Here is a 144,179-nt window from a genome sequence, read left to right on the forward strand (position 1 = left end):
CTTTGTGCATTGTTTCTGCCCGCGTGGACTTTAACTTTTCATCTTTTGACCGGGCTTTACAGAGGCTTTGTCCTCTTGAAAATTGGCCTTTAATCACAAAACTCCTTAGCAACCGACCTTTGCTCCTTTATCTCGTTAAAGTGGCACATTTCTGCACATAATGGACTTTGAAGCCTGAAATGCATAAAAACACGTAATCAGTATTAACTCTTACTTATTATTCACATAATTGGTCTAAAAGTACGATTGTTAAGGGGTTAAAACTACAGTTTTGGGCTCTTATCAAACCACCCCCAAACAGCATTTTGCTTATCCTCAAGCAAATATGAGAAATTAGAATAAGTGACCAAAAATGAAGTTCTAACTAATCTCGTTTCCTAAGTGCGATTGCATTGACCATATGCAACAAGGCCTTAAACCACTAGGAATTCCCTAGTGGATGAGTTGTAGCCTTGTGAGAGTTTTCCAGTGAAGGTACTCACAAACTTCATCTATACTACAACGACTAAGAAATAAAACTATTGTTTCCTTATTCATGCTCTAAATTAACTATACATCTCACTAGCAATGAATATAGAATAATCAAGTCCAAACCTAAGTTAATATATGCATAATAATTGATCTTCTACGAATAAACATATATACAATGAGTAATACTATGAAATACATTAACAGGTCCGTTTCTGAAACTCAGAATAGCGTCCTTAAGTAGGTTCTCACAATAATAGTCAAGATACAACACTCTGATTTTTCCACTCCGTTTTCGCTACTCTAGTGCTTGGGCACACTTTACCTTACAACCTCAATGACAAACAAGGAAGCCGAGTCGATCAAACGATCTCGCCACTTACTATCACACTAACATATTCCTAATTGAGCTAGAGGTCTTTATTAGATGTTAGGGGATTAGGAGATGGTTTAAGAAGGAAGGAAATGGATATTCAAAAGGACAAGTCCGAGATAATAGAGTCTTCATATTATGTAACTTAGAGAAAACCTTGTTATTTCCTTTTGCTTCTATACTTTGTTTCCATCCTTAGCCATATTTTTTCTTTTTTCTTTCTTTGGCTTTTGACTCCCTTTTTATTCTATTTTTGAGTTTTTATTTATTTCTATTTTTCTTTTCTTTTCCTTGGATGGAAACTTCTTTTATTTTTCCTCAAGCAACTAACTAATTTTTGTTTACACGGTTTTCTCTTCTTCTTTCTTCACTCATTCTATTCTCGGACTTATTCTAGATTGGGTAAGTTGAATTTTTTATTTTGTTTTGTTTTTGTAACAGGGTAAAGGAATTGTGGTTTATGGAAGGCTAAAGAAAGGCTCGAGGGGCTTAATTAGCGTTTAATAATTCATAGGTTTGAATTTCTGGCTATATCGATCCAAAGAGGGCCTAAATTCTCGTTTAGGATATGGCATAGTGATCAAGCAAGTGGACGTGTGATTTCTCTATCCGGATTTTACTTCTCCCTTGTGTCATTTCTCAAATGTTTCGCTCATATAAGGCTTTAGGCTATATTCTCATAGGATTTGTAAAATAAGTACTCTAGCCTAGATTTCAGAAACTTACTGCTAACAATCATAGATACTCATGTAATATATTTATAGATAGATGCAAAGATTATTACCTACATATTAACCTAAGTTTCTAACAATTATTCTAATGCAACACTACATGGGACTTCTAGATTATTACGAGCATAGAGAAAGAACAATACCGATATTCCTAAGTGTATAGCATAAACTTTTTTTTATTTATATTTTTGAATTTTTTGAAATTTTACTAGAAAACAAGTGCATATTATACATATCTATATCCTAACAGATACCTTAATTACACGTGTTTCTATGCCCACCCCCAAACAAGAAATATGCTTTGTCCTCAAAGCATTTAAATAAATAGGGTAGGAAAAATACAATGGAAACGCGTGAAATTCTAGAACATCTGCAAAACAAGGTTAGAACATACTAATATAGGAAATTAAAAAAACTAACGCAACTTTATAAGAGTTCCACCCATTATGGGGTTAACAGAATAAAATTGCTTGGGACATAAGCAAACACTAACTGGAATTAAAAACTGACCTTATCTCCTGCTTTTATTCTTCATCCTCCTCATCCTCTTCTTCTATAAAGAAGTGAGGTTCCTTCGCGTCCTGCCATGCCATGATAATTTGCCAGGCTTCCCGCCATTTATCATCTATTATTGCTAACCTATTAAAGGCCCACTTGGTCTGACGGGGTGTAGGGTGCAACCGATGAGGTTGTATCCTCCACCCTTGCTAAGTCATTACACGAAAAGATCGAATAATACTATTGATGGGTCGCATGTGCGTTAATGTGACCGTAATCCAATCCGTGAAACGTGTACAAAAAACAGGAAAGAAACATAGCATAATACGGGAAATTAGAACAAGCATAAGAAGGTACTTATGCCTCATACTATGGGCTCGAGCTAAACTAGACATCAAGGTTCTGGGAAGGTCATGGCACATACGTCCCGTGGCTAAAGCAAGGAAGACGCTGCAAGTGGCATCATTCACAGAAGAAAAACGCCATTCCCCTAAAATGTTTAGCATGATCCAAAACATAACAGTTCCTATGTTCATGGACAGGCTACCAAAGGCGACGTTATATTCCCCTTGGTCCTCGATACGGAAAATGCCTGCCCCATACGACTCATGCAAAAACTCATAAGTGTAGACATGCATATTATTTACCCAATAGCACCATGGGTCTTGTATTTCAGCGGGCATAGCAAGTCCAAGAACAAATGCTAGCAAGAACCTGGTAATTTCCATTGGTTCCTCATTAATGTTAATGGAGAACACTTGTTCTCCATCCAGACTCTCAAAGAAAATACAATTATCATAAAAATAAGATGCAAGTCTTTGGAGAATAAAGTTCATCGTCTTACCATAAGCGGTTCCCAAATTTCACGATGTGATCACCTCAAAACCAAGTACCATAAGTAGTGCTTTGGAACAAATCTTCAAAAGATCTGTTCGGTATTATTGTAGGAGATGTCATCTCAAAACGACCCTCGAAACAGCCAACAACTGATCCGGGAACAACCCGCAAAAAACTAGAAATTTATGGTCTACGGAGGTCGTATGGTGTGTTCGGCTTTTGGGCACGTGTGCTCTCGTGTGCTTTTAGTTTACAGTTGTTTTTCACAAAAGCGCCTGAGGTGCTGATTTGTGCAATGGTGAAGAACAATAGGAAACATGTGAGTGAAAGGTGATAGATGGAAGTTAGGTGTAGTGTGGGTTGTGAGTGTAGAATGAATGAAGTTTTTATAGGTTTTAAGTTGCTAAAACGAATCGGGAAGTTACCAAAAAGCTTTTATGGCAATTTTCGGAAATACTAAAATTTTCAAACCCGAAACGGAAACAACTCATATTCTTGATTCTAAAACAACCCTAGTATCTTTTAGGTTGAATTTAGGATAAAACTACCTAACTTATCGAGATTTCATCCTAACCAATATTTATTCATAGATATGCCCAGATCGGCAATATTCTCACCCTAACTCCGAAATAACTTCTAAAAATGAGGGTCATATAAAAATCATGCTGGAATAGATAATGCCACCCCCAAACAATTTGGGAAGGTGGGATCAAAATTAAACAACCACGCACAATGAAAATAACCGCATTATATTAAATTTTTCATTCAAAGTACATTTCACTACAAAATTCAAATTACCGAATTAAAACTTACATTAAAATAACTAACAATAATAAAACTACAAATAAAAATCATCAAGTTATAATATCCCTAAACACGTCGGTACTGGTAGCGGAGGGCACATGCTCAGGAGATGGCTCCTGAGTTCCCGATGGGCCAGCACCATTCGTCTTTCGGCGACGACGCTCGTGCCTCGATGATGTATTCTCAGAAGGAGAATCCCCGTGAGGTGGAAAGCGTGCAAGCATATTGGCTCAGAACTGGCGTTGAGATTCCAGCTCAGCCCTCATCTGTTCCCACCGCTTATCCTCTCGCTGGGTACGAATCTCGGTTATGGTGCATAGTAGCCTGTCGAGTCCGGAGGTCTTCGCAGATAGTATTGAGTGAACGCATGCCACGATGAATCACAGCATGCATTCTGCATCTGACCAACACCTCTCCAAGGCATCAGTATCAAAACATGTCAAGTCCTCCTCATCGTCCGAGTCATTCTCATTTCCGACGTCCTCCTCGTCGACTACCCTATCCTCAAGCAACCTCCAAACTTGTTAGATACACTCCTTATAAATCCGAGGATTTCGGTGTAGGGTGAGGCAAATCCTATCAGACGTCGGAGTCGCTCTCAACTTCAGCATGATCTTGGTTATCAAAACAAGGAGAGGTGCAATAGACTTCCCCACTCCCCTAATCATGTTAAGCAAAAACTCCAAGATACAGAACTCATACTTCTGCTCCTGGAGTATCCATAGAATGTGAAGGCAGTTCAGACTGATGTCGCTGACCTTCTCTTTCCCTATGACATTCCTACCAATCCACTGAGCTGCAGCCAGCTGGTTGGTTCTGAGGGATGCCTGGCGAATACAATGCGAGCTCACATTGTAGTTCCCTTCGGTAACAGTCGCGTGCATCAAAAACTCTACCCCAAGATATTGGGACTCCTCGTAACGCAGGCATCAAGATGGATTCTAGGCGGAATGCCTAGAATCTCACCAACAACCCAAAGAGTTACTTCCTTCCTCCTCTTTGCCACCGTAACAAAAATTATATTCCCCTCCAACTCCCTCGTGTTGTAAAACCGTCTGACTAACTCTTCGTGGTGAAAGGCATCGGTCGAGTACCACAAGCTATTCCAATCTCTACTAACCATTTCGTCACCATAAAACGGCGCGAAGTGGTCGCCAGTAAAGATTTGCTCTGGCAAAATTCGGCGTTGTTGAGCCATTGGAAGTTTGATAAGGTTTGGGGGTTTGAATAAGGTAGGGGGAAGCAATGAGGGACAACCTCACTAAGAAAACGATGTGGTGGTGGTGTGGTGGCGCGGCAGCTCCACTATTTGGATTTTTCGGTGGTTTTTGGTTTTGTAAATTGATGGAGGTGGAGGTGGGACGGTTTTGAGAAGATTTGGAGTGGGTTTGGATGTTTGGCGTGGGTGTAGTTTGTTTTCTTTTTAATTTTAATTTTTGGTTTAGGGTTTGAAGCTTGGACGTTTGTCAATGGCAGTTTGGAAGATGAAAACTCACGACTGTTGGTGGAAACATAGGGGCGCAGGTGCGCTGCCGGTGCGCGCGAGTTGGGCCCAAGCCCAATTCGAATTTTTCGAATTTTTGTCGATTTTTAGTGCGACTTCAAACTAACATAGCCGCTTCGTTACCGGTCCGATTTTTGCGAATGAGATATGAAAATGATCAAGAGAGAATTTCCAATCCAATGATCCATAAAACACTCTATTCCGACCATGGATGACATATAAGATAGTGGAAAGTACCTCAAAGTGCGTGCATGACGTAAGTTATGCGAACGAATGAACTCTAAATTCATAGATTATGTCAACCCAAATCGGAATACAATTAAATGGCCTAAGCAACTCTAATGGGACATAAAACATTCTAGGATGGAAACACGAACACCCCATGCCCAAACAAATTTTTTACAACAGAGATTAGAAAATTTTTTTTTTTTTTTTTTGGGTCTTTTAAAGTCAGATTCCTGAGACTTCCTAGATTACTATGTTTATTATTTAATATTTTTTTTCTGTTATAAGGAAAAACAATAAGCAATAAGGACATAATTCACCCCATAGAGAAACATGAATCAAAAATCCAATAAAACATGCAAGAGTGGAAAACGTAAATTATGTTAAATGTGGACTTAGGATCCGGTACTTACAGCCACACACTCCATAGGGAGGGCCCGATTACCTGAATGGTGCACTCACCAATATATGGAAATGAAAGGAAATGCACCAAACACAAAAATTGAGTTGTTTATAGTCAGATACTCGAGACTTTATCTAAACATATGTATGAACATGCAGTTTATCATATATCAACAACCGAAATAGTTGTGGATCATTCCATAAATAAATATCACAAAAAATATACCCAAACACAAACAAGCACCAAGATTTCCTATGACGCAACTTAGTAAAATAAAAGCGAAGTCAGATATACCTATAACGTAACCTAGCATGCACCTTCTTTTTCATCTTTGAACGAGAGGGTGTCCTAGTGAACAAGTGTGGAAAAGTGAACGGTTGTGGAGAATATGGTGGATATGGATAAGTTGTAGAAGGAAAGCATGGAAAAAATGAGGATGTGGGTTTAGCACAAAACTCATTCATGGTGTAGGTAGGGACTGTCTCAATTCTGAAAATGAAGGTGTCAAATGGTTTGTCCTTCTGAAGTATTTGTTTTCTAGGAGGATTTAAAAAATTATGAAGCACAGGAGAAACAAAAGGATCGAGTGCAAACTCGAGATTCCTTTGAAAGGGTAGAAGGAGGGGAGTCGAGGCGGATGTTATGCAAAGCAATTCTTAATAGGGTGACTCATCACCTGCTCTAAGAAACTCATCAAATTCCTCATCTAGCTTGGTCATATCTACATTACTATGGTATTCCTCTATATCTTTGAGAAAGTCATCTATCTCGTCCTCATCCATAATATGTTTATCGACTAGTGTAGGGATGAAAACGTTGGAGTCTAAACCTTCAAAGGAAAGAAATTTGGGCATCTGATTATCAGGGAACGTGTTTTTGAAATAATCTCAAGCGAAGCTCTTGATCATGCTAACCTCTCCATCCCTAGACGAATCGGGTAACTGTGTCTTTGGTTTAAACACATTTACTTCAACAGAAAGATAGCCAAAAGACATGGACATCGAACCATCGCGACAATTTATGAGCGCATTGGCAGTTGCCAGGAAAGGATGCCCTAAGATGATTGGGACAGAGTCATTAGCGACTTCTGTATCGAGGATGACGAAATCAGCCAGATAGTAAAAATCCTGAACCTTTACCAGGATGTTTTCAACCACACCCTTAGGATACTTAATAGACCGATCAGCTAATTGCAACGTCATTTTAGTGGGTTGCATCTCCTTTAGACCTATTTGTCTATACAAATAATACGGGAGTAAGTTAACACTATCCCCCAGGTCTAATAACGCGGTCGTCGTATAGGAATCTCCTAAGGTGCATTGTATAGTAGGACGACCAGGGTCCTTGTACTTAATAATTCTGTTATGTTTAGATAGAGTTGGGAATTGTTCTGTTAAAAAGGCATCTTTTGGTATATTGGTCTTACGCCTAGTAATACACAACTCCTTAAGAAACTTATCATGGTATGGTAGCTTTTTAATAGCTTCGAAGAAGGGAAGGTTTATAGTTAGATTCTTGAAAACGTCCCTAATCTCCTCATAATTTGTATCCCTAGTTAACATAGCTAATTTTTGTGGAAAAGGTGGTTTCTCTCTATATTTAGCATATGTATCACCTATATGTTTAACCTTGGCTTTCCGTTTCTTAGGTTGTGTTGTAACTGGTACCTCTACCATGGTAGGCTCTTCAGTTTCTATTTTGGTATCTAGTAAAGTAGGAGGTGTAGGGGCTACTGGTGGGGTAACTATAGGCATAGTTACTTTGTTATCAACCACTCTGCCAGAACGGAGAGTGGTGATGGCATTTAGCTCACCTACGTTTTCATTTTCATTACTAGTATTACCGGTTACCTCAAAGGCCGTGTTTGTTGTTTTAGGATTAGGTATCGTGTGACCTGGAAACACACCTTTGGGTTGGGCTTTATCTTGGGCCAACTGTTGGCTTAAATTATTAACGGATTGTAGAAGCTATTAGTTAGATTGAGCCATGGTTTGGAAAAGTTGTTGACTCACCTGTATGAAGGTGTCAAGACGATCCGGTTGTGTGGGTGTAGTGGTCACGGATGGTGTGACTGGAACTATCTCGCGTTGATTATTTATGGGCGGATTGTGATAGTTATTATTTACCTGAACGATACCTCTATTAGCATTATAATTATTATAACTACCTTGACCTTGTGCTTGACCTTGTCGAGGTTGCGCTTGGTTGTTATAATTATTATAATTACCCTGACCACCCTGTCCTTATCGTGGTGGAGCTTGGTTATAACTGTGCATTGGCCTAACATATTGATTATTGTACCCTGGAGGTGTGACTTGTTGGTTATTTCTCGAACTGAAGTTGGGATTTTGTCTCCAAGGGGCGTTAGGTTCACTATTAATTGAACAAGCATGTTCATAGGCAATAGGACAGTGGGAGTCGGGATGCTCAAGACTCCAACAGAAACTACATGGATTGGAATTTACATTCATAACGGGGATAGGCTTTTATTGCACAGAAATGGCCTCTACCTTTTTAGTGAGTGATTTGATTAGAGTTTTAAGCTCAGGATCGTGTTTTATCTCAAACATACCGGCGCCTTTAATCAGTATTAGAAGAACTAGCGGAGCGGTGGATATCGTCACTACCCCCGGTTATTTTTAAACTGTTTGATCCTCTAAAAATTTATAAGCCTCCGAGGCTCCTTTACTTAGAAACTACCCCCATTCATTATGTCAAGGACTTCTTTATGGTGGTGTAGAAGTCCTTTGAAAAGGCACGAACTAACGTGTCTTTCGCTAGGTTATGATGTGGACACTCTATAAGGAGATCGGTGAAACGATTCCAAGCCTCGAAAATGATTCATGAGGATGTTGTCGAAAGAAATTAATCTTGGAAAGCATCTCATCCGTCTTTAGGGGTGGGTAAAATGTTCCATAAACAAATGAACAAGTTTAGCCCACGAAGTCCACGAATTAGGCTTTGGGCGCTAACCAAGACGCCTTTATCGGGCTAAAGTGAAGGGAAATACCCTAAGTTTAATTTGTTCAAAGACTCACCGTAGGATGGTGGAATGTTGTAAGAACTTGTTCAATCCTACGCATGTGCTGATAAGGTTTTTCATGGTCTAAACCATGGAAAACGGGTAACAAATTAAAAATATTTGGGGGGATTCGGAAATCCCCCACTGGGTCTTCAAGAACGATGCAAGATTTGGGGCTATCGCTCAAGGCTTTATAAAAGTCCGAGAGAGGAGTCTCTCCTTCGTCGGGCATTATGTCAGGTAGAGTATGTGGAATAGTAGCTAGAGGTGCAATGAGTGATATACTAGATAGGCGTGCTTGTTGACGTTACCGTGTAATTACGTTAGGTGTTTTTGTTCGACCAAACCTTAATCTCATACAAGCTTAAGACCAAACTTAACTAAACACGACAACCTCCAAACAATCCTGATATTCTAGTATTTTTCTCTAACAGAAGATGCGAGGTGTGGAAGAAAGGAATACCTGATTGCGTCCTTGCTTCGCTTATGAATAGCGTCTTGTTTACGCGTGCTCAGTGTGTATAACAAGTTAGAACACTAAAAACTTGAAGAAATGGAAGTTCGAAACAAACCTGTGGAAATCCGGCAAAAATCACCGAGGGCCGGTGCTGGCTCACTTTGAAGCGAGTCGCCGGTGTAAACTTCGAATTACAGTGTTTTGAGCGCGGGTCGCGCTCAACTTCCAATAACTTTAGCGCAGTCGCTTTTTTTGAAGCAGCGCCCCGGGCAATTTTAGAGGAAGTTTAATGCTGAAAAAGACAACCACAGTTAGAATCGAACCAGGGTGGGTGGGTGAAATGGGACTTTAAGAAAAGTACTTATACTACGAAAACAATGCGAAAGTGAAACTAAGATGGCAGCGGCGCCATTTGATAAACGTAAAAATGATAGTTTTACCTACGAAATGAACGATAAAACTCAAAACGTAAGTAAAACTATACGAAATTACGTGACTAGTTTATCAAAGATTGTTCTACTCTCTATCTATTGAACAAATATAGTAGAGTAGGAAGTTCGTTCCACTCCTAGTTCTTTCACATAGTAATGTTCTCTAAGTATAAATAATCTTAACTAAAGTCTAATGAGAGATTTACGAATTATAAACTACGATGCAACTACCCACAAGATACGACTAATTAACTACTGAATACTGCGTTGATTCTATGATAAGGAATTAGGGGGGATTGATTCCACCTTAACTCAACTTAACTTACTAACGGCATCTAATCGTCAGAATCCGAATTGAATCGCTACGCTGAACAATTGGTTCTTCCTAATCCCTAATTACACATGGCACTTCTACCAATTCATAACTAGCATGTGAACGATTAAGCCCATTCTCATGGTGAATTAATCGTTTCTAGAGTGGAATAGAAATTACGACGATTCTACAATAATCGGAATCAAGCTTTCATCAAGGCTTCTCAACCCCCTGTAATGGAGGTTTAGCCGAGAATCATTCTGCAATCATTTCCATAAGAATCTAAACTAAACATAATATCAAGATTCTAACTTTACTAAGTTATCTAAACAATAATTGAAATCTAATTAATAATTAAGAAATGATATCAACAAGAGATTAAACTATATCTATAAATGTAATGACATAAAACGAATTGAATAATAATAAACTATTTATTTAATCTAATCAAATGAATAACAATATTTTAAAGGTTTAATCTAAAACACGAAATGAAAATAAAACTAAACTTAATTAAAAACCATTAAAACTAGATCTAGAAGCTATTCTAATCTAACCCTAGCTACCATTACAAGGAACTAGTTTTCTAAATATAACTATATAACTTAAGAACTAAGCTTTTCTTTGTTTTTATATGTTTCAGATCCAAAATCGTGTATGGGCTTGGAGCCATGTTTTGGGCCAGAGAATCAGGCCCAAAACCCAATTCTTTCAGTCCAAAAAGGCCTCTTCAGCTGGAGTTGGCTTTGACAAACTTTTTATCCACTTCTACTCCTTTGATTGGGTCAAGGCTTAGACCATTGGAAAGCTCTTTTCAAGTCGGTCGTTTTGACGTAAGGTAGGCCCAATTCCGAGGTCTGAGTCCAAAGATATGGTCTTCGGAAGTTCTGCTGACTTTGTGTACTGTTTCTGCCTGCGTAGACTTTGACTTTTCATCTTTTGATCGGGCTTTACAGAGGCTTTGTCCTCTTGAAAATTGGCCTTTAATCACAGAACTCCTTAGCAACTGACCTTTGCTCCTTTATCTCGTTAAAGTGGCACATTTCTGCACATAATGGACTTTGAAGCCTGGAATGCATAAAAACACGTAATCAGTATTAACTCTTATTTATTATTCACATAATTGGTCTAAAAGTACGATTGTTAAGGGGTTAAAACTACAGTTTTGGGCTCTTATCAGTTGACATTGTGAGACCCATCAATTGTATTATTCGATCGTTCCGTGCAATGACTTGGCACGGGTAGAGGATACAACTTCATCAGGTTGCGCCGTACACCCCATCCGACCAAGTGGCGCTTGACAGGTTAGCTATAGTAGACGATAAGTGGCGTGAAGCCTGGCAAATTACCATGGCGTGGCAAGATGCGAAGGAACCTCATTTCTTTATTAAGGATGATGAGGAAAATGATTAGACAGGAGTTAAGGTTAGTTTTTATTCCAGTTAGTGTCTGCTTATGTCCCAAGCAAATTATTTCTCATTAACCTCATAACGGGTGGAATTCTTATAGAGTTGCGTCAGTTTTTACTTTCTATATTAGTATGTTTAACCTTGTTTTGCAGATGTTCCAGAATTTCACGCATTTCCATGGTATTTCTCTATCCTATTTATTTAAATACTTTGAGGACAAAGCATGCTTCTTGTTTGGGGGGGCATAGAAACACGTGTAATTAAGGCATCTGTTAGGATATAGATATATATAATATGCACTTGTTTTCTAGTGAAAAAAATTCAAAAAATTTAAAAATATAAATAAAAAGTATGCTATACACTTAGGAATATTGGTATTGTTTTCTTTCTCTATGCTCTCAATAATCTAGAAATCTCACGTAGCCTTTTCATTAGAATAGTTTTTAGAAACTTAGGCTAATATGTAGGTAATAATCCTTGCATCTATCTATAAATATGTTACATGAGTATCTATGATTGTTGGCAGTAAGTTTATGAAATCAAGGCTAGAGTACTTATTCTACAAATCCTGTGAGAATATAGCCTAAAGCCTTATATGAGTGAACATTTGATAAATGACACAAGGGAGAAGTAAAATCCGGATAGAAAAATCACACGTCCACTTGCTTGATCACTATACCATATCCTAAGCAAGAATTTAAGCCCTCTTTGGATCGATATAGCTAGAAATTCAAACCTATGAATTATTTTCCGCTAGTCGCCCCTCTGAGCCTTTCTTTAGCCTTTCATAAACCACAAATCCTTTACCCTGTTACAAAACAAAACAAAATAATAAATAATAATAAAAAATAAATAAAAAATCAACCTACCCAATTCTTTAAATAAGTCTGAGAATAGAGATGAAGAATAGAAAAGAGAAGGACCTTTGAAATCAAGAATTCGTTAGTCGCTTTAGATGAGAAAAGTAAGTTTCCATCCAAATAAAAAAAATAAAAATAATAGAAAATAAAAAGTTAGAACTCCAAAAATAGAATAAAGGAGTCAAAAGCCAAAGAAAAGAACAAAATATATAAATATATATATATATATATATATATATATATATATATATATATATATGGCTAAGGATGGAAACAAAGTGTAGAAGCAAAAGAAAAAAACAAAAAAAAAAAAAAAGGGTTTCTGTAGTTGCATAATATGAAGCCTCTAGTATCTCAGGCTTGTCCTTTTTGAATATCCATTTTCTTCCTTCTTAAACCATCTCCTAATCCCCGCAACACCTAATAAAGACATCTAGCTCAATTAGGAATAGGTTAGTGTGATAGTAAGTGGCAGATGTGTTTGATCAACTCCGGCTTCCTTGTGTGTCATTGAGTTTGTAAGGTAAAGTGTGTCCACTGCACACTGGAGTAGCGAAACTTGAGCGGAAAAATCAGAGTAGTTTTTGTCTTGACATTTATGTGAGGACCTACTTAAGGATGCTATTCCGAGTTTTCATAAATGGACCTACTAGTTCATCTCATAGTATTACTCATTTTATATATGTTTATTCGTAGATAATTGATTATTATGCATATATTAGCTTTGGTTTCGACTTGATTATTCTGTATTCATTGCTAGTAAGATGTATAGATAATTGAGACATAGATAAGGAAATAATAGTTTTATTTCTGAGTCGTTGTAGTATAGATGAAGTTTGTGAGTACCTTCACTGGAAAACTCTCACGAGGCTATAACTCGTCCACTAGGGAATTCATAGTGGTTTAAGGTCTTGTTGCATATGGTCAATGCAATCGCACCCGGCGAAACGAGATTAGTTAGAACTCCATTTTTGGTCACTTATGCTAATTTCTCATATTTGCTTGAGGACAAGCAAAATGCTATTTGGGGGTGGTTTGATAAGAGCCCAATGCAAAACTGTAGTTTTAACCCCTTAACAATAATATTTTTAGACCAATTATGCGAGTAATAAATAAGAGTTAATGCTAATTACGTATTTTTATGTATTTCAGGCATTGAAGTCAACTATGTGCAGAAATGTGCCACTTTGGCGATATAAAGGAGAAAGGGTTGGTTGCTAAGAAGTTCTGTGATTAAAGGCCAAGACGGGTAGAAACAAAGACACAAAAAGCCCAGTGAAACTTAGAAGATCGTATCTTTGGACTCGGCCCTCTAATCAAGACCTTATTTCAAAACGACCGGCTCGGAAAGAGATTTCTAATGGTTTAAACTTTGGCCCAATCAGAGGAGCAAAAGTGGATAAAAAGCTTATTGAAATCAAAGCCAGCTAAAAAGGGCCCTGTGGACTGAAGAAATTGGGCTTTGGGCTCGATTTTCTGGCCCAAAACATGAACCCTCAGCCCATACACGAAAATATGGATCTAGTCTCCTCCATTTCCACACACAAGACTTAGCTCTTAAGAATCAATTAGGTTAGGATAGAAAGTAGCCATTAAAGCTTAGTTCTAGATCTAGTTTTTCAATTAATTAATTAATTGTTATTCTTGTTTTAATTTCAGTATTGAATGATTGTTATTTAGTTGTTAGATCAATAAAATATTTAGTTCTTGATAATCTAATTTCGTTTTCCATTAATTATTAGTTTAAATTCTTAGATTTACTTATTTGTCATTATTAGTTTAAATCAATTATTACATTAGTAGTTTCCATTTGAGTTTAAATAAGCAAAGTTCTAATCTTTTTATGATGTCTAGTTTTAATTCATATGGAAATGATAGTTTGATGAATCAAGGCTAAATCTCCATTAGAGGGGTTTGATGAAACCTTGATAAAAACTTGATTGTGTAGTGTAGAATCGTTGTAAGAGTCTATTCCACTCTAAAAGGTTGTTGATTCGCTATGAGAATGGGTGGACTTCCTCACTTGCTAGTTATGAATTGGTAGAGATGTCATGTATAATTAGGGATTAAAATAACCAATTCTTACCGTAAGAACGTAAGAATTGGATTACAATAATCTATGCTAGTTCTTAAGTTGGATTCAAGGTGGATTCAATTCCCCCCTAATTCTTATTCTAGATTCAAACTTTAGTATTCCGTAGCATTTCGTAGTTGAATCATTATAATCCCAGTATCTTGTTAGTATAAATTGCATCGTAGTATAATTCGTAAAACTCTCATTGACTTTGGTAGGATTGATAGTCGTAGGAAACTTGAATGCTAAAGAACTAGGAGTGGAACGAATCTTCTATTCCAACTCTATTTCAATAGTATCGAGAGTAGAAATCTTTGATAAATAATATACGATAAAGTTTTAGTTTTACTTCCGTTTGATATTCATCATTTATTCGAAGTAGAATTATATTCAATTTTATCGGGTTATCAATGGTGGTTAACTCCAGTAAATGGGGCGAATGACATTTCATATACATTCTTACGATATGTGGTGTTAAAGAAAACCACGTCACCAAAATATTGAAACTGTGTACGCGACCGACCATCTACCCATAAAAAATTAATGGCCCTTGCTTCATGATCTATCTGTATTGCATAAAAGAAATTAGGATTCTCTATACTTTTCTTCTTGAAAAAATGAAGCACTGTGGTAGCATCACCTCTCACCGGTTTCTTGTATTCTTTCGAGGGGCCCAAATGGTTCCAACAACCCCTATCATCAAAACCATTTTGTATTCCGTCAAGTATATCAACAAATTTATTCACAGGAACACCACCATCACGAAATGAGTCAATCACCATCTTAGCTGCAGCAGACATATTCCTATTAACAGGCATACGTATCCTTTTTGTCGAACTAACCAAGTTGTGATTGTGCTCGCAACTAAATTTCACCACTTTCCAGATTCCACTACTTTGCTTTGTCACCCTCATTGAAGCAAGGCACCCACATTTAACTGTATTTGTGTTTCTTTTTCTCACTTCTTTCTTAGTTCCATCCACATTCTTATTTTTGCCTCCTCGATCTCTATAAACCCAAAATCGCTCGCAAGTCATTTGACAACTACTAACTTCATCCGAACAAGAAAATGATTTTTCTGAGCTTCGAATTACAAGACTAAATCCAAACGATTTTTCGTAATCTATATAGAATTGTTTTGCAGCCTCAAGAGTTTCAAAACACATTCCCAAACATGGTGGCTTTACAATTTCCACTTCCACTTCAAACCCCATAGGTTAAACAGAGGAAGAAAATGTCGCATAAGGCTCGGGTACTGCAAATAAATGTGTCCACGTCAAAAAAAGAAACTAACACGGTACAATAATATAGTATTGAATTCATTGGTAGAAATCGATAATAAAATTGAAACATTAGCTCACCTGAACCATATTATTCCTGCTCTCCAACTTCATCAATCAATATGGAGTCGTCCTTTCCTTATTTAGTAATTAGTTTTTTCAACCCTGAACATTGCTATGTTAATTCCAAACCACTTATCCGTAAGATTCACAAAAAGAAATAAAATTTTGGACATCAATCGATATCAATTTCTTTCCATTAAGATTTTGGACATAAACCTGATTTTGGAGAGCAAATAGTACTAGAGTCACCTGATTTTGGAGTGGTGGAGAGAGAGGTGGTGGAGCCGATTGATTTTGGAGAGAGAGTCGTGGTTGAGTGGAAAAGAGAAGAGATAGTGGAGAAGGAGGAGTTTCAGAGAAAAATTCTCGATCTAAATTTTTGAGATTCGTTTTTTTGTTTCTCAAATTTTTTTTCCCAAAATTTCGTTTATTTCGTTTTGCTAATTGAGAATAGACTATATCCGTAGGGGTCGAAAACAGATCGATGGATGGGATTGGCTGTGTCTAGAATGTGGCTACAGTGTCTGTGCCTATATATATATATATATATATATATATATATATATATATCCCAATCTTAGAAGTACATACTTATTTTAAGCTAAAATAAGTACGCAAGTAAAACTTTATCTAAAAAATTAATTCAACCCTAATTTTTTGTAGATATGATCTACTCACCATAAAGATCATCTCCACAAAATTTCATATCATTTGAAAATCTCTAACCTAAGAAAAAGATGATTGCAAAAACTCAATATTTTTGAACTGTTGGATTTCTTTTTAAAGATGCCAACGATGTTTAGCTAGGTTAGAGGTTTCCAAATGAGTTCAAATTTTGTGGAGATGGTCTTTATGGTGTGTAGGTAATACCCACAAAATATTAAAGTTGAATTCATTTTCTAGGTGATGTTTATTTACCTACTTATTTTAAAATAAGTACGTACTTCTAAGATTGATCGGGATATATATACATCCTGATCTTAGAAGTACATATTTAATTTAAGTTAAAATAAGTACGCAAGTAAAATTTTACCTAAAAAATGAATTCAATCTTCATTTTTTGTAGATATGATCTACTCACCATAAAAATCATCTCAACAAAATTTCATATTATTTGAAAACCTCTAATCTAAGCAAAAAATGATTACAAAAAATTGACATTTTTGAACCGTTGGATTTCTTTTTAAAGATAACAACGATGTTTAGCTAGGTTAGAGGTTTTCAAATGAGCTCAAATTTTGTGGAGATGGTCTTTATGGTGTGTAGGTAATACCCACAAAATATTAGAGTTGAATTCATTTTCTAGGTGATGTTTTATTTACGTACTTATTTTAAAATAAGTACGTAGTTCTAAGATCGGGACTATATATATATATATATATCGTCGATGGGATATATCAATCGATATTTTCGGCTCTGGCTTTGAGAACTTCTTTTGTTATATTTTTTTTTTTTTTTTTTTTTTTTGAGTTATTAATTATTTTGTACAATGAACTTTATTTGCCATTTTTTCCTAATTGCATGTACACATAATTTTTTTTTCTCACCTATGAGTACCATCTACTTTCAATTTGTTTACGAATGAGTACATCAGTTGTGTTGTTTGATTTTTGTAATGGTGAGCTCACGTGATAGAGCACGTGAATTTGGTTCTTCTACTTTTTACCGTTACAATTTGGAAACGAAGAAGAAGCCCTGACGTCATATTGACACCTCAGTCATTGCCACACATTTATTTAGTGCCCACACATTAATTTAGACTCAGCATGCCATGCAAGTAATTGGATTATGGAAAGTAAACACAGGAACCATGGTCACGTGCTCACCATTACAAAAATCAAACGATTGCATGAGATGACTCCTCACCAAATGTACTCAATCGTAGCAAATTGAAAGTATACGTTACTGAGAGGTGAGAAAAAAAAAAAACGTGTACCAGTTAGGAAAAAATGGCAAAGCTCATAGTACAAAATAATTAATATCCATTTTTTTTTAGTATTAAGATGGGGTTAAACATACCCCTACATGTTTATTAACTATGATAATCTTACATAATTGGTCTCTAAGACATCGGCCTCTACATTGTCATTTAATCTCTTATCGCTATGCGGACCAAAAACGGAAATAAAACCAAAAACGAACCCAACGGCTACCTACGAAATGTTTTTTCAGGGTGTGGTGAAGAAGCAGCATGAACATTGGATCTTGCGACGGGGGAGGGGGAGGGAGGAATCTCTAATATTTTTGAAAATGGGAGCTTATTCCTAACTAACCCTTAAGATTTGTTTCATGGCAAGCATTGGAAACCATACTCCACAAGTTCAAATTTCCACTTCTCTTCATTGATTGGTTAAATATGTGATATACTTTTCCACACTTCTCTATGATAGTAAATAGGACAACAGAAGGCTACTTCAAAGGGAAACGAGGCCTCAGACAAGGTGACCCAGTGTCTCCATATCTCTTTGTTCTTGTTATGGAAGTTTTGTTGGAGTTATCCCTCACATGAGAATGAGGAAGAAGAGGAGAGAAATCAGTTACGTTTTTGTGAAAAGGTCCGGATCCGCCTTCAGATAGTCTAAGCCTATGCCTTATACCGCTCTTTAGTAATAGAAAAACTAAAACAGCACTTGAGGGCACGCGCACTCGACATTGGCCTTGCCGAGAGCGCACCTGCGCCCATGCCTATATTTGCAGTTTCTAATTCGCTACAGTAACCGCGAATTTTTTTTTTTGTATATAAACCAAAATCAAAACAAGGTTTTGGAAAACCAAGAAGCCAACACAAATCATGAAATTGAAACCCAATTTTGAGAGCAATCAAGATTGAGAGAGATAACATTTGCAGAGACAAAAAGCCTGTAAAGAGAGAGAAGTGATCTAGTAAGGTGGAGAGACTGAGAGGAGTGATTGTAATCTTTCTTCCCACGTTATAAAAGGATTAGCTCTTGTGAAAGTAAGCATCATTGGCCGAACCACGATACATTTTTGTGTTGTGGTATGTTTTATATTTTCTTTGCATTATTATTTGTTGTTAATAGTTGTTTAGATAGTTGGGCATGCTAGGTTGGTTGTAGTGGATATTTATAATTTGTCTGGAGTAGTAGTGTGTTCATATTACAAGTTATCTGTGTAGTGGGGATCAATTGATATCGTTACTCCCTAACAAGTGGTATCAGAGCCAGGTTAGATTAACCTAGGTTGTTATCCAAATTTTGTTCGGAAGGTGTTTGACAAAATTCCTGAGAGAATATTTGAGTTTAAATAACTTGTAGAAATGGACCATTCAGTGAACACTCGCATGACTAGCCTGAATAGAGCGAACTACACGATTTAGAAAACCAAGATGGAAGACTTGCTCTATTGCAAGGACTTGGCGCAACCCATTGAAAATGGGGGAAAAAAACCGGAAGCGATTGCTTTGGTTGAGTGGAGCAAGCTTAATAGAAAAAGCAATATTGTACATTCGACAGTGGATTGACAACAGTATCTTCCACCATGTATCCCAAGAGACTACTGCTTTTGGCTTGTGGAAGAAACTCAAAGACCTCTATGAGAAGAAGTCGGCCGGAAACAAAGTGCTGCTTATTAAGAAGTTTGCTAACACGAAGTACAAAGAAGGTTCTTCAATGTCTGAGCATCTTAATGAAGTACAGAATACCATCAATCAATTGCACTTGATGAAGATTGATATGGGAGACGAAGTTGAGGCTTTGTTCCTAGTAAACTCTCTACCCGACAATTGGGAGACGTTAGTAGTTTCTCTTAATGGAGCTGCTAAGGATGGAGTTATTTCCATGAAGATGGCTACCGAGGCATTGTTGAATGAGGAGACAAGAAGGGGTTCACGAAGCAGCTCCTCTCATTCAGAGATCCTTGTCACAGAGAAGCGGGGTAGAGATAAGAGTAGAAAACTATCTCATTCTAGAGGTGATGACATAAGCAAATCTAGGGATGAAGCTAGAACTCCTAAGGCAGAGAGATAATATTACTATTATGCCACCAAGGGTCACTTCAGGTATGAGTGCAGAACTAACACTGAAGAGGGATGAGAAAAATAACTGTGTACATGAAGACATGGTAAAGAGGAACGGAAACACAAGCAGAGATACTACTGCACTAGTCGACGATGGTCTAGTGGGAATTGTGTCAGAATGTGGTGTGCGTTGTCTTAGTATCTCATGCTAGGATACAGAGTGGGTGATAGATATAGGAGCATCCTATCACATCACACTGCACAGGGGATTCTTCATTACCTACAGCTATGGTGAATTTGGTGAGGTAAAGATGGGTAACAGTGGCGTCTCGAAGATTGTAGGCATTGGGGATGTTCATGTAGAAACCAATGTTGGCTACACCTTGACACTCAAGGATGTAAGACATGTCCCTGACATTTGACTAAACCTAATTTCCACTGGAAAGTTAAATGATGATGGCTTTCTAAACTCGTTTGGTAACGGGGTATGGAAACTGAGCAGAGGTTCCATTGTAGCAGCCAAAGGCAAGAAAACTTGCTCTCTTTACAAGACAAAGGCTAGTTTGTGTAAAGCAGAAGTAAATGCGGCAAAAGAAGAAGATTCCTCCGAGCTATGGCATAAGAGACTATGTCATATGGGCGAAAAAGGCATGGAAGTTTTTGCCAAGCAAAAAGCCTTGCTAGACATTAAAAGTACACATTTAAATAGATGTACTCATTATTTGGTAGGAAAGCAACACAGGGTGTCTTTCCAAAGATTCCCGTCTCACAGAAAAGACAATATCCTTGAGCTAGTTCACACTGACTTATGTAAAGATATAGGCATATAGTCTGAAAACCAAGGATAAAGTACTTGGCGTGTTCAAGATTTTCCATATCATGGTGGAAAGAGAGACAGGAAAGCCTTTAAAGTGTATTCGCTCAGATAATGAGGGTGAGTACATAAGGCCGTTTGAAGAGTATTGCAAGAGTCATGGGATTCGTCATGAGCAGACCGTTCCCAAGACACCGCAACAAAATGGTATAGCATAGAGAATGAATCGTACCATTGTAGAGAGGATGAGATGCATGATGTCTCCCTCTAAGTTACCTAGAAGTTACTGGGTAGAAGCAATGCATACAACCGTTCATGTGATCAACCTATCGCCGTCAAAGCCTCTAAATAGTGATTATCCAAAGAGAGTATGGTCAGGCAGAGATATTGATTATGGATACTTGAGGGTATTTGGGTGCAGGACATTTGTTCATATTCCCAAGGATGAGAGATCCAAGCTTGATGACAAAGCCAAGTAGTGCATTTTTCTGAGTTATGGGGATGAGAAGTTTAGCTACAAACTCTATGATCCGATTAATAAGAAAGTAATCTGAAGTCGAGATGTTGTATTCTTGGAAGACCAAACCATATCAGATTTTGAGGATGGTGAGAAGTTAGAAGCTTTCATTAATGATCTTGTTAATTCAAAACCAGAAGTTCTTACTATGGAACGTGCAGAAGGCATTGAGAATGCAGAGAACCATGGGTTTGAAGCTCATGATGATGATCTTATTGCTCATGATGGGATAGAACCTATTGATATAGAAGATGTAGATAAAGTGCATGAACCACCACCTGATCAAGTAAAAGTGCATCCTCCTAAGCAACAAGAAGATGGGGTAAGGAGGTCTGACAGAGAGAGACAAGCTTCAACTAGGTATCCACCTCATATGTATGTTTCACTATCTGATGGTGGAGAACATATGTACTATCAAGAGGCTCTTGAAGGTACATACAAAGAGAAGTGGTTGAAGGCCATTCATGATGAGATGAATTCTTTGCATAAGAATCACACTTATGAGTTAGTTGAGAAACCGAATGGAAGAAAAATTCTCAAGAATAAGTGGATCTATAAAGTCAAGCATGAGGAGAATAATTCACACCCAAGGCACAAAGCTCGCCTTGTTATGAAGGGATTCAGTCAAAGGAAAGGTTGAGCAAATCGATGTCAAGATAGTTTTTCTTCATGGAGACCTTGAAGAAGATGTCTACATGGATCAGCCAGAAGGGTTTGAGGTCAAAGGCAAGGAGCGCCTAGTATGCAAGCTGATAAAGAGTTTGTATAGGTTGAAGCAAGCACTGAGACAGTGGTACATAAAGTTTGATTCTTTTATGGTGAAGCAAGGATATAAGAAGTCTGCTTTCGATCATTGTGTGTTTGTTCAGAAATTTCCAGATGGGGATTTCATAGTGCTTTTGTTGTATGTGGATGATATGTTGATAGTTGGCCCAAACATCAACAAGATATCTAAGCTGAAAAAAGACTTGAGTAAGTCCTTTGAGATGAAGGATTTGGGTCAAGTAAAGTAGATACTTGGGATGCGGATCACTCGTGATAGAAAAAGTGGGAAATTATGGCTTTCTCAAGAAAGCTACATTAAGAAGGTGTTGAAGAGATTCAACATGGATCAAGCGAAGCCAGTCAGTTGTCTGCTTGGTGGCCAGTTCCGCATAACCAAAGATATGTGTCTAAAGGGTGAGCATGAGCAGAGTCAGATGGAAAAGATTCCTTATGCATCCACACTGGGCAGCTTGATATATGCAATGGTGTGTACAAGACTGGATATTGCTTTCGTCGTTGGTGTTGTAAGCTGATTTCTATCAAATCTGGGGAAAGAGCATTGGGAAGGTGTTAAGTAGATATTGAGATATCTCAAGGGCACTTCTAAAGCGTGTTTATGTTTTGGTGGGAGTAAGCCCTTACTTGAAGGCTACACTGATGCAGACATGGCAGGTGATGTTGACTCGATGAAGTCCACCTCCGGTTATCTGTTTACTTTTGCATGGGGAGCAGTTTCTTGGCAATTTAAGTTGTAAAAGTGTGTTGCCTTCTCCACTACAAAAGCCGAGTATATTACAGCTACAGAGTGTTGCAAAGAGATGCTATGGATAAAGAGGTTCTTCGATAAACTAGGGCTAAAGTAGAAACAGTTTGTAGTTCTATGTGACAGTCAGAGCGCCATCCATTTAAGCAAGAATCTGAGTTTTCATTCTAGATCCAAGCGCATACATGTGTGTTGTCATTGGATTAGAGAAGTACTCGAAGACAAACATTTGTGTATTGAGAAGATCTATACCGACAAGAACGGGTCAGATATGATGACCAAGGTTTTACCGAAAGGTAAGTTTAATGTTTGTTGTGCTACCACTGGAATGGTAGCACACTCCTCCTGTTGATTTGGAAATTTCATGGAGTTATCCCCCCCTCACTGTTTGGAAGGGGGAGATTGGTGGAGTTATCCCTCACATGAGAATGAGGAAGAAGAGGAGAGAAATCAGTTTGTTTACGTGAAGAGGTCTGAGCGCACGCACGCTCAGATTGGTCTAAGCCTAAGGCGTGCCCACGCCCTTGGTACTGGAAAACGAAACAGGCACTTGAGGGCGCGCGCGCTCGACATTGGCCTTGCCGAGAGAGCGCCCGCGCCCATGCCTATATTTGCAGTTTCTAATTTGCTACAATAACCATGAAATTTGTTTTTGGCATATAAACCAAAAACAAGGTTTTGGAAAACCAAGAAGCCAACACAAGTCATGAAATTGAAACCCAATTTTGAGAGTAATCAAGATTGAGAGAGAGAACCTTTGCAGAGATAAAAAGCCTATAAAGATAGAGAAGTGATCTAGTAAGGTGGAGAGACCGAGATGAGTGATTGTAATCTTCATTCTCACGTTATAAAAGGATTAGCTCTTGTGGAAGTAGGCATCATTGGCCGAACCATGGTACATCTTTGTGTTGTAGTATACTTTATATTTTCTTTGCATTATTATTTGTTGTTAATAGTTATTTAGAGAGTTGGGCATGCTAGGTTGGTTGTAGTGGATATTTAGAATTTGTCTGGAGTAGTAGTATGTTTATATTACAAGTTATCTGTGTAGTAGGGATCGATTGGTATCATTATTCCCCAATAAATTTTGAGTTCACTACTCCTATAGGGCATTCAGTCTAAAAGGATCTCCGCTCATTCCAAATGTAAAAAGTTGGCCATCTCACACCTTTGTTTTGCATATCATGTCCTTCTCTTCTATAAAGGCAACATGGAGTATATATTGGCAATTAAGGATATTCTGCAATCCTTCTCCCAGGCTATAGGGCTACACTTGAGTAATGCCACGACTACCCTCCTCACGGGAAGTATGACTAAAGAAAAAGGCCAAGAACTAGCAGAAGTCATGAACATTTCTCTTGTTACACCTCCAGTCACTTATCTGGGATTGCCACTCACTACATCCAGACTAGGTATCAAAGAATGTTTACAACTCATTGAAAAAGATTACAGGGAGAATTTCAAATTGGAAGAACAAGGACTAGAATAGAGGAGGCAGAGTGCAACTTATCAACTCAGTACTCACGTCTTTTTAGACTTATTGGGCTAAGCCGTTTGTACTACCAAAGACAGTGATGGAGAAAAAAAATGCATCATGCAAAGTCATTCAACCCTGAGACTAGCCAAAGAACATGGAGGCCTAGGAATGGTGGAACCAAGCTACCTATCGTGGACTAATGATGAAATTGGCCCAAAAAATTGATTGTTTGTTGGTAAAATGGTCATGGGAGAACCATATCAAGAACAAACATTTTTTAACCATATTTTAACATTTAAAATGGTAAAATATTTTGAGGGAAGGTAACCAGGTGGCAAACTATATGTCAAAGCTACATACTACGGATTTAAATATAATCAGTGAATGTAATGAACCTTTGTACTTTATGCCCCCATGGATCACACAATTAGTGAATTGATCAAAGGGGATAAATAAGGGAAGTTGTACTTGAAAAGTTGATATAAATAAAGGTTAGGTAACCCCTCGTTGTTTCCAACAAAAAAAAAACCCCCTTAAGATTTTGACTTATGCAGTAAGGATACACAAGTTTAAAATGCACTTCGAGGCGGCACAAGTGCCGATGATTTTTTGTGCTTTTGAATGGGCATGTTGCTTCTAGTAAATGATTTTTCAATTTTATGGAGGATTATGAGCAGGGTTCCGGATGGAAGCTAAGGCTAATAAGTTGAAAAGTGGTTGGTACATACGTTCATGAAAGGTTATCCGATACTCGAAAATTTATTATTCAGCACGCACATGGATTCCATATTAGATCATTCCCTATGATATACTTGGGAGAAATTAGGTCAATTTATTTTAATAATGGTTTGGTGGAGCTTGTACACAATAAAATTCAACTTGGAAGTCTAAGCTATTGTCATTGGGGGGGGGGAGATATTGATTCATTATGGGCAGTACGTGTTTATGAGAGAATAGTATTTCAGATTTGGTGTTCCAGTGAAGCTGTTTTTTACATGTTGAGGTATTGAGGGTAAGTTGTATAATGTTTTTGTAATTCAAAATGTATAGTGGGAAGAGGGAGCATAAGCATTTGGAGGGAAGATTGGACAGGGTCAGGTCCTCTCAATGAGATGTTTTGAATGTTAAAAATCCACCAAACATCAATGTTAATGAAGTGTGATGTCAACGGAAGGGATATGAGATGGGGATGATATATGTGTTTTTATACCACCAGATATAAAACATAAAATGGCTGCAACGGTACCTTATATAACTGAGGGAAAAGATCATTGCATTTGGAGGCTATCAACATCTGTAAAGTCAACATGGTGCATTGTTCGTCAAATTGGCTTCTTGTTCATTCCTATACTCAAATCAATGTTGTTGCTTTGTATTCCACAAAAAGTCAGGGTTTTTTTGTTGGAAGTTATTCTTTGAAGCTGCAGTAGTTGATGAAACCATCTAAAATTTCTATGTTGCTCTGGTTACAAAATATTGCTTGTGTGCATAGCAAAGTACAAAATCTACAACTCATTTGTTCATAAAGGATGATATTGCTTATGAGGTATGTATTTATTTTGCTATAATATTTGGGTATGTTCTTAATCAGTCAATCAAATTGTGATCATGTGTTGGTTCCGTACATCTAAGAGTGTCATCTCAATGCGGTAATTTCAAAGCCATGACGCCTTTTCTCATCTTTTGGGTAATCTGGTTGATGAATAATAATAGACACAAAATTGAACAAAGAGTGTGTTCGGCTAGCAAAGTTATTTTCAAAGTGAAGAAAATGGCTTAAAGATCTAAACCATTTAATCCAAGTAAATGCTTCTTCTTCATTTTCTGATAGATTGACACTCCAAGCTTTATGTGTGACTGAGCACCAAATATCAAAAAAGTCTCCAATATTTGTGAACTGGTATAAGCCAATGTTAGACTTTGTTAAGTGTTTAAGTTAAATACTGATGGTTCTTCTTTTTCCAATCCTGGACTGGGGGGGGGGGGGTGGAGGTGTTATTTGAGATTGCCGTGGTGATTTTATAATCCTGCTCAACTTTTTATAAGCATTATAGAGTGGTGTCTAATTCTCTTGCTGAAGCTTTAGCTTTGGTGGAAGATCCAATTTTGTATGTGTGAAAACTTATCGAGTTGAAATTGAGGTGGATTCAAAGGTTTTAGTAGATTGGATTCTGAAAAGGTAGTTGTTCCTTGGTCAATTTTAAATTGGCCGAATATATTAGAAAATTCCTAAGCAAATCATGTGCTTCCATTTGTCATACATATATGGCAACACAATAGCTGACGCTTGTGAAATTGGCTAACAAGAGTTAGTTGTCAGGTCTATTCACGTGAATTACCAAGAGATATCAAGACCTTCATATATTTTAATAAAATGGTTAGAAATATTTTTTTGAGTCGATTTTTTGTTTGGTTTAGGGGTAAGGGCTGAAGTCCCCCTGCAGGGTGTTTCTAAAAAAAAAGAAGGTAACAAAAATGGCGTATATGAGAAAATTTGAGATCAAAGATTTACAATTTTAGATAGGCGATCGGATATATCAAATATTTACGATCTTAACTTTGAGATCAAAGTTTAACAATTTTAGTTAGAGGTTACGTCTGTCTATCATTTTACGATCTTAGTTTTAGTTAAAAGACTTGGGGGTATGTTTGAACATTATGTAGTTTTGTGTTCTCCCACCTTAAAACGGAATATATCATGTGCGAGTGTGCCATTTATTTATTTTTTCTTTAGGGTCTGTTTGAAAATTTTCATTTGGAATTTTAGAATTGGAATTGAAAATATTTTCAAGACTTACAATTTCAAATAGTTAAAATTTCTGAATATATGGAAATCTCAAGTTTCTACTCCATATAGAAACTTACAATTCCTTGATTTTGGAGATCAGGGAGCGACTCTAGAGGACACGTTATTTTGTAATCACTCACAAGGACTGGGTGGATGAAAGTTTAAGTTTACCCTTGACGCGAAATAAGAACGGCTCGAGTAGATGAAAGGTCAAGTATACCCCTGAAGAAAAAAAATAAATGGCCCGACCCAACTGAAACAACCCGGTTATGAACATTGATTGTTCATACCCCACAATAGGTATAAATAATGATTGTTCATACATATCCATGTATGAACAATAGCTATGAACATTGATTATTCATACCCCCAATTATGAACATTAGGTATGAACAATGAGTGTTTATACCTATTTGAGCTATTAGAACAAGCATTGTTCATACCTATTCATATATGAACATTGATTGTTCATACCCACAATATGTAATATGTATGAACATTGATTGTTCATACCTACCCATGCTGAACATTAGTAATGAACATTGATTGTGGCTATGAAAACATGAACCCAAAACAGATATGAACAATAACTGTTCATACCCCAAATTATGAACATTAGCTATGAACAATAGGTATGAACAAAACAGATATGAACAATAAATGTTCACACCCAAAATAGATATGAACATTGATTGTTCATACCCAAAACATATATGAACAATAAATGTTCATACCCAAAACAGACATAAACATTGATTGTTCATAAACACCCAAAATAGATATGAACATTGATTGTTCATACCCAAAATAGATATGAATATTGATTGTTCATACCCAAAACATATATGAACAATCAATGTTCATACCCAAAACATATATGAACATTAATTGTTCATACCTACTTAAAAAAAAAATGAACCAAAAATATATATGAACATTGATTGTTCATACCCAAAACATATATGAACATTGATTGTTTATACCCAAAACAGATATGAAAAATGTGTTCATACCAACAAAAAAAAACATGAACCCAAAGCAGATATGAACAATAAATGTTTATACCAAAAACAGATATGAATAATACATGTTCATACTTAAAGTAGGTATGAACAATACGTGTTCAACAGTAAAAAATGAACAATTATTGTTTGATTAACATTAAAATTTTAGAGGATCTTGGTGGAATCGAACCACCATCACCTTTGGATATCTCCAAAGTGCTCGCCCATTTGAGCTAAAGATCCACCAGGGTTTAATTAAAAAATAAAAATGATAAAATGATAATGGTGTGATACTTCATCTTCAATGTCTTTGATTTTTTGGATAATGGTTGTCATCTTTGTTCAACTTCTTTAAAATAACTGAAGTTTCGCACAACTTCGTATATTTCTCGACTTTGGTTTTAGGTTTTTTCTCTCGTAATTTCGTTTGATTAAAATAGGGAAGGGGTTTTGGGTTTTCTCTTTCATAATTTCGTTTGATTAAAACAGGAAAGGGATTCGATTTGTAGTTTGATGAGGTGCGTCATGAATCAAAAAGTCAGGTCAGTTGGAGAAGAAAGGGGTTTTGGATTTTCTCACTCGTAATTTTGTTTATTAACAGAAAAGGGTAAAAATAGTATTTAAGAAATATAAAATAAACCGAGCCAACTTATTTTGTCCTTGAGGGTTATTAAAATCAAGAAATTGGGTCCGTGAGTTATTTCATTGATGAAAATGGTTTTGTGAGTCATTATCACAAAACACTGTCCTCTACAGTTGTTTTGAATTGAAATTGGGCCTTCCGCCCAATTTCTTGTTTGGGGATTTGAGGTTTCCATTCTAGTTCAAAAAGGGTTGCCAAACAAAGTGACTCTTAATTTTCGAAAATAAATTATGAATTCCATCATAAAATCCAAGTTGCCAAACACATCATTAATATACTAGATGTCTCCTCTGCCATCATCTATTAACAAAAATGGATAGGACGAATTAACAATTTGAACTCATGTTTTTAATTAGTCTTGTGACGACTTATATATAGTAATGTCGGCTCGTAATTATGTGTTTACTGTTCACACAGATTGCTCCGAGTAGGGTTGGTCGCTCGCGAGTAACCCGAGCTCGGCTCGACTCAAACTCGTCCGCACAAAAATATGAGTCAAGTTTGAGCTAAATTTAAAGCTCGTTCTAGATGGCCAGTAACTCAAGTTTGAGCTCGAGTAGTTTGTGAGCTACTCATTCTAGTTTGAGTTGAGCTCGAGTTTGAGTAGTTTGTGAGTAGGGCTGAAAATGGTACGGGATGCGACCCGAATCCGACCATATCCGAATCCATTTTAACGGATATGGTTTCTATATTTGTGATTAGAATCCGACCCGAAATATTCGAAAACATGAATCATTTTAACAAGATTTATATTTTGATGTCTAACAATTAATTTATATTTACATTTATATATGAAAATCATTAAAATGGTGTATTTTTTGGTGTTTTTTAATGGATATGGACATCCGAAATCCAACCCAAATCCGGATAGATCCAAATATGGTAAAGAGTTTTAAGTGAGAATCTGACCCGAACCCGCTCCATTTCCAGCCTTATTTGTGAGCTACTCGTTTTATATGCCCCCATAATATATAATTTATACCCAACTATAATTTATACTTATTTTAATGTTTTATACACTTTGTTTTCGTTTCTGAACTTGAGTTCAAGTTCAAACGAGTATAATTGAGCATGAGCTCGAACCCGAGCTTGTAGTGCAAAACGAGATGAGTCAAGTTTGAGCCCCATATTAAACTCGAAGTCGAGCTTCTACAACAGGTGCGAGTCGAGTTTGAACGGGTAAAACTCGACTAGGGTAGTTCAATGACCAGCCCCGTCTCCCAGCCTCCCAATGATATTTAGTGTACGTACTAGTCATTGCTCCAACAAACATTTAATAGGGCGACCCCTTAGAAAGCAAATTCGTCTAATTCCGGTTTGGGTGAGGTAAGTAGTGCAGTGTAGAGCCTGAGCCTGTCCTCTCCCAACGAAGAAGATCGCGACAATGGTCTTCGAGGCCGTATGAATGACAATGATGTAAGTGTTAATCGGTGTCTATACCTCCTCCATGCTAACTGAACTGCCACAGCTGCCCAAGTTCTCCATCCCGGCGAGTAGTACCTTGCACTCCTCTTAACTTTCTCACTAACAAATGTGTAACGAAAATGTTGTGTAACATATTTAAGATCTTCGGCTTCTAGGCCAAATGCCTCTGTGGTCTCGAGTGTTACCAGAGTGAACGCAGATGGAGGCAATCTTTCGATAAATGGTCGTCTAAGGCACCATGACAAGAGCTCGTCTCCACTAAAGTTTCCAGGACCAAGCATGCAACAACTCTGCACGCCATCTCGTAGTACTTGGCTACTTTGTAGGTGGCCTCTTACAACAAATAACATTCTTTGAACTGGATCACCTTCTCTGGTTATCTACACTAGCAACACTGAAATACTTAGGTCCATGGTTCAAAATCTCGATGCACCCATGAAATCAATTGCACACAATTACATTAGTCCTGATCGATTATAGATATTATCTTTATCTTTTTATATTTAAATTTCTTTAGGGATGGAAACTCACTGTTTCTCCCTTAGGGAATATAAGGGACTTCACACGGTCACATATATTTTCCAAAACCAATTCATCCATGTGTTGAAACAATGGTACCTGAAAAAAAAGAAAAATTGAATGAAACCAGTTTAGATAGTGGCGGACGAGTACAGCAACTATCTGGGCCTGTATCCTGAAGGTTGATATCACCGTTGGCCTAATTATGAAGGTTCAATAGTTGTAGATAGAGCCATCAAGTGCCCAAAGTTTAAGAGCTAAAAAAGTTTCAATTCATTCCGATATGATCAGAGGCCAACCCACGCACAAGGACATTCAATTTAAATTACTTAAGGCATAAAATGAGAGTTTTGCTGATGGGCTAGTAGTACCTGTCGCACTAGGTCTAAACAGAGATGGTATTTGATGTCCCTTCTGAGGCCTCCAGGAAGGTTTCTGATCATCTCATATTCGTCTACTCCACGTGTTGCTGCCCATCGTTGTCGTTCATATTGACGTACTCTCTGCCTAAAACCTTGAGGCAAATATCTCCTCTTCATCCACCATTCCATATTCCTCATCTTCAAGTGCATTGCTTGCTTCTTTGAGGTAGTTGCATGCAAGAAAACCTGTCCCAACAAGCCCAAGTAAAAACTTTGCCTTTATATTTTTTATGTAATGTGATTAAAAACCTATCTATGGATTAGTAATCAGGATAATGTGGAGACTCCAAGACATACATATTTTTATGTGTGGCTTAAGATACCCGGTGTGTATGGGATCATGCATAAATCTCAACATAATTGCTTGAAAATACCTACTAACAGAATCCGCTTGTCCTGATTCATTGAGACAAATACCGTGACAAATATACCATCTTGGGATGGGATAATTTGATATGATATGATTTAGACATTATTCAGCATTGTTAAATTCATTGTATAATTTGGTTACCTTGATGTTTCCGATTAACATGGTAACAAGTAGAAGTCCACTAGTTAGAATGATGATGTTGAAAACAACTTCCGACCACTCAGTCGTGCTCTCTAGGTTCCCAAATGTGCTGCTCAACAAAATTCATATGTTCTCAGAAAACAAATTTTGAGGTATAACCACAAAGCCGAACTGAAAATGACTTACCTAAGAGTCATGAGGCCCCAAAATATGGGAAACAATATCTTCTCCAAACGATTTTCGTTTATAACAAGAGGAACCGTCCATTTGTATGCCCCATAATCAAAATTTTCGGCACTTTCAATACACATAAACCTAACGTGTTTGTTCTCACCCCAAACCAATCTTTGAGTGTCTCTTACAATGTGTGTTGTCCCATAGTAAACCGGTTGTTCACATGCCAACATCCCTGGACCACAGCCCTGTGTTGCTCTACATTGGGCTCTCAAACACTTAGTTGCCCTCTGGATTCCTAGCAAGTACCAACATGCACCTGCTGCCTGCGTACATATCGATTCAGTTAACTATGGCAATATGGAATTATACCAAAGCAACTTTGAACAATTTGATGGCCACGCTGAAAATATATAGTAACAGATGGTATTATCTTATGGGATACGAGAAAAACACTACTCACATGTGCTGCAACAAAATATGCAATCATATTAAGTGCGATCCCCCACCAAACAGTGCCAAAAATATAGCCAGAGAAGTTCTGCATCCGGCGTAAAAAGCAGACTGAGTGGTAAATCTTGGGGAGGTATTGGATCAAGAACATGATCAGCAACATTGACATAACCAATGTTATTGATCCATTGTCCAATAAAGACGGTATCACTATCCACAGTGCAACCTGAAAGTCATAAAAATGGAGCTTCAGTATAAATATCCAGAGCAATATGTATGGATGTTCCAAGTGAAGCAACGAAATTATTAATACTAACAGAATAAAGCGACATCTGAAAGAGTCTGGCTCGATTACCGCTGACTCAATTATTTAGGTAATGCTTCAAGTGCTTAGGAAGCGGATTAGCGTCATTACATATCTGACATTTATTAGTTAAATCAAATTTATAAGCTGAATGTCTCACATCGAAGAAGTTGTTGAAAGATCTATAGCGTATCAGCGTATAGCCTTATTTTGTCCTGTGACTGTGTTTTGGATTTCAGGGCACCCTGCATTGCCCCCCCCCCCTCCGCGTATTTCTTGAGCTTTTTGAAATTTACATGAACTCACCAGTAGGGGCAGTAGGGCTGTGTTTAATTTACAATATTTTCCTACTCTAGGATTTACAAGACCAAGGTAATTCAAGAGTGTCTTAGGAGTTCCACCACTGAAATTGCTACCAATATGATGTGTATTCAATCCAAAGTTTCTGGAATCTTAAAACTGCAAAGATTATCAGTATAGAATCTAGTTACGTTTAGTGGTGATTCTGATGGGGCAGCCACGATGTCCTTGAATCGTATCATAGATGTTCTAGTTCAAATTCTGAGCGCAATGTTTTTCCAAACGGGTGTTCTACCATCCTACCAAGCACAGCCTTAATTTAATAAACATGATCAGCATGAGAAGAAAAAAATTGAGTGCAGGTGGCGTCATATCGTTGAAGTCTTTGGTATCTTTGATGGGGCTAAGACCATCCAAAATATATTTATACATTATATTGTGAGCATGGAATTCTTGAAAGGACCAACTAATGAAGCTGTACAGTTAACAGGGATCTGTTGAATCCGAAGGAAAACTTTATTTTTAGGTGCAGTCGCACAAAACTCGAAATCAAAATCATATATCAGTAGGAATGGCTTGTACTAGTGCATTATTCTAGCCTTCTCCGTACTTCGGTATCAGAATTCAGATCCACCAAATGAATAAGAACTAAAAGCCAACATCTAGATATCTTGTGAAAGATGTAACGAGGTTTTCATTCCAAAATTAAAACTAACATAACCCAGATTGTAACTGAAATCCAGGAAGTAACAGTTATGCTTTCAGGTCCTTCACTTTAGACACCTAAACTAGTAGGAGCAAAACTGTCAACTTCAATTCCAGGTTCCCTCACTAATGAATTTTTTTTTTCACAATGTCTAACTTGGACCAAAAAAATCTCAATCTAGGACAAATGCTGTGGGTCCGAATGAGATCAACATGTGGCACACACATAAATTTGAAACCCTCTAAACTGATTCACTTTTGTCCAGTACAGCACCTCCTATCCAGACATTCAAACAAGAAGTACACTATCTGCATTATAACAATAGATAGGGGATCCAAAGCACGGACTTACGTACAGTAAGTCTAAGATTTATGTAAAATGCATGGTAAATAATAACGTGTGTACTCCGTCCATCTACAACTATAATGATGAAGACGACGAATATGCTAAATTGCTAATGATGATAAAATTACCTGGGGCAATGGGAGGATAACAAAGAGGTCCAAGAAAAAACCATTTTTAGCTTTCAGGTACTTCAAGGCTATTGATCGAGCACTTGTGCAATCACTAAGCCTATCCACATCAGCACCCCAAGAACCAAGAGACCTCTTCACCATTCTAAGCCGCAACCACATGTTCCAAAGGTGCAAGGCATCCGTCATGCACCGCAAAGCGGTAATAGTTATTGCAAACCATCCATCAACAAATAAGCACATGCAAGTGTCACTTATTGAAAGGGCGTAGAAGAATAGAGGATCAAGAAAAAGTCCCATTCCACACACAAGGAGAAATACTCGGTTCCATTCTTGTACCCATTTTGCTCTGGGGTCTAATATTCGGCCAAGAAAAAAGCCGCCTCCTCTAGACCTACTAGTACCATTGGCATGTTTGTGTCCATGTGAATTCTCTTCTTCTTCCTCCTCCTCTTCATTTTCATTTTCATCCTCATCGTCATCCACATGCGCGTGTCTAACGCGTGAGAGTTCTTCTTCACTGCTTGACATCTACAGTTGCAGAGCTCAGAAGAGTAACTAATGGAAGGGAGGAGGGAAAACTGAAAAGTATTTGGTAGTTAGGACAACGGAGTAGATGTGTGCATCTCTTTGTAAGAACGTACGTAATGAATTTTTGGCCACATTAGAACGTAGTTCTTTTTTGATACTTGGAAGAGCATCAACTTAATTGATGATAACATCCTCAAAGAAAGGCTACACTTCATGTCAAGCTATTTCTCAGGAGATTTCATTAGTCCATGTGGTAATGGCATGTGCATGGGATGTTAGCATCAAAATTTGATATTTGGTCAAATATTGAAAAATGTTTCTAACTTTCTATTTACAAGAATGAAGAATTAATAGAGCCATCATGCGAAAAGAAAATGGAAAACAATAATTGGGGAGGTGGAGCTAGGAAGATTGGAGTGAACAACCTTAATAATTTGTGACGTCCTTACCATCATGCCCTTAAGGTATATTCTCCATCAAGAAATCTGCTGAAGGGGAATGACTAACTTGTCCTACCTTGTGAATGGCATCCTAAACACCAAATATAAGATCTAAGAATTAAATTGTTCTTTGTCCGGCCTATAAAACTTGTTTAAATTGACTCCACCAAATAATGGGACGGATTTCTACCTCTTTTTGCTGGTAACAAAGAACAAAGCTGGGTTCTAATCATCTTAAATGGAGCTCATTTTCTTTTTAACTGAAAACTGATGGGATTGAAGATGCTCTACGTACTAAACTTTAAACAATATCATCATTACTGAAACATAATGACCGGGAAACTATCACTAAAAACTAAGAACAAAACAAGACCAACCACTTCATCAACAAAATGGCGTTTCTGTCATTTTCCAATTGCCAAACTGTAAGGTACAAATCTAAAAACCTTTCTTCGTAAGGGTATGCATGGAAATCACACCGAGAGGTATCAATGGCCATGAGCACATGAGCAATGTGGACAGATTGAATTATAAACAATCAAGCTGGTAAGTGTCAGAAGGATGTACAGTACATATGTTTGATTAGAGTATGTGGGGCCATCACAATACGACGTACGGAGTTTCCTTGCAGCTTCCGACCTTTGTTTGTATGTTGGAGAACCATGATTACATTATACTACTAGAGGTGATGTGCAAAGGCCCTTTAGCCACTCGAACAAATCAAACACATCATCATACACATAACTCCTCTTTCTTTGTCTCTTTCTAAGGCTGAGTCCAATGGCTCCCTATCCCTTTAAAAGTAGTGTTAAAGTCAATAAAGTAGAGCTAAAGTCAATAAAGTTGAAATTTTAAAATAAAATTTAAAAGTCGATAAAGTGGAAATTTAAAGTCAACATATTTTACTCTCTATCTCTTTTTTACTCTATATATGTTGACTTTTAAATTTTACTTTATTATCGACTTTAAATTTCACTTTTAAGGGATAGATAGGGAGCCATCACTCGGAAATTCCTAAGAATTAAGCCTCCCTATCTATCTAATAAAAAGCAATGGTGTGGAGCAGTAGATGCTCTCCGTCCAATGGTTGCCATTAATGTCTTTTTCTAAGTTGTGGCGTAAGGATTCAAGTGTTTGGAGAGTTTGTGTAATTTTATTAAGTGTAATCAATACTATGGGATCTATCCAAAAATCAATCAAAAGTCAACAATCGCGGTTTGGACTTATAAATTGTTGGGCTAATTTCATAAACCGTTAATAGCTTCCAATTGATTTGGGCTTATAGATAATGGGGTAATTGGGATGGCCTTTGCGGTTTGTATTTATAAATTGAGTTGTTTATTTGGTTTTGTGCGAATATTTTACGCTTAAGATCGCGTGTATGCTGCATGACGGCGAGCGATGAGTTGTCGGGATAATATCGCAGGCGCGTCGAGGTCTCGCGGGCCGTAGGCACGGGCATACCCTAGTTCTTATATGATAAGAGTAAGACAATACGATCATTTGTAAGAAGAAAATGACGAAAATCTACATGCACATTCATCACGCGTAGTCCGCGATCCATAGATAGAATTGAGTTCAGGTAAGGTTTTTTTTATGGAGTTATAACAATTGGCAACACAATTTTTAGTTCGCAACACTCTGCACACGATGATGTCTTGCTAAGCTGCCCCGCTAATACGCTAGGGTCCCAAAATGAGGCTCTATAACTAGAAGTTGCAAAGAGTGATAGATTATGGGTCACGGTCAGAAATTGTTGATTTCACGAAACTCAAGGGGTGCTGTATAACTAGAAGATATTAGAAAGTCGCATAATGATGTCTTGAAGAATAACTTAAAGAAAGTATCATTTTGATTACTTAAACGATAGGGGACGACTATAACACAAGGTCCAGCACCAAAAATAGTTACGAAGTCAATGCTCATTGGTGGGATTCAAATGACGTGGCACAAAATAAAAAACAGTAAGAAAAAAATCATAATCGGCTGGAAATATAGTGAAAATAGGAAAATAAAACAAATGCCAGGTTATATGGGCGCTAAAACTCAAACAAAACAGGGGCTAAATGCAGCACACTTTTCTTTTCTCCTCGATAGTGATCGAGGTTAATAGTTTCTGACTAAATCTCTCTCTCTATAGCCTTCTTTGATCGACACGGTGATCGTCATTTAAGGTTTCCGACCAACTCTCTCCATATCTGTCTAACGATAGTTTCATTGAGGTAACTTTAGTATCAATTTAACTACTTAGATAGTTTGTCTCTTTCTTCCTAAATTATAAAACATGCTTTTGTGCTTTGAATTTATTATTCAGCTGCAAGTTTTGATTTTTATTTTTTGCAATTAATTCTTGTAGTTTTATCATCGGCAAGTGAAGACAATATGACTGAAAATGAACAAGCTGAATGGGGTGATGTATGTGAAGATGATGAACCTCGCGGTGGTGTTATTGGTGATGAAGTCTATGAAATTGAAAAAGACATGAATATATATTGTCCATGTGAAGGAATGGAGTTTGATTCCCTCGAAGAAGCATATGTGTTTTACAATAATTACGCTGGTCACATTGGTTTTAGTGTTCGAAAGAACACCGTGAATAGATCAAGAGTAATCAGAGAAATTAATGGTCGGACATTTTGTTGTTCTTTTGAGGGGATGCGAGATTCTCGAGCCAAACGATTTGAAGAGAGAAAGCGGAACCAAGCTGATACGAGGACAGGTTGTAAGGCAATGATGGCTGTTCGCAAAAAAAAAGATGAAGAAAAATGGATCGTGTCTAAAGTTGTTGAAAATCATAACCATAATGTCGTCACTCCAAGTAAAAAACACTTGCTTCGATCGCAGAGACAGATTGACCCGAGCCAACAGATTATCGTGGATACCATGGATTCAGTAGGAATTAGAGGAAGTTTGATGGCTAGCTTTATGGCTAGCGAAGCCGGTGGGATTCAGAATATAGGATTTACTAAGAAAGACTTGAGTAATTATTTGAGTACAAAACGCCAAAGGGACCTTTCCAATGGCGATGCACAAGTCGTGGCTTGATCATCTTCAAAGAACAACAAATGGATAATCCTGCTTTTTGTTATTCGATACAAATTGACTTAGAAGGGCGTATGACAAATTTTTTTTGGACAGATGCTAAGTCGAGGATGGATTACTATTATTTTGGAGATGTTATTTGTTTTGATCCTACATATGGAATAAATAAGTTTGATATGCCATTTGCTCCTATTGTTGGAATAAATCATCATTTCCAAACAATATTACTTGGTGGTGCCTTGCTTTATTCTGAGACAGAAGAGTCTTTTATGTGGGTAATGAAAAAATTGATGGCATCAATGGATGGAAAACAGCCGAAAGTTATCATCACTGATCAAGATTCAGCCATTGGAGGGGCTATTGAGAAAGTTTTACCTGGTACTCATCATAGATATTGTTTGTGGCATATAACTAGAAATGCAAGGAAACATTTGGCTCATGAGTTTGTCTCAAAAGAAAATCTGTTTAGGGATTTCTGCAAGTGTTTATATGGTTACGAGACTATTGCAGAGTTTGAGCATAATTGGGAGGTAATGCTTGAAAAGTACAACCTAAAAGAGAATAAGTGGCTAAAAAATCTATTTGGATAGCGAGAAAAGTGGGCATCAGCTTACAGACGTGACCTATTTTCAGCAGGTATATCATTTCTTGTATCTTTTTTTTTTTTTTTCTAGCGCTGGTTATCTCAATGGTTTAGTTACACTTTGCTTTGAATAATTTCTTTATGGTCAAATTATAAATTTGTAGGTATGTACACGACCCAACGGAGTGAAAGCATCAACTCTTACTTTGATAAATACCTGACAAAAGGTATGGCTCTTTCTAAGTTTGTTAAGCAATATGAATTAGCTATCTTGGATAGGCGGGAGGAAGAAAACAAGGAAGATTATGTCACCATTTATGCAAGGCCAGTTTTAAGACTTAACGTTAAAATTGAGAAGGAGGCAGCTGGAGTTTATACAAGAAGTATCTTTTGTAAGTTTCAAGAACAGTTATATCAAGGTCTTTCTTACCGCCATAGGAAAGTTGAGGAGCATGGAACAGAATGTGTCTACAAAGTGTGGATGGAAGGACACGATCAGGTAGCGCGCACCGTCCTGTTTGAGCCTTCTACAATGAGTGCAAAGTGTAGCTGCCAATTGTATGAATTTGCAGGTTATTTGTGTAGGCATATCTTGAAAAAAGATTTGGTTGAAGATGTTCAAACACTCCCAAAACAACATATACTCAAAAGATGGACAAGAGAAGCAAAATCTGGTTTGGTGGTGTTCGGAAATGAAGAAATTCAAGTGAGTCATCAAGAAAGTAAAACAAGTAAATATTGCAAACTTTGCAAATTGGGAGTCAATTTTGCGTGTAAGGCTTCACCGTATGATGAAGTATACGAAGTGGCAATGAAGGGTTTACACAATACCTTACGAGATGTTGAAGCTACACTTAGGAATATATCATTACGTTCGGAATAGCAGAATGAAGAAACTGAAAAGGAGCAAAATAATCAAACAAGAACCCCAGTTGCCCATATTCAGAAGCCATTATTTGATCCACCTTTTGTGAAGCCCAAAGGTCGACCCAAGGATTTTACATCGTTTCTTGATAAGGGAAAAAATGGGACGAAGAAAGGTAGTAAGAAAAACACTCAAACAAAACCAAATGCCAAAAAAAAGAAAACTCGAGGAAAGGAAATCTCAGATGGGGGGGCTACCGAAAGAGATTCAGATTTCCACACTGTCAGTCAAGTAACTAAAATTATGTTCAACTTTATTTAGTAGCATTAGCTATTGTTTTGATTTAACAATATTCTTCTGGATTTCGTAGGAGCTTATGATGGATACTGAGCAACAATCTCGATACAGCCATGACTTCATGCTCCCCTCTTTTAATCAGGTTAGTGTTATAATTGTTTTTTTTTTGCCGGTGGTTGTTGTTGCATTTGTACATGTTATTATATTGAAATTTGTTTGTTGTTGTTAAGAGTATTTTGGGACTGGTACTCGTAGTTTTCTGCCTAGTCATCAACCTTTCCATTTGAGTTAGGTACCATACAACCTTCTTACTTAAATAGATAAAACAGTTAAGTATTGACATAATAGCTAGATACATAAATGGTTCCATGGTGACTATATAGGAGTCTTTTCTGGTTGGAAATAATTTTGAGATACAGCATGATGCGACATCCACTATAGGAATTCACCAACTTGAACAGGTATTTGAAGTTCTAAATTCGTTTGTTATCAATAAATCTTTGCATGTGGCAAAGTTTTTGATACAAACATATATGTAACTATTTTTTATTTTTTATTTTTTTTGTTATTATACAGGGGACTTTTGAACATTTTTTCTTGAGGCCTCAACAATCTCATGGAATTGCAAGCATTGATCTCAATAATATGTTGCAGGTGATTATATTAGTATTCTACAATACAACTTGTTCACAGTATAAGTCTACTTACGCCATTTTTTTTTTTCGTCTTCGAGGGATTCATTGTTGTGACTTTGTAATTAGCATTCACTTGACTTAAAACCAGAAGAATCAAATTTTTTTTGTTTGGTATGTGTTTTTTTCTATTACCGCAATTAAGGGTGGAATTCGAGCCGAGCGGCTCGGGCTGAGCTCGAGCTCGCTCGTTTAACTATATGAGCCGAGCTCGAGCTCAAATTAAAGCTCGTGTAACAAATGAGCTTGATGAAGCTCGACTCGTTTAGCTTAAATAGCATATTTGTAGTGTAAAATAACCGAGCCACTTGGGCTCAGCTCGTTTAAGCTCGGCTTGAGATCGCTCGTTTAACTAATGAGCCAAGCTCGAGCTCAATTTAAAGCTCGTGTAATTAACGAGCCGAGCTTGAGCATGGTAAAGCTCGGCTTGTTTAGCTCGAATTCCACCCTTAACCTCAATAGCTAGTGTAATCTAGTATATCTATGACATTGATTTTATTATTTTCATGTGTAGGTGCACTTTGTAAACGGCGGAAATGGTTTGGAATTTTGGCGAAAAAGACAGCCGACTTCGTCTTGGATCAAAATATAACATTTTGTTCATAGGTTTTAACATTTTGTTCATAGGTTTTTTTTTTGTAAATGGCTGGAAAGGGCTAACTACACTCATGACAATTTTTGTTTCATAGTTGATGTTGTCTGAGTATAATTTTTGTGAATAATGTGTGCTAAAAATGAGTCAGTTCCCCACACCAACTCCAATTCCAACAGCGTCAGTTCTAGTTGCAGAGAGCCAGAGAGGGAATTCTCTGGACTTGCAATATCAAACTTTCCACTGACTACGTTAGATATAACATTTCAATCCTGCCTCACCGATAAAAAAAAAAACATGCCTCAACTGAAAAAAGAGAGCCAATATAACTTCAAAGAATCCGAAGAAAGAAGGAGTTGAATACATTGGAATTGTCTACATCATTGCATCAGTAATGAGTAATGACTGAATTCCAGTGCAGTAAATGAGTGTGCCATGTAATAGAACCATTAAAGTCACAAGGCTATGGACGATGGCATATATATGCAAGATATCTTCAACAATTATTTTTCTAGTCTAACTAACCATGCAAAGGCAGAATTTGTGAAAAAGAAACCCTCCAGAAGAAGAAATGAAGACCGTCCTACAAGACTGCTCATATTTCCTTCATTATACTACAATGTTAATGTTTCCAACATTTCTCTAAGAAGTCAGAACTTAAGCCCAGCAGAGAGCCACCATATTACATGTACTGTCCATTTCAACCACACTACACGTACTGTCCATTTCACACCCCCCTGAACTCCTATACTCCTTGTGCTGAAATTGAATGTTTTAAGTATATATCCGAAGATAATGGAAATCAGACTCTATAAGGACAAGGAACTAAAAACAGCGTATTCACATTAGAATTTAGAAACCATTAAGTGAAAATATAATCCCAAAGATCATTAAGTGAAAACCATTAGTTGTGAACTGTTACAAAGATCAGAAATAGGTAACAGACAGAAATAGCTCAACTTCTTTCTACCAGTCATATACAAAGATCAGACAGAACTCAACTTGCATAAGTATCCTTAACTCTGATAGAACTTGTAGTCAAAACTCTGACAGAATTTCTTTCCCACACTGGAAGCATGTTGCAAAAGGCCCTTCTTTCCCACACCGGAACCTCATCTGAACTGGACGCCATTGAACCTTCAAACAAGTAAAAGATAGAGAGCAAGCTGAAAATAGCAGCAACACCACTCCATTGATCTGAAAATGCTCCTAACTCATTGTGCTAGAAAGCTTCACCATTTTTTGAGAAATCCCATGAATCACAAACTCCTTCGACGACAGAATATCCGTGCAGTAATCTGAACTCCATTGATACCTAGTACCCCTTAGCATTATACTCCATTGATAGACATGCATAGAAACAAGTTCTCTGTACTCATATCTTTCAGGCAATATATACAACCTCACTAGTCTCTCCAGCATCGGCGAATGCAACTGAGGACATACTAAATCCTCCATAGTTCTCTCTTACATCGAAGCCCATACTCTCCAACAAGCTTCAGTTCTGCATCCAAACACTTCTTCTCATATGGATTAGAAATGCGCCCGAATGTTCCACACGAGCTCCATAAGACCCTTTCTCCGCGCTTCTATCGAGTGAAGCACCGATCCTACGCTTCTCTTCGAAGCACCCTGATTTTACCTTGGCAACGCTCACTCAAACTGCGCTCTATGGAATGCAGCAGGTATGGTTTGAATCAGATTCTTTGGTTGTTGTTCAGACCATTAAAGGTGAGTACACTCAGCATTGGATGTCTAGGAATTGTATCCTGAAGATTGAAGATCATACCAAAAAATACCCCGTCTCCAGGTCTCGATGCCTTGGCAGCTCAAGCTAGCCTGCATTCCTTTTATATTCCCCATTTGCTGGACCAAAGCCATCTGTTCCCTGGTGGCACCTTGACCTCAAATAGGTCTTCGGCCTGAAAACGGGCAAATTTGATGCTCTTGGCAGAAGGAGAGCGTAAGAGATGCGAGTTGGTTTACGTAAGGTCAGAAAGGGAAAGCCTGCCTCGGCCTAGCAATTGCTAAAAATGCAATCGGCTTTCCCTCCTCAGCACCGATCGCCAAACCCGACGCATCCATCCGTATCCACTTCAAAGAGCTTTTAAAAATCCGAGCTAGAACCGGCGCCTTGACAATCCTCTTCTTCAAGGCATCAAACTATTTCTGTGCCGCCTCCGTCCACTGGAAATGGGACTCGGGGCTTCTTAAAGGTCTTTCCATCTGAAACCGAAGAAAAGCCAGTGGCCTTTGCAGTAGGCACAAGTATTCTAGTAGTTTTTTGACCTTTCTTCTTCCTATATAAGAAGAAACACATACATTGTCACTACATATTAAAATTTAATTCTGCTTGGGTAAAAAAAAAATAACAAGGACTACTTACATGCAATGACTACAATTACAGATGTATCTACATTTAGGACATTTCCATTCATTCAACAACACCACTTCTTCTGCTTCCTCTCCATATCTTTAAGACAGAATGTAATTAAATCGAAACAAATCTGGCAACAAGGAAATGAAAAAAAAAAATGAAGTTGGAATCAAACCTATTCAAAAGGCATTGTTGGCAATATTTGATACAACAAGACTTCTTATTATTTCTCTGGTTCTTACAGTTAGCCAACAAACGGGATGTTCTTTGTCGACACTACATCAACCAATCAATCAATTAGATCAAATTAACAAACGAAACCTCAACAAATCAATTTACCTGGTCACACGTCTTTGAGAGTCCAAAGACTTGATCTTTATCACATTTGACTCGTTTTGAAGACGGGAACAGTGAATGGGAGATGGGTTTCGCTTGGGGTCAACTTAGCTGGGTTTGATTTTGGAGTGGAAATTTTTGGGTTATTTCAATTTTCTATTTCTTACATATTATTTTTGGGTTTGAAATTTGAAGAGACACGAGAAGAGAAGAGTGTTTATTTTCTCGGGCAGTTTTTTTTTTTTTTTTTTTTTTTTTTTTTTTTTTTTTCCGATAAAATCGCAACTATTTTTGGTGCTGGACCATGTGTTATAGTCGTCCCCTAAACGATATAGACTGATAATCATCCCAGGAATTGCCAAAATCAGTTTTTGTCCAATACATAGTTACAATGAGTTGGCTAGTATTACGAGTAAGACCCACTCTGTTTTCCTTCTATCTAGTACTATTTCTTCGTCTCCTTTTCTCAATACTAGATGGGATTTCTGTCTTCACTCTTCGTTATATGCTGTAGAAGTTTATAAGTTCTACATTCCAGTTACAACGTCAGACTGCACGTGGGCACGACCCTTCCACTCCCTGCCTAATTTATGACCATTGGGTCTGGCCAGAAACATGTTCATTGTCAGTGCTCCAAGACAACTTCAATTTCAATCCAAGACTAATCCAATTCTAACGAAACATGGGAAAGGTGTACAACAGTACAAGACTGAAATCTGGATAGTAAACTTTTATAGTGCCCATTAAAACCCAGCGGCAGGATCAACTTATGTAAGCGAATTCTTAATTGCCAAGTAGCATCACTGAATAACCTCTTTCTTTGTCTTAATTTTAAGATGAATTCGGTTGGATCCTTATTGTTCTGACCTTTGGTATTGAGTCCAGATCTCCCAGCCAGGTGTTCGGAAATACAGTGTCCTTAAGATATACTCGCAACAACAACAACAACAATATACATATATAGACTCTCGAACTTCAAGGCAAAATTCAAATGGAACTTCACAGTTGATCATGGTTTTTAATGAAGAGCTGGTTTTCTTTCTTATGGTACTTCATTCCTACAGTCATCTGTTCTTTCGTACTTGCCTTGAGGTCTTCTAATAATTTGAGATATCTAGACGTGTAAAGTGGACTGTTGAATGATAAAGAGTAGACATAATTACATCAAAAGCGACTTGTATTATATGTTCAACAACGTAAGCCTTCGTACAGAACTACAGATTATGAAGAACAGCTTATAGACAAATGTAGCCCAACTCAATTACGGTATTACCTCTACATTCGAATATCTATTATATGCAGATACAAGAAAGATAATAATTAAATATCTAAGCATACAATGAGCTACTTTTATTAGTTCAGTCTTTATTCATGCATTAGAGAACCAGCTTAGACAAACAAAAACTTGTCACTTAAATATCTCAGGAATCCACATTATAAGAAAGAGTAATATAGCAATTAAACCCTAAAATTGATAAAAACTCAACAAATCTAAGTACCAAGTGAAAACAAAATCCCTTTAACCGCATTATATGGTCATCAGACAGACTTTAAAAACTAAGCAATGGTAAACATACAAAAAAATTTATATGTAGTTTATACTATTGCCTCAAATGCGACTCGAGTCCCTTCCATAAATGAATCGCCTAGTCCAGTCAGAAACCACTAACATCCTGTTGCGCCAGCTGACTTGTTTACTGGAAATAAGCCAAAACGACCAGTTAATAACTCGCAGTCACCACATTGACTGATTAACATTCAAAAAACCAACTTGTAGAACAAAATAATCAGGATGTTACCTTGCATAAACAGAATACCATAGCCATTGTGAGCTGTAACCAATTGAGACATGATCACCAGGCAGCTGAAATGCTGTTTGCTCTCCTCCAAGTGGAGCAAACTGTCCCAAATGGCGGTACCTGACAAGACATAAAGAGGAGGTGAGATATCAATGCTTGAACAACCACTGAAAATACTTTCTTCTCATCACATGTCATTCAAGATATATGTCACTTTATTTTTTGTGGGAGATCAAAGACCCTGATACAAGCTTCAAATCGATAGAAGCTGGTTACCTAGAACGAAGAGATCCAAATTACAATCAAGAGCAAAGACAAATACGACAGAGTTTACTAATAAAGACAGATAGGTTTTTCATTTTATAAATTGAAAAATAGAAGCATTAGGCATCGGAATTTGAAACCATTCATGAAGGAATTAATACGCTGCATAAGATCTTCAAAAACAAAGAAACTAGATAATGGCTGAATCTTCATATAATAGACAATTAACAGCACCCCAATACGTCGGATTGGTCTGAGGGAAACTGAAGAGAATGAATATGAGCAAAGGGCAGAAAGCATATGGATGATAATAGTCAAAAGGAACAGCAGGAGTTAAGTACCCTTTTCTCTAATCTGGATAAGGCATATTGGACGCCGCAGTGATATCAATAACATAATTATCCAATATTGCAAGAATAAAATAACATATTGCCATTATCAAGAAACTCTAACCCCAAAAAGGGTTCAGAGCAGGTGCCGACTAGCAAAGTCGGTAAAACCTTTGGGTGATGATACCAAAGGTCTGGGGCTCGAACCCCGCCAACATCAAAGAGTTACTGATCTCATTTAAAACAGGCTTACCAATCAAAAGGGTTTAGAACTTCAGACTCAAGCATGCAAGAGTACATAAACTAATTGAGCTCTGGAAGTTATCTATAAAGGAAACGCAGAAAAAAAAAACAAAAACAAAAGCTCATTGAGAGCTTTAACTTATACCTAAATGGATGAAACCTATGGCGTCCATCTTTCCTCATTCTAAGAGGACCTTCTGGAGTTTGTTCACATTCATTCATACGGTTGAAGCACTTTGCTAAATATTGACCTTGTTGAGCAGCAACCTGAAATATCACCATGGAAAAGGTTCATCGATATTCAAATGTTTCAAACTTTAAAGCTTTAACACAAAAAAAACACACACCAGGAGATCTGTTAAACACTTACTTGAGCCGTAGCAGGAAGAAATTTCATTTTTGAATCCACAGCTGAAAGAGCAGACTTAAACCTTTCTATATCTAGTTCCTTCGACTCCTTTTCATTATCTCCTTTTGATTCCTCCAAAAGTTGTACAATGTTTTTCATACTTTTATTCTTCATATAAAGCTGCACCTGAGGGTACCTTTCGCAAATGTCGTTAACGACATCTTGGAGTTCTTTAACAGTTAGTGTGCCAGAGTTATCTTTGTCTGCTTTTTTAAATATGTCCGCAATATCATCCTGAAAGCATACAGGAAATTAATATATATTAGTATAAGAAGAATCCACGATAAACGAACTTAAAGCACTATTCTTCACAATTAAATGAAGATCTGATTGTAACCAAGGTTGATACTTATTTAACTAGAATATTGAGAGCAAGTTTATGATGAGACAGACAATTTAAAAATCAAATTCATCATAGAGGTGTTTGCAGCTTGAAAAATAAAAGGTTTGAGTATACTATCAGTATTAAATTTTAAAAAAAACAAGAGAGAACTTAACTAAGCCAAAGCATAAAAAGGGAGCATGCTGAGTTTGTTGGAAATTTACCAGGCATGAATTTCAGTTTCAAAGTTCCTATTAGTGTCAAACCATTAGATCGGGATTTGTTTATTTTGTATATACCTGTTTTAGTATCTCTTCTCGTACTACTATATAAGTATATATCACTTATGTTAATCTTCAGAAATGAAAGATGGAAATTAGATTGGTTCTCATATTTCTCAAGTCACATCTAAGTTTAATTGAAAATTCAGAAGTTGCATATTACTACAGTACAAGTTTATTCATGTTCAAAGACCTCACTTTATTATCTCATTACAAAAATATATAGCATATTTGTTAAATATTTTCTCAAAGAACTTAGCAGGTATTGCAACAGTGATCCACCTCGTGTAGAAGGATCTTGCAACTAAGGACAAGAAATACAAAGTCCTTGGAACTCCTTAAGCATAATTACCGGAGTTTGCACAAACATATATTTAGGGCATACAAAAACTAAAGACCTAAATTTTATATACAACTGACACACAGTTGCACCAGGATCTGCTCTAGATATGTCTATTGTAAAATAGAATGCCATGTCATTTTTGAATACCTTAATAAGCTTAATTCATAATCTTTAGTCAAATATATTAATTTGAACATCGGTGTCTTTCTGAAGTTACAGAGCACATGGCAGTGCATAACCTGCTTAAGGTTTGTTCCTAAAAAAAAAAGGAACCGTCAAGCTAAACAGAGGTTTAACTATAAAATCAAGAAACATGCACTTACCATGACTTTCCGTTGATTTATACTAGCACAATCACCAAGTGCGTAAATGCTGTCAGAACCATCAACCCGGAGCCACTCATCAGTTGCTAAAGCACGCCTATTAACCTGAGGACATAGTAAATGATGTTCGATAAATACAATCTAACTACATCCAACTGTAACCTCATCATAACTAGTGCAAGAAAGAAATAACTATAAAGTCAAATATAATATAAATCAAGGATCTGATACAGACAAAGGATTAGAGCAACAAACCTGGCCGACTTGCTTCATGAACTCTGATATAACAGGACGGGTTCCAATGCCGGTCGACCAGACAATCATTCCATATGGGATAGAAGAAACGCCTTCCTTTGATTTCTCTTTTGTACAAATGTCCTTATCAGTCACTTTTACAACCATAGACCCTAATTTTACATCAATGCCATCTCTCTGAAATTTTTCTTCAGCAAATTCCGTGATTCTTTTATCAAACCTGTAAAGCAATAATCAAGTAAGCTGGAGAAAGGTTTATAAACAGAGAATTAATTTATAATGAACATATCAATAAAATAAGTAAGAAATTTATTTTCATTTATTTACACAATCAGATGTAAAGTTTCCACGTGATTTAACTAGGCTGCTCAAGTTTCCACAGTAATGTAGAAGAAAACTATATCCTTCACAAAAGGAAAGTTCCATATTTGCACTACATGAGTTAAGTTAATTAGTATCCACACACACTACTGCTTTGATCGAAATGGGAGAAGATATGTAAGGAATCATATTTTTACTTACATGCCCAAAATATGATCTGCAGCCTCAAGAAGAGTTATCTTCACCAGATCCTTAACGGTAGGATACAGCTTGCTCAGATCTTTTTTAATATAATCATGAAGTTCTGCAGCAAATTCCACACCTGTTGGACCACCGCCAACAACTACAAAATGTAGATTTTTCTTCCTCTCTTCCTCAGTTAAGTTGGGAAGGCTGGCCTTCTCAAAACAGTCAATCACATTCCTACGAATGTTTTGAGCATCCTCTATTTCCTGCACAAAGGGAGCATTTCTTTTAGAAAACACTACAAGCAACACTTTAAAGGATATAAACTAGACGTGCTTCCGAATATATTTTTTACGATTTCTCCTTTGCTTTGTAGTAGGATACCTCATCCTACATTCCTACCACATACTTGCTTTTTTGTTCTGATTCCAATAAAATTATGACACTTTACCAAAAACAAAACAATATGAAGTCATACTAGTTAGAGATGTTGTATTAGATTCCAAAATGAGTGAAGCAGTACCACTCATCCTAAATTTTCTATCTATATCATCAGTTTGAATGAACTGGTGCAAGGAATAAGCTTTCTACGTTCTACAAAACTCTTACAGATCGTACTTTTGCAGAAGACAGAACCCAAGAAAAAAATATATTAACCTTCAAGAAATGGGTATGCTCTTCGACACCAGGTGTATTGAATGTATTCGAACGAGCTCCCATGGCTACTACCAAGTAGTCATAATCAACAATGAATTCTTCTTTTCCTTCCAAGTTAGCTTGTTTAACAGAACGGCAGTGAACACTCTTGTTTTGTGGATCAATCTTAAAGCATTCAGCTTCCAAAAATCCGATATCTCCACCTTTCTGCATACAATTGAAAAACAAGTCTCATTAACTACAGTAAATCATATCCAGTAAGAGGTTAAATAAATAGTATAATTAGCACAAATAGTCTTGCAAATACATATGCACCTTGGTCTCTTCCCAATGGTGACATGCATGCTATAGGTTATCCCAAGTCCTAGAAGATATGCTAAACGGAAAATTTTCTATTCAACTTCCATTTTCTTATCTTATCTTATATTTGTACCAGAATGAAAATTTGCAGAACTCTTTGTTAGACAACGAAACTGACATGCACACGACACTTTCTCCTAATACTGCTTTCAAACCCACACTTGATACAGAGCAACAGAATGCAAAGAAAAATATGACCGATGAGTTATTACACCCCAATGAAACCATGGAAGGATTTGTTATAGAAGAATACAAATGAAGAATTCCGATGGAATTATGCATACATCAAACCATCTTCTAGCAACACACCCTTTCAAAACACTCGTATCTAACTTAACACACCCGTACATTTGCACTATACAATCTTTAGCTTTATACCAAGAAAGGTCTAAGCTGCATAGTTGTGAATTAAGCAAAACCATAACCAGCAGAGTTAGAAAAGTATTAAGCCATACAAGTAATATGATATCTGCAGCAGGAAAAACAGTTTCAGTGATCCATATTCAGTGGACACGTACTACAGGTCATCCCATAACAATTTTCCTCTGTTCTAAGATCCCAAAATCATTTCCATTTTTCTAGTTTCTCTATTTTCCTTTGTGCAATCTTGTCATATATCCTATAATAGAATAACCGATACCCATCCAAATAAAAAAAAATGCCATAAAAAGAGAACAATATTCTTAATAAACTAGCATTAGAGGCTATCTTTTTTTCCATCCGTATTACGGATTTCTTTTGCATAATGCGAACTTAGAAATGCCAAAAATAGTATGAATGTATGTGATAGCCTATAATTACAGTGCAATCTTAAGAAAAAAAAAATGCACGCTACATCTTATCCAAATTGCCCTTACCTTCTTCATTATGTTGCGAATTGGCTCAACAATGCTCCTTGGTTCCACTGTGCCACATGTGACACTCGGCAACAAGGGTGTAAAAGCAAAGTAATTACGAGGTGATACCACTTGAATATCATATTGGGAACTATCGAGATCTTTCAAGAAACTGGTTCCTGCCCACCCAGTTCCGAGAACGACCACCCTCTTCTTTTTGACAGATGGATCAACAGTATTTGAACCATTGAGTGTGTTATAAGCCACAAAACCCCCACCACTGTAGTAATCAGCATGATTATAAAGCAGAGGCTAGAAACAAGAAACAAGCACTTTTGCAGAAATGCACTAGATATATGAGAAACAGTAAAAAGATGGTGAAGAGGTAGGACATGAAATTTCATGTTTTATACATGAAAAACACGTAGTAGAGGTAGTGTTACACATAACAACCTCTGGAAAAAAAATTAAACACAGCGTATGAAACCCTCCATAGTCCTTACCTAAGGACACTAAAATCATTAGTTTTATGCATACATGTTATTTTTTTCAGCACAAACTTTTACCAAATATAATGAGACTAGAAATAATCTCTTTCCACATACAGCATACCACCTAACAAAATTTCAAGTCTGTTTCAAAGCATACTTCTAATGAAAATTCTACAAATAATACAGGGAAACGGACATTCCAAACTAGATCATAACAAGGCAGGGTCATGAAAAACAGAACGAGAGGTACGTGTCATATAACTCACAAACTGTATACAATATAAATGTCATTCGGTGCATTTAACGGGCTGTCCAAAAATACATAGACATTATTACACCATTCACAACTCACTACCAAATCGTTCTACAATCATTCATTACACCAAACACCAAAAAAACAAACTCTGTTTCCCCCCAAGTCCCTAACATATATTCCATTGTACCTTTTCAATAATCCAAATATAACATTTACCAAAACAAAAAAAAAAAGTCGTAAAAATCACATTTTTCCCATCATTTATTCAACTAGTGCAATGTAGATAAATAAAAGACATATATTTATTGTTACCACAAACAATACGTACGTCATTAAGTTATTATTTACCAACAACCAAAAAGAAAAGTTTCTATAACAAACCCGACAGCGACGACGGCAATGAGTTTGGGAAGATGAGGGTGGTAACTACGAAGAGTGTTTGAAGTTTTGTGATATAAAGCTAAAACCCTACTGCCCATGGCCATGGTGTAAGCCTTTCTTACGGCAGATCTATTATAAATGAAAACAGAGAGAGAGGTGCGGTTTTATAAGTCGTTCGTGAAATGCGGCTTCTTTTTATTTCCTTACCTTAACTTGTCGTCCAAGAAAATAATTTTTAGTAGGGTATCCAGCTGATTTGGAAACCGACTATTCAATGTGTTTAAATAAGCACGTTGGTTTGGTTGTAATTGATGGTCCAAAAAATGAACAAACATTTCTATTTCAAATCGAAATTTCATGGACTTTATGTGCCGGGATCATCAGTTTTGCCATGGTTTAGGTCAATTTTCAAAAAATAAATTGTCACCTGTTTTGTCTTTGAGAAATTATCACTTTATCAGTGTTCTAAAAATCGGTCTAGGTGGGCTCTAGGCTAAGCGGTGCTCAACCGACTTGCCTAGGCCCAAATTGTATAAAAAATCGGTAGACCGATTAGGCGGGCTAGGCAGACTAATCGGACTCTAAACGGTCCAGTCAAGTTTTTTTTTTTAATGATTAAATGTCAAAAATTTAAAACCTGTGTAGACTTAAGATTTGAATGAATTTAAAATACGAAAGTCCAATATCCTACCTACACTAATATCGGTTCTTTCAAGATGCTCACAGTGAGCCACGTCAGCCAAAATTTTAAAAAATTCCCTATTTAAAAAATAATTAATTTGGTAATTACCAAAATAACCTTAGTATTGGTGTACTTTGTAATTTCTTAAAATACTTTTTGGTCTTTTCAAATATTTCGAGAGAAAAAAAAAACAAAACTCATGCATGATTCTACTGTTCGCGTTAGTAATACAAAACCTAAAAATTGAAAACTAAACCCTTTTCTCAAATTTTCATCTCCTTCCTCCAAAGCCGAAACGTTTTCTTCTCCTTTTGGTTTTGAATGATCGTTTGGAAAAAATTGAAGAGCTCTCACTGAGACGAATAAGAAACTCTCATTGATGATGAAGGAAGCCATTGATTTGTAAGTCTTGATGTTTCTATTATTTTCAATTTGTTTAGTTTATTCATCTTCCTGTAGATATTGAATCCTCAGACGATGTGTTTTGGCAAGAAACCGCCGTAACACAACGAGAAATTCAGTAAAAAGAACACACTAAGAAACAGAGGAATTTTATGTTGGGGGAGATGAAACTGAACCAAATAATGGCTGCCTACGTACCCAATATCTATTCTCTAGGGATCAAGTTTCCACGTAGTTCCTTATGAAAAACAGTTTGGTATTTATATAGGTATAGTAGAGAGTCCTTGTAGCTCAAGTAATCTTGTAGCTTGAGTAATTATGATAGACTATAACTTTCAACTGATAATTATCTCTTTGATAATAAATGAATCTGGACATAAATCAATATACATTAGTGGCAAGCCATATGTCTAAGGTTCAACTTTAGACATATGAGTTAATGGGCCTGTACATTGATCCATGGTATTGCAAATTGGGCTTTAGCCCTATCGATTAAATGAATAAAATAGAGACCCCTAGTAATGGATGTTTGCCACGTAGGTGGGGGTCGAAACACCGCCCCCTCTTTGTCATGCAAACAAAGTTCACATGGCAAAGAAGAGAAGAAAAATTAAGAAAAACTTGGAATAAGAAAAGAGTAAGCGGAATATATAACAAAGTGTCGTGTTAACGTAAACGATAGGAAAATGGATAATTGGGAAAAATTCGTGAATTATCGGGAACGAAATAATGTCAATTTAACGTATACGGGACGCAATGTAGTTAAAAAATGGTTGAAAAATGCACAGAAAAAATAAAAGATGCACAGAAAAAATTTCAAAAGAAATTGATTGCTGAAAACTGTACCGAACGCATTACGTAATAATACGAAAGTTGATTTCGACGACGCATGCCAGCGGAATAGCGATATTAGGATTAGACCGTTGAAATTAAATGTAATGGCAGTTTAGTAATAATAGAAAGAAAATGAATTTAACTACGAATTGGATTCAAAGGTTGCGGATAAGAATGTAGAGTAGATAAGAATTAAGATTAGAGACGAAATTGGATTAGAAAAGAATGTGGAGTAGATAAGAATTCGGATTAGATAAGTGTTTTTCAGTTTGATCCATCCAAAATACGTTGGGACTGCTTAATTGTTGGTTGGAGAAACCATAAAAAGGTGTATAAAAGGATTACGGTCTCCTGCCTTACCTCAAAAGGCAAGCTAAAACCGAAAAACCAAACATTGATTTCTGCCTTTTCCTCAATTTCAACTACATCACTGTAACTGTTCGAGACTTGGCCAATAAACAATCTGAATCATCGGAAACTTTACGCAAATTTGGCTCAAGCAAACGCCATTTATACATAACCTCGGGGGGGCTTTGGTTTGAAATGCCTAGAATCATCAAAACCCGCAAAGCATGGAGTGATTCAAATGATCGATCTGAGCGAGGAGAAGGATGAGAAGCAATTGGGGACACAAGGGGAGTAGAACAAGGGATTCGAGAGTCAAATACAAATTCGGCGAGGAGCCAAGTCCTTAATACTATTAGATAAAGGCATACGAACTCTAGTTGATAATGAGAAATTGGTAAACTCGGACAATGGACTCAAAAAGGCCCATGACTTGTTCACTTGTTTCTCAGATGATGTAGAATAAAAATTGAGTCTCGGCTTCTAGGAAGACAATGACGAGGGCTCATTAGATGATTTGGAGGAAATAAAGTTACAAAGTAAATTAGCGAGACAAAGAAGGCCTATATAGCAACAAAGAAATTTCTGCGGCGGTTCTTGGTCGTTGAAGGATTCCAGAAAAGGAACCCATTATATTAATCTGGTATTGAAACAACCGCTCATACCAATGCCTATGCTACCAACACAGGATTTTCTGAAGGCAGAAGCTGAAGATAAGTATGCAAGTGGTGGTGGTTCACCCTTTCTTTCATTATTTGTATTGGGGGTTCCCACCCCAGTAGCTACTACAAGAGTGTAGGTGGAGGAAGCTTTGGACGTGCCAAAAACTCGAACATCTGTGGAGGAAACGCTATGGAGGCGAGAGATGGGGCCCGTTTTGAAAATTGTTGTAACAAATAGGATATGGTGCAAGCGGCAGCAAAGTAAGGGCACCGTACTTGCGTTGCACTCGATTTGGCCCGGTGCACCCCATTTGGATCAAGTGAACCCGGATTTTTGAGCTATCTGACGATTTTTATTTATTTTTTTTTTTTAGCCGCAGGTATAAATGACCATATTATACGGGCGAAAGATAATCGAGACGAAGAAGACTCAATGACGATCGTAGACTTGGTAAGGTGGAAAGAAGGTGACAGATACAACAAATGTACAACGCCATGCCACGGCGATGGTCACTTGAAGAACTACGAAAAATACTAGTATTCGAGAGATTTGAGATGGACGAAGTGTATGAATTTGAAACGAAAGTCGAAGAAGATGAAGTAGTAACGGCCTACTCACGATTAAGTTGCGGGAGTGCAATTCCGTTAAGCAAAGAAATTGCGCAATTATTGAGTTATTTTGGGTTGCCGAAGAAGACGGAGAAAAGTTCGAAGAATATGACAAAGCGGTGGCAAAAAAATTCGACAGCATAAAACAGGTATGTCAGTATTTTTTTTTTCAGTTAGCTTCAAATTTTGGTTAAGTCTGAAAGACTAACGAAAAGATTTATATTTTCGTCACAGGTTGAAACGACGGAATTACAAGTAAAAGATATTGACGAAAAGTTTCAAACGGAAAGATCACAATGCCGTAGAAAAATAAATAAAAAAGTTTAATAAATTTTTCGCTTAGAAAGTTAACGTAATGCGATTTTTTGCCGCACAGAAAAACGACGGTTGTACGAGCTTCGGAAAATTTCGCTCAGAAAGTTCGGCTTAATGTCTTAGAAAAAATAATGAAGCTGTCAAAAAATTTCATTTGGAAAATTTCTCTTAGAAATATCGGCACAATGCATTAGAAAAAATAATGACGTTGACGAAAATTTTCGCTCGGAAAATTTTTCGTAGAAAGATCGGCACAATTCCTTAGAAAAAATAATGAAGCTGACGAAAATTTTCGCTCGGAAATTTTTCCGTAGAAAGATCGGCACAATGCCTTAGAAAAAATAATGAACCTGAATAAAGTTTTCGCGAAGAAAGTTGACGTAATGCGAATTCTCGCCGCACGGAGAAACGGCGGTATTAGGAGCAAATTATATTCATAAAGAGTTGACGGAGAAAAGTTTAGCACAGAAAGGCGTCAATTAATGTCGTAGATGAATTAAAGAAACTGACAGAAGTGTCGTTGAGAAAGAGCGGCACAATGCCTTAGAAAAAGGAATGATCAAGGAAAATAGTTAACCGAAGCGCTAAAGCGAAGCGAATGCAGATTTTCGAAGATGAAAATTAAGATTTAATCGAACAATCGTAAGACAATTGACAGAGACAATTGATTAGGTAATCATGTGAATGTAATACCATAGAGCTAAAACTTCTTTTGATGAAAAATAAAAATAAAGATGGGTTTGTTATTGAATATTGTTGTTATGTCAGATAACATACCTGCGGAAAACTGACAATGTTGTAGATTTATGCAATTGAAATGAAATAGAACGAGACGCCCCCATGTTGAGAAAAATGCCCCCAATGCTAACTTAACTCAACAAAATTAGACTAAGCGAGTGTAAAAACGTTCGAACTTCGGCTGACAAAACGAAACGCGATGACTTAGTCGGATATTGTCGTAGTGATAGTAACGGACTAATCGAGCGTAAAAACATTCAAACTTAGACTGATAAAGCTAAACGTGATAATTTTATCAGATTTTGTTATAGTGATAGTAACGAACTAAGCGAGCGTAAAAAACGTTCAAACTTAGACCGACGGTTAAACGTAGTAACCGTCGCCGATTTTGTTAATAGCGATAATAATGACTAAAAGCGGCGTAAAACGATTCAAACTTAGACCGACAAAGCTAAATGTGGTAACCGTCGATTTTTTCAGAATGATAGTATTATAGAACTAACTAAATTAAAAGCGTTCAAACTTAAAATTTGTGAAGCTAAATGTGGTAACCGTTAGATTTTTTTTAATGATAGTAATGAACTAAGCGGCGTAAAAGCATTTAAACTTAAAATGTCGACGGCTAAATGTGGTAACCGTCACGATTTTTTCAGAATGATAGTAATGAACTAAAAGGCGTAAAACGTTCAAACTTAGACTGATGAAAAGATGACTGCAAAAGTGATATGTCAAGCCCTTCGCTTCTAACGGCGGCGAAGAGATAAGCCAATTAATCTGCATGACGTAAGTCATTTTGGGGTCTTTGAGTGATAGAGATGCTATCAAATTGTCGAGCAAGACTATGTATCAAACTAAGATAAGCCGCCTTACGCTAATCTCTTGCTTCAAAAGACCCACCAAACTGATTTGCAACAAGGCGAAAATTCCGTGTATAACTGGAGTTTTCGCGCCCCCAGTGTCAAAGCTATTCTCAAGGCACAAATGACATCCTCATACCGGCTTCGTTATTTGAAGCGGCGAAGCCAAGTCGCACAGATTTTCCAATCTTTTCTCCACCGGGTTTAACAAAAACACATCCAATTCCAGACCCAGATTTACTATGGGAGCCATCTGAGTAAACAATACATAGGTCAATAGGATTAGGAATTGCGTTTTCATGTTGGTCTTCGTCGCCCCCAGTTAGCGGCTGCAGAATGTCTTCCATAGATTCTTCCTGGCGCAATAAATCGTCAATAGGAGAATCATCAATCGAAAAATCAGCTATCAAAGAAGCCAGAGCATATCTTTTTTCAGTAGTACGACTTTCAAAGACATTGCTATATGCATTAAGATAACTTTTCCATTCGGCTAATCTACTTGATTCTGATAAAAAATACAGGTCTACCATCATCAATGAAAAGAACAGCACTAACAGCTTGAGTTGTAGCTGCCAGGTATATGCCACTAGGTTGACCTGTTGAAGGATTTGTCAATATAGGAGGATTGACCAAGTATTTCTTCAGTTGTTGCAATGTCATCTCATAATCAATGTTCCAAGTTGACGCCATCTTTAAAGTCTGGAAGAAGGGATGACAACGATCGGAATATTTAGAAATAAATCTATGAAAAGCGGCAAGCCGACTAGTAAGTTGTTGAATTGTCTTCTTATTTTTGGGTGATGACATATCAATAACAGTGCGTATCTGATCAGGACTAGCCTCAATACTTCTACGAGTCATGAGGTATCCCAGAAATTTTCCAGAAGATAGGCCCAAAAGAACATTTGGCGAGATTGAGTCTCATGTTATACTTGTTAAGCCTATCAAACACAAGTTAAAGATCGGAAAGATGATCACCCGTATCCTTCGATTTAACGACTATATCATCGATATAAGCCTCCATTATTTTTCCCAGTAGATCGGAAAAAATTGTATTGAAGAGTGAAATCCATTTCACCCAAAAGATTTAAACAGACAGACGCCCCGGTCGAGCCTATGTGGAAGATGACACCTGCCATTACCTCTTACAAGAGTTAGAGATTTTATGCGGTACACACTTTCGGGTCCGACTGGAGATTGTCTTTTTCTTTGCGTGTAACCAACCTATCTAGGTCGGTAGTTTGTCTGGGATTGTGGTCTTCCCTCTAGTTGCTTATGTGACACCTTCCATCCCTGCCTGGTCGGACCTGTCTGGGATGACAGTTTTTCTCAAATCTGCGAGGTTGGCCTTCCTTGTCAAGTCGGTCTAGTCTAGGATGAAGGTTTTCCTTATACTTTCTTCCGTGACGCCTTTTTTCCATGTCTGGACGGACCTGTCTAAGATGGCGATTTTCTGCAAATCTGCGAGGTCGGCCTTCCTTGTCAGGTCGATCCAGTCTGGGATGAAATTTTTCCTTATACTTTCTTCCGTGACGCTTTTTTTCCCTGTCTGGACGGACCTGTCTAGGATGGCGATTTTCCGCAAATCTGCGAGGTCGGCTTTCCCTGTCAGGTCGGTCCAATCTGGGATGAAGTTTTTCCTTATACTTTCTTCCGTGACGCCTTCTTTCGGAGGCGTTTGTACCGCCGTTTGAGTAGCGCGGTAGCGGCGGCGGCGGTGCTGCTGCTTTCCGGAACCTAGTAACAAAAGTACGTAACTTTTCGTCACATTGTTGCTTGATGTTCAAAAGTGAGTCGACATCCTTTGGCGTCTTGCAATTGTGGTGGAAACGATTAACAAACTGATTTTCTAGTTCATTTTATTGGTGAATTGATCTTGAAGGCAACTCACTAAACCAGCGTAATGCTTCTCCCTTTAGAGTTGATGGAAAGAGCTTACACATGAAGCGGATCATCTCCCCACCCCATAACACCAACTTATTTTTGAACGATAGAACATGCAAGCCAGGGTCTCCTTCCGACTCATCATAAAGTTCAAAATCGGGTTGTTTGAAGTCGGGATGGTGGTAAGCTTCCTGAATGTCGAGCGAAAACTTATCAAGTACGCCATCATTGACTGTCAAGTTTTTCATTTTTACATCCCTTAACTCTCTATCGTTAAGTTCTTTTGCAATATATCAACTCTTTCAACTATTGTTCTGTTAGAGTTAAAGTATTGGCTTGAACAACTGGACGCCCCCGGTCGTGCTCATGTGGAGAAGGATACCTTCCATTATCTCTTATTGGAGTTAGAGATCTTTGGCGGTACACAGGATCAGCTCCGACCGGTGATTGTCTTTGTCTATCCTTGTAACCAGCCTGTCTAGGTCGGTAGTCACCCTTGGCCGGGTGGTCGGTATAATTATACCACTTCTCCATGTTTTGTTGCTCTTGTCTGGGATGCCCGCCTTCCCAGTCATGTCAGACATATCTCGGATGGCGGTCTTCCCTAAAATTACTTCTCAGAGGTAAATCTTCCATTTGAGATCGGACATGTCTAGGGTAGTAGTTATCCCTGCCAATCCGATTCTCCCCATAAGTACGGGTAATAGGGTCATTACTCTTAGAGTGTGCACTGGTTGATTGTGTTTGAGAAATAACACGTTGTTGAGGACGATGAAGTGGATCTTCAAGACGGTCTCATACAATGGAATGGCCTGCGTCCCTTCGTGGTCACCTGATGTTGTTGAATTTGCAGCCTCGTCCACCGGCCTTTGCCTCTTTGCCAGCTTCCTTCTCAAGTTCCTATTTTAAAATTTTGACTCGTCGTAACTCACGCTCAACTGTATTAGGAGTGGCGGTAGCGGAGGCGGTGGTGGTGGAGGTGGCGCTGCTATGGTTGGATGTTGAGAATTGATCTTACCACTAGGAGCAACTTGATTGTTCAACGGTTCTTGCATTGGCCGATTTGAATTTCGAGGGTTGCAATTCCTATTAGCAGGAGGAATATGTTGACTATTTGGTCTGCTTCTTGTGCTTACCATCTTTATTGTTTCACGTGATAATGAATTCTAAATTCCCCATAGATGGCGCCAATTATGTTTCGGCAGTAAATTGCTTCAACACAACGAGAGCAATGGTAAAGAACACACTAAGAAACAGAGGAATTTGATGTTGGGGGAGATGAAACTGAACCAAATAATGGCTGCCTACGTACCCAAGATCTATTATCTAGAGATCAAGTTTCCACGTAGTTCCTTATGAAAAACAGTTTGGTATTTATATAGGTAGAGTAGAGAGTCCTTGTAGCTCAAGTAATCTTGTAGCTCGAGTAATTGTGATAGACTATAACTTTCAACTGATAATTATCTCTTTGATAAGAAATGAATCTGGACATAAATCAATGTACATTAGTGGTAAGCCATGTGTCTAAGGTTCAGTCTTAGACACATGAGTTAATGGGCCTGTACATTGATCCATTGCAAATTGGGCTTTAGCCCTGTCGATTAAATGAATAAAATAGAGACCCCTAGTAATGGACGTTTGCCACGTAGGTGGGGGTCGAAACAGTATGGAATTTGAATTATGCTCTTGATGTTAAATAGGAAAGCTAAAAAAAAAGGTTTGAAACAAATCCAGTATAAGGCAATTAAATTACAAAATGAACTTGATATCATTATTATTATTTTTTTTATTTATTGGCAAGCCTGTATTAAATGAGATCAGTGACTCTTTGATGCTGGCGAGGTTCGAGCCCCAGATCTCTGGTATCATCTCTACCGACTATTATTGGTAAAGAATATAGTTCTGATTGGTATAAACATGCTTCTAATCACTGTCTTAAATCGATTGCTTGCAGTTGAGTATGTTTCGTCCAGTCGATGTCATTAGTGCACCCCTCGGCAACTCCAAAATGGGGAAACTTTATGGGACTGAGACTAAAGTTGGGAGCAACAAATTACTGGTGGTTGCTACGAGCCATCTCAACAGCCGTTGCGCTGACCCCAATGACCCTAATAGCCATCCGAATGTCATATTATGCGGTGTCATGAACTGGGAAGAGAAGAAGGACAATGAATTCCCCCTCCCTAAATCCCTGATGGATGGGTAGATGCGTGGACTGAACTGAAGGGTGAAGAAAAAGGTTACACTTTTGATACCAAGTCGAATGAAATGCTTAATGGTAATTATCAACACTTCATAATGCGGTTTGATCGAATTCTATGCAATTTGAAGGGCTTCAGACTGGATAACATTGAGATTATTGGGAAGGACCGCATCCCAGATGTTTCTTGTCAAAAGAATAAGAAGATGCTCCCTGTCTTGCCCAGTGACCACTATGGGTAGGGGTGACTTCGGATCGGATCGGATCGGATTAACCTCCTTCAGAATTTTTCCAAATTTTTTTCAGAACCTAATATGCTAGCCAAATCCGATCCAATTTTTTTTCGGATTCAAAATATATTTCCAATTTTGAAACTTTCGGAAATTTCGGAATAACTCGGAAATTTCGGAATACTTGGTAAATTTTCAAATATCTCTTTACTTTCAATTATTTTTGGAATATCATACGCCAATGTTCATTGTAGGGAGAGAAAACCATGTCCATAACACCAATGTACCAACAACAATACGCACTTGTTTACTGAGAAAACCCATTTTCATTCAAACAAGTGATCCAAGAAAAAACGAGAAAAAAAACCTGCAGTCACCAATAGCAAACATTGCATTTTATTGAGGTTTAGGTATTTGTAATGTTTCAATATTTTTTCGTATGTGGAAATTGAAGCGTGAAGTGTCTGCATAAATAATGGATTATGGTCTTGGACTCTAAGTAGCTTTACATAATATTCTATCTATTGGAATTTGGCTTTTGGATTGGTCTGGAAGTCATTGTATGACTCAATGACATTTTTTTTCATATTATTGTTGTTGTGGCAGACGGTGTAATGACAGTAGAGTGGTCCAATTCAAGTGGGGAAGTAGCGGCTAGGTTATGTTTTTGTTTTGTTTTTGGAAGTAAAAAACTAGAAAATGAATGAATGGTTGAAATCTAATCAAGTGGATAGTGAGAGAAGTATATATTTTCGGAATAAACTGGCAATAATATCGGAAATTTCGGAATTTTCGGATCGGATCGGATTTTAGAATTATATCCAAATCCGATCCAATTTTTTTTCAAAATTTTCGAAAATCGAAAAATCGGCCCATGAAAACTACACCCAGAGCCAGACCAATTTCGGGTCGGATTTCGGAAAAATCGGAAATTCGGCAAAAAGAGACACCCCTAACTATGGGTAAGCTATGTTGTACTAATTCGATTGATGTCAAAGAGAATGATATGAATGCAGTTATATATTTCTTTTATATCATTTTCTCTGGGGTATTTATTTGATTTTATGAAGTTTTTTTGTTGGTTTATCACTATGAGAACTAATATTCGATGTGTTGTTTGAACAAGCACAATAATTATCATGGATCGTGAGACTAGGCAAATCCAAAGGTTTTGGTTTCATTGAGTACGCATCTCAAGAGAATGCACAGAGTGCTATACAGACCATGTACCAACAGGAACATCATAGCAGAAAGATAAAGGTAAATTTTGCAACAAATCGGTCAGGAGGACTACACAATGGCAGCGGAGACTATGGTGGTGGTGGTGGAAGTGGTGGCAACAGTGGAGGTGGTATCTATGGTAATGGAAACAATTTTGATAGAAGTGGTACTGTTGGTGGTTATGGTGGCGACTTGGTATATGGAACAATTATTTCATCATGCAATTTGATTCGTGTTTGACCGATGTTTGTTATCCCTCTGTTCAATTTGTATTTGTTACAGGGTTCAATTATTAGTAATCACTTACTGAGTTTATCAATTGAAAGTGATAATAGTTTTGCTGCAATTTGAGTTCATTCTTGGTAACTGGATTTATTGTGATTACAATGTCAAACTCTTTTGGGCTCAATTTGAATAGTTTGTGAAAGTTATGTACTTTTTTAAGTTTAGCACTATATATTGGGAATTCGACACTGAAAAAGTATAGATTCGAAAAACAATATTCTCTATTCTCGAAGCTTTATTGGTAAGTTTTTCTTGCCATTTGTTATCGATCATGTACCCCATAACCTCTTTTTGCTCTCAATGATGTCGATTGAGTTTTTATATTCACTTGGTCTAAAAACAAAGAAGATTATAATGGTAGGGTGATCATGAGGTACAAAAATAAGAGCCACTTTATATACATAGTGATGTAGCTTTGGATTGAATTTCATTTTTGAGGTCTAGGATGGACCATTTTATGGTTATAAGACTGCCGATTTTCTAACGTTAGTGTTTATTTTTGTCATGATATGTAGTAGTTCCTTAAGTATCAAGCTCACAGCGGCAACGACCAAAGAGGAGTTTAAATGGAGCAAAGATGAGCACAAAGTCGATTAACTTGACGTCAAACACACCCACACGATGCATGACCATCACAATTTCAACACATAGATATCCCCTTACGAACCCCAGCTATAACTATTATTACTGCTAATCTAATCCATATGTAGAGTGCTAGATATTGGGGAATAATTATCTACATTTGTGAATGTTCTTGGTGTACTAAGTTATATTTGATGTTGTAGTCGTATGAATAATTTTAGAATTTTCCTTCTATATTAGATTTGTATGTGGTGCTGCTAAAGCAAGTTTGATTTCACCCTCACATTGAAATGCATTTTGTTTGTTTTTGTAATTTGTTGTTTGATGTATTGATTATTTTGATATAAGTAATAAATAGTAACACAAGTTTTAGAAACCATTCATTATTTCTTTTGATAAATATAGTTGTTCAGTCTCTATACTTCAAACACTCAAGGCACTATGAATACATATGTGCTTCATAAATTTTAAAATTAATATTCTAATAGTGCACAAACAAGGGTATTATGAAAGTTTGAATGGACCCAATCATCAAAACCTTTTAAGCAAGTGATAGAAAAGCCCAAAAAGATTCATTTTGGCAGATATTCCTCATTTCAAACCCCAAAATTATGTTAATCACATTTTTCAACAAAGTTTACATATCTCTTTCCCATTTCCGTTTAAATTGAATGATTACACTTGATGGTTGTTACAATATTTAATTTTCATATCTACTAAGGAAAAAAAAATCAGATTAACAAGTAATAATGCAACAAGCCCGTCACAGGGGATTTTACCTATGGTTTTTGGGTTTATTTTTCATTTATACTAAATAGAGAAAAAAAATTTGAAAATAGTAAGCCCGGCCATAGGACGGGTAGATTAGCTAGTTTTTATATAAAATCGATCTTCTTCAACTTTTTCGCATTTTTGTAATAAGTATATTTGTTTGTGTTTATTTTTTAAGTTATGGTAAATGATTTTATTCATTTCTTATCAAGTGAGCGGAGCGAACGTTCTAGCCCGAGGGGGGAGGGTTATGTGGACAAAAAGTCATTTGGTTGGTTTATGTCTGTCCTCACTCCTCATTTCTCATCTCTTATATTCGTCCATCTCCATCTCCATACCCTCTCAATCTCTCCCTCTCCGCTCACGCCCCCACTGCATAGTAGTATACTAGTAGTATAAATATGTATTACTACTATATATATATTATAAGATATATTATGGAAAAAAACCGCCTAGCGTCTAGCTTGTCTCCGCGCTGCCTAGAAGGCCTAGGGGCTAGGTCTCCCTGAACACCGCCTAGCCTTTTTTAGAACATTGGAAATTATTAACCGAAAATGTGTCCTTGATCAGAAATTATTATTGGGCTTTAATCGAGTGAGCGGAGCGAACGATCTTGGCAGAAGGGGGGTTATGCGGACAAAAACCAAGTTGGTTGGTTTCTGTCTGTCTGTCTGTCCTCATCTATTTTGTTATTTCTCTTCGTCCCTCTCCACGCACTCTAAATCTCCACTCCTCCCTCTCCCTCTCCCTCTCCGCTCACGCCCCCACTGCTTAGCAGTATACTAGTCTATGAGTTTAGTTGTCCGTGAAGGGTTTAGTCCCAAAGTGGTGGGCCTTAGCCCGTTTCTCTAAAACAGTCAGGCTCACTAGCGATGACTTGCTACTCGTGTCGTGTCGAAGTAGCCAAAACTGTATGAGAATAAAAAAAAAATTTGTGATAACATTTCAAGTTCCCGCTTCCCTACGGATAAAATGGGTGACACTTCTAGGTATAAACGACTCTTCATTATTATTCTTTGTGTGAAATTATGATTACATAATAATAATTATATCGATTTCAGGGACGATACTAGTAACACACTTCGTGTACTCGTTGCAACTGATTGTCATTTGGGTTACATGGAAAAAGACGAGATAAGAAGAGTTGACTCGTTTCAAGCATTTGAAGAAATATGTTCAATAGCTGAACAAAAACAGGTCATTAATTACTCTTTTAATTCCAAATGTTGTTATTATTATTATTATTATTATATATTTGTGCATGTGACGTCATAAATACAGGTAGACATGTTACTTCTTGGTGGTGATCTATTCCATGAGAATAAACCTTCTAGATCGACTTTAGTGAAGGCTATTGAGATTCTAAGGCAGTACTGTCTTAACGACCGACCCGTTCAGTTCCAAGTTGTTAGTGATCAGACTGTCAACTTTGCTAATAGGTAATGTATTATGTATATATACTTTAACTGTTACTAATATATATATATAGTTTTCAAAGAAGCTATTATTGTGATTTTTTTTTTTCATATCCAGGTTTGGTCATGTGAACTATGAAGATCCACATTTCAATGTTGGCTTGCCGGTGTTCAGTATACATGGGAACCATGATGACCCTGCGGGAGTGGTATGATGAAATGATATTTTGTTATCTTTGACTCACCTAGCCTTATGTTTTTTTTATATTTGCTTTCCATTTTTTCTGACAGGACAATCTTTCGGCAATCGATATCCTTTCCACATGTAATCTTGTCAACTATTTTGGAAAGATGGCTCTTGGCGGGTCAGGTGTTGGTCAGATTACACTTTGTCCTATACTTATCCGAAAGGTCTGTCTAATTAGAATTGAGAGAACGATTGTGCTTTATGAGACTGTAAGTACTCATTCTGTTTAAATCACAGGGTTCAACATCCGTTGCATTGTATGGGCTTGGGAACATTAGAGATGAAAGACTAAACAGGATGTTTCAGGTGTTTATAGTTTAATATTTGAACAGTCTTGTACGGATATCGTGGTTTTGTTGCTGGAATATCTGTTCAGTCTACTATGTTTACCTCAGACGCCCCATGCTGTACAATGGGTGCGCCCTGAAGCTCAAGAAGGATGTCAAGTGCCTGACTGGTTCAACATTTTGGTACTCCACCAAAACAGGTCATAAATTGTCTTTAGACATTTTAGGAATAATTTGTTTTTGTCTCATTCATTTACTTGTTTTGGTTAATGTAGTAAGATGTATCATCGGTTTTCAAAGCTAAGGTCGAAATCAGTTAGTTGCTTTGTAGAGGAAAACATGTGATTTGATGACCACTAAATTGATGTGATCTGTAGAGTCAAGTCAAATCCCAAGAACGCTATAAATGAGCATTTCCTTCCACGCTTCCTGGACTTCATAGTTTGGGGCCATGAACATGAATGTCTTGTTGATCCACAGGTGCACATCATAGCTGGCTTGATTAGTTTTCATTGTACCTTTTATTTTCTTTTGTTGTTCTTGTTATACTATATTAATGACGGTGATTCTCATTTTAACAGGAAGTTCCGGGGATGGGCTTCCATATTACTCAACCAGGTTCTTCTGTTGCAACATCGTTAATTGATGGCGAAGCAAAGCCTAAGCATGTTCTTCTCTTGGAAATTAAGGTTGCATTTGATGCAATTGCGTGTTTTCAATTTGTTTGTTGTTCGGCGTTGTTTGTTTCAACTTTTAAATCTGATTTTCATTTTGGTACTATTGATGCTTTGCTCATACAGGGAAATCAATATCGTCCAACCAAGATACCACTGAAATCAGTGAGGCCTTTTGAGTATGCTGAGGTTAAAAAAGAAGTTCAATCTAAATTTTTCAGTGCATGAAATTGCAGAGAATTTAAAAGAAGAAATTTCCAATTGTAATATAAAAAAATCACAATATGAAACTTATCACTTTATGAATTTTCTTTGGTGTCCACTCCTTAGGTTGTATTGAAGGACGAAACTGACATTGATCCCAATGACCAAGCATCTGTTCTACAGCATTTGGACAAAGTGGTAAACACCTTTTCTCACATCATATTATGCAGTTTAGAGGTCTTCCCCTTTTATTTTTCTCATGATAATTATCCCTGGTGAAAGCATATTATGTTGCAATTTTACTAAATTTTCATTGCTTTAGGTTACAGACCTTATTGTAAAGGCTAGCAGAAACAATGTTGGTCGGTCAGAACTCAGACTTCCATTAATTAGGATAAAGGTGATACATATCCTGCATTCCTACATTGTTTATGTTTATATCCTCAATGTCAACATTGAGGAACTCCTTTATATTCAGTTGCGTTCTTCGATTCTTTCTCACTGCATAACAATTGGGAAAATACGACACAATAATCTTTTACCGAATGTTTTTGATGTGTTAATGGCTAATTAAGAAGTGAGTTTATGTCTGATTTATTTATTTGTAGCTGAGTAAGAAATTCTATAACAACACTCCCTGTTTCAGGAAAAAAAGATGTTCCAAAAGTCTTAAAATGTGCCACTATTAAAAAGTATCATATCTGCAACTCCTGTGTAATAATTGCAGCTTTTTTTTTTCAATTGTAAAAAAAAAAAGCAAGTTACATAAAATACGGACTATTTGCTTAAAGGAGACCAGTTCAGCAAGGAAAGAGGGCGGGAGAAGTGGAGAACAACTATGCCACTCCCTTCAGGTGAACTAGATTGAGTTTTTTGGAAAACAAGATCACCAGAAATTAGCTTCACATGAAAATAAACATTAGTTTTGATAAGAAAGTTCTTGTAATAACTGCTTTAGCAGTAAGAGAAATCAGGGATCAGGTCCAACTGACTTCAGTTTCCAATTTTTTGAACCGTTAGCCTAGATGAGTATGTGATTTGTACAGGTACAATGAGAATAAAATGCGAAAGCAATACCTTTATAGTTAGTGTACTGATTAGAGTTTTTCTGTTATAATACACCAACAATGTGCATAGTTATGCCCCTGTATCTACCACCACCTTTGATGCCCGTAATAGGGGTCGGAAATATTTTCATAGCTCTATTTGTGGGATTAACCTCAGTTTTAACATGACAGGTAGATTATTCTGGATTTATGACAATAAACCCGCAAAGATTTGGGCAGAAGTATGTTGGAAAGGTACCTCCCTTTGCTGTTCAGCGTACTAAGAAATGTTGTACTTTGGACAATTCTGGAGCAACTCTAAGAGAGTGATAGAATCTTCTCGGATTATGTAGGTTGCAAATCCACAAGACATCCTTATTTTTTCAAAGGCTGCTAAAAAACGGCAATCTGTTCAAGGTAATTGAAGTCTGGTCTCTGGTGTGATTTGCGTCATTCCCACAAATCTTACATCCCTATAACGTCAATCTCTTGAACATAATTGAAGTCTGTTAGTGGTTGTGTCATTCCCTTTCTTCTCTGCATTGCTGGAACTGCCATTTTCTCAAGTAACATGTTAGCACTGTTGTTGACCATACTATACAAATCATTATATCGGTCCCTAAAGGAAGAATTTTTATTTATTTATTATTGTTATTATTATTATTATTATTATTATTAATTAATTTTTGAAGCAGTAAGTATAATTTATTTATCAATATGAAATCAATAAAAAAAAAGTGGGATGAGGTGTCCTACTAGTACAAAGACAAAGAAAGAAAAAAGGAATAAATTACTAAGCAAAGGTCCCTGATCAACACATCTAGGAATCCCATCTAAACTTAAAATGGCTGAAAGGTATATCCCTCATCTCGTCATGCACCTTGGACCAAAAGAATAAAAGGCCTTTGATAGACACGATGTCCTCCGTAGTCTTCACCTTTCCTTTGAAATGCCTGCAATTTCCTTTCGTGCTTGAACTCGAGCTGATCCAACGACTCACTCCAAAAGGAAGTGGTTTTGTCAAACCATTGGTAATGTGCTAGGCCTTTAGCAAAGTTGAGGGCCAACAATTGGTAATTCCCTTCCTAACAGTTATGACACACTCGAGGATTGCATGGAGTCTTTTTTTAAAGTAGTAATCCCTGTTCTTGCAGTGATGCCATTGCATGGAGAGTTGAAGTACCATGTGGTAGAGCTAGCTCATAATTGGCATTTGGCGGTGATAATCTTATGGCAAAGATGTTTTTTTTTCCTGCCATATCTCCATAGAACTTAACACTTCACAGGACAAGCTTCATTACTTGGGAGATGTTATGACAGCTACGGTCTTATTAACAACCCTCACCTTCACCTTCCCATATGTAGGTATAGAGAGTCTGGGACATTTCAGTTCAATTTGACCATTTTTTGTAGTTATAGTTAAGATAACAAACAGTAACAAAAATGCTCAGTAAACCATGTAGAAATATAGCTCCATTGTAGAAAATTTCGAAAAGTGCTCAGCCTGAAATACCGGTGCGGTGTATTGTATCTTTTTAGGATCAGAATTCACTATATTCAACAATTTGGCCTAGGATTTGAGGTTCAGTTTTTCTTTCGAACATATAGGGAGGTTGCAAGTACAGAGATCCCCAAACATTTGTTTTTATTCTTTTTCTCCGGATATCCTCTTGGAAATTATCAGAAGAATTACTTGTTTCTTTGATTTTGTCTAAATGAGTTGATAAGTTATTCTGTGCTACAAATCTTATAATCTTTGTAGATATGTGTTCATGCAGTGTAGCATTCCTTAGTGCAGTGTTGATTATTTCCCTTGAAACTTTGTTCGGTTTTGAGTTGTTGTATTTGTAAGGATTCTTTTTAATGGCAATTCTATAAAGTTTGGGTCTCTTTTTAAATGTAGACAGTATTGGTGATACTGAACGGTTTCGCCCAGAAGAATTAAATCAACAAACTCTTGAAGCTCTGGTTGCGGAAAGCAATTTGGTATTCATTTTTAACTTTTGTTCTTTGTTTTGTTCATAATATGTATAATAATCAGAAAGGTGGAATACATAATGACCATGTTCATTGAAATCCTATAAACAAAAGCCCATTCCCAGTTGTTCTCAAATTCTCTCTGTTATGCATCATTAAGTTGAAGGTAATTGCTTTCATTGAAATATTGCTTTCCTCCGCTTTTGGAGTTTTGGTTGACGAGGGATGTCCAATTCCACTGAACCTTGAAAAAATGTTTTATCTTTGCATTATGTTTGTTAACTTCATGTATTAATTGTGTGTCCGTGTGTAAGAGATTTTTCTGTCTCTTTTTTGTTAGGAGAAAGTTCAAATTTAACTGATGAGTTTCAGATAATACTTTTGACAGATAATTGGTTAAAGTTGTATTCTTTCTAGAAAAACATCCATTGTAGTTTGGACATTAAGGGGCTTATATAGTCTTGGAATTACTTTTCAGCGGTTCATTTGAAGTAGGACACCTTGTGTACTCAGAGATTGACTAAGGAGATATTACTAAAACAAAACCTTATAACCTATTTTTTTCTCTACAGTTTCCTTTTATAGGAGTAATAGGCCTCATCTTTTGTTTCAATTTTCAAATAATTCATTTGAACGAAAAAACAAATAGTAAATGTAGTTTTTTCACTTTCTTTTGGACCAAAAATATCTATATAACTGTAACATAGAATTATTTCAGATGGTTGCAGTGACATTTTGGTCCCAGAGAATATGTGCAGGAGGAAAAGAAAAATAGAAAGACTACTGGCATTTTAAGTCAATCATCACAAAAATTATAGTTCCCACTACATGGTTTCCATTTAGATGGCCACAGACGGTCTTATTTCAAACAATTTGTTGCACAAACAGAAACTAGTTTGTCTTTAGGATTAGAGTAGTGGGCCACTGGGCTTAGATGAAAAAGAGGTACATAAAGCGAATTTTGAAACCATGAGTTTTACTAGAAAGTATAAAAGGCCACGCCACTTGCTAGGAAATATTCCGTTTAAAAACGGGGCATGAAAGGTGTATTCTTCTTCAAGTAAGGTCTTTACTTTACATTGGGTGTGTGTGTGTGTGTGTGTGTGTGTGTGTGTGTGTGTGTGTGTGAATTAGTTTCTTTTGAGATTATTCAACACATTTCTAGCCTTCTAGGTGTGGTCCCACCTATGTTCTGTCTGCAAGCTCTAGTTTGTGGATTAAGTGGCAGTTTGACATGGTACCATAGCCATGTTATGAGAGTCTTTGGATTCAAATCTTTCCAGGTGCATAGATTCTTTATTACGTCTCATGTGTTGTGATACCCGTAATAAGATTTTGAGCATGGATAACCTCACCGGGAGAACAAAAAATCATCATCAACTTTTGCTTCTTGGGTTTGGATGATGAAGAGTCAGTGAGTCACACTCTCATTTATTGCCCTTTTTCATGAGTCACACTCTCACTTTGTGGTGTATTGGATCGTTTGTTGGTTAGTAAAAGTGATGTATTAGGCGTCAGAGGTGACCTTTCAGAACTTTTTTTTTTCTTGAAATTATTACTAGATGGCCATGTCATGTCGGGACAATGTTAAAAGCTGAGCTTGATAATTTTATAGGGGGTTAAGGAGGCAAGCTTATTATAAATAGGATAGTAGCTCATGTGTTTATTGAGAAGAATAGTATTCTGACAAATTATATTCATTGATAAAATTAAGTATTAATTAATTTTTTAAATATTTTGACACGTACTTCACATGAAAATGATATGCAGAGCTATTTTTGTCACTGTTGGATTTTTAATTGAACAGTGGGAAGAAAGAAGCAAATTGGGAATCTCTTGTTGCTAAGTTACAAGTTGTTATCACATCAACACCACTATAGTGGTTTTAATTGCAGCACAACAATAGTCGAGTGCATGATTCGATGCTTTCCTCGCAACAATGTGCTAAAGTTCAACCTGTTGCTACTCTGTAGTAATAGGCACCACCCACAACCACCGTCAGCTGGGTTCCAACAATAAATCCTGCTACTCAAAACAATCTATCGGGTACTGATCATGCGCCTATTGCTCCTCTGAATGTTTGTAACAAGTCTCAGAAAGTTCTGTCAACACTACAACCTTCTTTTACCATTACCTTTGAGGATTTACAATTTGAAATAGTAAAGAGCAATCGTATCCCATTATCTCCAATACATCTCATATTGATTGGGACCATATTAACATCTGATTCCTGAATATCAAGTATCAACGACCGCTTCTTCAAGATGGTGGGGTTTTGGGGATCCAAAACGTGTCATGTTGACTGAAACAAAATTCAAAGGATTTGCTTTGAATTGTGGGAATGTTGATGAGACTTCACACGGTACGCAGGGATATATCCCCATTAAGGAATAGTGGAAGATGAAAACTTCATGCTGAATTCTTTCAACTTACAAGTGAACATGATTCGGGTACTTGCATTGAAACAGGCTGCCCGTGACAGAATAAACTAAGGAATATAACTTGCTTGCCTCGCCCTTACAGAGACAGAAGAGACTAAGATGGGGAGATATTCGGGGTCTCAAACAGACTATTGAAGATGTCCTTCATTTTAAGGTTACTAACACTTTATCTGAAGCTTATAGATATGTTGTGAAGACTGGAGTTTTGATTGCCTAGGCGGTTAAGTAGGAGGGCTATAAACAAATCATTGACCTGTATAAAACCTATGACCACGCCCCGTTATTGCGCATGGGGGTTGATAACACCCTTGAATTTGGTCTTGATTATGCCACATTGACGAGGTAGTTGCTGAAGACCAGGAACCTAGTTGTTAATATGTTACCAATCTACCGGCATCGAATTATTAGAATCAATCTGACTTGTATTGGAGGGATTTTGAGGTAATGGAATACGCCAATTGTAAATTCCCAAAGGAATTAGCAAAAGAAGGAGGTGGTGTTAATAGAGTTTTCTGGGACTCATTATCAACAAAAAGTGCAACTTCCTGGTGTTGTTGAAGTGGAACGCCAATGCCTAGTTAAACCGCAGGAAAAATAGGGGTGGCTTTGTTCAAAGGATTAATAGGCGCGTTATCAATACCCGCCTTATTATTTTGAGCAGTAGGATTGATTGTTACTACACTGGCGGTGGCTGTTGGTGGTGAGAGAAAAACATTAAAACCTGTACTTGATTGTTGTTGTGCTGCAATTAAAGGCCCATATTGTTGTTGACGTGAGTAACAACACCTTGTAATTTAGCAATGGGAGATTAACAATTCACTTTTCTTCCAACTGTTGAAAAAAAAAATTGAAAGTTTGCTAGAAAAGATTTCACCCAAGCATACCACTTATATGTAAAGTTGTGAAGTACGCAGTTAAAATAATAAAGATTAATCAACACTCAATTTTATGAAGAAACATAATAACTCAGTTACAATAATTTTCTTCTCAACAAGCACATGAACTACTCAATAATGAGGCAACTGTTAAATATAATCGTGCCTCCTTAAACCTTACAAACCTAACAATTTTCTAGTTGGGTTTTTATTCCTTGGGTCGACATGGCCATCTAATAAATTAAGATTTTTTTTAAAAAAATATCCTTAAAAAGACACCTATGACGCCCTATATATCACAATCACATATGTTCTAGTGAATTCTGTAGCCACTAGCCGCTCCTTATATCTTTAAGTAGACCATCTGCCTTGTATTTAACCTTATAGACACATAAGTTGCCTCCAGATCAGTTATCTTTTTGAGAAACTCTCTTGTTGCTATTGTTATATTTCCATGTAATGCATTTAATGTTCTTGGCCACATCATATTCCTGGTAATGAGAATTTTTTCTCCTTGCTAAGTAAAGTGAAAGTATATAATAGAATGAGTTCAGTATCTGGATGTAGAAGAAGAGATAAGGAAAAACTGTGATAAAGCATTACCAATTCAATTAGAAGAAAACTTCCTTCGGGTTTAGCTTATAGATAATAAATTATCAAACTTTGTTCTTTGTAATTAGAAATTTGAGGATGCAACTTTTTCCCTTCGGGTGTTTGTAAAAAACAGTTGTGCTGACTCAAGTTATAGGAACTGAAAGTCACAAGTCATAACCAGCAGAAAATACGAGTTAGATGCCTGTGAGTATGTTATCATAATATGTTCCTCCTAAAGCTGCTTAACTGTAGCAATATTTATTGTTCTATTCCCTCCCCCCCCCCCCCACACACACACACACACACTCCCTCTTCCTCCCCTTCCTGTTGCTGTTGTTGCTCTCTATGATCTTTATGTGAGTACCATGACAATGTATCTGTTCTCTTATTTTATTTATGGCAGAAAATGGAAATCCTCCCAGTGAATGATTTGGATGTTGCGTTGCATGCTTTTGTTAACAAGGATGATAAATCGGCTTTCTCCTCTTGTCTTCAGTACAATATTAAGGAAACTCTTGTAAGTACTTCGTCATACAATTCTTTTTCGACCTATTGCAGATAGCCTTGTCTCCTTAGCAAAGTGGATCCACATTTTTTGTCCACACTGTTTATCATCGATTTTTCTTAATTTTTACAGAATAAGATTTCTCGTCAGTCAGATACGGTGGCGTTTGCTGAAGAAGATTTAATACTTAAAGTTGAAGAGTGCATGCAGGCAAGACGCTTACAACTTACAATGCTTATGTCACTCTGCAATAATATATCTTATATATGTACTATGTAGATTATTTCTGCCCCTTTATGTTCCAGGAACGTGTAAAAGAAAGATCCTCCCTATCTAAGGAAGGCACAAGCTTTTTATCCCTTTCACAGAGCTTACTGGTGATGTATCTTATTATTTTATCTTTTTAGATTTGCATATAATTCATCAGTCTAGGACACCTTAGTGTCCTGGTAACCCAATATATCTATGATACTACATTTTGAAAGCCTGTCTTCATTATATATAGGATGCTAGAGGTAAAACTACGGCAGGAATTTCAAATTCTTTTAGTGATGATGATGAAAGTGCTCAGTTGGTCGCTAGTTCTACTGCCAGAGGCAGAAAAGTCTCATCTGCAGCTTTTAGATCTTCTCATGAGGCTTCTGAAATTGGTAAAAGTAAAACCTCCACAAGGGGTCGAGGCAGAGGAAGGGGCAGAGGTAGAGGTTCTGGAAGCTTAAAGCAAACAACTCTTGATGCAACTATGGGAATCCGTCGATCAGAGAGGTTGGTTTTTGGTACTATATAAAGTTTCTTAATTAATTTTTTAATTTTTTTGTATTTATTGATTTAATTTTTTTGTTATGACTTGGAAAGATGTCAGACCCCCTACCAGACTGTGTTGCTCTTTAGTTCCTAAATTACATAATGCTAGAGGCATTGTGCAGGACAGTGTGATTAGTTCATCCTCGAGGGGATTAAAAAAATCAATTTGTCTCCTCATTAGAGCAATTATGGCCAGCTAGTTTGCAAGCTAATTAGTTTACATCTAAGCGACATGGACATGGCTTATTAATAAAATAATAAAAATAAAAATAAAAAATCTGTGTACATATGTCGACACTTGCAGATAGGGTGAGATGCCTCTAGGACGAAGTCTTCTCTTCGCAGCAAAACTCGGGCCCTTTTTAAGAAGTGTGATAGAGATGGATAGAAGATCTATGATTTCTTGTAGAGTTTTCTGATTTTTAGGGAAACCGTATCTAAGCATTGAAGAACTCGTATCTGGAATTCTGGAAAGGAGAGAGGGATGAGACCACTGGAGAGTGCAAGGAGGTTAAGAGAATTTAAAGGGTAACTTGTTCATGACACCAGAAATTGCATATTAGCATATACTCTTGACACCAGATTAAGTATTTTGGTTCGAGATTGTTATAACTAAAATAATAACATATGTATCCCTGTGAGCCATGTCCCCGTGTTGGCGCTCTTTTGGGTCCTGTATTAGACACCCCATATCTGTGTTGGACATGTGTCCATGTCAATGTAACACAGGTTTACGTCCTTTCAATGCTGTTTTGCATACTTTGATTGTCTAAAAGCTTCCTTATCCTTTAGGCTAGCTGAATCATGCCATCTGTTAGGCTATAAGTCCAATGGTGTGGCAAAACACCAAATATGATGGAAATTGTGATCCAATGGTGCGTCAAAATGCTAACCCGCCAACGCTATCGGTATATGTTTAACTATCTATGCCACCAGTTTTAACGATATAGCATATGGTCTGCACGCCAGTAGAAACAGCGGCTAGAAAATTTGTTTGACCAAATTTATTTTCAAAATCTTTAGTTTCGGTGAATTACTTTTGTATCCTTATTATTTTGTATTTATACACTAAAGAGAAAGGGCAAAATGGGAAGGAATGAAAAAAATATTTTCCATACGCTTTTGGGAGTGGTGGCTAGGGAGGTGTTTTTTTTTTGTAAAAAACCACTGGGTCTTTAAACACTATCCCACTAACCTTATGAAGTATTCTATTGTGGTTTGGTGCGATGGCGCCCCAAACCATTGGACTTAGCCTTAGAGACTTTAAATGTTGTAACTTGTAACTAGTTTTAATTTATTTGCGCTTTATGTGTATATAAACCTCAGTACCTCACACTTATATTAGTGCCCCACTACTGTTGGACTGTTGGTCATTAATATAAATATGGGAGATCGAAACTAGTTTCATCTCATTTTCTCAATTTCATACTTTGAATCAATCTCTTGACCTGTTATCAGAGCAGTCCTAGAGTTTGGTCCACCACCTTCGGTAACCTTGACTGCTTGAGGAGAGTCACTTTGAACTTATATTATAGTATGTCCCATTAGATTGCAAGCTCCAAGCCTTCTTAAACAGATAGAATTTTCTAGGAATTGATTGCAACTTATGGTAGAGCGTGCCTAGAAAGCCATGATAACTAGCCTCTAACTCTTAGGACTTTGCCTTGCCCTGCAGAATATTGTCTAAGTCAGCCATCAGTACTCACCAAATGCCATCCTGGTTGAGGTGTATATTTCGTCTGCGTAAAGTAGGGTTAACTGATATTGGTCGCAGTCCAAGGAGTAGTCTTCTGGTATACCACTGAGTTTGAAGTAGAACTTCCATAATAAGCTAATAGTACCACCCACCCCATATTCTTTCTGGCCAGGCCAAAAATCTCCTGGATTTCCCAATTACAGGGCCATCTCAGTAGGACTTCATTGGGGTGTTGACATCAAATAGCACTTTTGCTTTGCAGCTTAGGTTAATGCCCAGGTTCCCTGCCAAACTTCTCAGTTCAGGTGAGTCGTACACCTCAGTGCAATCTGCAAAGACAGTTTCTTGGTTTGTAATAGGTTTCCCTGCCAAACTTCTCAGGTTCAGGTGAGTTGTATGCCTCAGGTAGTGTTATCTCTCCAAATTTGAGATTATATAATGTTTTCTTATATTTGATACCATTCTCTAGTAGAACCACTCTCCACCATCCATACCGACATAATTTTTGACAGGGGGCCATACTTCGTCTGAGAAGTTGCACTTGAAATAATTGCTGAGTCTTCATTTGAGGAGTTACATAGGCATCATTTAGAGTGAATAAGTACGTTCTTCTTAAGCAGTCGATCTTGTATTGGTAAGCACGCTGAGAACAACTGCCACATAGTAAAAGGGTGGGTTGGGATTAAGAAAACCCCTCATACCACCTTGAATTATTTTACTTCACTTCTAACCAGCAACGAGCTTAGTTCATGCATATATGAACATGAGATCAATAATATTCTAGCGCCCTCTTTTTATGATATGGACTATTCTTTGTTTTTTCTTGCTAAATCATGTAGATAGTTGCTCAGAGTGCTGCCTGTATCAATTGATATTGAAATGTCCCAACTTTGAAGTAGCAATACCATTTTCATTCTTGAACAGCGTCTCTGATATTTCTGAATGTCGCATCTGCATAGAATTCCTTGCCACAGGTTTCTAAGACAGAGAAGTGAAAGAAAAAGTGATGGATATATATTCTATTACTTTTCCCATATTTCTTTTCTTTTTCAGTTTCATTATTCATTTGTTTAACATTACTAGTGCTATATATTCAAGTTATGTTCAGATACAACTTTCGGGGATATTATGGGAGGAGTGGACAAATACATTTTTCGGGGATATTATGTTCAGATGGGGTTCCTTGCTCGGCCATGCAGATGGGGTTCTCTTTTTTTAGTATCAATATTGTATCTGTCTTTCGCTTTATTGTATCTGAGTGGGATGTCTCATCCTACAAAGTTGATTTTATGATTATATATACACACACCACATTTTACTGATAAAAAAATAAAAAATAAAAAATAAAAATCAAGTTACGTGGAAATAGAATCTATTCATTATGCTTTTTATTTAATTTTAAAGTCATGTATTGCATCTTGCCATGCTTTTTATTTAATTTTAAAATGTCCGGGTCAATGCCTCCATCATTAGAATGGAAAGTTATAGGGACTTCGCGATTTGGACTTCATTAGATAAATTTTGGATTGGAAAGCTAGTACTACATATATTATTGTATTCTGTGGAGAGGAGATCATCTACAAAAGCCTTTATCTGGATGTGGTGTATAGTGACTTTAAGGAACTGTCATCGTTAGTCTATAGTAGTTTCTAATAAAAAATAGTACTGTGTAGATGATATTATGCTGCATGCTTATATTCTTGAGGGAGTTATGCTCCTCACAGTACTCTTACTGGTCCATATTTTTGTCATATCAAAATATGTTGAACCTGTTATGAAATCCGTGAGCCCATATGGATACCCACCATTGAGCCCATATGGGACACTTCCTCATATGTGTTTATCCTGGTAATTCTTGTATCTGGGAAATGAGATTATCTAGTTATAGTCTCCTCCCATTCATGGGGACTTCATTAATAAGATTTCTCTCTCATTCTCTCTATTATTCAATCTACTTAAGTTAGTGTGGTGTTCTCTTTAAGGCTATTTAATTCTAACACGTTACCAGCACGAAGACTCTAGGAGCTATCAACTTCTCAGTACCATATTCTTCTATTCATCATCTGCTACATAAAAGCAAATGTACGAGAACACTAACTGATTTGTTTCACTAGAGCAGTTTTTCGTTTTCTGCTTAGATGAAGGTCTTTCGATTGTTGGATTGACCTGAAATTTTTATTGTAGATGCACGACTCATGAAGTACAAACATATTAAAATTTTAGGAAAATCCAACGGTTAGATCATCGGATATAAAATATAGAATGTTACTGTTCATACATAATCTATATTTTTATTTTGTTTCTTTCTTTCTTCTTTCAATTTTTTTTAGGAACCTGAAATTCCAAGATTCAAATTTTGGGAACCTGTCTTGACCAAGGTTGGCATTTGCTTCAGGAATTGTCATCGCACCAGTTGGTCTAGAGTTATGGTTATTGATTAAAATGTTACTATTTTGCTCCGCAACAAGGAGACATGTTATAAGATCAGAATATTTAGAGAATCGTCTATCTCGATACTAATGCTGCAAGAGCACATTCGAGGCATGAAAGGTATAAAGAGTTTTCTCTAACATCTGCTCTCTAACATCTGCTCATCAGTTACCTTTTCACCACACAATTTCAACCGAGAAACTATATTAAACAAAGCAGAGTTGTATTCAGAAACTGTCTTAGTCTTGAAACCTCAGGTTGAGCCATTCACTTTGAACATTTGGTAGTATGACTATCTTCTGGTGATCATACCTATCCTTCAAAGATTTCCAAAGACCTGCTGGGTTTTCTTCTGTTAGGTATTCATTCTTTAAGTCGTCATGAATATGATGACGTAGGAATATGAGAGCTGTGGCATTTTCCTCTGGACTCATTTTGTTTCCTTCTTTAATAGCATCACCAAGTTTTTTAGATTGTAAATGGATCTTGGCATCCAACTGTCATGATAAATAATTGCTGCCTCTAATTGAAAGAGCTTGAAAATCGAGTTTAGTAAGGTTTGACATCTTTCAATTAACTGTAGCAGAATAACCATGCATGGAGTTAAAAAAAATGTATTAAAAAAAAATTTGATGGCATCAAATTTTCCCGTTCATGATTTTTAGAACTTCAAGTCCTTATTTATGTTAGAACTCTAGGTTCTTGAAAACAAAATAGATCTTGGAACTTCAGGTTCCTAAAAAAAAAAAATTGATCTTGGAACTCCAGGTTTCTAAAATTTGAATCTTGGAACTTCAGGTTTCTAAAAAAAATAGATCTTGGAACTTCTGGTTCCTAAAATTTGAATCTTGAAACTTCAGGTTCCTAAAAAAAAATAGATCTTGGAACTTCAGGTTCTAAAAAAAATTAAAAGAAGAAAGAAAGAAACAAAATAAAAGTATAGATTAAGTATGAACAATAACATTCTATATTTTATATACAATGATCTAACCGTTGGATTTTCCTAAAATTTTGATATGTTTGCACTTCATGAGTCGTGCATCTACAGTAAAAATTTCAGGTCAATCTAGCAATGGAAAGACCTTCATCTAAGCGGAAAACGAAAAACTGCTATAGTGAAACAAATCGGTTAATGTTCTCGTACCTTTACTTATGTGTAGTAGATGATGAGTAGAAGAATATGGTACTGAGAAGTTGATAGCTCCTAGAATCTTCGTGTTGATAACGTGTTAGAATTAAATAGTCTTAGAGAGAACACCACACTAACTTAAGTAGATTGAATAATGGAGAAAATGAGAGAGAGAGAAATCTTATTAATGAAGTCCCCATGAATGAGAGGAGGTTACCTTTATATATAATTAGGTAACCTCCTTTTCTAGATGCAAGGATTACCAGGATAAACATATATGAGGTGTCCCATATGAGCTCAATGGTGGGCATCCATACAGGCCTACGGATTTCATAACACTCCCCCTTGGGATGTCCACCATTCTTGTGGAAATTCTGGTGGATGCATTTTTTGTAGCATTCTTCTGGATGCTCTATAACTATCTAATGACAGTTGTCTCATTAAAATCTTGCTAAAGAAAACCTAGTGGGAAAAACCAAAGCGAAGGAAAAATAGTACAACATTACTCAAAATTATTGTGACTTGCTTAATACTGTCTCATTAAAACCTTTACTAGGAAAATCCAGTGGGATAAAACTTAGATAAGGGAAAAGAGTATAGTGCATATGTCCTGGGACACATTCTTTAGGATGCTCCCCCTGTTCTATTACTCCTCCTGATAAAGACAAGTCTTTATATGGCTTGGTGGTAAACTCTGCGCATGCCGATCCCATATACAAGCTTTTGAAATGTAGCTTTTATAGTCAGTTAGTGAAGAGATCAACAAGGTTGTCACTGGAACAAACTTGCTCGACCTTAATCTGCTTCTTCTTTTGAAACTGGTGAGTGTAAAAGAATTTTGGCGCAATGTGTTTGTTCTGTCTCTTTTTATAAATCTTTTTTGAATCTGGGCTATACAAGCTGCATTATCCTCATAAATAATGCTGGGAACATCTGTTATAGAAAGTAATTGGAAAGAACTACGAATATGCCCAATTAATAACTTTAGGCATACATACATTCACGGCTAGCTTCATGAAGAGCTAAAATTTCAGTGGTTAGAGGAAGTTGCCACTAAAGTACATTGATCTATGATATTGCAAATTGAGTTTTAACCCTGTCGATTAAACGAATAAAGTAGATACCCCTATTAATAGGCGTTTGCCACGTAAGTGGGGGTTGAAACAGTTTGTTTAGTGGAACGCCAACAAATGGCAGAATTACCACTAAGAAATACACAACCTGTTTGGGAGCGACGCTTGTGAGGATCTGACAGAAATCTTGGATATGTATATCTCATAAACTTGGAACCTTTAGAATCCTTTGAGTAAAACAAACCTAAATCCGTGGTTCCACGTAGATATCTTACGACATGTTTTACGCCGTTCCAGTGTCTTTTAGTAGGCGCTGAGTTGTACCTGGCTAACAAATTTACGGAAAAAGAAATGTCTGGTCTAGTACATTGTGCTAGATACATTAATGCACCAATTGTACTCAAGTATGGTACTTCAAGACCCTATACTTCTTCATTTTCTTCTTTGGGGGGATATGAGTCTTTCTCTGTGTTCAGTGACCAGACGACCATTGGGGTACTTAAAGGATGTGCCTTGTCCATATAGAAATGTTTCAAAACATTTTCGGTGTAATTAGTCTGGTGGACTAATACACCACTAGAACTTCTCTCGATCTGCAAGCCGAGACAAAGTCTTGTTTCCCCAAGGTCTTTCATATCAAATTCCTTCTTTAGGTATTCAGCAGTTATCTCGAGCTCTTTCGGAGTACCAATCAAATTTATGTCATCCACATAAACGTTTAGTATTGCAAATCCATTTAAAGATTTCTTTATAAAGGCACGTGTAAATTTCATTGTTTGCATACCGTTCCTTAGACAAATATTCACTAAGACGATTGTACCACAATCTTCCGGATTGTTTAAAACCATACAATGAACGTCTTAGTTTGATTGAGTACGTATTTCTTGATTTTGTTTAAGACAAACCAAATTCTTCAGGGATTTTCATGTAAATATCTTTGTCTACCCATACAAGTAGGCAGTCACTACATTCATGAGTCTCATATCTAAGCTTTCGGAAAGTGCTAAACTAATTAGATATCTGAAAGTTGTAGCATCCATAACAGGAGAGTAAGTTTCTTCATAATCAATCTCAGGTTTCAGCATAAAATCTTGTGCCACAAGACGTGCCTTATATCGAAAAATTTCATTTTTCTTGTTTCGTTTTCGAACAAACACCCATTTGTAACCTACAGGGTTAACACTTTATTTGGTTTGTATTATAGATCAAAATACACTACGTTTATTGAGAAACTCTAATTCTACCTTGATGGCAGCTTCCCATTTTGGCCAATCAGATCTTTGTTGACTTTCTTTTATACTACGTGGTTCAATTTTGTCATTGCTCTTGGATATTTTCGTAGCTACCGTATATGCAAATACATCATCGATGGCCATATCTTTTCTGTCCCACACTTCTCCCGAATACGTATGTAATATTGAGATCTTATCATTTTCTGGTACCAGTTCCTCTTCAGGGGTTTCTATAGTTAATTCGTTCATAACCTCTACCAGGGTTTTAGAGGAAGTGGGTATTTCGTGCATAACAACCTCTTCTGGAGTGTTTTGCACAATTTCTTCTAGAGTATTATTGGGGCATAATTTTTCAGTGGACCTCATCTTCCGGGGAGCCGAGTCTTCGGAGCCTATAGGTCTGCCACGCTTCTGGCATGCAATAGATTCATTTGCAGCTATATTCAAATTTTGTCCAATGGGGACATTAATCTTAGCAGGTGTATTCATTGCTGGAACATGTGACCTAGTCACTTTTTCTGCATCATTGAATGCATTAGGCAATTTATTTGTAATTTCTTGCAGATGCAATATTCTCCTAATCTCATATTCACACTGAAGAGTTCTTGGATCTAGATGAGACAGAGTGGGAGTATTCCATTTCAATTCTCGTCGTTCTTCTAGAACCGGTTGTCCTGCTAGGACAAGGCGTTCTTCAAGAACTTTCTTATCTCCCCCTAACGGCGGGAATACTGTCTTTCAAAATGGCAATCTACTATATTCTTCTACTCATCATCTACTGCACAAAAGCAAAAGTACGAGAACACTAACCGATTTGTTTCACTAGAGCATTTTTTCATTTTCCGCTTAGATGAAGGTCTTTCCATTGTTGGATTGACCTGAAATTTTTATTGTAGTTGCACGACTCATGAAATAAAAACATATCAAAATTTTAGGAAAATCCAACGGTTAGATCATCGGATATAAAATATAGAACGTTATTGTTCATACTTAATCTATACTTTTCTTTTGTTTGTTTCTTTCTTCTTTCAATTTTTTTTGGAACCTGAAGTTCCTATATATATATATATATATTGAAGTTCTAAGATTCAAATTTTAGGAACCAAGATCAAATTTTTTTTAGGAACAAAGTTCCAAGGTTCAAATTTTAGGAACCTAAAGTTCCATGATCTATTTTTTTTAGGAACCTAAAGTTCTAAGATTCAAATTTTAGGAACATGGAGTTCTAAGATCAATTTTTTTTTAAGACCCTAAAGTTCCAAGATCTAATTTGTTTTCAAGAACCTGAAGTTCTAATATAAATAAGGACTTGAAGTTCTAAAATCATGAACGTGAAAAGTTGATGCCATCAAATTTTTTTAATACATTTTTTTTTCACTCCATGTATGTTTATTCTAGTACAGTTACTTGAAAGATGTCAAACCTTACTAAACTCGATTTTCAAGCTCTTTCAATTAGAGTCAACAATTATTTATCATGGCAGTTGGATACCAAGATCCATTTACTATCTTAAAAACTTGGTGATGCTATTAAAGAAGGAAACAAAATGAGTCCAGAGGAAAATGCCATATCTTTCATATTCCTACGTCATCATATTCATGATGACTTAAAGAATGAGTACTTAATAGAAGAACACCCAGCAGGTCTTTGGAAATTCCATGAAGGATAGGTATGATCACCAGAAGATGGTCATACTACCAAATGCTCAAAGTGAATGACTCAACCTGAGGTTCTAAGACTATAAGACAGTTTCTGAATACAACTCTTTTTGTTTAATATAGTTTCTCGGTTGAAATTGTGTGGTGAAAAGGTAACTGATGAGCAGATATTAGAGAAAACTCTTTCTACCTTTCATGCCTCGAATGTTCTCCTACAGTAGCAGTATTGAGAGAGACAATTCTCCAAATATTCTGATCTTATAACATGTCTCCTTGTTGCGGAGCAAAATAGTAACATTTTAATCAAGAACCATAACTCTAGACCAACTGGAGCGATGGTAATTCTTGAAGCAAATGCTAACCTTGCTCAAGACAGAGGAAAAAAGGGACGTGGGCAAGACAAATTCTCTAGAAGAGGAAAATCTAAAAGAGGTGGATATAATAACTACTCCAGAAGAGCTAGTTATATACGTCCAAATAATAGTACGAAATTCCAAAAGCAAAAGAGGTGGTCCGCGCCCCTACTAAGAAAGATCAAAATCAAAATTCAGTGAGCACCTGCTACAGATGTGGAGAACCTGGGCATTGGTCATGTACTTGTTGTACACTAGCACATCTGGTAGAAAAATATAGGGCCTCTGTTAATGCCATGGAGATGGAGGCAAATGTGGTGGAAGGATTTGATACTGGAATACTATTGGACATTACACCCTTGAATTGTAATGATTTCTTCGAGGATGCTCATGGCCGACCTCTTAGTAATGAAGCATTCGATGCTATGTTTGAACCATTACCAAACTAGATCCAGAAGATCTAAATTTTACTATTACTTGTCTAATTAGTAGACAACTTAGTTATTTTTGTTCTTAAGTTTGATTTTTCTTCATTAGGTAATGGTAACTATTGTTTTTTCTATATTATTTTGAGTTTGGAATTAGAAGGAATTAGTCATTATTCTGTGATTGTCTAATTACGTTAATTTATTTATTTTTCTATGGTTTTCTCTATAAAGATATGGATCGTGGAATGCATGATTGTGATAATAACTTATGTCTAGTCGACAGTGCCACAACACACACTATACTGAAAAACTAGAAGTTTTTCGCAGAGTTGGTTTTTAATCCACAAAATGTATCCACCATACGCGACCGGTACAAATCATTGAAGGCTTTGGAAGAGCCCATATCATGTTACCAAATGGTACTCATATATTCATCAAAGAAGCATTGTTTTCAAGTAGTTCCATAAGAAACTTACTTAGCTTTAAAGACATTAGAATGAATGGGTACCATATGGAAACCATAAGTGAAGAAAACAATGAATATTTATGCATCATCACTAGTGTGGGAAGGCAGGAGCTTACACTTGAAAAACTAAGTGTTTTCTCTTCGGGATTATACTATACCAAAATATTATATGTGGAATCACACTCCGTCATGAGCCAGAAGCTCAAATCTGGTCAGAAACTCAAGCTAAGTTCGAAACTTAGTGATACTAAAGTGTTAACCCTCTGGTATGAATATATTAAAGAAAATAATAGATAACTCTAACGGACATTTTTAGCAAACCATCAGTTAATTTTTCCAAGTGGATATTTATGTATCTCGTGTTCACAAGGTAAACTCGTTACGAAACCTTTCACTAATATAACTTTAGAATCACCAACTTTCCTTCAAAGGACACAAGGTGACATTTGTGGCCCTATAAATCCTCCCAGTTGACCTTTTCGGTATTTCATGGTCCTCATTGATGCTTCCACACGTTGGACATATGTTAGCCTACTTTCTTCTAGAAATATGGTTTTTGCTCGTCTATTGGCCCAAATCATTAAACTTAGAGTTCATTTTTCTGACCAATCTATTAAGTCTATAAGGCTTGATAATGTTGCTGAGTTTACTTCTCAAGTTTTTGATAACTATTGTTCATCCATAGGGATAGATGTTGAGCATCCCGTTCCACATGTGCACACACATAATGGTCTGGTTGAATCTCTCATTAAGCGCCTTCAACTTATAGCAAGGCCCCTATTTATGCAATCTAGATTACCAGTTAGTGCTTAAGGACATGCTATCTTGCATGCATCAATGTTAGTAAGGATTAGGCCTACATCTTATCACAAATTTTCTCCAGCACAACTTGTCACAGGTAATCCACCGAATATCTCATACTTGCGCAAGTTTGGATGTGTGATTCAAGTCCCCATCCCACCACCTCAGCGCACTAAGATGGGCCCCGACGAACGTTGGGGATTTATGTTGGTTTTGACTTGCCCTCTATTATTCGGTATCTAGAACCAATGACCGGACATGTATTTACTGCACGCTTTGCAGATTGCCATTTTGATGAGACAGTATTCCCGCTGTTAGGGGGAGATAAGAAAGTTCTTGAAGAACGCCTTGTCCTAGCAGGACAACCCGTTCCAGAAGAACGACGAGAATTGAAGTGGAATACTCCCACTCTATGTCATCTAGATCCCGGAACTCCTCAGTGTGAATATGAGGTTAGGAGAATATTGCATCTACAAGAAATTTCAAATAAATTGCCTGATGCATTCAATGATGCAGAAAAAGTGACTAGGTCACGTTCGAGCTATGAGTACACCTGCTAAGATTAATGTCCCCGTTGGACAAAATTTGAATATATAAACAAAATGAATCATTTGCCAGACGCCGTATGGCATGGCGCACCAATAGGTTCCAAAGACTCGGCTCCTCGGAAGAGGAGGTCCACTGAAAAATTATGCCCCAATAATACTCTAGAAGAAGTTGTGCAAAACACTCCAGAAGAGGTTATGCACGAAACACCCACTTCCTCTAAAACCCCGGTAGAGGTTATGAACGAATTAATTATGAAGAGGAACTGGTATTAGAAAATGATGAGATCTCAATATTCCATGCGTATTCGGGAGAAGTGTGGGACAGAATAGATATGACCATCGATGACGTATTTGCATATACGGTAGCTACTAAAATATTCAAGGCAATGACAAAACTAAACCACGTAGTATAAAAGAATGTCAACAAAGATCTGATTGGCCAAAATGGGAAGCTGCCATCAAGGCAGAATTAAAGTCTCTCAATAAACGTGGTGTATTTGAACCTATAGTACAAACCCCAGAAGGTATTAACCCTGTAGGTTACAAATGGGTGCTTGCTCGAAAACGAAACGAGAAAAATGAAAATTTTCAATGTAAGGCACAAGGCACGTCTTGTGGCACAAGGTTTTCTGTAGAAACCTGGGGTTGATTATGAAGAAACATACTCTTCTGTTATGGATGCTGCAATTTTTAGATATCTAATAAGTTTAGCAGTTTCCGAAAGGATGGGGACATAGACAAAGATATTTATATGAAAATCCCTGAAGGATTTGGTTTGCCTGAAGCAAAATCAAGGAGTACGTACTCAATCAAACTAAGATGTTCATTGTATGGTTTGAAACAATTCGGAAGATTGTGGTACAATCGTCTTAGTGAATATTTGTCTAAGGAAGGGTATGCAAACAATGAAATTTGCCCATGTGTCTTTATAAAGAAATCCTTAAATGGATTTGCAATACTAGCCGTTTATGTGGATGACATAAATTTGATTGGAACTCCGGAAGAGCTCGAGATAATTGCTCAATACCTAAAGAAAGAATTTGAGATGAAAGACCTTGGAGAAACAAGACTTTGTCTCAGCTTGCAGATCGAGAGAAGTTCTAGTGGTGTATTAGTCCCCACCAGACTAATTATACCGAGAATGTTTTGAAACATTTCCATATGGACAAGGCACATCCATTAAGTACCCCAATAGTCGTCCGGTCACTGAACACATAGAAAGACCCATATCGCCCCAAAGAAGAAAATGAAGAAATATTGGGTCCTGAAGTACCATACTTTTGAGTACAATTGGTGCATTAATGTATCTAGCGCAATGCACTAGACCGGACATTTCTTTTTATGTAAATTTTTTAGCCAGGTACAGTTCAGCGCCTATTAAAAGACACTAGAACGGCGTAAAACATGTCTTAAGATATCTACGTGGAGCCACGGATTTAGGTTTGTTTTACTCAAAGGATTCTAAGGTTCCAAGTTTGTGGGATATGGAGATTCAAGATTTCTGTTAGATCCTGACAAGTGTCGCTCCCAAACAGGTTATGTATTTCTTAGTGGTAATGCTGCCATTTGTTAGCGTTCTACTAAACAAACTTTAGTGGCAACTTCCTCTAACCACTCGGAAATTTTAGCTCTTCATGAAGCTAGTCGTGAATGTATATGGCTAAGGTTATTAATTGGGCATATTTGTAGTTCTTGCCAATTATCTTCTATAACAGGTGTTCCCAGTATTATTTATGAGGATAATGCAGCTTGTATAGCCCAGATTCAAGAAGGATTTATAAAAGGAGACAGGACAAAACACATTGCGCCAAATTTTTTTTACACTCACCAGCTTCAGAAGAAGCAGCAGATTAAGGTCGAGCAAGTTTGTTCTAGTGACAGCCTTGCTGATCTCTTCACCAAATCACTACCGAAGCATATATTTCAAAAGTTTGTATATGGGATTGGCATGTGCAGAGTTTACCACCAAGCCATATAAAGACTTGTCTTTATCAGGGGGAGTGGACAGATACATTTTTCGGGGATATTATGTTCAGATGGGGTTCTTTGCTCGGCCATGCATGATTGCATCCCTTTGTTTTAGTTATCTCTAGTAGTTAGTAGTTTTCTCTTTTTTTAGTATCGATATTGTATCTGTCTTTCGCTTTATTGTATCTGAGTGGGATGTCTCATCCTACAAAGTTGACTTTATGATTATATACACACAACCACATTTTACCAATAAAAAAAAAAAAAAAAATCAAGTTACATGGAAATAGAATCTATTCATTATGCTTTTTATTTAATTTTAAAGTCTTGTATGGCAGTGCCATGCTTTTTATTTAATTTTAAAATGTCCGGGTCAATGCCTCCATTATTAGTATGGAAAGTTATAGGGACTTCGCGATTTGAACTTCATTAGATAAATTTTGGATTGGAAAGCTAGTACTACATATATTATTGTATTCTGTGTAGAGTAGATCATCTACAAAAGCCTTTATCTGGATGTGGTGTGTAGTGGCTTTAAGGAACTGTCATCGTTAGTCTATAGTAGTTTCTAATAAAAAACAGTACTGTGTAGATGGTATTATGCTGCATGCTTATATTCTTGAGGGAGTTATGCTCCTCACAGTACTCTTACTGGTCCATATTTTTTTCATATCAAAATATGTTGAACCCGTGTTTTTTATATACATATTTATTATTATTATTATTTTCTGCCTTGAAGTTTCTTAAATTTCTGTGCAAAACCTGTTTTCCTGGTCATTATTCTCATTATTCATTTGTTTAACATTAGGTCTGCCTCAGTTGCTGCTTCAGCCTCAGTACACAGTGCAGTGGACGAAGAAAACAGTGGCTCTCCTTCTGACAATGAAGTGGAGGAATTTGACGAAAATGAAGTCAATGACATTTCAGTATGGATTCTGTTCTCTCTTTGAATTTTCCCATGTGTGGAATTAGTTTTTGTTGTTAGCTTACAATAAGCCATTTCCAATCCTTGATATTGATCTTAACGGAATTTTGCTTTTGGTGCAAACATAGCTAAACTCATGATATTATGTGTTAGTTTTTATCTTCTCCTATGTTGTTTTTTGTATAGGAGAATGAGGAAAGTCTCCCAGTTAGGGGACAAAAGAGAGTAGCTCCAAAGGGCTCTACAGCCTCATCTTCTAAGAGGGGAAGGAAATTAGATACCTCTTCAATTCATAGAAAGCTTATGAATATTGACGATGATGAGGATGAGGATGACATGGGAAGTAGAATAAAGAAGGTCCAGTCTCGTGTAAGTGACTTTCTATTAACTATATTTGTATTTTCTATTTTATATGTTATTATTATCATCATGAATGTGCGAAAGCCATTTCCTGCTACCAAATTTTCTTTTCATTTGGCCATTGTCATCATTTCTTGGATCTTGATCGGTACTTTTACCTTTTTAAAGACGAACAAAAAAAACAAAAAGAAAAAAGAAAAAAAAGAAGCTCTGTTACTTCAATTATGTGCTTCTTGGTAAATATTACGATTGTTGGATCTCATAACTCCAAGGCAATCCTGAATTTTGATAGGAGCATCTCATATATTGTTATTGTTAAGTTGAAGAGCGAGTGCTTAATGCTTAAATTCATTTAGCTCATGAAAAAGCATATCTTACCGTCTGCAAACTAAAATTTATGCTACTGGTATGCTGGTATATGATTGAATTGGGTGCAGACTGCTTACATACTTGCCACTTGATTTCACTGAGAGGATAGGCCAAACAAAGTTGTAGGGATCTATTTTGACATGTTAAGATGTAAGACTAATTATGGTCAGACCACTGTATTCTAACTTTCTAAGCTTTGTACCAAAAGTTGCTCCAAAAGTTCGTTCAAATAGAATGTGCCGCATGCCAAAACCTTTCACCTAAATACTCCGTGGTATACCTGATAATCTGAAATAGGTGTGCCGTAAGTAGAATAAATTTTATCCTTTCCAGTCGTAAGTGGTTACAAGCAAGGTTCTCATACGTGGTCTGTGTAAATCTTAAAATCCTTGAGATCCTTTGTTTTCGATTGGTAGCTCTTTTGTAAGCGGAATGTAGTAACATAGTCAAGATTGACAATTCCCATAGAACTAACAACTTAAGCAGTCCATTTGTATTTGCAGTTACAATAGAAGATGGAGCCTGACTGTTCATACTCTTTTTGCAGGTAACACGAAATTATGGTGCTATACGGAGATGAATTATACCCGGACTCACCCTTGTTTTTAAGTATTTGAAGGAAGATCTTACCAGGAATCATCAAAGTATGCTGTTTTAGATTTTTGATTGTATTATAAACATGGAGTGGCTAAACACCCTTGTTCCTATTAACTTAGCCATGCTTTAATGAATATATAATTTCGTGGTCTAGCAGGGCTTGTGTCGGAATAAGCGTGAAATGAATGCTTGTATCATCTCTTTTGAAAGTTTCTTTTTGTACAAAACAAGGGGATCCCTTTTATCTTTCGTATAATTTCTTTTGCAAGTGAAATACGGTTGCCAGCAAAAGCCCCCATAGGTTGCTTATAAGTTATAACAGAGAATCCAAATTCATATTAATTGTGATATTTGACAAAGATGATTTTGACGTCATAGAGATAGACGCACCAAAGTATCACTTGATGCTTGGTGTCAAAACTTCTAAACCAATGAAAAAGGATGAAGATTTTTGAAAGCAATAATGGAAAAAATGCGAAGATGGGTAGATGGCACGGTTAGTGGTTAGGCCATCAAAACGAGCTATATTTTGTTACGATGATCTAGGGATGTCCATCCCGCCCAAACCCGAACAAAAAACCCTCACCGAACCTTGTTTGAACCCGAAGACTGAAATACATAAGATAGGGTTTGGTCACACTCTCTAAATCCGAACCGACCCGATAATTTATCCCGAAACCCGTTAAAAAGGCTAAAATATCCGAAACCGAACTCGGAACAAAACTAAATTCAAAATCCGGTTTTAATTGCATACTATAAAAATTTATATAAAAGAATGAGTTAGATAAATATTTGGATTATGATCTCATTCATGTTTACAATGATGAGTTATTTAATATATTGGATTATGAAAAAATTTATGTTGAGATTTCCAATTTTTTCTGTAATTGTACATGATTATGTATCTATATTTTTGAAGCATACGAAAGAATTATGTCTGAGTATAGGTAAAAATTACTTCTAAATTCATTAGAAGTTTTATTTTGTTTGAAGGATTGGTGGATAACCGAAGAATGAATAAAATGTATATATTTCAAATGAGATTTCTTATTGTCTTCTTTCTTTATTTATACCGGGTTTTATCTTACCCGAAACCCAAATTCGAGCCCGATGGATACCCGAAATATAGAGTTAGGGTAGAGTTTGGTTACACTTCTCAACAAAATACCCGACTCCGAACCCGACCTGTTGAAAACCAGTCCGGATTCGGATAACCCGATACCCGTTCAAAACCCGAAAAGTCGGGTTCGGGCCGGGTCGGGTACCCGTTTGGACATCCCTTGAATGATCTCCAATTCTCCATGACGTACAGATATCTTTGCGAAATGTAATTAAGCGATTCCATGTTATTTACCTGATATAGTTGGATGCCTAGGACACTTCCAATGCTTAATTGCACGCTTATAATATGATTTGTATTACCTGAGTAAATGAGTAACAACATTTTGAGTGCCTAACATTTATTCGTTTGTTCTTTCTTTCTATAAATTATGAATAAGAGTAAAATGGTGACTGTTGTTTTGTTTGCTGTACATGAAACAAAGACCACATACGTTAGTTTGCTTAAGCGCCTAAGGCTTTCAATCTTTTCCCTTCTTCACTTGGGGAGGGAGGGCTAAGGGTTGCAAAAAACAGAATAAAATAACTGGTTAAGTGCTTTTTTAGTGGGTAATCACACCTAGGCAACTCCAGCGGGTTGGAATGTAGGATAGAGTTCTAAGTAAAAATGACGTATGCTTATTGAAATGGCTCGAACGGAAACAAAAGAGGTGGTAAAACCATTTAAACTTCACGGGAAACCTTCACTGAAAATAGTTGATAATCGAGGCCTCCTACCGTGTAGTGATTAGTGAATCAGGCAGCAATTGACTTCAGTTGAGTTACAAACCATTTTTTTTACCCTTAAAAACGAACAAATGGAATATTTCTTTAATATATGGAGTACTTCGATTCCATTATCATCACAACACTTTTCAACTGGAGATAATATTTCCAACTGAAAAGCTATAAATTGCCCTCGATAGTAAGACTCCATATATGCTCAACTGCCTAAATGTTAAAACAGGGGCATTGAGCATGTGATTCCTCTTTACTAATAAGAAGATAGGCATTCCTACTAATATGTTCATTCGTGACACTATCCCCATTATAAAATTAAATTGTTTTGTGCTTGCTGTGCCTTGAAACTGGATTCATGCTTTCATGCCCACTGCAAAATTAATAACCTTCAGAAGTAATTTGTACAACTTTCTGAATAACTCAGTTAACTTAATCATTCCATTCCAATATCCGTATAAAGAGAAAATATGTTCAGCGGGATCACATTCCTAAAAGATGGGGTGGTCAAATGAAGTACTAGTCATATCTTTTCTTGGCTGCGAAAGAGCAGAAAAGCTTAATACAGAAAATGTTTAAGATCAAATATATGTCTAGAAGGATTTTATGCTTTCTTTAAGGAAAATATCTGTAGGCCAGTTTGAATGGTAAAATCAATGACATGCCTTGCCCTTTGCATGAGTTGAACAGAACTACAGAAGTACAAGATGAAGAATTCCTCAAAATTAACATTAAGAGAATCTCTCAGCTTGAGAAACTCATCAGACAGTGATAGAGCAACTCTGAACTAAAACAAAAACTTACAGACTACCACAGGTGTTTAGATCCGGGCAAAAGGACATTTGTGCTTCATGCCTCTGTTTGCTAAGCTAGAACTAGATTATAAATGTCATACGATGATTCACAGTATATATACAGGCTTTGCTTGGACTGATGTGCTATCGGAAGTAAACCCTCTGAACTATATTTTTGGAATTTTTCGCCTTGTTTCTTGCGTTGGCTTTTCCCTGATGAAAAATAGATAATATCATGAGAAAACCACCCAGGTTTAAGAGAACTTTAAAGATAACATGAAATGAAAACTGAAAATACACGTTCACTACTTTCGGCGGTGAACTTTCATCTCTGTTTGGTTAAGATTTAATAACCTCGAAATGTTCACATAAACAAAAAGATCAAGAACGATCACGTAAGAGATTAAGAAAAATGAAGAGTAACAGCAACGAAAGATGAGTATTGAAGGAAATACAAACCATACAATAACTGTATGCGATCAAATATTTTACCACCTCCTCAGCCACCTCTGTCTAAAAAAAATAAAATTGACAACACTGCAAACCGAAATTTGAATCAGTCTACGTTGCACATGAGCACACCAATTTAACTGATTTTCCCTTTCTAATTAGAATTTCAGAATCTCCTAGACACATCAGTCTCTGACTCCTAAACTCACAAGACTCCTAATCACAATTGTTCCAGTATAGACTGCATATGAGCAAACCAATTTAACTGACTTTCACTTTCTCATTAGAGCATATCAAAAGTTCCTACTCAATCCCGCATTCATTACTTTCTCCCCTCTTTTTTCTTAAAAATATCCTCCCAACATTCACATCATTACTACATCAAGTTAAACAACTCTCTTTGTTTTTGTTTATTTTTTCCTTCACAAAATCGTAGGCGTGTTTCTCTTTTCCTTTTTTCTTTTTTTTTTTCTTTTTTTCCTTTTTTTTTTCCACTTTTTCTTTTTCTCCGCCACCGATTAAAGAAATGCCATTTCATATTTATATGTTACAAAGAATACTGACAGTAGAAGTCTCACAACTTGTCGAGTTAAGTTCTACTCAAAGCGACACCAATACTAATAGATTTAACGGCTCGCCGTAACGAAAAACCAAAACCCTAGCCGAATAATCTCCTAGTCCTTGTGAATTTATCATGTGCACTAAAAATCAAATACCACGTGGTTTCTCTAAACATGCATAGATTGTAAATTTATTAAGTTGGACTTGTACAGCAGTTGATTTTCTTTTAGAAATAATTTAAACAGGATGTATCGACTTTCTCGAAATAAGGATGGTCTAGATACCATCAATAATAGGTAAGAATGAGTTTTACCACATTTCTGTAAGTAGGTAATGGTCTTTTATCCTAAGTATCTAACAGAAGTTCAAACTTTCACACGGTGCACTTAAATAAACAAAACTGGTACAAACTGATATTCTTTCTGTAACTTTTCTTACACAATCCTCAGAGTATTTGGCAAAAAAATCTTGATTACCCATCAAAACGTTTTTTTATAATATATTACAAGGACGTCTTGAGTAATTGACTGAGATGTTACAACAACAACATCAACAAAGTTAACAATCTGCTATAATTTCAACATTGGGTGTCAGCTGAACAAACTGACTCTTCCATCAATCCGGTTCAAATTTGTAGATCTACTAATTTGAGTTTCTCCTGATATGTTCTCGCTTGACATTGTGTCAGAGTTCGGTCCATCCGTTCAAAATACTCCTAAATTTCCTGTCCACTCTCAATTTCAATATTAATCTTCTACCCTTACCACTCTTTCCCCGAAAGTCCTCATCACTGCTACAACAAGTCATGATCAAGTTTTATCTCACACATGTTTATTAATTTCTCCAGCATGATGTTTCATATTCGATACAATCAAAACAAGCTGTCAACTATGTTACATGGCACACCATATCTTTTAAAAATAATCCATGTCTGCTACGTATCCACGTGTCCGTATCGGACACATATCGGACATATATTATATTTGATATACCTCAATTTTACATATTTCGCTGTGTTAGACACTTCGTATCCGTGTCGGTTAAGGACACACCTATTCGTGTCAATGTAACTTAGGTTGTCGATAACTCTTCGAAGTTTCCCTCTACTTGACCATCAAGTACTAAATTCGGTAGGAAACATCCTAGTATCCTACTCCACGTCAAACAATACTTTCGGAAATATCCTACTCCACATCAAATAATTAATTACAATACTAATGGGATACACCCCTTAATCTCCTCAACTTTGTAAACAATAGAACCAAAATACTAATAATCATCTTGTGCAACAAAATACACCAAGATATCCTTTCTAACAGACTTTCTACTAAAGTTGCAGTTGGTATTGCTCAGTTCAGCAAGTTTTCTTAATTTCTCCAACATGCTGCCTCATATTAGATGTCTGATCTTACTTCTTATACGACTCGACATTCAAGTATTCAACTTGATCAAACAAGTTGTCAATAACAACTTCAAAGGGCCATCCACTAGTAAACGAGTTGTCAATATCAACTTCAAAAGGCCCTCCACTTAACCATCCACTAGTAAATTCTATGCAATTTTTTCAAAGGCAGCACCGAGGCCACACAAAACGACAGTATAATTGTATTGTTGTTAATGGAGAAGAAGTTTGGAGGAAAAGAGGATACGATACGACCTTATTAGTTTTTTTGTCCTTGTATCACTTCAATACATACATGAAAAATAAGGGTTTACAATAATAGAAACTGCCTAAAATATTCGGGCGATGTCCTCTTAGAACTCTAAGAACAACCAAAGCACCCGGGTCTAAGGGAGCAATTTTTAGTGAAAATAATTGCAAGTCATTGTCAAAGGTGTTCCTAAGGCGGCACCAAGGCGTTAATTGAAAACCAAACGCTCTGTGCCTCGCCTCTCACTAGTAACATAGATTCTATGTGAAACATTTGACTCCACGTCAAATAACTATTTATAACACTGGAAAACACCCAAGTTAGATCCTCACCTTTGTAAATAACATAGCCAAAATATTAAAATTTCAAAACCAATCTTGTGTTGCAATACTTACCAAGGGACCGTCTCCAACGGACCACCTACTTAAGTTGCAATTCATATACTTTTATCTTGTTTCCACTCATTTCAAATCTTTTTGACTTCAAACATTAAGTTCGAAAAAATCTGAAAACGTTTTCCACGGACAAACTTAATAAATCCATAATATTAAATTGTTCTTGTGCATCAAATTTTACTTTCTCATGGATTTCATACTAAAACATCACTACATGTACTTCTTGTGTTTAATGATTTCCAATCTCTTGGGACTCTAAAAGCAACTCTTGGTCCTTGGAAAATCTAATAAGGACCCCACTCCTCCCTCTATTGTGTTAGTTGTGGAACTATTGCTGAAGGAAAGGTTATTCCTAATACACAGCTTATTTCTCTTCAATCATTTTCTGAATTTATCACAAGAAAATTTTCAAGTTTTAGGATCGTGCCTACCGAGATATTAATGAATTTTCAAATCTTAATTCGAGTTAGTTTCAAGCTTTCACATCGCCACTTGATCCCCTTTGACAGAAGAAATCCAATCGCAGACAAGCTTTGTTGGTCAAGTAAATCCTTGCATGGAAAAGCTGACAGATGTGAAAAACAGATGGACCTGAGGAAAGGCACCCGTTCTAGATAGCATAGAGTGCACTGATCCTAATTTAGGCGTCTAAGAAAATGGTTAACTTTTGTTTTTAGCTCAGTAAAAATTTACTTATCATTCGTATATAAAAATAGGCCGAGATAGCCTACAATACAATAGAAAAAGCATTACAGCCAAGTGGCTAAATACCTATGTTCGCCATATTAAAAAATAATCTGTATCGAATACGCGTCCACTTGTCCGTGTCGGACACAACACATTGTATGTTGATATACCTCAATTTTTGATATTTCACCGTGTCAGACACTTCGTATCCATGTCGAATACGGGTGTAATATCAACAATTTGGTGTATATCACACACAATATGTGTCCATGTGTGTCCGACACAGACACGTGGAAACGTATCCGACACGGGTTATTTTTTTAGAAATATGGTGTATCCATGTAACATAGTTAAATACCAATCACAACATTATCCAGACCTAACAAGTGCTCCCATCTAAACACAAAGTGCTCAAAACGGCAATTTCTAAACTCTGTGAACACCTTAAACCATTGATATAAGAGGGCTTTGATAGACACAATGGTCTCCTCAATAGTAGCTACAGTTCCTTCAAAATGTCTTCTATTCCGCTCAAGCCATATACCCCACATTCCCGCAAAAGGTAGAAGACTCCATAGCCGATTTCCAGACAAAGTAAAATGTCCAGTATCCCATGAACCAAACAAAGTCGCCACCTGGCTGGGACACACCCAAGACAATCTAGACTCCAAATGGAAAGCGGACCAAATTTTCCAGGAAAAAAGACAACCCAAAAGAACATGATTCACCGATTCCTCATCCCTCCCACACAAATGACAAAGAAAATAGTTATGCTAGCAGGTTTAGGGGGTTGGTCAAGAGAAAAAATGCTTAGGAAATGTGGCTAAACAGAACTAGATAGAGTATAGTTGCATAACAAAATTGTTCTAACCAGCATACTAAGAAAACCATTTCTACATGTAAAAACAGTTGAAAAACTCATATCCTTTGCAATTTTCTAAAATATGAACCCGCATAACAAATTATTACATACATAGAATTGTTAAATGAAAAACAAGAAATAAACCAAAGTAAGATTCATACCTTTGTATCAGGGAATAATTCATTTTCCTTTCCTATTGATACGTGCTTTAAACCATTTTTATACCAAACTGTGCTCCCAACGTTGTTCCCCTTGCATTCAGTTTTCTGACTTGAGATGGGGTGTCCGATGACCTTCCCTTTTTTTGTATTGGTTACACAATTATCAGCTGGCGGACCATCACTATACAAACTTTGTACATTGTGCAGTCCCAAAGGTCTTCTACGTTCAGACTGGCATGAAATCTGCTAGATTGAGTTAGCAATTCAGATAACTGTATTCAAATATATGATTTCTCAAAAAGAATTTGAAGCTTATTAGTTTTTACCTTCAATTTTGACCTTTCTTGACAGCCAAACCTCCCAATAAGAGCTTTCCCATCGCTTATAGGATTAGAACTTTGGACCAGGAGTTGTGCTTCTGATCTATTAGTCAAGTTTTTAACTATAGCTTTGTTGTTGTCAGTGGGTTGTTCCACCTTTGTAGCTTGCTTACTCTCTGGGGTTCTGCTTTTCTTAGCTTTGGCTGTAAGCATTGTGTCATAGAAGCTTGTCGATGAACCTACACTGGACTTGCTAGAAGATGACTTACGGCCTTTTAATGATCTCTTGTCCTTTACCTCCACCCTTGCTGGTTGTCTCATTACATAGCTCCTCCTAAGACTGATCCTGACAGCAGACAATAATCCACATGGCTTACCAAATACTTGATGAGATAAGTCAGACAAAGCGAGTGAGTCTGGCAGAAACCTTTCACTGCCGTTGCTTGCTCTTGACCCTGAAGATTTTTGTGAATCACCAAAATTTGAAATTGATTCGGGGCCATTGGATGTTGTGGTGCAGGATACCCTAGAATCTACAATGCTAGATTGACATTTATGAGAATCCAACCCACTTGTGCTGGTTGAATTGCTTTTACCTGAAGAAGTCGCAGGTATAGATAAAGTGTTCGCTGAACCTCCAGAGCATGGTTTAACTCCATCTCTGTTCGACGTATTTTCACTTTTCAATCTTACTTTCAAACTCGGAGTGACTTGAAGGTTTGGTATTCTCTGAAGCAAAACAGGTCTATTTGCATCCATTGAACTGCCTTTACCAACTACCTTTCCTCTAAAGCTCGAAGAATGCTTTATTTTGATTCTCGGTTTAACTTCTTGACCCGATGAAGTTTTTCCACTAACACTCCTAATTGCATGGTTATTATTCCCTTCCCATTTCCTGCTCTTATAATACTTCCCTCTTGATTTAGAGACAGAAGACGGCCCAAGTAAGTCGGTTTCTAAATTAACTTTCCCATGACTCAATGTAGAAAACTCCATCAGATGGAACCTGCAATAATGCAACTGGTCATTACAAATTATTCCATGACACAAACCGATAAAAAGAAAAAGGATTCTAAAAGAAGCTTACGAGTGGACTTGTTCAAACCAACCAGCATTACTGAAAAGTAACCGAATACACGATAATGAGTGTCACAAAAACAGAATCTATTTATATTTAAGTATTTAAAAAACTCACATGTCTTGCTCTCCTGAAGTTGATTCTAACAAGTTGAGATCAACCCACATTGGTGCATCAATTTCTTCCTATATATATAAACAAACATTATTATAATAATCAAACAAACAAAATCAAGAAACAAAATTTGAGGATTTTACCAAAAAGGCCCAGTGATCATCATGAATGGGTTCAGTGTAGCTTTTTCTTTCAGTATCTCCTTTCTTGCTCCTCCTCCTCCTTAATCTTTCTCCATTTGGTTTCTTCTTTACTTCCATTTCTTCCTTAAACTTTGAGATTATTTGAGTATCCTATCCTCATTTCTTCATCTTCTTTATGTTGTCAGTGGCTTTCGACACGTGTTTTGATGCAATCTATTTTGTCGCGTACGAGTGTTGTAGATAATAAATGTTAATTGGTTTGACCGTTGAGACAATTCAAAATGATTTTTTTTTTTTCCCAAAAAAAAGAAAAAAAAATTACAAATTTGCCATTGACCTAAAAAACATATTTTGTGTTGGGCACCCCCAACTTCCAACTATTTAGCCTTTCTCTTCTCTTCTCCCCCACCTCCTCCACATTCCTAATCTCTAATCCCTAAATCTCTAAAACTATATCCTAAGTCCTAAATTTCGAAACACTAAAATGGAAGATCCCAATTTTTTAGAACATAAAGATGAACCATTTAAAGAACAAATGTTTGAGGTACAAGAACAAATTAGAGAAATGAGAGAACATGTGCAACAACAGATTAGAGAAATTAGATAAGTGGAAAGTAGATATGAAATAAGAGATAATGAAGAAGAGAGAGATGACCAAATGAGAGAAAATATTAAAAGTGGAGAAGTTGCAATGAGAAGTGAAGACGTAGATAATGTGATTAGTCAGACATTGGAGATGCCAAAAAATCGTCGACGACCAAGACAACCAATTAATAAGGTAAACCTACATTATGTGTTGTGTATAGACAATTCAAACTATGTAATTATGTAATGTGTATAGAAGTTCTTACACCCGAGACATTTCTATCTAAATAACCATAATTATACCAAACTATAAAAACGACATGACCATGTCGTTACCAGAGATTTTGTGGCTTAACGATCTTGGCAGACCGTTTATGGTCCCTAAACGACCTCATCAGATCGTTTGAGTATGCTCTAAATGATCTCATCAAACCGTCTACTTAACATTAAAACAACCCAGCCATGTCGTCCCAATATTTCTTGCCTGAGATATTTGGCCTAAACAACCTCTTCAGATTGCTCTAGTATGCTTTTAACGATTTCATCAGACCGTCCAACTCTACACCAAATGACCCAACCATGCCGTCCTAATATCCAGCTCGAGACATTTGGCCTAAACGGCCTCATCAGACCGTTTGGCTATATACCAAAGTGACTTAGCCATGCCGTTTGGTAAAAAAAAAAAAAAAAAATGAAAATTTTTCAGTTTATTCCTATCCAAATTCCAAACATACATACATCCAAACCAAATAAATTTTACCAATACAGACATCAAATTCAAGAAAATTGAATTAAAAAACAAATCATCCATCCTTTATATGAAACAATCTGTACGGGTCGTTTAGAATATTTCACACGTGACGTGGTTAGGTCTTTTTGGGGTTACATTTGGTACACATTAGGGTCGTTTGGAGTATAATACATCACTTAACAATTGTTCTTCATGCAGGATCCTTTGCGGGGTTTCGAAAACCTTGGAAACTCGAATGACGTGGATGATGTTCAATCGCTTTTAATGGATACAACATAAATATTTACTACAGAAGAGGTACATATTAGGCATTGATTTTATTTGTTTTTATTTTCTAAATGAAATTAGGGTTAACTTGAGATACCCCCTATTTTGCATTTTTTTTAAAGGTACCCCCCTATTTTCAAATTCATTTGATATACCCCCCTACTACTTACTTTCGTTGGTCACCAAACAGGAAAAAAAACAATTTGATGCCCTTTTGCCCTTTAACGTGTATACATTATCACAGAGTTTAATTAAGCCTATTCTTTAGCACTAGTCCACGTGTGGAAGACTACCAAAATGGTTAGATCTAATCTTGATCGTCGATCTAAAATAAATTAGATGATCTAATCTCGACCGTTAATCAAAACAAAAAAGTGAGATACCCCCCTGTTTTACATTTTTTTTTAGATACCCCCTGATAAGTGCTCAAAAGTAATGATTTATAACCCCAATTATGTGTATGTTAGTCTCCATTTTATATTTAAATATTCTAATATGATGCAATTTGAGTTTTTGCAGGTCAAATAACCTAAATATGAAATATGGAGGGAAAAGAAGTCAAACAAGTCAAAAAGAAGTTACTGGGAATTACAGCTAAAGGCATAGGGCAAAAATGTCATATTTGTCTCCATAAGTGCCAAGCCTAATGGGACTCTAAAAGAGGATAATAATTGAATTAGAAGAGCCTTAAATCTGATCTCAAAGCCTTAATTTCAACTTCAGAGGAAGAGAAGATCAATATGGAAAAGAAGTCAGAGTTTCACAAGAATTAGGAAACTGAAAGCTGTCAGAAGCTGCAGTTTGGGAAATAGCCTGCAGGGCAAAGTGGGCCACGTCCAACTTTGGTTCAACCGAATTTAATTTTTCCAGGATTGCTTCTAGAAAGATTACAGAGAGTTTGACACCAAATAAACATAGGATTCGGATCTCTATCCAGACGAGCATGTAAGCCAATATATAAGGCACAAAAACCTCAGTTTACATCATCTAGGAAATTTAGTGTTTGCATCTTAGATCTAGAATTAAGAGAGAAGAAAGTTCAGACCTTTTCACCATTAATAGCTATAAAGATTATTTCTTTTCATATTGTGTTTATAGCATAGTATGAGGGGCTAATCTCCCTTCTCTTGGGAGGGGAGATGAAGCCTTTTTCGTATGTTTTAGTTTAGTTCTTCTTCTATCATGTTTTAGTTTAAATCCCTCATTGAGTTTCTTCTTATTCGTCCATTGATCTAACGCCCCCCCCGGAGGTTAGGAGGTCTTAGGGTAATTCAAGATTGTGTAGAGCCAAATACCACAAACCCTAGATTCTTTTCTTCTAGTTTTTAGTGTTCTAGTGTGATGATTGGATTCTTTATGACACCTCAATTAGTTGTATGGTTAATGCCACATGTGGATTTTCCATGACACCTAGAGTTGTATATTGAATGTCACTTAAAGCACAATTTGGTTTGATAGAAGATATCATTGGAGATTGAAGAAGTATTTGATGGAAAGATAGAAAGCACGTTGAAAGCCACATATTATCATAATGGTTATGAGCATAAGGTTTGTAGGTATGGTGAGTTTCTATTGGTAATTTATATTAAGCATGATATATAGATCTATTAGACTAATTCTATGATTTTGGTGGATTCATCTCTCCCAAGATATTCTTTCTCTTGATTCATATTCATATATTTAATTCAGTTTATTTTATGCATAGTTTAAATCTCAAATCAAATCAATTATATATTAATTATTACTTAGCCACATCTTTTAATTGTATCCATTAGAGTAATTTAGATTAGAAATTTCTATTATCATCACTTAGTTATTTAGAGTAGGATCGATACCTTGCTAGTCACTATACTAATCAATATATATTAGGCTAAGTAAGATTTGCAAAAGATACGTAACACAAACAACGACACAAATAATTACGTGTTATGCTTTTTTCAATGCATTTGCCGTCTCTAAAAGTGATTAGGTGATATAATATTTAAGTTAGTTTACTTTAATTTAGGAATTCATATAGTATAAATTTCATATTTAGCATAATTAGATTAATTTAGTTTAATTCAATTAGATTTGCATAGTAGAAAGTATTTGCATAAAGTTTAGTGTTTGTTTAACAGAAAAAAAATAGTAGAGAAAACATATTTATAAATTTTAAAAAATTCTGAAATTTTACAGAGTAGATCTGTACAGTATCGGTAATTTATTGAAATTTTATCAAATTTTTAGTACTTGTCTTACCTGGGTAACTAACATCTTCTTTGCAATACCCTATTTTCAGTTTTCAGGACGCAAGCATCTGTAAAAACAGTCGAGCAGAGTTATTTGCACAATATCAAAAATTCTAAATTTTTTACAGGAGGAACCTCGACACGTCAGGACCTTCCAGAAAAAATTTGAGTAATGTTTGACCTGTTTTGACCACTTAACTAGTTGCTTGTTTTCAGTGTGTTTCTGCAGCTTTTCAGGACCAAGGTCTCTGGAAGAACATTCGAGAAGAAGGATCTGTAAAATTCCAAATAATCCAAACTTTTTACAGGATCATCCCTGACACGTCAGGAGACTCCAGTAAAAATTTCGTGATTTTTAGTGCTCTTTTACGTATTTATTTAATTGATTGTTTACAGTGTGTGCAGAAAACTTCTTCACTGGACTCTGCAGGATTTAACAATACAGAAGAGGAACTTAGCAAGGTCTAATTGCTCTGAAATTTTACAGGCTACTTCTTGGACGTATCAGGTAGCAACTATAAAAATTTCAAAATTTTTGGACTTGTTTTGCTTGCTGTAATAGTAAGTGCTTCTCTTCCACCGTGAATCCCCTGTTAGCGGTTTCATAATTAGCATTAATAGTTAGCATCATATAGTTTGATAATATAATTTAGTTAATTAAGTGCATATTAGATTATTTTACATAGCTTTATTACCTAGTACATGAAAACTTGGTTTCGTGATTCGCCTCGTAAACGTTTAATCAGAAGAGTTAATTCTTGTAACAATCTTCCAATTCTGGTTTTGGAGGAGACCACACTATCAAACTCAGGATCTGATTCTGATTCTAAAACACACACACCACTAGTAGACTTAGAGGATACAACAGAGAGAGTACCATTAGCCGCCATGGCTGATCAAAGAACTCTTAGCACCTTGTTTCAACCTATCGCGGTTCAACCACCGAACTGCATAGTGATGCCCGACAATAACAATAACTATGAGATTAAGCCCACTATTCTTAATATGTTGCAAAGATATTATGGCAAAACAAATGAAGAACCATATAATCATCTGAGTAAGTTCTTGAGCATATTAAGTACTTTTAAAGCACCTCATCTTTCCCCTGAAGAAACTAGATTAAGGTTGTTCCCCTTGACTTTTGAGGATGCCGCACTACGTTGGTATAGATCCCTACCCTCTAATTCTATAACTACTTGGGAGCAACTATCACAAAAGTTTATGAAACAATATTACCCTTTACGTAAAACTGAGGCCATGCAATTGGCTATTTCAACCTTCAAAGGAAAACCTAATGAAGAGTTTCATACAACATGGGATAGATTTAATGATTTACTTGTCCATTGCCCACATCATGGTTTTGACATACTTAATATAGTACATTACTTTATAAAAGGTCTTTCACCTATGAACCGCCAGTTAATTGAATCAATGAATGGATGAAGATTTACTAGTCTTACTCCTGATGAAGCCTACACTTTTTTGCAAAACTTTTCTGAGAGTTCTAAGGATTGGGCCAATAGTAGTGACCATGAGGACATGGCACGGGTAGATGGGGAGATAAGTTTTAATAAACCAGGTATGTATGAGGTTAGAAACAATAATGATCAAGAATTAAAAGCTACACTAGTTAGTTTAACCACAGGAATCGAAAACTTAAACAAGAAATTTGATTCATTTACTTCAAACCCTCCAATGAATAATCAACCTCAACAAGCAATGAGTGCCAATCAATTTTGTGAAAGTTGTTTTGCCACAGACCATGATACACTAGTTTGTCCAGTTTTTGTTGCCCATAACTTTAGTAATAACTATAACCAAGATCCACGAAATAATTATCAATGGAGACAGAACATGTCTCCACAGCAAAACCAATATGGTTTTCAAGGTAATCAAGGGAACAATAGACAACAATACATGAATAATAGAGGCGCGGTAGCACCTTTTCCACAGTATTACCCACAACAACAACAACAACAACAACAACAACAACAACAACAACAACAACAACAAACAAACAAACTTGAACAGAGAATTAACCATTGATCCTATGGCTAATTACCAAACCCAACCCAACACCATAGATGAAACCATGAAAGCTTTAGCCACCAAGACCGAGAATGAATTCAAAAGGATTGACCAAAAATTTGATGTTATGACTCAACAGATAAGCCAACAATTCAATAAGATACTAGCTAGTCTAGTCGAGAGACCCAAAGGAACCTTACCAAGCCAACCTGAACAAAACCCTAAAGGTAGAAATGTTTATCAAGTTGAAACCACCCCTTCATCCGCACCCACAGAGGCAGTTAACTCAATATCTACCCTTAGGTCAGGAAAGAAAGTAGATAACAAAGTTGACATACCTGATTCTGATGAAGTTGTTATAATAAAAGATAAGGAAAAGGCAATTGAAACTAAAAAAACCAAAGAGCAGGTAACCGAAAAAATTCCACCCGCACCATTCCCATCTAGGTTAAAAGATAACAAAAAGGAAGCACAATATAATGAGATCATGAATATTTTTAAAAATTTACATATCAATATTCCTTTTTTTAAGTGCAATTAAACAAATACCTTCATATGCAAAATTTATAAAAGACCTAGTAAAGAAGAAAACAAATATTCCTAAGGACGCTTTTATTGCACAAAGTTGTTCATCCTTTCTACAGAACAAAGTCGTAGTAAAACATAAGGACCCCGGTAGTCCTACAGTTACATGTAGAATAGGAGAGGACTACACTGATCAAGCATTATTGGATTTAGGTGCTAGTGTGAATTTATTACCATACTCAGTTTATAAACAGCTAGGGTTAAAAGACTTGAAACCAACAAATGTTAGACTACAGTTAGCTGATAGATCTATTAAGATTCCACGAGTAATAGAGGATGTGATTATCAAGGTCTCTGATTTTTATTACCCCGTTGATTTTATAGTTCTTGACACTTTACCTACAAATGGAAACCAAATTCCTATCATCTTGGGTAGACCATTCTTAGCTACAGAGGCTTTAATTAATTGTAGGAATGGGAACATGTCTATCACTTTCGGGAATATGAGAGTAGATGTAAACATATTTACACTATTTAGAAACCCTGACGATGATACGGAAAAGATGGATGATCTATGTGTAGTACACACAATAGCTAATCAAAGTTTTAGGAACACTCACTACAAAGATCCATTTTTATCATGTGTATCACAATTAGGCATGAATTATAACAAGGATAGTGTTAGACACCATATTAATACATTGCCAGACACTGGTCAACCTCATACAAAAATAGAAGACATTCGAGCATCTTTATGTCAAGCTACTTTTAATTGTAGATTTATCAAAGATTTAATTAAGATGACTCACCCTCTACTAAAATGTATAGGCCACGCATGGAAAAGAAGAAAGATAAAAAGAGCAAAAATTGGATTACAAACAAGTTTTAAGTCTAGGGAATCTGACTATAAAAGACCCACAAATTTAAAAAAATTAATTACCTAAGCTAGTTAGGGGGGTAACCTTAAGTTTCCTCCCTCTGTGTCGGCTGGCGACATTAAACGTAGCGCTTAAGGGAGGCAACCCAAGTAGTTTAAATAGATAGTAAATTATTCCTTTTCAAAAAAGAAAAAAAAAAAAAAAAAAAGAAAAAAGAGAGAGATCGTACCTGAACCTGTGCTGAAAATTCACAGCAGAAACCTCACTGAACTCACATTGCTTCAACTATAAAAAGATGGACTTCCACTTTAGCTCTCATTAGTTTTATACTAATTCCATTTTAACTAGGATCAGAGGACTTAGGATAGTCCAACATAACCCAAAAGACTAAATATTTTCGTACAAAGAAAGAAGAGAGAGTCAGGTAGTCTATAGAATTCGAGTTCAAAAAGGAATAGAAATCTACCCAGCGTCAGGAAGCTGTAGCTTCCCGATTATGACTAGTAGAGACGTGGAGTACTTCTGAAAGTTTTCCTAGAAAACCATATTTTGTAGCGTCTCTTGCGTTCACTACATCAACACTTTCTACATCTCTGTTTTCTCTATCCCATCACCACAAAAGGTTCGGGAAGGAGCTTTAAGTATCAAGAGCATGAAGAATTAATCTATTTTTACTCGTTATGGTATAGTATATGGAAGAGTTTACATAGAAGTTAATTTTATTTTCTACTGTCATAGGATTAGTTGTTTTTAATTTCTTAAAATATCAATAGTTTATGGAGTGAGTGATTAGTTTTTATGAATAAGAACTAAATTGATATGAGCTAAAAAGTGTATGCGCGATGCATATATATGTTAAGTTGTGCTTTAGTAAGGTGGAATTCTTCTCCATTACAGACTAGCTCTCTATTCCTGACCAGTAAGTTAGAATCCCAATCCTAGTCAAACTCTCTATAATCGATTTTGGGCCTAAAAACTAAAAAAAAAGCCCAACAACTAAAAAAAAAAGCCCAACAACTTAAAAAAAAAAAAAAAAAAAAAAAAAAAAACGTTTTCTTCCTCTTCCACCGCACCCACCACTCTTTCTTCTTCTTCCAGACACACACTTCCAGCCGCATCCATCACCAGACGCACCCTTCCAGCCGCATCCATCACCAGACGCACCCTTCCAGCCGCATCCATCACAAATAACAACCACCTCATCACAATTTAACTCCACCCATCAGCAGAGACGACACTTCCAAAATTATCCAAGATGTTCAATACTTGCTCACCGGCAAGATCGACCGCCGGTCAATTACCAATTTGGACGTCCTGATTTCCATATTAACCGCGATGCCTACTTATCACCGCTAAGCTTCGGTTATGGGTAGTTGAAATTCTGGATTTGAATTCGTTTTTCAGTTTTTTTTTTCTTTTATTGGTTGGCTGTTGAATGAGGAGAATGGGAAAAACGTGAAGGTATTTAGGGGTATTAGCTGTGAAGAAGGAATGATGCCGTAGTTAGGCTTGAAAATTTTCGGAGAAACAAGGTTTTTGTGTACATGACGTTTTTTTTTTTTTTTTTTTTTTTAGCAACTATTTGCAGTATTTGTCCTGTGGCCTGGTGTTGTTGTGTTATCTTACCCTCTCTAACATGATGACCGAACGAAAAATTCAGGCAGAACTCTGTTATGGAGAATTGTTTGATAACAATGACATGAACGAATTTTTTTAAAACAAGAATACGAAAATCGCTGTTGGGATTGTTTCTTTTATTCTAAGGGGACAAATGTCACGAAGATATTGTTTGATGTTTTATGATTGTCGAATCGATTATGAGAAGGCGAAAGTGGCCTGGGAAAATGGAGTTGTATTAGGATAATCAATCCGAACTTATTAACTGATTTTCTGGTAGAGAAATTTGGACTCTCGCAATTCTGCATTTTCTTAATAAATATTTTTGATCACTCGTGTACTTGATTGTCTAATATGGCTTTATTTATTTTACGACAGAGACAAATCTTGTATTCCGTGCAACAATGAAACTATTGATTTATTATTATTATTAATAATAATAATAATAATTATAATTATTATTATTATTATTATTCATTGTTTAATTTTTAATTTTTATTTTTCAGTCATGGCATTTGTACATGTGACTCATGTATTCCACTTTAGCATTTTTTCTCTGCCTTTTTAGAGATGTATCACTCTACATATTGAGCACATGACAAATATTTAGTCGTTGTAGTAATTATTGATCCTTATAAATCATCACTCTTATTTGTTTTGTTAAGGATATAAATTCTACAGATTTTAGCTGATGTAATTTTGCACTCATTTAAGGTAATATCCCTCTTTCTCTGATTATTTCAATTATGGTAAGCTTTCAGTTATTTTATTTAGTCATTGAGGACAATGCCTAATTTAGTTAGGGGGGTGAGAATTAAAATTTTGCAATATTTTAATTACAATATTTGGAAAGTTTATATGTGAATTATGGTGATTCTAGATGAAAAGTATATTTTTATCGTTTAAACTAGCTAATGAAATTGGAAATTATAAGTCATGACCATGATTAGTAAGACTTTTAGACTAAGTTTCTATTACTAGAAATAGATCTCACTGATAAAAGTCTTAGTCTAGAGTAAGTTCATATAATACACCACTAGAGGAATTTCAAATGAAAAAGCAACTTAAACTTGTACCAAACTAGATGATTAGTATAGAGACTTGACCTGTGAGACTTGAGCCTTTCAATTTTAATTTCTTGGAGAGTCTTTACGTAAATCTGAGTCCAAGTTGACTCAACCATTTTTCAGTGCTTAAATTTGTTGTGTAGTCTCATTTATTCTTGATTTGGTCAATCACGAGGTGGCATCAACTGGGGAAATAGCCATTAGGTCTTGTAGTCTATTCAAAGCGGAATATCATACTGATAAGTCAAGTAGTGAACTAATCAGCCTTTATCCCACCTAGTAGGATTATCATATTAACCACTTTTGAGCCTTATATATTAAACCTTTTATTCTTAAACCAATCATCTTAAACCCAACTCCAGATAAGGAGTATATCCCATATTATTAGCTTTATCCATATTTCTGAGGATTTCTAAAGAACTAAAGAGAAAGCTAGAACGAAGAAGATTTTGAAGGAAATTTTACCAAAGTCAAATGAAGAAAATCATTCCTTTTGCTCCAAGAAAAAGAAAAAGAAAAAAAAAAGAAAAAAGAAAAGAAAAAAAATATATAAATAATTGAGCAAAAGTAGTTATAGAGTTCAAGTGTTGCAGTCTACAAGTGAAGAAAATTTCCAAGAAGGTCAAAAGCACAAAGTCTTTAGTATATTCTCAGAAATTTTGAATCCTTTTTACCCTTTTCTTGTTAACCTGTCCTAAGCCCTATTTTAATACCCAGACTTATCACTAAAGTATGATATGAAGTGTACAATAGGTGAGAGGATGCTAACGTGAAGGACCCGACACTTCAAATGTGATTGACATTCTTTCCATGAGACTTTATTTATATATTTGCAAATTTCCATCTTTCTGACTAAATATGTGGGATGCTCTACTTTTTACTTATTTCCCTGCATATAGAGGTAAAATAGAAAACTTATCTGAGAGAGATTTCCTTGTGAGTGTATGAAATGGTGAGATTTGAAGTCGAAATACTAATCCAAAGGTGAGGTAGAAATTTCATTGCTTGGAAAAGAGAAAGGAATCAAAATGGTTAAAAATGAATAAGCTCTAGTTAGGATGATTAGTCAGTCTTTTCTATCTTTATGAATAGAACCTTAGCTTAATGTTTTATGATCATGGGTGTGATAAGTAATAACCTTTTGATTTAGACATTTTAACTGAAAAAGTTGTCTTCTCTAGATTTCACCATAGTTCATATATAAAATTGATTTTGTGGGTATATCAACTGAAAACCCTCACGAGGCTATAACTCGTCCTTTAAGGGTAACTTAAAGGTTTAAGGCCTTGTTGCATATGGTAAATACAACCGCGATGCCTGCGAAAGTAAGTTAGTTTATTATTTAATTAGTATTGTTAGCTTTGAACACTTCTCTAGTATAACATATATTTGCTAAGAGACTAGCAAAATGCTAGTTGGGGGTTGTGATAAGTGCTCAAAAGTAATGATTTATAACCCCAATTATGTGTATGTTAGTCTCCATTTTATATTTAAATATTCTAATATGATGCAATTTGAGTTTTTGCAGGTCAAATAACCTAAATATGAAATATGGAGGGAAAAGAAGTCAAACAAGTCAAAAAGGAGTCACTGGGAATTACAGCTAAAGGCATAGGGCAAAAATGTCATATTTGTCTCCATAAGTGCCAAGCCTAATGGGACTCTAAAAGAGGATAATAATTGAATTAGAAGAGCCTTAAATCTGATCTCAAAGCCTTAATTTCAACTTCAGAGGAAGAGAAGATCAATATGGAAAAGAAGTCAGAGTTTCACAAGAATTAGGAAACTGAAAGCTGTCAGAAGCTGCAGCTTGGGAAATAGCCTGCAGGGCAAAATGGGCCACGTCCAACTTTGGTCCAACCGAATTTAACTTTTCCAGGATTGCTTCTAGAAAGATTACAGAGAGTTTGACACCAAATAAACATAGGATTCGGATCTCTATCTAGACGAGCATGTAAGCCAATATATAAGGCACAAAAACCTCAGTTTACATCATCTAGGAAATTTAGTGTTTGCATCTTAGATCTAGAATTAAGAGAGAAGAAAGTTCAGACCTTTTCACCATTAATAGCTATAAAGATTATTCCTTTTCATATTGTGTTCATAGCATAGTATGAGGGGCTAATCTCCCTTCTCTTGGGAGGGGAGATGAAGCCTTTTTAGATGTTTTAGTTTAGTTCTTCTTCTATCATGTTTTAGTTTAAATCCCTCATTGAGTTTCTTCTTATTCGTCCATTGATCTAACGCTCCTGTGGAGGTTAGGAGGTCTTAGGGTAATTCAAGATTGTGTAGAGCCAAATACCACAAACCTTAGATTCTTTTCTTCTAGTTTTTAGTGTTCTAGTGTGATGATTGGATTCTTTATGGCACCTCAATTAGTTGTATGGTTAATGCCACATGTGGATTTTCCATGGCACCTAGAGTTGTATATTGAATGCCACTTAAAACACAATTTGGTTTGATAGAAGATATCATTGGAGATTGAAGAAGTATTTGATGGAAAGATAGAAAGCACGTTGAAAGCCATATATTATCATCATGGTTATGAGCATAAAGTTTGTAGGTATGGTGAGTTTCTATTGGTGATTTATATTAAGCATGATAGATAGATCTATTAGACTAATTCTATGATTTTGGTGGATTCATCTCTCCCAAGATATTCTTTCTCTTGATTCATATTCATATATTTAATTCAGTTTATTTTATGCATAGTTTAAATCTCAAATCAAATCAATTATATATTATAATTATTACTTAGCCACATCTTTTACTTGCATCCATTAGAGTAATTTAGATTAGAAATTTCTATTATCATCACTTAGTTATTTAGAGTAGGATTGATACCTTGCTAGCCACTATACTAATCAATATATATTAGGCTAAGTAAGATTTGTAAAAGATACGTAACACAAACAACGACACAAATAATTACGTGTTGCGTGTTTTTTCACCCCCCTATTTTCAAATTTATTTGATATACCCCCTACTGCTCACTCCCTTTCACCCAGTTTTGCATAAAGATGGCACTATCAGACTTTGCAAAAATGGGTCGTAAGTAATGTATGCATGAATGAGTCAAGATATGAGTGCAAAATCCCTGTAATGAATAAACATATGAATGCAACTTTCTATTTCAATATGACACCACACATTTCAATATGACATCAAAGAGTAATAAGTAGTACTGCATACATTCTATTATAGCACTAAAGACATAAAAAATAAGGGTGTTCACATCCAAAAACAAACATGAGCACTAACATATAATCTTGTCCAAAACAAAGGCCCAAAATATCGAATTCGGTCAATATCTCGTGTACCCTAAAAACCGAGATATATCGGAAATATCGGAGATATTCATTTTTTTGTGACCAGTCCAAACTATCTAAAATATAAAAAATATTGGAAATATCGTAGGACATAATAGCAACCTTTATTTATCAAGAAAACCATAAAAAAATATTGACAAATAATTAACCATAATGTCATAATCTAATGTACTCAAAGTCTCAAATTACAAAATATGATAAATAAGTTACATCAATATATAAACGAGTGATGTAGCTGCTCAACTTGCATACCCGCTTCTTGAATCCTAACTGTTTCACAATACCCTACCCAAGTATATACAATGTTATACCCACCGTCGAGAAATTGCCGAACATGCCACTCATATTTTTGTGTTGGAAATTCTAATATGATTCCAATTCGAGGAGTGTTGATGTAAGTATACATTGGGCATAATGCAACAAATCTAGGTGCAGTTCCAACAGATTCATAACTTGGATAGAGTTGTCCATATGTTGGTTCAGGTTGTGGTGCGCTATCAGGTTGTTGATCAACCCCTATCCAATATCCATATGAAGAACCATATGACGCACTACTCACAGGGTGATTGATCATGCCACTAGAAGAATCGTTATCTCTTGATTGGTTGTATCCCCAACCACTACCATACCCTCTCATTGTCATCGTTGTGTGTCCATGAACTCATACTCATTGCTTCAAAATTAGAAGAAACTGAATCAATATCAACATCATCTCGTATAATGTGTCCTCATTGTCTTCTTTGACCAACACTTCCACGCCCTGGCTCATACATTATTTGGGAATTGTCATTAATAACTCCTCTACCACTATTGTTTCTGGGTGCAACCTCATATACTTGTAGGTCCAATGGAGTTTCCTCATCAGTTGAGTCATGCAATTGAACGTTAAAATTACCTCCACCACCACCACTATCATCATCATCATCATCATTAGTATCAGGTTCTTGTGTCTTGTCATCACCAGAGATGTTCTCGGACAAATTATCTTGTGGTTGGAGAGGTGTGTCAAATTTGGGGCCCAAACTGAAACTAGGCGCATCGCCATCTTCTCTTATTACTTTGTCGACTATATCTTTAACATCTGGGTCAGGCCTACTTGATTCCGTAGCCAACACAGGCACTAAAAGATTTTTATCAATAACCCAGTCAACCAATGGATCAACTTGTTCACTATCCATAAATACTTGGGTGAGGTCAATAATTTGATCATTATCTATATTTTGCGCACGTTTTTGCTTCAAACGTAAGTTGTAGTGGACCTTCACCAACATCATCAATTTTGGCATGCTAATATGGTTCCTAAGTTTCGTGTGAATTAGGCCGAATGTGCTCTAATTGTGCTCACACCCAGATGATGAAGCTGTTTGAGAAAGAATTTTGATCGCCAACACCCTTAGCTCTTCTGTATCACCACCATACAACTCCCACCATTCAGCTGCATTATTAAAAAAAAAAAAAAACACATATTAATTATCTATAGACAATGCATTTGAGTGATTGAGAGTATGCCAAAAATATTTCATTTACCAGGGTGTGAAATTGCTATTCCAGCCTGTGCTGCAAGTGTACCAAATTCTCCAACACGACCCTAAAACGACATCATCTAATTGACCAAAGTGTTAGTGACCTAGCATAAATGTAAAATTCAAATTCTAACTTGAGAATATCAATATTCTTATTTTTACCTGATGCAATATTTTTGCTTGTTTGCGATCATCACTAAATAACACTTTTGCTACTTTTATAACTGCTAGTTTGTGGGGATGGGAGAATTCAAGCTTCAATGTGTATTGGTACTCTGGGTTCAGATACATTGCTAGTAGAAATAAACATAACTTTTAGGAATAATTGAAATAGAAATAATTTAATTAACTCAAACTAAATCAAGTAAACTCACCAGTTGTGTGTAGCACATGCAGTAATTGTTTTGTCCATCTTTTGTCGATAATATCAAGGACCCAACCACATCCAGGGATTTCAGAGATCTTCTCCCTCATTATTTCAAAGGCTTGCTGTACATATGAAATTGTTGGCTTCTTGTCACCATCCAACAATCTTAGGCATCTATACAAAGGTTCAAGAATTTGTACAACATAGTTAACATCATTCCAGAAATGCTCGAGCAACTTGCTCCACAGCCATCATACTCTCTATAGAATTAGCCGATGTGGTGTCGAGATATCTTTGATCCACGAACATCTACCTAAGCAATATCTTTTTATGTTGGAGACTTTTGAGAGACAAGCTACTAGTTTGTGGCAAATCTAGTTGCTACAGATCTAACTATTTCACCACCACATGTCTCCCTCATTAATGCTAAGACCCTGGATGCATTGTAAATGAACTTTGTAACTGCATGAGCTTTGCTGATACACCCCGCCACTCGATGATACTTGACAATATCTTTTAACATCAAGTCTATGCAATGACAAGCACATGGTGTTCAAAATAAATTATATCCTGATATCTTCATCAGCAATTTTCCAGCCTTTTTGTAGGCATAACCTTGATCAGTTACTATCTTCACCACATTTGGTGCACCTATCTCATCAACAACCTTTTTCATTAACTTAAATACGATTTTGTGATCTTTCGGCTCAAAATTGAACCATGAATTGATACATCTACCCAACTTCTGCCTAAATGTCTTCATTTTACCCACGTATTTAACACTAGGTTGGTCGTGTCCCGGCTGTCTAATAGTGTATGGATTAATTGTTTGTTGTCTCATGGTTTTGGACCTTTGAAAACCCATGAATCCCTTTCCTTTGTTGCTTGATCCAGAGCCACTTCCTGACACAAAAGTAGTACGATGCCAAAAATTTCTTGCCTATTCTCCTTCCATTTATAGTTGTCTTTCTTCCCATTGGTCAGCTACAGAGTTTCTTCGTGCATGTTGCATGCCCTGAAACTCCTCACCCCTCCCTTCGTATGCTCTTGCTTCTTCTTCTTCTGCGTCAGAATCATTGGAATCATTGTCCATATTCGCGCACATTGTCTTCTCGACTCGAGTTTCATGCTGCCGTCTTTTAAGTGTTTTATTTGTGTCATCCTGTAGTAGGTCTTGCATTGCAATTCTTACATGTCCGGGGGCTTCCTTAGACCTTGTCACTTGGTTACCAACCATAGATAAGTGCTGTTTTAGGCAACTGGCCCCACCACTATGAAATTCTAGTTGGCAGTAATTGCATTTAAACTTTGCCTTGGTGTTATCCAACGGTACGCCATGAGACTAACCAATATCCGGTTTCCTAACCATTTTTCTCTTAGACAAATATGTAACTGCGAAATAGTTTTTCCGAACACGTTGAAATGCTGTACGGAGACAAATATAACTAATTAATCAAAATGTAAGACATAAAAGTAGAACTTGAACACTGAAACACGTCTAATACTAATTCCAAAGTAGTGGGTTTTTTACAACATCGAAAGGGTCCTAATGTAGTGGGATCACTTAGATTGTTAACATTATATGGTTTTGAAAGTCCTATAGTATTGACAGGATTTCTCTTAAAAAGTTAAAAGGACATGTGATATAGTGTCTTGAAATTAAAAAGGACATGTTATATAGTTAAAAGTTAAATATTTCCTTGAAATTAGGTACCAAGGAAATGTCAACATTGGTTTCCATGCACTTTTTGCCATCAATATCAGGGTGTTCTGCAAAGGTAAGGTTTGGTAAAATGAACTATCCATGATTGAAGTGTGTGATTGAAATCTGGTTGTTTGACTTAGTCTTTCACTCTTTAATTTTCATATTACAGGTTTACAACTTGATCTTTAACTCTCAATAAAAGTTGGTACATTATTCACAACGATGATAGCGATGATATATATATATATATATTATATATATATATATATATATAATTATATATATTTATTATTAGAGAGAATGATAAGAAGTATCACAAGAGTTAATAGTACTAAGTACCTCTATATAAGTATATATAAGGTTAACTAATCTTGTAATAATACATAATAACTTATAGTAAGCTTGAAAGTATTACTTGACTAATAATAACAACATGTGGTATTTGATATATATTTATGTACATAACTACATTTATGAATCACTCAATCTCTCAGGTGGAGGTGTAGTGGGATATTTTTTTTTAGAAAAAGCAAGAACTGGCTCAATTCCTTATCTGACAAAATTGTAAGTATGCAACATACACCTTTCAAGAGGATGAGACCTCGGTATAAACTATAAACTACAAATGTGAAATAGACTAGCTTGTTGGGGAAAATTTCATTCATAGACCAAAGACCAAGCACAAGCCTTACATTACCCACATGAGAAACTGATACTCTAAAGCAGGAGTGCCTATAAAACCCAAACAGCTGGAAGTCCAACGCATGCCCATGCAAATGTAGGTAAACAAATCCTATGTTTCCAACAGGTCTTGTGCAGAAACAATATACATTTAATGGATTCCCAACTACATTTATGCATAGTGTATAAGACAGCTAGAAAAAAGGAAAAACAATATTATGAATAGAGAAAGACAGTATAAAATTAGTGAAAGTACAAAATGAATACATTCCAAAAAGAAATAACATATCTAATAGACAGTGAACATACTCTAAGAAAACCAAGATATTATAACATCAATGTTAAGTTGTTAACAAATAATTGAGTACAGAAATTGGTGAAGGAAAACTCACTAAAGTCTAAAAAACTATAAGAAGAAGATGCGTTGATTTGTGCCAATTGTCCTCAAACATTGATTGCTGCTACACGGAATGTAGGAGCTACGATTGTCCTCAAACCAAGACTCAAAGAAAAAGAACGAACGAGGGTGAAAGCGCTTGAAGTGATGACTTATTTACTTGAGTTTCAACTTTCGGATAAATAGTATAGTTAATAACTTAATATGAGTTAAGAGTTCGACAGGGAAGGAAAACTCACTGGAGTCTAGACGGTAATAAAAGGAATGGAGTAGAATTTCTTAAATAGGGGGGTAGTACAAGACTATAAGTAGTATAAAAGAATATTAGAGGTCGTGAGTCAGACTATAACTAGCATATTAGATAGCTAGCTAGGCACATGCACTCATCAAGTCAATAGACTTTTTCACTCACCAAGATTTCAAGTCACATGCACCTTCAGTCTTGAGTACTCAACAAATGCTTTTGTGTTTTTGCACCGAAAATAATGTCACGTCACCCTTTAGAGAATATAAACTCACATCACACCACACTTTGCACCTAATTAAATTTCAATTGTATTATTCAAATATCGGCTATATATTGGATATCGGATATCTCGTCGATATATATCAGAAATATTTATATTAAAAATTGGTCAAAAAGTCAAACGATATATATCGTAAATATCGAATATATAAGTTATATCGGCAATATAAAGATTTATATCGAAAATTATGATATATATGGGGAAAAAAAGGATTTAATATTCAGTTGAGATATATCAAATATTTCCATGTCGGTGTACCAAAAAAACGAGATATATCGGCGATATTTTGGGCCTTGGTCCAAAATACAGACGCTAAGAGCACCAAAGACATAAAGTTTGTCCAAAATTAGATATAATAATCACAACACACAAAATAAAGCTCAAACACCAACAAATAAAGTAGTCAATCACACCCTTAGACCACCCCTTCCCACATGAACTGTCCCTGGTGCTTTGGATGCCTTTCTTGGTCCTGATGAACTTGCTCTAGTAGCTTCAACAGGTGGTGATGGTCCCCTTTCATTTGTTTCATTTGTTAGTGGTCCTCCATTTGACCCACTTGCTTCTGATTGTGGACCATTATCTTGTCCTTTTTTACCTTTACCACCCCTTCCTCTGCCTATATTAGGTTCCACTCTAGTCTCCATTTGAGCATTCTCAGCATCTCTTTGAGCCCTTTGAGCAGCACTTAGACCTTTACAGGTTTGTTTATTATGGCCTTCAAATCCACATTTCCCGCATTTCAGTGGTCTCTTCTTCCTTGGGAATAAGGTTGGAGTTCTAGCTTCTTCTACATCTCTTTTTCTATTCTTCTTTGGTCTACCAGATGGCCTTGTCAATAGTGGTGTAGTACACACATGTGGAGGCTGTGCAGTGATAAACAAATGAGTATATCAAATGATTATGGGATTATGAAAATGTATTTGAAATTATCAAAGGAACAGAAAACACATAGAATACTTACAGGAGGCCAATCACAGGCATTAGGAAGTGGCCTCACACCATTTTCATATGCTCTTCTATATGCTTCCAAGTTAAGTAATCACTACACATCCTGCATACAACCATTGAAAGTAAGACCAAAGATCAATAGAATAAGAAATGGAGAAGAAAACAATGATTGAATAACTTGCCTAGCCAAGAAATTCTGTATGTTGCCACCTCAAGCATTCACAAGTGTGTGCAGGTATGTTAACAATCCATCTATGATTTGTACTTAGAACAACCCACTCATTCTCATTCGCACTACTCCATGTGTACTCTTGCACATATTTCTTCAATTTTTCATATATCATCTTCACACTTGGCACTACATCTCCTGTTTTCATAGTAGCAACCTTTAGTTTTCTCTTTCTCATCAAAGTCATCATTAACAAAGAGAACTCCTCTACAAACACACTTATTGGCTTATCCCTCAAGTTCAAAATCCATGCATTGAAACTTTCTGAGAAGTTATTGGTTATGTGCTCACAAGTTTTGTGAGTATGGAAGTGGGATCTACAAAAAGAATTAAGGTTTTTCCCTAATAACCAATCATGTGCTTCCTTTTGTGCACTTTTCAATTGCTCCAACCAATGCTTACATTCATTAGGTTTGAATGCCCTAGCAGCTCCCCAACACATGTTCTCAAGATGTTTTGCCCCTTTGAATTTGTTCTTGAAGTTCTTGTACATATGCCTGAAGCAAAACCTATGGTTTGAATGTGGAAATATCTCAACTATAACTTCGTCCAAACCTTTTTGTTGGTCAGAGATAAATGTTAACCTTCTATCATGTTCTTCAAGATGACACCTCATTCCAGTTAGAAAAGCACTCCAAGTCTTAGCACTCTCTCCTCTACATAAGTACACAGCAACTGGAAACAAGCCATTGTTCCCATCAAGTACAATTATGCTCAAACACACACCTCCATATTTTCATTTCAAGAAACAACCATCAAGGCCAAGTATAGGTCTGCACCCACTAGAAAATCCAAGTATGCTCCAATTAAAAGAAATTAACATCCCACTAAATAGCCCATCATCTTTATCATTTACACATGTTGCAACACTCCATGGATTTTTAGCTTGGACTGCTAAGCAACAAGTTGGTCCAAGCATATAACTTTGTTCATAATTGCCATTCACCTTTTCAAGAATTTTATGCCTAGCATGCCACCCAACAAAGTAAGATATCCTAGCACCAAACATCTTTCTAACTTTCTTCATAATATCAACAACCTTATATGTCTGGTGAAGTGATCAACTCCCAAATATGCATTTTCTTACCCTTACATTACTGAATTACAACCCTTCTTACGCATAATGAAAAGACAACTCATAGCTTTTATTGCCTTTTTCATGTTACAGAGAAATTCAGACCACTTATTATAAAAGCCAAAGGTCAAAGGTTTGGACTCAGAACTAAAGAGTTGAAAGTTAAGTCCTCAACTCAGAAGACCAGAGATAGATGTCCTTAACTCAAAAGGAGGCTTTCTCTAAAACCTATCTTGATCAAGAAAAAATCAAAAAGCAAAAACATAAAGCAAAGGGTGAGGTGTCTCAAATGTAATGGAGAAGGGCAAATTAGTCATTTGCATAAAGTATGGTTATAAGAACTAAAACTTAGGGAGAGAGAATGAACCTATACTTATTCTAGTGTCATGTAGGATTTAATTTATAGTCTTTTTTTCATTCAAGTCATATTCTTTATTGTTTTTCATTTTCAATCTTGTTATTTACTTTATGTTCTTCAATCAATCAATCATTTCTTATTTGTTATTCTTTCTTTCAATCAATCCTTTCAATTCATTCCTTTCAAGTTTGTGTTCTTTCAATCACTTAAACAACTTAAGCTTTTTCAATCTTCTCCATAAACTAGTTAACCAATACAATCCTAAACTAAAGAAAACTACCTTCCTTTCTTCTAAAACTCCCATCATTCAAGCTCCATACAATTTATGGTGAACCACATCAACAGCTTTGAAATACTCAACACTAGAACATACTTCAAATGACGCCGCCGTCATGGATTGGAAGAGCATGAACTTTGGTTAAGCATATAAGGAGGGAAACATCACTCTCACCATTTCATTTCTTGTTGTTGTTGTTGTTGTTTTTTTTTGTTTTTTGTTTTTTTTTCATTGATTTTTTTTCGTTATTTTTCATTACTGACTTACTTTTTTGCAAACCCAGGTTCAAGATTGAAGAGATGGAGATGAACTGAAGTTACTGACGGAAGCCGGTTGAACTTGGTCAGAATCGGACGGGCGACCGTGCCACCCTTGGAGCGCGACCGCCCAGCCACCTTAGCAGACCAACACCCCATTTTTTCACAGTTCATTTGTTTTGAGATGTTTGGTTGGTCTGGAACTCTGGATTTTGTAATAGAGTAGTATAAATCAGTGGACCTTGTTTGTATAGATAGAGATAAAGAAAAAAAAAAGAAAAACGAAAGAAAAAGAAAAAAAAAAGAGTTTTTGATTGATTATGTGGATGAACATGAGTGAACATTTGGTTGAAATTCTAAACTTACCAAGAGATTAGAGTTTTCATTGCCTTCAGAAGTTCAAATTAATGCGGCGAATTCGTGAATCATCTGTTTCACACACTTTGAATCAACTTAGTAATCAACACTCTAACTAAGTTTAGCTTTAGTTAATCTAGATAATCTATCTAAACTAGTTAATCTATTAGATTAGCATAGTGTTAGTTTACTTTTATGTTTTGGGCCTTTGAAGGCAAATTTGTTTAATTATCAAAAACCCAGACTGTGGGCTTTTTAAGTGGGCCTTTTTTGTAATATAAAACAAGAAAAATCTCGAACGATTGAGCCTGATTCTCAAACCACGCGCCAACCAACGTCGCCTTCTCCTCAAACAGCGTGTAAGCACAACTTGAGAGGTAAATTCTAAACCTCCTCGGAGCCCATGTAAGAAGATACCTTCTGTGTTCAAGTATGCTTATGTGATTGTTTGAAATTTAATTTCTGCACTGCAATTTACATTCACGCATAAGGCTGAACTCGAGCCACATAACAACCATTGGGAAGTCATTCCCCAATGTAGATAAATCGGACGATGCTTGATTCTTGAAGCCCTAGACCAAACAACTAAATTGAAATCAATCAACTAGAGCCAAAAGTAGTCACGATCCTCTAGAAAAGGACAAAAATATAGCCATGAGGATTTAGAGTAATCAGTTACCAGATTCCGGTAGACCAACTACCTTCCTCACTCCCCTCCTCCAGATCATCGTGAGTGAGATTCTTGGTAGCACACCACTTGGTGAAGTGACTGCCTACTCTTCTGAGCCGTGTAGTATAGCCATCCTAATCTCACGCCTAAGTGTTCCCTTGAACATGGCATAGTAATCTATAGACCAAGAAAATATTTTCAAAAATCCAAAAAAATGAATTTCTACTGTTTGTGCATCATCATTGATTGAGCATTCATGTCTTATCAATATGCATCACAACCGTTATGGAATTAAAATGCAAACCCATAACCTTGTTCTTTTTGTGGCAGTCCTTATCACTGGTTATCTCATTGTCCATCATATACCAAATTTGAGTATACTACGGGAAATCCTTATGATTATGCACCTAAATTTTCAAACTTCTCGATCTAGTACCCCATACACTCAATAGTTTTATAGTCATGCCGGCAATTCATGGAGTTCCACCACAAATAGTCAACTACCATTCATATATCCACCTGGTCAGTTAGAGTGCGGTTTCACCCAAAGCCCATTACCATTTATATCACAATCTATATCAAATTAATATCCTACTCCACAATCTATCACAGACCAACTCTACCAGGAAATGGCCAAGCAAACAATACTAACTCAGCAAATAGCAACTACCTTATGTTTTCTCCAATCCGATTAAAAAAATGCCACATCTGAGATTAATATTTTTCCCACCAGTCCAGAACCCAACCGAAAAGAGAAACAAGGTGTTACTATAACAAAACCAATTGCTAAAGCCCATCCTAATACTCATGACCAGTTAAAAACCCATCATACTCCACCTAACTATCGTGTGAATTCCAAATCTTATGATGATGACTATATGCCCGAATTCACAGTTTCTCTCACATGCCTTAATGCATCATCACCCATAAATAAGGAAACTTTGGCAGAAGAAACTTAAGAGCATGTATTAGACTTGACACACTTGGAAAATGACATTGAGAAAATTTATGAAGATCTAGGTAGAGAGGACACAGAAAATGAAGTCCTTGGAAAAGAGAGAATAAATTCTATGGTGGAAAGTGGACTTTAATTTAGTTTCGTCGTTGAAGACTTATCTATGGAACAAATTTGTGACATCCTTACTATTACAATTTTGAACCACAATCTTGTGGAAACGCCAAAACTAGATGAAGAATTCTCTAAGTCCTCGAGATCATGTGAAGAACCACCACTCAACTATCACCATCCCAAATTAACACCTCTTGAAATCCAACCTCCATTCATAAAAAATCCACCAATTTATGAGGACTGCACCATAAAACCATATCAAAGAAACCTCAAATTCGCACTTAAGCCAATTGCCTTTGAGATCATTCATAATTTTCTAAACCTTCCCAGTAAAGAGACTTAATTTGCCCAATATACAAACACAAGAGTCCATCATTTCAGTTGTTGAGAAACCTGGTATGTCCTATTCCCCATCATTTGAGCCTCATAAAGAACATCTACTGCCAACCTCTCACTCTTTTGGATAATTCAAACATGACGGGTTATTGCATAAGTTCCATGATAAGTTACACAAACATCATCTTATCATTCTCCATATTACACTCTAAATACATCATTTCATTCTGTTTGGGGGTGTATGGTTTCATATGTTTTTTTATAAAGATCCCCAACTATTTAGACTATTAGTATATAATTAACAACATATCATCCATCTTATGCATAGTCTTGGGGAATCTGACTTAAAATAACCCCACGTATAGTCTTGAATATTTGACTATAAAAGATTCATATGTTATGTTTTCTCGATGCATTCCAAGGGAGTGCATCATTAAGGTAATCGGGCCCTCCTCTTGGAGAGTGTGGTTGTAAGTGCCGGAGTCTTAGTCCACGTATATCTCGTATTTTCTTTGTAAAACACTTTTTACTCGTCGTTTGAGTAAGTGTGATCTTATGGAGCGAGTATACAATTTTCTTTTCATTATTTTACATTTCTTTGTCAAAATAGTTGTTTTCCTCCGTTCTCATGATGAAAGGTTCTCGATACATCAATAGTTATGTGATTTTTCTAAAACCAAAAACATGGGCAATAGATTCCACATAGACCAACCCTTAGAAGTACGCAATCTCCATTCTTCTAAGGGCGGTTTGAGAATAAGTTATGTGTTACTAAGGGTCGCCCATATCACCATGCACTTTTTGTCTCAACTTAAACCATATAGATACCAATTGTCCCTTGCTCACCAACATATCATCACTACACCCAAATACTAATCCGCAAACCCAACCACCTCCAGGGTTCGTTCACCAATCAAGTCAAATCACCAAATATATTCAGACAAAGATAAGGTACCTATAACAAATCAGAACAGAGCATTGGTTTCCATCCCATTTTAACCAGAACTATCAAAATCCACCAAAGAGACCTAGTTCCACCACCCACTACTGTCCAATCAGCTACACCCTTCTGAAGAAGAGTAAAGTGGTGAGTGTAAAGTTGTGTTGTTCATCTTGAATCTATGATAAGGAGGAATGGATTTGATAGTGTAAAAACTAGACTTCTAACTCTTCTCTCCTACTTTCTAATGGGTGGAAAACACTAGTTATCTTATGAGAAAGGATTAAAACATGAAAATTTGGATTAATGGACTATTTTTTTTTTCTTTTCTTATTCTTTCGTCACAATATAATTTGGAATACATAAAAAGATGGAATAAGTTGGTCTGGAGGTTCTTTATAATATATATTTGGATTTTCATTGGGAATTGATTATGGTGTTTTGAATTTGTGATGATGTGGAATGTGATATGCATAATTATTTTATGAAGTTATTATGTGAGGTGATTAGAATATTTAAATAACCTTTTTAAAAAAAAAAAAAAACATTATATACCACGGTTTAAGAAGAACTGTAGTAAATATGATCACTTTATACCATGGTTTCGAAAAATAATCAGTACTACACAATGGTCATATACTACGGTTTTGAAAAACTTACTACCACGGTTCTAGGATAAACCGTGGTTAATAAGTATAAGTTTATACCACGGTTTTGCTAAATTTATTTACCACCCTAGCTGATACCATAATTTAGAAATAGTGGTAAAAAACCTTTTACCACTCTAAAAAACAGTGGTATATGACATTTTCTATAGTAGTGATGTATGTAAATGATGTGGTTGCTTAATAACTAAATGAACAAATTGTATTCATTGAATACAACTTGCTTAAGTTGCTTGAAAATGAAAGAAGAACTTAAAGTAGAGAAAGCAAATAAGGACTTAGATTGAAATACTTGTAGAGAATGAAAACTTGATTGAACTTGAAATAAGAACTTAAAGACAACAATGGAAATTGAAATAAAGCAAATAAAATAAAATAAAAAGACTTTTAATTAAATGACTTAAATGTAAATCAGGTTACTTTACTCCTAACAAAACAAATGGTTTGGACCCTAAAACATTAGATGATTAATTCTCTACATCTCTTTGGTTTATATAGGACACCAATAACATATTTGCCCCTTATTCTAGAAACAGCCATGAGGATAAGATTACGCTTTGTGGGCTTTTGACTTTAGCCCATACAATTAAATTCTTGATTTTGGCTTTAAGTCCTTGATTTTGGCTTTCAGACTACTTATTATAAAAGTTGCGTCTTAGCACCAGAGCCTTAATTACGCTTACTATGAAGACTCAAAGTTGCTATGAAAAAGTGCTCAAAAAGTCAAAGCCAAAGTCAAAGGTCAAAGTCAAAGGTCAAGGACTCATAACCAAAGAGTTGAAAGTCAAGTCCTCAACTCAGAAGACCAGAGATAGATGTTCTTAACTCAAAAGAAAGCTTTCTCTAAAACCTATCTTGATCAAGAAAAAAATCAAAAAGCAAAAACATAAAGCAAAGGGTGAGGTGTCTCAAATGTAATGGAGAAGGGCAAATTAGTCATTTATATAAAGAAGGGCTATAAGAACTAAAAGTTAGAGAGAGAGAATGCACCTAGACTTATTCTAGTGTCATATAGGATTTAATTTCTAGTCTTTTTTTTCATTCAAGTCATATTCTTTATTGTTCTTCATTTTCAATCTTGTTATTTACTTTATGTTCTTCAATCAATCAATCATTTCTTATTTGTTGTTCTTTCTTTCAATCAATCCTTTCAATTCATTCCTTTCAAGTTTGTGTTCTTTCAATCTCTTAAACAACTTAAGCTTTTTCAATCTTCTTCATAAACTAGTTAACCAATACAATCCTAAACTAAAGAAAACTACCTTCCTTTCTTCTAAAACTCCCATCATTCAAGCTCCAAACAATTTATGGTGAAGCACATCAACAACTTTGAAATACTCAACACTAGAACATTCTTCATGAACTAGCCCCACTTCTTCCTCAAGTTCCTCATCAATGAAGTTTGAATCACACAAAGAGTTCTCAAACTCCTCAGTACCTTCACAAGTCTCAACATGCTCTATGTTCATAGTGCTCAACTTGCAACTAAAGCCATCACCAGCATTACCTGTAGGAACATAAGCATAGAAAGACCATGCACAATCTTTACCCTTGCATCTCACCCTAATTCTATTTCCATCATTATTTGTATAACTATACTCAAACTAATTCAAAATGGCATACTTCCTTAAGTACTTCCTACAATCTTGTATAGTTGGCCAGTCCATGCCATATTGGGGCTCTTCCACTGTCTTAGTGGGCACCACCTATTATGGTAATTCATGTTCTCCATACACATCTTGTGTTTGAGTTTCATACTCTTCGTACTCCACTGGACAAACTTCTTATTCATTTGATTCTTCACTTTTGTATTCCTCCCCCACTTAAATGTTATCTAGAGGGTCATCTTGCTGCAAAATCTCTTCCTTTTGAAATGCAGGGATTGGGTCTAACTCTCCCCCAGGTAAGTAGTCAGGTCTAACCTTTTTTCCCTTTCTCTTGTTTGAACCAAGTGCATCATATGGTTCAAATATATGTTCAACAGGTTCAACTACTCTCCTTTTGGAGGCCACATGTTTCTTATATGGTTTAGGCTTCTTCCTTACTCTTGGAGCTTCATTGATAAGAGGGGTGCACTCAATCTCTTCAACTTCATTACCTTCATTTAGTACTGAAGACACTTCACCACTCCCTAAATTGGATTGCTTAGGAGCACACACAAAAAATCCACAAACAAATTCAAGAAACCACCCTCGTCAACATCTGAATCAATTATAAATTGTCTACAATCATGGTCATCCTTTATATCAAATCTAGCTCCTCTCAAACAATAAACAGGTTCATCACCAATCTCAATTTCATATTTAAATGGGTTAGGAAGATACTTTTTCAACATAGACAACATTGTATAAAAGCAAAAAGTGTTGCCATCACAATTCTCCAATATAAAGTCTCGTCCATTAACGTAGTCTTTAGGAGATTAGTACTCACTCTCCTGATCAAATCCCCCCCATAGTGGACCCTTATTTTTCTCATTGGCCATAAACCCTTACCTTTAAAAATGTCACTAAACACAAACAAACAAGAAACATGAAAATACATTAACATTTGCATAATTGAAATCAAAATTGACTAAGAAATTTAATTTTGCACGCAACTAACCCATTTTGCATACACATAATTAATTGAAATTAATTGACAGTTCAATAAAATTACAAGTACATGAAAATACATTAACATCTATATAATTGAAATTAAAATCAAGAGATAAATTCACTCAAAACAATCAAACGATTTATAAAAAAAAAAGACGACATAATGCCAAGCAATTGAATTCGAAATTTAATTTCGCGTGAAACCCATTTTGCATCAACACAATTAATTCAAATTAAATGACACTTCAATAAACTTACAATGCTTTTCCAAAAGTGGTAAATCCAGCTGACACTTCTTTTATTGTTTATGGGGAGAATAATACTGACCATCAACTACTGAAGAATCCACATCGATGAAATTTTCTAGAGGGGAATATTAGCTTCCTCAAAGTTTTGTGCTTCTTCTTGAATGGGAATGGCAGGGGGTTTACTTCTCTTCATCACCTAAATATTTGTCGAAATTAGATTGTCCATCATTTTCTGAGGAAGTGTGTTCATCGATTATCGGAAGGGGTGGTGCTGCACGACCACGACCACGGCTCGGTTTTTGTTGTTTATGATGAGGACGCATGATAAAAAATATAGTTTAATTTAATGTAAGAGATAAAAAGTGGTGGAGACAAGAAGCTAGGGCTTTCTCCTGCCGAAAGAGAGAGAAAGATAGTGAGAGGAGTGATTTTTCCTGATAATAATCTCATCTATTTTTTTTTGGTTAATGGTCGAGATTAGATCATCTAACTTATTTTAGATCAACGGTCGAGATTAGATCTAATCATTTTGGTAGTCTTCCATACGTGGACTAGTGCTGAAGAATAGGCTTAATTAAACTCTGTGATAGTGTATACATGTGGAAAGGCAAAAAAACATCAAATTGTTTTTGAGTTTATGACTATTTAGTACCACGTACTTTCACTTTTTTTCCTAAATGGTACCTGTAATTTTTTTCTCGCCTATTCGTACTACGAACTCTCAATTTGTTTCAATTTAGTATCTCAGTCTCTTTTCTGTCCAATTCCGTCCAATTTCACTAACGGTTTTGCTAATGGCGTTAGCGAGTTCACGTGAATATTTTTTTTTGTTTGTTTGTAATAATCTTTAATCAATCTTAAAAATTTACGTGAACAAAATTTTTTTTTTTTTTGTAATAATCTTTAATCAATCTTAAAAATTAATTCTTAAAAAAAAACACTATTCGCGTAAAATTTTAAGATTATTATAAAAAAAAAAGAAAAAAACTATTCACGTAAATTTTTAAGATTGATTAAAGATTATTACAAAAAAAGAACATTGTTCACGGAAATTTTTAAGATTGATTAAAGATTATTACAAAAAAAAAAAAGAAGAAGAAGAAGAAGCAGTCATTGGATGCTTGCAGTTGGAACATACAAAAGATTTTCTGCTTGCTATTTCGATGGAGGGACTTGGACAGCATATGTCACACGTGGAATATTGTGACATTCTTCGGTATCATCTTATGATTCCTCTGTACCCTGATGGTGGTCTTTGCCTTGTATGCAAGAAGAGTAGATTAGATGCTTTTGGGGACGATGCAGCCATAGACATTTTCCTGGGTTTAAATACCGACATGATCATGTTAGAGACATTTTGTGTGATGCATTTTGGAGGGCTGGGGTACAAGTGAAAAAAGAAGCTCCTGTTAACTTTCTCACTGATCCGAATGAGGGCAGATCGACACTTCGGCCTGCAGATGTCTTGATTTATAGTTGGTCTGAGGGAAAACATGTATGTGTTGATGTAACTGGAGTCTCTCCATTGGTAGGGTTAGGGAATGGTGACTTTGAGGTGGGAGAAGAAGCTAAGAGAGCAGCGACAGGGAAGATGGAGAAGCATGAGAAAGCTTGCAGGGCTAACCATCATTGTTTCATTTCGTTCAGTTTCGACACTTTCGGTTTCTTGGAACAACAGCCTGTTGAGCTCCTCAAGAGACTTCAGAAAATTATGGACTGTAATGTCATGACAGCTGGTTCTAACGAGTTTGTTTTTAGAAGGATATGATTTGCTATTCAGGAAGGACTTGTGGCGTAGCTTGTTGCACGTTTGTCCTAATTATTTGTAAAATTTGTTATCATTATCAATAAAATTTCCACTTAAAAAAAAACACCGTTCACGTAAATTTTTAAGATTGATTAAAGATTATTACAAAAAAAAAAAAAAAAAAATTCCACGTGAGCTCGCTAACGCCGTTAGCGAAACCGTTAGTGAAATTGGACGGAAAAGAGACTGAGGTACTAAATTGAAACAAATTGAGAGTTAGGGTACCTAATAAGTAGAAAAAAAAAAACAAGTACCATTTAGGAAAAAAAAGTGAAAGTTAAATTGGGTACTAAATAGTCATAAACTCATTCAATTGTTTTTTTTTTCCAGTTTGGTGACCAACGGAAGTGAGCAGTGGGGGGGGGGGGGGTATATAAAATGAATTTGAAAACAGGGGGGTATCTAAAAAAAAAATTGCAAAATAGGGGGGTATCTCAAATTAACCCATGAAATTATATTAGTGTATTGATTGTTGTTTTTTTTCATATCTTTAGGTATTTCATACACGTAATGAGGCAATTAGTTGGGCAACTGCTAGGGGAAAACTATATAATGTGGTTGTGGTAATTGGGAAGTCGCAGTATGCTAATACTACGACTGGATTTAGCTTGTGAGAGTTCGGGTGTGTATCGTTCACACAAGAAGGTAGGTGAAGATAAGACTAATAAGAGAAATACTGGAACCATAAAATGTGGATGTCTATTTAAGTTAAGATGTTGTTTCCAATGTGGCACTGTCGATAGTTAGAAAATTGATGTTATTAATGGTGTTCACAACCATCCATTGGCGAAGACCCTTTAAGGACATGCATTTGCTACTTGATTAAGCAAGTGGACGTGTGGTCTTTCTATCCGGACATCCTTTGCGCCATCACTCAATAATCATTCAGATGAGGCTTTTGGCTAGATTCTCACAGGATATGAAATTTAATTGTTCTAACCTTGGCTTCGGAAACTCATTGCTATATACAAACAAATGCTAATGCATGCCATTCAAGAAAAGATGTAGAAACTATTGTACGTATATTAGTCTAAGTACAAAGAACGAATTCTTACTCTATTGCTATAATGAGACTTCTAAACTTTTTATTCATCATAGAAAAAGAAAACAAGACTCTTTAATACTAAACAGAAAAATATTTTTGGTCTTTTTTTTTTTTTTTTTTTTTTTTTTTTTAGAAAGGAAGAACTATACTATTATATATGATCTACTATATAGAAAATGCATAGTTTTTGCAAAATGCTACTATACCACCCCTAAATAGAACTATGCTTTGTCCTCAAAGTATGAAGAGATAAGGAAAGAGATTACCATAGAAACATGAGTAAAAACGGTGATGCACCTGTATTCTATTCTGCATGATGAAAATACGCCATCCCCAAATAAGTTTGGGGCATGGGCTGTTTTGATATAGAACGAGAAATACATGGTTTATTGTACAAAGGATAATTATTCTACTATGAAATCTTTTTGGGTTTTTGTATTTTTGAAAACATGCATGAAAGAAAAAAAAAATGGAAATTTTTGGTATGATGTATCTGTTTTACCTTCTACTCATATACCAAAGTCCATGAGAAAAAGATAAAACAAGCATATAATATTAAACATGTAACTAAACGTTATAATAAATAAAACAACAATAAAACATAAAACATAGACTATAAACTATCTATACAGACACTTGGGAGCTGCCTAGTCAGAATCTGTGCGTGACTCGTCACGACATCGAGAAGATCCTTCTCCTTGACGTCGAGTCCTAGCTTGTCTATCACTACACGGGAGCACATCTCTAATGCTCTGCAATGTTCTGGTGACACTGTGCTGAAAACGTCATTGCTCCTGCTGGAAGGACCGCTGCTCCTCTCTGATGGTTTGTTGTTCCGCTATAATGTTCCCCTGATTTTCCCTGAGTTGGTTGAGGTACACATGCAGAATCCTCTGGCCTCCATGGAGGAAGTGAATTCCGTCCATGGGTTGAGTGAACTGTCGAGTGGCATTTTCAGTGAAGTAATCCACTTTCTCAGTCGGGCGTGCATGCTCAGTGGATCTAACGGCAGGTGGGTACCAAAACTTCTGGATGCAGTGGGCATAGATAGGACCTGTGGTAGTGTCCCTGACCTCCACTAGAGCGTCTGTGGCATCGAACCCCCAGTGCTGCATAATCCTAGTGACCAGCACTGGTAGAGGGGCGGTTGACTTCTTTGGTTTGCAGAGTTGCTCAAAGATAAATAAGACGATGCATAAGCTATTCTTCTGTTCTTGAAGAATCCATAATATATTAAGCATCACCTTACCTATACCAGAAGGCTTGGCTAAGCCTAGTAGGTTGTAGGCTGTCCATTCAGATACTGCCAGCTAGTTTCTTCGTAGCGAACTTTGAAATGTGCAGTTTTCACCCCCTCGAGAAGTGTCTCTACCATCATCACATCGATGGTTTTATCGTCTAGAGACTATTCCGTCTGAACATAAGCTTTCAGAGGAATCCCCAGAACTCCACTTACCACCTCTTTGGTGAGCTTAAGTGAACGGCCATCCTTGACAACCGTGATGTGGTCATCCTCCCCTCTAAGCATACCATTGTAGAACGAAAGAGTGAGAGAGGGAGAATAAGTCGCACCTCCCAACAAAACCAAAGCTTCCCATCCTCTTCTCCTAATCTCAGCCTTGAAGTGCACTTCAAACAGATTGGAATTGAAGATGGGTTCATAATTTTGCTCTGACACGATTTTAAGAACTCAAGCCATTTGGAGTACGAATTGATAAAATTGGGGCTTTGAGTTGGAATGAGGATTAAAAATGGAGCAGGTTGTGAAAAAATTGGGTGGTGGTGTGTATGGGTGAACCGGCGGTTGCGAGTTGAAAAAGGGCGGGCGCGATGATGAGGTTGGGCGGACGCGAGTTATATATATGAGACGATGGCACGTGCGAGGCACGTGGCTTTTTAAGTTATTTTGAAATTTTGGCCCAAGCCTAAATGAAATCAGATAATTCCAATCATGTCTTTAGTGCTTTGCCAACTTCAAGAGCTGATTCGTGTTTTGTTACTAGTCCGATCTTGACCCGTGAGGTACCAAAACGATCAACATAAAAAATGCAACGCAACGGTGTAGGGTACACTCACATCCAATGGTGGATAAGAAATGAATGAAGAAAAGAAACAGAAAGGAACTGTTGGGAAATATGTACAGATAACAGAAGGAAAATTTTAATTATTTTTTTTTGGGTTTTGAATAAGTTTGACTGAAATTTTAAAAGGTGGGTCATTTTAAGTTCGATCCCCAAGACTTAGATGTTTTTGAAAATTTAAGTCAATCCCAACCAGATGGTTGGATTACTCTTTTCAGCTGTGCTCGATGAGCAGGTGGCTGGCACATGAAAATCTTAAAAACTGAATTTTCACTATGAGGTTGAAGACCGGGGTAAGTTGATGTTTGACAATTCAAGCACCAGCCTTCTCTCATAGCTCGTCTCTTACGTGCGTATGAACTCTTACCCAACCCATGGATAGTTTTTGGTATAAGTATCCATATTTTCAGTTGTAGTTCTCTAAGAAGTGCTTGCACATGATCATTGAAACTTATCCATCTAGTCTTGCTAGGTGAATGGTTTTTGTTCTTAACAGATGACATTTTGAAAGCTTTTGAATTTTTTTTTGAAAAGAGAAAGAGATTGAGAAGGGGAAAGATTTTTAAGAAAGAAATGTGAATTTTTGAAAGATTGTGTACAAGTTCAGTCATTTAACGTTAGATTCTCAAGACAAAATAGAGAGGTGGAGGCAAAAGATAGAATTAAATAGAGAATAATATCACTTTGGGTTACTCTATTTGTTTAATTCTCGTTTGGAGACGCCTCATCTTTTTTTTTTGGTGTTCTCAATCAAAATATATCTCTAACCATATAGAGGTTTTGACAATATATAAGATAAAAATTATACGTGAATCCGGTATCATTTTTGCTACTGCGGGGTGTATAATTTTTATTTTTATATCCTCTAGTTTTGAAAACTATGGAAAGATGTTTTAAGAAACTCGTACTAAAAAGCTGTGATTCTAGATGCTACTACTTGAAAACAAACCATGATAGATAATCTTAGGCAACTTTCGTGTCGGCTCTATGGCAAACCAAAATCTAGACAGACAGAGCTTAAGCTTCACAAGTTGGGGGATTTACTGCGCAAGACATTGAATGTCTTGACATGGGCGAATAGCTCGGTGATATATGCGACCCTTAGTAAGCAAAGCTGATCTCAAATCGCCCTTAGATTACGTTGTTCTAGGGGTTAGTCTGTGTAAAATCCATTGTCCATTTTTTTTTGGAAAAATCACTTAACTCTTGATGTATCGAGAATCATCTATTATAAGCGTGGTGAAAACAACAATTTTATTAAAGAAAGAAAGAAACATTTGTTTTTAGATTTTTGGTTTTTGTGTTCCTATGTTACTATGATAGAAAAATATAAACAATAAAACTACTAAGAAAAATCACTATGACGAAAGTGATCATCCCAATAGAAGATGCTTGAAATTAAGTGATTCTAATTGAGAACCTGGGTGGGGTTTGGCTTACCCTAGATTGTGCACTTCCTTGTTTTGCAAGAAAGTGAATCTAGTGAAGAGGACTAGCTTTATTGCTAGATAATTTAGTCACTCTCCTAATATCTAGTTATCCCTATTTTGTAGCTATTCCAACCAGAGAGAAAGACGAAGCTCGAAACAATTAGAAATCACCCATAGAAGGAAAAAGTTTTCGAAATCAAGGGCTCCAGCTGCCAACCATCCCACGGTATGGCATGCCTATGGAAAACGAGACATGCTAAACAACCATGAGAGACAACCGTAAGACACCTTCACTCAATCCCCATCGCCTTCTGCTTTATTTCACATCTCTTCATTATAGAGGAAAGATTACTCAGCGTCAAAGATGAAGATTGAAAGAAAAATACTTATGTAAGATAGAAAACATAAAAATAGAAAGTAGCGAAATTAAAATAAAGACAGAAATTGTAAATGACAAGAATAGAAAAGTTATTCTAAAATAAAATATAAAATAAAGAAAAGAAAAATTATATACTTGCTCCATAGGGGTACACTACTCAAACGACAAGTAAAAGTGCTATGTGGAATGCGCAAGATATACTATGGACTCAAAGCTCCGACACTTACAACCACACCCTCCAAGTGGAGAGGTTCGGTTACCTTATTGATGTATTCCCTTAAAGTAAAAGATGAAATGGAATGGGAAAAGAATACATCGGAAAAGTGGATTTAATCCTTGTAGTTGGGATGATTAAGAAAGAGTTTTTAGTGCTCCAGCTTCGTTCACGTCACTTGTTGCTTCAAAGGCTATGTTTGTTGGTTTAGGATTGTTCCATGGATGCTAGGATTTTGGTTTGTTGTTGCATGACAGATATCATTATTTCGGTAGGTTTATCTGTTTGGACACTAGTTGATGGTGTAATGGGAACTAGGTCTCTTTGGTTGTTGATAGGTGGGTTTTGGTAGTTCTGGTTAAACTGGGATGGAACTAATGCTCTGTTTTGATTGTTATAGGTACCTTGTCTGAATGCATTTGGTGGTTTGTTGAAACTTGGAGGTGGTTAGTTTTGTGGAATATTAGTCCATGTGAAGTTTGGATGTTGTCTCCATGGTGCATTTGGTACATTGAAAGTACATACTTTTTCTGGTTGAAGTGATGATAGGTTTGTGATCAAGGGACATGTGGCATCTATACGATTTAAGCTTAGACATAAATTGCATGGTGAGGTATTTATGTTCATGATAGGATGAGGGGTTTGGTCTTTTTGTTTGGTTGTGAGGGCATCTATCTTTCTTGTGAGGGTTTTGATTAAGGTTTTGATTTCTAGATCTGATTTCATCTAAAACATACCACTAGCTTTAGATGTATTGGGTTGGGCTGTTCTTGAATTGTTTATGTCGCCCCAGTGGGTACTCTTTTCCAAGGCCCAAAATATCGATATCGATGAATATATCGGTGTACTAAAAAACCGATATATATCGGATATATCCATTTTTTTAGTGATCAGTCCAAACTATTTAAAATATCGGAAATATCAGATATATCGGAAATATAATATTGGAAATATCGAAAATATATCGGAAATATCGGATTTATATTAAAAAATGGTCAAAAAGTCAACCAACATATATCGTAAATATCGGATATATCGATTATATCGGCGATATAAAGTTTTATATCAGAAATTCCGATATATATCGGGAAAAAAGGGTTCTATATTCGGTGGATATATGTCGGAAATATCGATGTCGGTGTACCAAAATACCGATATATATCGGCGATATATCGGATATATCGGCGATATTTTGGTCCATGCTCTTTTCAGCTTGGTTTTCAAGAAAGGTTAAGGCTTCAGTTGCACCTCTATCTAAAAAATTATCATTACTCATGATGTCGAAGGTTACTTTGTGTTCTAGGAGAAGGCCTTTGAAGAAATATTGGACAAGAGTGGATTTTTCTAGTTTATGGTAAGGATATGAATGGAGTAGGTCAGAGAATCTATCCCATGCTTCGGAAAATATCTCACTTCGACTATGTCTGAATAACTGTATCTTGCTTATTATCTTTTTTGTTTTCTTCGGCAGAAAATACTTCTTCATGAAGGAGAACACAACCTTTTCCCATGTATCAAAAGAATCAGCCTTCTGCGAAAGAAGCCAAGCGTGACTCTTACTAGCTAGAGTGAAAGGGAACACTTGTAGGTTAACCTAATCGTCGGTAACGCCCGGATGGTGAAAAGTATTACATATTTCATGTATCCGACATAGATGCTCGTATGGTAACTCGTGTTAAACCCGTGGAAGATGGGTAGAAGATTGAACATGTTCGGTGGAATGCAAAAATTGCTCGTGAGCGGTGTGAGTCATATACAAGATGGAGGCCTATCTTGCAACGGTATGTAGAAGTTAGAGAGAGGTTCTTTAGCATGCACTACTTCGTCGACCATCTTAGTAGATGGAGGACTAGAAACAGGAGATTGTCTAGGACGACATGGTCTCATACGTGAGTAAGTTTTATTCTTGCTAATACCAGTAGTGCCTGAACGCATTATGATGCACTTTTAGCAAGACCCCATAACTATCCTAGCATGCACAACGGTGCAATGTATGCTCAAGAAATCGAAATTCGTTTTTGCAAGTATGGAGTTTTGAAAACTTTGCTTTGGTCTATATTTAATTATGCCCTGCTCAATGGAACAATTGGGCGCGAGACTAGGATGGCTCTACTACATATCTCAGAAGAGTAGGCAGACACTTCACCAAGTGGTGTGCTACTAAGAATCTCACTCACGATGAATCTAAGGGGAGGGGAGTGAGGAAGGTAGTTAGTCCATCGGAATCTAGTAACTGATTACTCTAAATCCTCGTGGCTATATTTTTGTCCTTTTCTGAAGGAGCGTGACTATTTTGGGCTCTAGTTGATTGATTTTAATTTAATTTTTTGGTCTAGGGCTTCAAGAATCAAGCAATGTCTAATTTACCTACATTGGGGAATGACTTCCCAATGTTGTTATTTGGCTTGGGTTCAGCCGTATTGCGAATGTAAATTGCAGTGCGGAAATTAAATTTCACATAGTCACGTAAGCATGCTTGAACACACAAGGTATCCACTTACTTGGGCTTCAAGGAGGTTTTGAATTTACCTCTCAAGCCGTGCTTACACGTTGCTTGAGGAGAAGGCGATGTCGATTGGCGCATGAACTGAGAATTAGGCCCAACCTTTCGAGCTTTTCCCTGTTTTAAGTTACAATAAATGCCCACTTAAAAAGACCACAAGTTAGATAGGTTTTTGATAATTAAACAACTTTACCTTCAATGGCCCAAAACTTAAAACTAACTAATACCATACTAATCTAATAGATTAACTAGTTTAGATTGATAATCTAGATTAACTAGAGTTAATTAGACTTAGAGTGTTGATTACCAAGTTAATTCAAAGTGTGTGAGCTATGATTCACAACTTGCCGCACACACTTGAACTTCCTAAGGTAATGAAAACTCTAATCCCTTGGTAAGTATACAATATCAACCAAGTTCAACTCATGTTCATCCACAAAAATCAATCAAAAACCATTTTTCCTAATTTTTTTTTTGTTTTTGTTTTTATCTCTAACTATTACAAACAAGTTCCACTAATTTATCCTACTTTATTACAAAATCCAGGCTCTTAGATTAACTCAACATCGAAAAACATTTGGATCTGGAAAAAATTGGACTCTAGTGTGCTGAGATGGCTAGGCAGTCGCGCACAATGCCTAACGTGGTCGCCCCTGGCTCCGACCAAGTTGTGTTGTCTTCTGGCAGCAACTTTAGCTCCTCTCCATATTTTGATTTATGAACCTAGTATTGCAAAAAAGTAAGTCAGTAGAGAAAAATAATGTAATAAAACAACGAAAATGAAAAAACAACAAGAAAACAAGAAGTGAAAAGATGAGAAGGATGCTTCTCTCCTTAGATGCTCAACCAAGCATTCTTGCTCCTTCAATCTATGGCGGCGGTGCCATTTGAAGGTGTAGATAGTGGTAGTAACTTCAAAAGATTGTAACAAGTAAGGTTCATCCTAGATTATTTAGAGTTTGAATGGTTGGGAGTTGAAGAAAGGAAGGTAGGATCTTAGTTAGCACAAGTTTTTGGTTCTAAGCTATGAAGAACATTGAAAACTAAAGTTGTTTTGAAGATTGAAAAGACATAAACTTAAAAGCAAATAAGAGGAAATGATTGATTGAAGAAATAACACAAAAAAATAGATTGATTGATTAATTGAAAATGTACAAAACAAGAACAAGATTGAATTGAAAAACAAGAAAGTAAATGACTTAATTGAAAAACTAGACAAGAAAATAAATCCTACATGACACTAGATTAAGTCTAGGTGCATTCTCTCTCCCTAACTTTTAGATTATATACCCCTACTTTTGCCTTTTATTAATTTGCCCTTCTCCATTACTTTTGAGACACCTCACACTCCACTTTATGATTTTGCTTTTGCTTTTGCTTTTTGATTTCTTCTTGACCAAGATAGGTTTTAGAGAATGCCATATTTTAAGATAAGGGCCTCCATCTCTGGTCTTCTGAATTGAGGGTTTTGACCTTTGACTTTGACTTTGACCTTAACCGTTGACTTTGACTTTTTCAACACTTTTTTTCATAGCAGCTTCTGGTCTTCATAATAAGCTTGATTAAGGCTCCTTTTGGTGCTAAGACACAACTTTTATGATAAGTGGTATAAATTTCTCTATAACCTAAAAAAGGCAATAAAAACTATAAGTTGTTTTTTCATTAAGCGTAAGAAGGATTGTACTGCAGTAATATAAGGGTAATAAAATGCACATTTGGGAGCTTATCACTACTCGGCTGGCCGTTCCACAATTTGAGTACTTGTCAGAGATGACTCAAAATTCAGTTAAGCCTAAAGAAGTTTTGAAGTCCATAAAAAATGGGTATCTTGAAAACCTATCCAGTATATATCAAGTCTATAATGCAAAGCACAAGGTGAGGACGTTGGATATGAATGGTTGCACACAGATGCAGAGATTGTGTGAGATGTTAGCAAAAAAACCATTATTTTGAGGAGATGAGAGAGGATATGAATATGGATGAGATAACGGGGTTGTTATGGGCCCATCCAGAGGGTGTTAAGTTGACTTGGACTTTTCCAAAAGTTTTTATCATAGACGTCACCTACAAAACCAATAGGTATCGGTGACCTTTTGTACAGTTTGTGGGGGGTGACTTCTGTAATAATACGGAACTTTCTCAATGACATTTCGGTAATATCGACATCGCATGTAAGTTATATGGTGTAATTATTAGTATTTACTTGTTTAATTTATTTGGTTAGTTACACAAATATTTTAAGCTATATTATTGTTTGAATTATGTCCCACCTGTTACGTTAGTGGGCCTATTCAATTGTACTAGGCCCGTTCTTTATTTCAGGCTTGCTATATTGTTTGGGCTTTGTCTATTGTTTTGGTTTTTTGGGTTTGTTATTATGTTGGGCCGTTTTATTTTATTGGGCCTGTTTTTGTCTTTTGGGCCTTTTTCTTTTGTATTTGGGTTTTTGGGCCTGGACACTTAGAAAAGGGGTCGGCAGGAGAGAGAAAAGGGAGAAGAAAAAAGAAGAAGAAAAGAGGTCGGCAGAAAAAAGGGGGAGGGATCGCAAGTGGCTGGGTGGCGCATTGGGGGGGGGGGAGAGAGGTACACCTCCTGCTGAAACAAAAAGAAAAGAGAAGAAAAAAGACAAATGAGGGGCCATCATATCAGAGCAAACCATGTGCTGCTCAGCAGTACTTAGAAAGTTCAAAGTTCAAAGTTCAAACCGTCCAAACCGTCCAAACCCTTGCATCAACATTGGATCCCACAGGAATTCGTCCAACATGCAAGCTGTGCTCCAATAAGTCCCAGATCAAACTTCCTATCACTGGACAAGGAGTTGTGTGCAAATAAGTTGTCTAAAAGGATTATGTCTAACTTACATCTCTGTAACTTTGAAGTCTGAACATGGTCACTGCTTGAGTGCACTGGCAGGAGAGGCTGGAAACTATACAATCGTCTTTTGGTTTTAGCTCAACAAAAAGAGAGTTAATGAACGGAGAAAAAGTTAAAGTGCGGGTCCTTTAAATACAATAAATATGGTAGCTAGGAAGCTAGCTGAACATTGGAAGTTCTTTCTAAATCTTTGGTGGTTTAAAAGGCGTCAGGTAAGTAAACTTTAATATTGTATATTGTATACATTAAATTGCATGTATACATTTAATTACAGTTTTTATTCTTGATTTAATGCGATTTATTTATATACAATTAATTAGTTATGTACAATTAAATCGATTAAATGTTTTCATTCTGTACAGTGGGTTGTTATGATAGTGTTAATTAATTTTATATTGATAACGTATAACGTACTGTGTTGATTCTGAGTTAGCATTATACCCGGCTGATTGGTACAATTGTAACGTTTTTATAAAAAAACATTATTGGCATGTTCGTTTTATATTATGACGCATAAACCGTAAATAGTTATAGCGGATTCAATTGGTGATTTGGTTACGGTAGAACCGTGGATAGTTGTCAGCAGAGAAGCATGAATAAAACAAAGGGTAGAGAACCCATGTCGCTTTCCTTATCAGAATGACTTAATCCATTCCTATAGATCTTTACATCTCAATATAGAGGAGAACTACGATTGGCTTGATCCCTAAACGGGTACGTAGGCAACCACCCGGCTCAGCCGCTTCCATAGGAAAACCCCTACCCCTACCCCTTTGAAGAACCGGATGCTTTTATATTCTTTTACCGTTGTTTAGTTTGGACATGAAAAATATATGTGTGTGTGTTATGCATAAAAAGATTGATTTATCTTGAAGGCTAATGCTTTTCCTAAGTTTATGTTAATCGATGTACTTACGATGATTTAATAAGCAAACGGTAAGTTTTAGTAAGCAGCTAAAGGTATGTGTCAACATTGTCTTTGATATTCAATTTCATTTCAAGTTGATTTTTTATATATTGACTACGCATCTAATGTTGATCGTCGGAGTGTAAACGGACAGGGACGAACATGTCCCTCCATATCGAGATCTATAAGGTGAATACATATTAAAGAATCAAGGCGAAACCTTAATATCTATTACAAGTAGTGGCTTTCTATTTTCGTATATTATATTGATTCCTTTTCATTGTACATAAATAATTGCAGCTTGTATTGCATGACTTTAATTTATATATGATGTCATGGAGGGTTGTGCATATAAATGAAATACCGATTTAGGGTAAGGGATCGGTTAGCAGACATTACCGATTATATTTTGGAAGGTGTTATGTATGTGTTTTAATGGAGTTGTATATATTTGGTTCGCGTTGTATATAGATAGGTTTTGGTTTTCAAACTATGTAAAGTTATATATAACTTGACCGGGTTGATATATGAATATTAGGTTATTATGTTTTTCAGGTTATGACAGGTTTTAGGTATATGAAATGTTGAAAATACAAAGGAAACTCTGCCGGTTTTTTTGTAGAGAAAAAAATGTATGATGGTTTATGGTTGATTTTAAATTATTAATATTGAACGTTGTCTTATTAACGCCTTATAATCTTTATTTGATTTTGGGGCGTTACAACGTCAACCTGGAAGTCTTTCACGGTTTGTCAAGTGTTGCTCCGATTTGAAACAACGATAGACTATGAGTGGGCTTTGCGCCAGTTTAACGGCTTGCTGGGTGACGAAAGGCCATCTGTGATCATGTCTGAATGAGACTTGGCCTTGGTAAGTACCGCTGATATTGTATTCCCTGATGCACACAAGTATCTTTGTAGATGGCATATCGCTACGTGTGTCCTTCAGAAATGCCATGATTTTTTTCTAACCACAGAACTTGTAGAAAGCCAGTTCTCGTGGAAGACTGTAGTGAAATCGAAGACTGAAGATATCATCAACTGTAGATTTGCGACTTTAGAAAAATACTGTAGGGTTGAGTACTCCAATTTTGTTAGTTATCTGCGAGAGACTTGGTGGCCTTACAATAATCGATTCATATGTTATTGGACAGACTAATACATTCACTTTGAGAGTACAACGATCAATAGAATCGAAGGGTCTCATGCTCAGGTGAAACGTGTTTTAGGAAACACAAACATACATGATTTCCTAGGTATGTTTTACTTGATTCACCCAATTTTAGAGATTCAGATGTCTGAGATTAGAGGTACATTTGAGAAGAGTCTAATTTTAACTTAGCACCGCCACAAAATTTCATTATTTCATGAACTCAGAAACCTGGTCTGTATAAAATGTTTGAACTTGCTTTATGAAGAACTGAATACTTGCATAATGCATGTTGCTAAAGACTCTGAGTTGATTTGTGGGTGTTATTTGTGCACCAGCCATGGATTGGATTGCCATGTGCTCACGAAATTGTAGAACTTCAAAAGCAAGAGCAGTCCATATCTTTGAGTGCTATCGATTCCTTTGGAAAACTTTGTCAGCTTTTCCAAATGTGTCTGTGGGTGTTGGTCCTGATTGTAAACCTTCGATGGATATGTTTATAAAAAGGTATGAAATGGCTTTTGAAGAAGAGCAGAAGGTTATGGTTAGAAAATTTAAGGAGATTGTTGTGTGCCAGAAAGTACATGGCTAGAACCGCTTCAGGAGGAGGCGAAAACCAAAGGTCAGCCTAAGGGTAGCTATAAGAGGAAGCTTCAAATTGAGGATGAGAACTCTTTAAAGTGAGATCCATCTAGTTTTGAACATTGCCAATGTAAGAATGAACAGTGGGTCTCGTCACAACAATCAGAATGTACGACAAAGTCCAAGTATTCTCATAAAACACAAACACCATCGAAATACGCTACTCCAAACCCACCTGCAGAGAACGAAGTCTTCTCCAAAACCACTTTTGCCACAAAAAACAACCACACCACGGAAGAACTCTTTACAAAAATCACCTTTACCATAGAAAACAACCA

The 144,179-nt window shown here is 36.4% G+C and overlaps 4 protein-coding genes, 1 long non-coding RNA gene, 1 other non-coding gene and 1 pseudogene across 16 annotated transcripts; 2 read left to right on the top strand and 5 right to left on the bottom strand.

Annotated features, from left to right (window-relative positions):
- Positions 1 to 29,474: 29,474 nt before the first annotated feature.
- CNGC4 (cyclic nucleotide-gated cation channel 4) lies at positions 29,475 to 34,432 on the bottom strand. Its single transcript, XM_086578377.1, has 7 exons — positions 33,787 to 34,432; positions 32,014 to 32,229; positions 31,563 to 31,876; positions 31,377 to 31,485; positions 30,815 to 31,051; positions 30,456 to 30,542; positions 29,475 to 30,304 (listed from the first exon to the last, which is right to left on the bottom strand). Exons 1-7 carry the CDS (start codon positions 34,315 to 34,317, stop codon positions 29,789 to 29,791), a joined length of 2,010 nt encoding a protein of 669 aa, XP_086434503.1. The 5' UTR covers positions 34,318 to 34,432; the 3' UTR covers positions 29,475 to 29,788.
- A 2,193-nt stretch (positions 34,433 to 36,625) lies between these two features.
- On the top strand, positions 36,626 to 40,988 carry LOC147481975 (protein FAR1-RELATED SEQUENCE 5-like; annotated as a pseudogene). The gene is made up of 8 exons (XR_015203941.1): positions 36,626 to 36,979; positions 37,114 to 38,435; positions 38,547 to 38,609; positions 39,618 to 39,684; positions 39,772 to 39,836; positions 39,928 to 40,005; positions 40,121 to 40,198; positions 40,751 to 40,988. The product of XR_015203941.1 is annotated as a protein FAR1-RELATED SEQUENCE 5-like (transcript).
- A 662-nt stretch (positions 40,989 to 41,650) lies between these two features.
- Positions 41,651 to 43,848, bottom strand: LOC147481976 (uncharacterized). The gene is made up of 4 exons (XR_015203942.1): positions 43,545 to 43,848; positions 43,381 to 43,481; positions 43,215 to 43,301; positions 41,651 to 43,128 (listed from the first exon to the last, which is right to left on the bottom strand). It is a non-coding gene; the product is annotated as an uncharacterized LOC147481976 (long non-coding RNA).
- Positions 43,849 to 44,930: 1,082 nt separating this feature from the next.
- LOC147481977 (external alternative NAD(P)H-ubiquinone oxidoreductase B3, mitochondrial-like) lies at positions 44,931 to 51,772 on the bottom strand. Of its 2 annotated transcripts, none has more exons than XM_086576293.1 (10): positions 51,598 to 51,772; positions 50,491 to 50,749; positions 49,274 to 49,480; positions 48,632 to 48,882; positions 48,110 to 48,329; positions 47,855 to 47,959; positions 46,547 to 46,819; positions 46,322 to 46,443; positions 45,341 to 45,460; positions 44,931 to 45,238 (listed from the first exon to the last, which is right to left on the bottom strand). In XM_086576293.1, exons 1-10 carry the CDS (start codon positions 51,699 to 51,701, stop codon positions 45,151 to 45,153), a joined length of 1,749 nt encoding a protein of 582 aa, XP_086432419.1. In that variant the 5' UTR covers positions 51,702 to 51,772; the 3' UTR covers positions 44,931 to 45,150. The 2 variants fall into 2 exon arrangements, with proteins under 2 accessions (XP_086432419.1, XP_086432421.1); XM_086576295.1 differs by having other exon boundaries at positions 51,545 to 51,683.
- Positions 51,773 to 65,036: 13,264 nt separating this feature from the next.
- MRE11 (DNA repair and meiosis protein (Mre11)) lies at positions 65,037 to 91,590 on the top strand. 4 transcript variants are annotated; one of them, XM_086575414.1, is made up of 22 exons: positions 65,037 to 65,203; positions 65,276 to 65,411; positions 65,496 to 65,653; positions 65,748 to 65,838; positions 65,921 to 66,040; positions 66,114 to 66,182; positions 66,272 to 66,363; positions 66,541 to 66,643; positions 66,745 to 66,852; positions 66,964 to 67,002; positions 67,168 to 67,239; positions 67,364 to 67,441; positions 68,280 to 68,342; positions 68,441 to 68,504; positions 69,991 to 70,073; positions 74,378 to 74,491; positions 74,612 to 74,689; positions 74,785 to 74,856; positions 74,985 to 75,244; positions 89,874 to 89,991; positions 90,177 to 90,359; positions 91,267 to 91,590. In XM_086575414.1, the coding sequence occupies exons 1-22, from the start codon at positions 65,187 to 65,189 to the stop codon at positions 91,297 to 91,299; spliced, it is 2,151 nt and encodes a 716-aa protein (XP_086431540.1). In that variant the 5' UTR covers positions 65,037 to 65,186; the 3' UTR covers positions 91,300 to 91,590. The 4 variants fall into 4 exon arrangements, with proteins under 4 accessions (XP_086431540.1, XP_086431539.1, XP_086431542.1 ...); XM_086575413.1 differs by having other exon boundaries at positions 65,046 to 65,203; positions 66,964 to 67,026; XM_086575416.1 differs by lacking the exons at positions 89,874 to 89,991; positions 90,177 to 90,359; positions 91,267 to 91,590 and adding an exon at positions 78,078 to 78,345 and having other exon boundaries at positions 65,046 to 65,203; positions 66,964 to 67,026.
- A 2,152-nt stretch (positions 91,591 to 93,742) lies between these two features.
- On the bottom strand, positions 93,743 to 100,603 carry LOC147481979 (uncharacterized). 6 transcript variants are annotated; one of them, XM_086579052.1, is made up of 8 exons: positions 100,370 to 100,600; positions 100,230 to 100,297; positions 100,122 to 100,151; positions 99,631 to 100,040; positions 99,462 to 99,489; positions 99,041 to 99,380; positions 98,715 to 98,957; positions 93,743 to 94,159 (listed from the first exon to the last, which is right to left on the bottom strand). In XM_086579052.1, exons 1-8 carry the CDS (start codon positions 100,484 to 100,486, stop codon positions 94,091 to 94,093), a joined length of 1,305 nt encoding a protein of 434 aa, XP_086435178.1. In that variant the 5' UTR covers positions 100,487 to 100,600; the 3' UTR covers positions 93,743 to 94,090. The 6 variants fall into 6 exon arrangements, with proteins under 6 accessions (XP_086435178.1, XP_086435177.1, XP_086435176.1 ...); XM_086579051.1 differs by having other exon boundaries at positions 99,041 to 99,489; XM_086579050.1 differs by having other exon boundaries at positions 99,462 to 100,040.
- Positions 100,604 to 105,452: 4,849 nt separating this feature from the next.
- On the bottom strand, positions 105,453 to 105,561 carry LOC147481980 (small nucleolar RNA R71). Its single transcript, XR_015207107.1, has one exon. It is a non-coding gene; the product is annotated as a small nucleolar RNA R71 (small nucleolar RNA).
- Positions 105,562 to 144,179: the final 38,618 nt, after the last annotated feature.

This window comes from Coptis chinensis, chromosome 8, assembly GCF_015680905.1.
Source record: "Coptis chinensis isolate HL-2020 chromosome 8, ASM1568090v1, whole genome shotgun sequence".
Classification (NCBI taxonomy): Eukaryota; Viridiplantae; Streptophyta; class Magnoliopsida; order Ranunculales; family Ranunculaceae; genus Coptis; species Coptis chinensis.

What these genes read in the sequence shown, in the direction of transcription:
- LOC147481977 (XM_086576293.1), bottom strand. Translation starts at nt 51,701, where the DNA reads ATGGCCATGGGCAGTAGGGTTTTAGCTTTATATCACAAAACTTCAAAC. An exon ending in GCAGATCATATTTTGGGCAT is followed by an intron (nt 48,330 to 48,631) that starts GTAAGTAAAAAT and finishes ATTGCTTTACAG; the next exon opens with GTTTGATAAAAGAATCACGG. An exon ending in TCATGAAGCAAGTCGGCCAG is followed by an intron (nt 47,960 to 48,109) that starts GTTTGTTGCTCT and finishes CTATGTCCTCAG; the next exon opens with GTTAATAGGCGTGCTTTAGC.
- MRE11 (XM_086575413.1), top strand. An exon ending in GGCCTTTTGAGTATGCTGAG is followed by an intron (nt 67,027 to 67,167) that starts GTTAAAAAAGAA and finishes TCCACTCCTTAG; the next exon opens with GTTGTATTGAAGGACGAAAC. An exon ending in TACAGCATTTGGACAAAGTG is followed by an intron (nt 67,240 to 67,363) that starts GTAAACACCTTT and finishes TCATTGCTTTAG; the next exon opens with GTTACAGACCTTATTGTAAA.
- CNGC4 (XM_086578377.1), bottom strand. Translation starts at nt 34,317, where the DNA reads ATGTCAAGCAGTGAAGAAGAACTCTCACGCGTTAGACACGCGCATGTG. An exon ending in CATATTTTGTTGCAGCACAT is followed by an intron (nt 31,877 to 32,013) that starts GTGAGTAGTGTT and finishes ATATGTACGCAG; the next exon opens with GCAGCAGGTGCATGTTGGTA. An exon ending in TGTTAATCGGAAACATCAAG is followed by an intron (nt 31,052 to 31,376) that starts GTAACCAAATTA and finishes TTGTTGGGACAG; the next exon opens with GTTTTCTTGCATGCAACTAC.
- LOC147481979 (XM_086579047.1), bottom strand. Translation starts at nt 100,486, where the DNA reads ATGGAAGTAAAGAAGAAACCAAATGGAGAAAGATTAAGGAGGAGGAGG. An exon ending in ATGATCACTGGGCCTTTTTG is followed by an intron (nt 100,298 to 100,369) that starts GTAAAATCCTCA and finishes TTATATATATAG; the next exon opens with GAAGAAATTGATGCACCAAT. An exon ending in AAGAAAGGTCAAAATTGAAG is followed by an intron (nt 98,958 to 99,040) that starts GTAAAAACTAAT and finishes TCAATCTAGCAG; the next exon opens with ATTTCATGCCAGTCTGAACG.